Here is a 144,179-nt window from a genome sequence, read left to right as displayed (position 1 = left end):
GATGCCAGGAAACGTGCTATTCTACTACACAGCTTGGGGACTGAAGGCCAGAGGCTGTTTTACACGTTTCCTAATGCTGGAACTACATTTGCAGAGGCAATGAAAGCGTTGGAGAATCATTTTGTTCCAAAGGTGAATGTTGTGGTCGCTCGACATCACTTCCGCCAGCGTTCTCAACGTGCTGATGAGACCATTTCACAGTTCCTGTCTGATTTGCGGGAATTATCTTCATCATGTGCTTATGGTGACATGGAAAGTGAAATGCTGCGCGATCAGCTGGTCGAACGATCGTATGCCCCAGCAGTGCGAGACAGACTCCTGCTGGAACCATCACTGACACTTGACACCGCTATTATTATTGCATGTCAGGTGGAACAAGCGCTCTCTAATTCGACCATGCTCACGGCACAAAGTGCAGTCCAGGCCGTAGCTTCTAAACCCTTTCATCGGAAGAAGCGTGATGCACATTCTAACGGAGCAAAATATGTGGCTGATACTACACGGCGCGCGTGTTACCGTTGCGGAGCTACAAATCACCTCGCTAATGCTGCCGCTTGCCCAGCTGCTCGAGCCAAATGCCGTACTTGTGGTAAGACCGGACATTTCTCTAAAGTTTGCCGTTCTTCTAAGGACGTTCGGGAAGTGGTCCCGGATGTGGTTGTTCTTTTGACTGATACTTTAAATACCTCTCCAGACAAACTCTTATGCAATGTTCATGTTACAACGGCAAATGGTGCTTCTATTGAGACTGAATTAGTCGTGGACACGGGCTCTTCAGTGTCAATCCTGCCTATGGCTGTGTACAAACGACACTTTTCGGATTGTTCACTTACTGCTCCTAAAGTGAAACTGGTTACGTACTTGAAAGAAGATATTCCCGTACTAGGATGTTTACATGCGGACGTTTCACTGAATGAAAAGGTAACCACCGCTTGTTTTTACGTTGTGAAAGGTGGCTCTGCTTTGATGGGCATGGACCTAATTCGAGCCTTGAACTGTTCTTTTCACTTTGATTCTGTTACTGCACCTGACGAACTACATGCAGTCGTTGGTGAAACTATTTCTGCTCCAGATACTTCTGTGGGGTGCGTGAGAGGCTTTGTTCATAAGCCTACAGTCAAACCTGATGCTACTCCAGTTCGACAGAAGCTTCGTCGTCTTCCATTCTCCGTTCGACAAGCTGTTTCTGCAGAACTGGACTCATTACTGCAAAATGGCATAATTGAGAAAATCGATTCTTCCCCATGGATTTCGCCTATTGTTGTCACCACGAAGAAAGGAGGTAAAATACGTCTCTGTGTTGATCTGCGTGAGCCTAATAAGGCCCTGATTGTCGACAGCCATCCTCTGCCGCATATGGACGAACTTTTGAGTGAACTAAGAGGCACATCAGTGTTCACTACAATTGACTTAGCGGCTGCTTACCATCAGCTTACATTACACGAGGAGTGCCGGGACATCACCGCGTTTATTACGCATGATGGTCTCTTCAGGTACTGCCGGGTTCCGTATGGCCTTGCTTCCGCGCCATCTGCGTTTCAAAAGATGATGGAAACTGTCCTGAAAGGCATACGTGGGGTGAGGAACTACCTGGATGATATTATAGTGTACGGTGCCACCCAGGAAAGTCACGATGCGACGCTGCGCTCAGTCATGCAGCGCTTGTCCGACGCAGGACTACAACTGAACTGGGACAAGTGTACGTTCAGCCAGTCATCCTTAAAATTCCTTGGACATGTCGTCTCCAAACAAGGAATTTTCCCAGATGAGGAACACAAGTCTGCGATCATTGAGGCTCCTGCGCCGCACGATGTTGCTTCCTTACGCTCATTTCTGGGACTGATTTCATGGTACAGCAAATTCTTGCCGAACTTCGCTTCTGTTGCTGAGCCGTTGCGTGCGCTACTTCGAGATGCGTCAACTTCTCAGTTTGAATGGACTGTTGCTGCTGAACACAGCTTCAAAGAGCTGAAAGAACTGCTTTCTGGAAGTCAAGTGCTTGCGTTGTTTGACCCTTCCCTTCCCACTATAGTGTCGACTGACGCTTCTGACTATGGACTGGGGGGGGTTTTGACACAAATACACCCAGACCGGGTTGAGAGAACAGTAGCGTTTGCTTCTAGAACCCTTACTGCTGCCGAAAGGAAATATTCTACGGTCGAGAAGGAGGCGTTGGCTTGTGTCTGGGCCGTAGAAAAGTGGCGGCCGTATTTGTGGGGTCGACACTTTAAGCTCAGAACTGATCATTGTGCGCTCACTACACTATTGGCAACCAAAGGCATTGGTCGGGCCGGTATGCGGGTCGCCCGGTGGTCGGCACGCTTGCTTTGCTACACATATGACATCATTTACCGACCAGGACGTCTTAATTGTGCTGCAGATTGTCTATCCAGGCTGCCATTACCGACAGGAAATGATAGTGCTGCTGTGGAACCAGAGATGGTTGCTTTCGTTACTGGACTGCCTACATTGTCTGTTGAGGATTTCATGGCTGCTTCGGAAGCTTGTCCAGAGTTAAACCAGCTGCGCTTGCGAATCGGGCAGGGCTGGCCGAAAAAATGCTGTGACCTGGATCCTGTTCTGGTGCCCTTCTTTCGCATTCGTGATGAACTGTGTGTGGATGGTGTGCTAGTGAGGAGAGGTGAACATCGTGTTCTTGTTCCTTCTACGTTGCGCTCTAAGACGATAAGCCTAGCACATGAGACACACCAAGGAATTGTCCAAACGAAACGGAGACTGCGTGAATTGTTCTGGTGGCCTCAGATGGATGCTCAAGTGCAGTCGGCTGTTTCTTCCTGCTTAACCTGCCAACTGAATGACAAATCGGCTAAAACAGCACCGGCTCCTCTTCAGCCTGTCAGCCTGCCATCTGAACCATGGCAGAAACTAGCGATCGATATCGTTGGACCTTTTGAGAGAGGACCTTCTGACTGTCGTTTTGCCATTTGTCTGGTGGATTACCATAGTAAGTGGCCTGAGGTGGCGTTTTCTCATAATGTCACTGCTGAGGTGGTCATATCATTTCTCCAATCAGTTTTCAGTAGAGAGGGAAATCCACAGTGTGTTGTGACTGATAACGGGCCTCAATTCCTCTCCAGTGTGTTTGCAGCATTCTTAAAGGAGAGAGGAATAAGTCACATGCGTAGTACTGTCTATTTTCCACAATGCAATGGGGCTGTGGAGAGGTGGAACAGAGTCCTGAAAGAATGCATCCTCTCTGCGGAACAGATGGGGAAACCATGGAAACATGCAGTGACTGAGTTCTTGCAAAGCTACAGAGCTACCCCTCACAGTACTACAGACGTTTCACCTTCTGAGCTTCTTCATCATCGCAAAATGCGTACAAAGCTGAATGTCTTTCCTGTTGGCCCCAAAAGTGACAAATGTGCTCGAGTGAAAGAGACTGTGAGTAGCAAACAGCTCAAGAGTAAGGAGTACACGGACAAAAGACGTGGTGCAAAGTACCACACTTTCAAACCAGGAGACCAGGTGAGAGTGAAACAACCTGGGCATGTGAGGAAGGGTGTTTCTCAGTTCTCACAACCACTGAACATTGAGCAACAAATCGGAAAGAGTACTTTTGTTCTGAGTGACAAAAAGAAATGGAATGTGTCGAAATTAGCTCGCTTTACAGCCCCTGTTACCACTCAGAAGGAGAACTTTCAGCCACCAGTGACATCTAATCTTAGGAAGAGTAGTAGAGTGCGTAGAATGCCAGCGTGGTTGAAGGAATATGACTTACAGTGAAGTGAAGTGAAATTGTACATGCATGAAGAAAAAAAGAAAAAAGAAAAGAAAACATGCATCTTTGTTTTGGTTATGTTGTGAGCTTGTGAACAGTTATAATTGCTTAAATACTTAAAACTGTGCATTAGAATAAGTAAACAATGTCAGTTACAAGGTTGTTACAAGTTGTTTTAGTTATTAACAAGTACACAGTAATCTATATAATTTTGTTACCTTAAAAGAGGACCTTTGTTCTGAATACTAATCTGTGATATGAAGAATCTTTCAAGTAAGAGGGGAAATGTGGTGTTCATAGTTAACCACAAGGTGGCAGTGGAATGCTGAAGTGTTGAAGTGCTGCTTGGGGAGTAGAAGGAGTGGTGATATGTTCTAAAGACAAGTTGGACATGTGTTAAAGAATAAAACGAGCTTCGAAGGAATTACTCCGGTCTTGTGTTAATACTTCAATACACAACAGGCGCCTCATACGGAGGTGATGTATTCGCGCGCGCCTCGTGGATGTCTGAATCTGAAAGGCGCGAGCGGCGCGTGGGCGTGACTGCATTAGATATAGAGTTGAGATGGGAAAACTGGACATCGCGTTGGTGTCATACGGATTACTTTAACATAGAATATTTGTTTTGGACCTGACTTCATTTAAAAGATAATCCATGATTCATGTTTTATTTAAGTGTCTGTGAAGAGAGGTGACAGAGACAGAGCCAGCAGAGAACGCACCCTGTTTATTTTCTCTATTTTTTAAAAGCACATTGTTTTGTTGTTATTATGACTATACACAAATAAAAGTAGACCCTTTGCAGTTTCAAATGACATCTTACTCTTATCTGTACGATCAAAACTCGTGGAGTATTTTTAGTTCGTTTCGCGGCTTCGACCCCATGCATTTACCTGCTTCAAGGTGTTTGCATTTGTGCATAAATTATTCTGAAATTAAACCACCATACAAGAATTGCTGAACAAATGTTTATTTTTCATCATGCAATAAGCCATTATATATCAGTAATTATTACAAGACAGCTGCCATCTAAATACAGTATAAGCACAATGACTTTTGAGAGCTTTTCTAAATACTTTACCCTCTCCCTTTTCTTCTGTCTGCATCCTGTAACACTAGTACAGACTTCAGCTTAGATAGACACTAGTCACCAAAATGAGCTGCATTTCATTTAGAGTACAGTAATTGATTAAAAAATTGAGAACTTGACCATTATACTTGATGAGAACAGGACTCATTCCCTGACAAGCTTGTCCATCTGTGGTGCATTTTAACATTCATTTGTTATACGCTGAACATAGGTTTCATTCACAGAGCGATAGAAGGGAACAAGATTCACAATCTCTGTGAAGTTGTTTGCAAGATCAGAGCATCTATGGTCATTTTCATCAACCTTATAGACTTTCTTGAAGACAAAGGCTTTAATTCCAGTGTGATTTTTCAAGTTTTCAAGGTTTGGTGTAATATTATATACACCTGACATATTTTGACAGGGAGAGTAGACGGTGTAGATAACAACGCAGCTGTCATTTTCTCTACTTTGTAAGAAGTTTGTAAAGTTATTTTGGAGCAGGACAAACACTGACTTACTTTTGCAGTTTTCTATTGTTTTGCAATCATAAGGATAATGTCCTGCTGCCATGAGGTGTTCACCCTCATACAACTTATTTACTTTATTATAAATGGCATTCCTCACATCGTTTGCTTTCCCCTTCAGAGTCGAAAAGTTAAAGTTCCCTTGACATTGATTCTTCGGTACATTGATGGCTACAGAATACGGCTCCTGTGTGGTGTCATTCTTATAGCTGTAAAACATCAAATAGTGCAAGATAAGAGTTTTGTGATGACTGGCATAAACACGGTTTACTAATGACATTTTATTTCCTTACTTCTTCTTTGTGCTGCATCATATAGTAAAATATTATTTTTAAAACCTTGATTTGTACTATACTCACTTCTGCTCAAAGAATTGAATGATTTCGGCAAGAGTTGTAAGGTTCATCTCCTTTTCTGCCCCACTTTTTGTCCAGCAATGAAGCAGAAATAGCAGCAGGAGTCCATTCAGAAACACAACGGACTTCTAAAGAGATAAAACATGCGCACCCACACTATTAATAACATTTGACACTGACAGCTCTTAAAAACACTTTTTTCTTAGTTTAAAGAACAGTTTAATAACCTAAAGAACCTTTTTTCGCTATTAAGAGTCTTTTGTGGAATAGAAAGATCTATATGGATCCATCAATGCCAATAAAGAACCTTTATGATTAAAAGTAAATGAATACCTCTAACAAACTGAATGAAAAACATATGAACATTACTGACCATTGATGCTGAAGGTTGAAGGATAATGTGCGAGTCTTCTTCAGAGGCAAGAGTGAAGATGCTAGTGATGGAGAGGTTATTTATTAACCCGGACCCTTGACTGGCCCTCTTCATCAGCATCATCACAACATCCATGAAAGCCTCCAAAAGCTACATGATCACTCACTCTTTCCTGCAGGTCTTTGGCAGGGTTTAAGCATCTCCTTAGATGTGTAATTCCCCCATTGCCCCACCCACCCACCTACCCAATTGTCAAAAGTCCAAAAACACAAACATACTTTTGGGGGTACATCAGCTAAATTTGCTACCTTCACATTTAGAAGGTAGAATGTCTTCACTTGCTTTGTAAACTACACAATTTTATTGATTATTGAATGTGTATTATATGTGACCTGCTGTTGTCTTCAGTCTGGACAACAAACAATTACATGATGTCTGTCTGAGGCATCATACAACATGTTTCATGTTTTGTTCTTTTTTTAAATCTGCATGCATATTATAATAAATTATAATCATTCTAATCTCAGAGCCAAAGACACAAAAGCACATCTAACACAAAAATATGTTCTACTGACACTATCGGCTGAAATAAACAGAAATAATATGTTGCCTGTCATTTTTATCACTTCTTCTTATCACTGTCATTCTAAGTGTTTATTATTGTCATTTTTAATTATAAAATGTTTCTCATTCATTGTCCAAAATTTCAGTCTTTCCACAAAAACCTTTGGAATTTCTGGAAAAGTATAATTTTTTGTTTGTTTGTTTGTTTTTAATTGTAAAAAAAATGTATTTTTTTATCTGTAATTCTAATAAACATTATTAAAGAGTGTATTTATTGTTGCTGTCATTGTTGTCTTGAGGAAACCAGTGATTTCAAACTGTCTATAAATGCAAAGACCCAGAAGCCTGTGGTCAATGTCTATGTGTGCGATATGTAAATCAAAAGTAAATCTGTGAATATACAAATGAGCAAATATTTACTATGACGAAAACTTAACTTGTGCCAACATTTAAAACTGAGTAATACATATTTGTATGCCATACAAGCAAACATAATATATGTGTGCCTACATTTATCAAGGCAAAGAGATGCTTTTGAGGAGCACTGCCCAGACGTTTCCTGTAGAGGAGTCAGAAAACTTAATTTGTGTAATGACAGGGAAGGGTCTTCCATGGCCTTTCATATTCTCTCTCTAAATGTTATGACATTCCTTAACAGATGTGTAAACAGCACCAGCCAGATGTAATATTAGCATTTTGATTCATGAGGTTAGGCTATTTTTAGTCGTGCCTGTGTTAATAGAGTCACTCCACTTATTTAACACCAATCATAACGCCATGAGGTGAGCCCTCATTTGCTATGTCAACCAAAGGCTGGATCTAGTGAAGACATTCTTTAAGGTTGCAGATTTAGCTGATGTGCCCTCAAAAGTATGCTTGTGTTTGTGTTTTTGGCCATTTGACATTTGGGTGGTTGTGTAAAGGAGATGCTTAAACCCTGCCAAAGACCTCGTTAAAAGAGTGAGTGATCATGTAGCTTTTGGCAAGTTCCACTGATCCTTTGATGATGCTGATGAAGAGGACCAGTCAAGGGTCCAGGATCATAAAATAGCCTCTACATCACTTGTTAGATCAATTTGCTCATAGGAAGATGTGTTTGACTTTAGGTTTGGCCTGCGTGTCAGATCTGCCAGTCGTTACAGTCATGTCTATCCGTTGCTCTCTAAAACTGATATATTAGTAAAATCTTTTATAAGCATCTCCTACAGTTTTGCAAAAAATGTACATACAATTCACTGCAGTTTCTAGATAAAATGGCAGTAAAACACAGACATTTATTCCTGTTCACACAAAGTATGATAACAGGATCAGATTATTATGAAAACTCACTTTCGCACAGTTCCTTGCACAATACAATTTTATCACCTCCAAAAATGTTCAAAACACATAGTAAACTTGCAGGCTGCACTTGCAATAGGGGGAGCATGGGCATGAAGCACAGTGTGACAAAAGAGCTCAAAGCAGTGTAAAAACAAGGTACAATTGCACGGTGTTACAGTTCAGCATTATTCTGTTTTGGAGGCAGACAGTGTACGTTTATCGGAGTGTTTCCTTCTCCTTTACAAGCATAACGCTGAGTCTCACTCACACAGCGGTAGAGAGGAACATCAGCCACAATCTGCTTAAACTTCCAGAAGTTTTTAAAAACAAATGCTTTAATTCCACTGTGTTCTTTCCAGTTTTTAAGAGCATCTATAATGCTGTGTTTGCCTGTCTCATCCAGACATGTGTTAACACAGGGATAATTAAATGTGAAGAGAACAGAGCAGCCATCTTTTCTTTTAATTAAAAGTTTGGTCATGGGGGAGTTGTCAGCAGGAGAGACTCTGAATGCATGTTGTAATTCTTGTTTTTACTACTTAAATCCTGCAGCGATGAGTTCTGCACCTTGGTAAAGTGCATTTGTTTCATCAGTAATAACATTTTTCACATTCACTGCATTCTCTTGAGTCAGAAAGTTGTTCTGTGCAGGATTGAAGTTCTGTTGACACTGATGCTTTGGCACATTGATGGCTGTAGTGTACTGACGAGGATGTCCATCTTCATCAACTCTTTTATAACTGTTAATATTTTTTATGGTGATTAATGATTATTTTTAGTCAATGAGTAACCAATTACTTCTAATTTCTTTGCTTTGTCATTAACAGGGCTTTTTACACTTTAAATAGTTAACCCTGGGTCATTCTAAACCCTGAGTAAATCCTGGGTTAGGGTTATCTTGTTTCACATTTCACACTGCTCATAAATTACCTGGGTTTAGAAGGTTACCCTGGGTATTCATTTTAGTGTAAAAAGCCTCATCTCATTTCTAACATTTAATGCAAACTTTGAGCTATATTCATTTTTAATAGACTGGAAACAGACTTACTTCTTTTCAAAGAAATCGATCATACCGGCAAGAGCATTAATGTCCACATTGTCATCTTCAACACTCTCTGTCCAATCAGGAAGCAGAAAGAGCAGCAGGAGTCCGCTTAGAATCATGGTGAACTTCTAAAATCATAAAACACACAGAGAAAAACTAAATACATTCATAGATACCATGTGCATTGTTTTTAAAAAATAAATAAATAAAGTGACGAAAACCTACCACTCCCACAAACACTTTTGTGTGTTATGAGTCTTAAATGTGACTGGCAATGTTCTTTGTTGCTCCAAATCTGTGAAGTGATAAGAATGACAGATAAAAAGAGAAAGAGGAAGAGGATGGGATTTACTCTGAGTCTAGACCTGCCCTCTCGTTAATAAAGCTATGTAATTACTAAGAAAACTGTCGTAATCGCGGACTTTCCCAATCTTGAATAATGCCATTAGCATTTTGTGCTCGTATAGGTACGGCTCTTATATGAATCCGTGTTATATGGTTTTAATAAATATCTGTCTCAATACATGTTTGCATTTTTCTTTGAATTTGAATCAGCTCTGCAATAACTGTAGTTGAAGTTGACTCAATGTCCATATCTTGAATGAATCACTCTTTGTAGTTTCAAGAATCAGTCTGCTTTGAATCGGTTCATGAGTCAGTCTAAATCTTTCAAACAATTCACTCAGAGAATGCATCGTTTGGAGCAGTTTCCCACTTTGAGAAAGTTTAGAACACAAATAACAAAAAGGGTGCTGGATGAAGAGTATATGAAACTATCTGAACTGAAACCAAACCTGAACCTTATCCTACAGAAGCATGAAACCAAACCTGAAAATCCATTCGTTTGTGAGAAATGACAAAAGTCTTCTTTTTTAGATTGACATCTGCACGTGCGGAGCCTGTCAATGATGCTGTAATTCAGGCAAAACCAGTTTTCAATTAAAAGATTATAAAACAGCACACTAGAGTACCACACTATTAGAATAGCATGTGGCATGTTTTTTTTTTTAAATACATTGGTGTACAAAGTGAATACTGTAGTGTGTGAGTATTGATTTGTATAGGCCTATATCAAAGTACAGTGATGCAATGTTATGCCATCCGTAGTCACACACTTCACACAGCCCTTGCGATGGCCAGCCAATAATGTGAAGAAAAACAGTCACACATATTTTCTGATTTTTTTTTTCCCTCACTTTGTTTTTACTTTCTCCAGTTCAGCAGGTTACACCATAGAATTACACACTGTAAACAATTTAGACAATTTTACAGAATTTTACAGTTTAAACATTTTACAAGATGTAGCTGTAATTCGCAATGCATTATGGGTCAAATGAGGTTTTATAGTTATTAACAGTATATTTCCATGTCAACTGTAATTAATTTACAAGAAGCAGGTGTTGTCACTGTAGCTCCTGGTTTTTACACTAACTTACTGTAGTGTGGCATTGTGGGATTGCGCGCGCATCGTTCAAATCTGAAATCCAGCCGTCTGGAGCAGTGCCAGAATGATTGAAGATTAGAGGCTTTATTCGTAATTCCTGGTAAATTCACTTAATTTTATTTAAGTTAATGTATAAGCGATCTCATGCCACAATAGCCTGCTATCACGACAATCAGACAAGCGGCCTTGGTATGTGCAGTAAGCTGGAAACTGCTAAATGCTGCATTTTTCTCATTTTGGCAGTTCAATTTTCTTATTGAGAGCATTTAAAGTAGTGTTTACCCAACTTTTAAGGTAATGCCCAGTGCGAACGATTGTCGTAGTAACTACTATCTGTCGAAATAACTGACGAACAGCAAAATATGTGAAATTTAATTTGTTTGTGTGTTCAACTGTCCCATATTGACGTGACATCTTACTATAATTTGAAACTGTAGTGTACTCGACATTAAAGCTTGTCCGGGACCATTTTTTAGTGAAAGACATCTTTACATGGCCGATCGGACAAGTTAACGTTAGCGTGATTAAAACTTGAGTGAAACAAATAACCAGGGAAGCATCGAAACGCAAGACTGATTTCATTGATTACATTCAACATCAAAACGAATAATCTTAACGGCACACATAAACTCACGGAAGAAACATGAGGTAAATGTTCAAACTGTTGAGTTTATTTATAACATATGATATTGTTAAGTAGCATAACAAGTGATCTGTTGCTGATTATCACGATTGCACATGTTACAATATTTAAATATTGTTCAATAAACAATTAAAGTGAAAGTGACATACGGCCAAGTATGGTGACCTATACTCAGAATTCATGCTCTGCATTTAACCCATCCAACATGTACACACACAGAAGTGAACACACACCCGGAGCAGTGGGCAGCCATTTATGCTGCGGCGCCTGCGGCGCCTGGGGTTCGGTGGGAGTTGGGGGTTCGGTGCCTTACTCAAGGGCACCTCAGTCGTGGTATTGAGGGTGGAGAGAGTGCTAGACATTCACTCCCCCCACCTACAATCCCTGCAGGCCCGAGACTCGAACCCACGACCTTTGGATTACGAGTCCGACTCTCTAACCATTAGGCTAAGACTTCCCATCCACAACTTCCCAATTAGTTAACATTGTTACTTACTTTTTAGACATAATATTGACTGTTGTTCTATTTCACCAACGAAAATAGTTATTACAACTTCAGTCTGGCGTCTTCAGATGCGTCAGGCATCTTTTGCACACTTGAATTATTTCAAATGTAACATGTTTTACTTGAGTAATTTCATTTGTGAAAAAGGCTACTTATTTAGTGTAAGTACTGGGAAATGCTGATTGTATTGTATAAGTGGCATTTTTACATTTATTTTATTGAGCTAGTTTCATTCAGTACTGAACTTTATTCTAAAGCTTCTGCTTGTTTTTATGTGCAGATGCTTTGTTGGAATCACAACACTCACTGGATACAAGACGGATACATAGAGGCAAAACAAGAGGGACAACCCTCATGTGTGCTCATCTCAGAAAGTTGATGGACTTTCAGTATGTATTTATGAAATTGTCTTTTGCAGGAATATTCTAAATTTAATAGAACATAAGCTCAAACAACAGAATTTGTGGTATAATGTTGATTCCAGCATTTTATTTTAATCCTTTTTTAACCAAACTTATACAAATTCTGTTGATTGACCTTAATTTTTTATAAAAAATTAATGTTCTACTCAGAATATGGCTTGTTTTTTGTGATATAACAGGTATTTAGTTATTTTGTGATGTTATGTTATTTTTATGATAAGATTTTAACTGTTGAAAGACTGATATTTTAATTTTTACCAGTAAAAGCCTTGCAATGTCTTTCTGTAAATATTTATTTGCAGCATCTTTGACTTGGTTTTTATTCATTTGTAAATGTATTAAGATCAGTATGTTACAGTTTACTGTTAAAATTATTATTTTCTGCATTTTCATAGTTAAATTATTACAACATCATCTTTGGATTTAGTGGTATTTACAGGATTTTATTGGCAACTTTTGTTGTCAGGTAAATACTGTACTTTAGTGAGAGTACAAAATATTGCTGAAGTTGAATTCAATGTTACTGTAAAAATACTATAAATTACCGTATTTCACATACAGCAATTAACTGCCATTTGCTTTGCAGTATTATACTGTAATCCATTTTACAGCAAGTAACATCATTTGAACAAGATTGTATTTGCCAGTAACATCCTGTAAATTCTACGGTACATTTTTTACAGTGCAGATATGGAATGATTGAAGAATGACAGAATGATTGAGGACATGTATATGTACTTATTCCTACACAAATAGACAGCCACTCTGAAAAAAACAAAACAACAACAACAAACACACACCATCAAAAAAGGGTATTGAATAATAACAAAACAACATAATGATTTTAAACTAAACGGTTAAATAAATACACATATTTTTCTGACTTTACTGAGACACATGAAGCTTATTTGTAAAATGATTTGAGGGCAGACAGCAGTGGTGTTTTTAAGATGAAATTTCTGTTTATTGTGATTCTCTGATTAAACAATGCATATAACCTCGACATTCTTTTGGTTTTTGCCTCCTATATTGTAAAAAAGAAAAACAGCCTGAAGCTTGGAGTCATTGTAACTCGTATTAATTCATGCTGTAGGTGAACGCAGACAGTGTGCGTCTATGGGGATGTTTTTTTCTCCTTTACAAGCATAACACTGATTCCCACAGCGGTAGAGAGGAACATGAGCCACAATCTTCTTGAAGTTCTCTTGAAGATCTTGCTTTGTTTTGTCAGCCCAAAATATATCCTTAAAGACAAAAGCTTTCACTGAACTGTGCTTGCTCCAGTTCTCAAGGCCAGCCAGAATGTTATAAGGCCTCGACTCATTAAGGCAGGATTTTACACAGGGAGATTTGTACGTGTAGAAGATGGTACAGCTGTCTTTTCGTTTATTCAACAGGTTTTTCATGGGTGGAATAGGATGGTTTTCGGTAGAAGTGAGTAAGAGACGCTCAGCATGTATACTGAATCCATCCGTCTTTTTAACACGTGCTACAATGAGTTCTTTACCTTCATAGAGTGGATTAAACGTTTTCACATCTGGACTCTCTTCCTTCAGGAAGTTGTCAGATGAAGGCACAAAATCCTTTTCACACTGAGACGTATGTACATTGATGGCAACAGCATATTGCTGTGGATCCTTGTTCACACTAAAAGTCTGATAGCTGTAAAACATGCAAAACATTAAACTCAAGCAAACAACCTATGACACGAATATTGTTGCCTCCTTTATTGATTTTGTTCCTCTTTTTTAAGTCACTTTGGACACAAGCGTATGTTCAGTAACATCAGGTATACTTACTTTTGATCAAAGAAGCTTACAATACGACCAAGAGTGTGAATGTCCACAGTCTGTGGCTTCGCGCTTTGAGACAAAAGAAAAAGCAGGAGAAGTCCTTTAAGTGGAGCCATGGATTTCTAGATTTAAAGAATTGAAGGCACAATTAAATATGAAATACACCCAAAAACATGCTCAAAAATTGGTTAAAATGTGAGAAATAAGTATTCAAACAAGACTACCTAATGATGTTACTTACCATGGTAGTTTGTGCATTCACACTGTCGTCCTCACAGGATGTGAGACATGACACCAACACCCACTGTGTTCATCTTCTCTCACGCTGTCACAGCTGCGTAAGCTTGTTTTCTCTCTTGCCAGAAATGTTGACATGCCCCAGAGTGTGTATACATTTTTTGGTCATGCTGTTCTTTAAGTATTTTTCTTTTCACTGTAAATACAAACACCCTTACATCTGCACATTTTGCGTTATATCTGCAAGGTCTTGCTATGTTCTCCTCTTTGACCTCTTGAGACACACTGGTGTGTTTATGAGCATTACTGTGTTCTCATCTTCAAATGAAATCCACACAAAGTTTGCTAAACAGAGAGAAATATTTTATTTGTTCAAGCAGGAGCAAGATTATTTTTAAAATGCATTTCACTAGTTCATCTACGCATACATCTCAGTACAGAATCATGCAAGAAATGAATGTTAATACATAACTGAAGGCAGACAGTGTGCATCTATCGCAGTGTTTCCTTCTCCTTTACAAGCATAACACCGAGTCTCACTCACACAGCGGTAGAGAGGAACATGAGCCACAATCTGCTTGAATTTGGTCTGAAGATCTTTTGTAGTGTCAAACTTCCAGAAATTCTTGAAGACAAAAGCTTTAATTCCATCATGTCCTGTCCAGTTCTGCAGGGCCTTCAAAATGCTGTGTTTGCCTGTCGCATGCAGACACGTATCGACACAGGGAGACTCAAATGAGTAGAAAACAGAGCAGCCGTCATTTTTTTTTTTTAAGAGTTTGGCCATGGGCGAGTTGCCAGCAGGATTCAGCAGGAGAGACTCTGAATGCATATTGTATTGCTTCTTTTTACTGCTTACAACCTTTCTAGTTCCTGCAGCGATGAGTTCTGCACCTTGGTAAAGTGCGTTTGTGTCATCAGTAATAGCATTTTTCACATTCAATGCATTCTCTTGAGTCAGAAAGTTGTTCTGTGTAGGATTAAAGTTCTGTTGACACTGATGCTTTGGCACATTGATGGCTAAAGCGTATTGACGAGGATGTCCATCTCCATCGACTCTCTTATAGCTGAAAAACAGTAAACAGGATCAAGTATTGCTAAAGACACACACCCATCATGTCTTCTCATTTCTCTGCTTCTTCTTTGTTGCTTTACTTCCTTATTTCTTACTTTAAGAAACTCTTTAAATTCTTATTTTTTATTATATTTAATAGAAGACAGACTTACTTCTTTTCAAAGAATTTTATAATACGGCTGAGAGGTTCGATGTCCACACTGTCACCTTCAACGCTTTCTGTCCAATCGGGAAGCAGAAAGAGCAGCAGGAAGCCACTCAGAAATACTGTGAACTTCTAAAATCAGAAAACACAGCACATGCAGAAAAACAAGCTAAATTCATTAATACCACGTTCTTCATAATATATATTACACAAATTATATTACTCTTAGTAAATCTTGAGTCTTGAATGTGACTGACCATGTTTGCTGTTCCAAATCTTTAAGTCCAGAGATGCTGTGTGAGTCCCCACAGAAGGAGTGATACGGGTGAGGAGGGAATTCATCAGATTTATTCTGAGACTGGACCAGCCCCCTTCTTTAAAAAAAAATCATTTCATAATCATCACTTACTTTCCTAATCTCAAACTATGGATGAAAGTAAAAACCAGGGACTCAAAACAACTTTAGAAGAAAAGTGCAAAACTTGCTCTATAGTTCACAGATCCAAATGTCTGATTAAGACCTTGAAGTTGGTTCAAATGTCCAAATTTTTAAAGAAGTCAAGTCAGTGTTTGTAGAGTGAGTGTTACACTTTTCTTCTAAAGTTAGTTCCATAAAGGAATGTCTTTGGTATTTTGTATTTGCTTTTAGAAAGAGGCAATTATTATGGATAAGATAAAATATATAATTTGGTTATGTTAATATAATCTAATAATGAATCTGTTATGTAGAATTCAGAAACCGTTGTTATTAAGTGAACTGCAGCCAGCAACCTATTTGCTGGTGCTCGCACTCATGCAAGAGACTGAACATTGAGATTTTGATTCAGTGCTCCGATTATATACTCACGGTGATGTCCTTTTTCATTATTTGCTTGAAAATAAAAATAAGTTGGAAATACCTTTGCAGGCCAAGGGCATAGAATTTAGTAGGGACGCTCGGGACTTGTCCCTACCAATATCCAGCGACTAAATACTATTTCAAATATAGTGAATTAAGCTATAAACGCAATCATAATGCACAATGTTTCCATCTGACATGTATTTTGAGGAGCAGCTCGTCATATTATTGGAATTTCAGGTAGCAGTAACCCGAATATGTTAGTAGATTTGTGTTAGATCTTTGGAATGAAAATATGGATATTTTATTTGTAAACATCATTTTCGCTTATATCAGTTCATGTCAAAAAACTAGCGAGCTAAGCCAGAAGTAGTACTGGCGGTGTTGTAAACATAGCTGAAGATAGGAAAAGCAGCTGAACAGATAAAATGAATCGGTTGATTTAGATCGGAACTTAGGAGCGGGTTCATGAATCATTTGATTCAGATCAAAAATTTGCAAATCTTTTCGGGAATTGAATGATTCACGAGCCACGCTCCAAAATCCCGATCTGAAAGGAAAGGGAAGTGGTGTGTGGCCAAATATAGTGACCCATACTCGGAATTTGTGCTCTGCATTTAACCCATCCAAGTGTACACACAGTAGTGAACATACACCTGGAGCAGTGGACAGCCAATGCTGTGGCGCCCGGGGAGCTTCGGGGGTTCGGTGCCTTGCTCAAGGGTCTCACCTCAGTCATGTATTGAGGGTGGAGAGAGTGTTGGTTATTCACTCCCCCACCTACAATCCCTGCCGGGCCTGAGACTCGAACCCACAACCTTCAGATTACAAGACCGACTCTATCCGTTAGGCCACGACTGCCCCCTTTTGGACTGAAATTATGGTTAGCGAATCATTATTCAGATCAAGACTTCGGAGCACGAATCATTTGATTCAGATAGAAAATTCGGAGCCGGTTCGTGAATCTTTTGAGTCAGACTAGAAATTCAGAGCATGGATGGTGAATCATTTAATTCAGATCGGGATTTCAGAGCACGTATCATAAATATTTTTTTCTGATTATTATTTTTTTATTAAACACTACAAAACATCAAACTATTAGGGTAGTACAGTTATAAAAGCAAAAGAAAAAGAAAGAAAAAATACACAAATACAAATCCCTTAAGAAAATTACCCATGGTTGTATTATAGTAAAAGTGTAGTAACTTTTTATTTTTGCTTACGTGTGAAACTTAGCTAGCAGGAAACACAAATTAATGAAGTTATATTTTCCTTCTCTTTCGAGTAGTCAAAAAATCCAAAGAAAACATCTTCAAAACAGAAAGAAAAGTCTCTTACAAAATGAGATTGGGTTAAAATTTTAAAAATCTAACCAAAATTTCTCTTTGTGGGTACATTGCCAAAACATGTGAATGAATCTTCTTCTGAAGAGTGACAAAAACTCACTTCAGTGTCTAATTCATAATATAATTACATCCATAAACTTTTGAAAATTTGGATTAATTTATTAATCTGTTGCTTGACCTCTTCATATTTAAGGAGAGAAATAGTTTCCAAAGTTGTGCATTGCTTGTTATGATTTTCAAGGGAGTAGAATTTAGTAGAGATGCTATGACAAGTCCCTACCAGTATCCAACATGTTCATTTTGATTTTATGCATCATTTCAATGTGGTTGTCACTCCTGAAACTTTACAGGAGTGGTCTCTATGAAATATAATAACTGTCTTCCAGTCTTAATAATCAGCAGTATTGTCTAGGACCTGGTTGCAACAACCCCCTTACGTTCAGAGGCCCCTGTAAAGTCTTTCAGGCGTTTGCTGCAGCTGGCTGAAGACCTTATGTCATTTAGTAAGAGTGTAGCATGACGTCTAGGTTACACCACATGCTTTCCGAAATCCTCCTCTTTGATATTTTTATGAGAACTGTGAGTGTGTTTATGTGCATTGCTGCAGCCCATAGCCTATAGTCTTAAAAATCCTCATTTGTAAGTTTGGATAAAAGCATCTGCTAAATGAACAAATGTAAATGTAAAGCAAATGTTTACCAAGTGGAAGTATTTTATTTGTTTGAGTAAGAATCGAGATTAATTTTTAAATGCATTTTAGCAGTTCATCTATCTTACTGAATTTAAAAACAAAAGATAGCAGATCTTAATAAAGACTCACAGAACTGTTACAATTCATTTTTTATCTTTTTTGGAGGCAGACAGTGCGCATCTATGGGAGTGTTTCCTTCTCCTTTACAAGCATAACACTGCTTCTCACTCCCACAGCGGTAGAGAGGAACATGAGCCACGATCTTCTTAAATTGGGTCTGAAGATCTTTTCCAATGTCATGCTTCCAGATATTCTTGAAAACAAAAGCTTTAATTCCACTGTGTTCTTTCCAGTTCTCCAGGGCCTTCAAAATGTTGTGGTTCCTTGTCGCATTCAAACATGATTCAACACAGGGAGACTCAAATGAGTAGAAAACCGAGCAGCCGTCTTTTCTTTTATTCAAGAGTTTGGTCATGGGTGAGTTATCAGCAGGATTCAGCAGGAGAGACTCTGAATGAATGTTGTATCCCTTCATTTTTCTAGTTCCTGCAGCAATGAGTTCTGCACCTTGGTAAAATGCCTTTGTTTCATCAGTAATAGCATTTTTCACATTCAATGCATTCTCTTGAGTCAGAAAGTTGTTCTGTGCAGGATTGAAGTTCTGTTGACACTGATGCTTTGGCACATTGATGGCTGTAGTGTACTGACGAGGATGTCCATCTTCATCGACTCTTTTATAGCTGGAAAATGGTCATTGTTTTAGGTGACTAATGACACACTCCCATGTTTCTAATTTATGACCATTTGACAGACAGCTTCCTGTTACTTCTTTGTTGTTAACTTTTCATGTAAACATTAACTTTGGGCTTTTAATATTTTATAGAAACTGGAGGCAGGCTTACTTTTGCTCGAAGAAATCAATAATACGTGAGAGAGTATTGATGTCCACAGTGTCCCCTTCAATGCCTTCTGTCCAATCAGGAAGCAGAAAGAGCAGCAGGAGTCCGCTTAGAAACATTGTAGACTTCTAAAATCACAAAACACACACAGAGAAAAACTAAATAAACTCGTAAATGTGCATAGAAACACTCCTACAAGCCCATTCAAAGTGAAACAAACCTACTCCCAAAATCACTTGTATGATATGAGTCTTGATTGTGTCTGTCTATGCTGTTTCTTCTTCCAAGTGTTGAATGATGAAAGAGAAAGTAGATTTATTCTAGTGCAGACTAGAGTAAATCTACTTTCTCTTTCACTTTCATCGTGTGTGTGTGTGTGTGGGTGCATGCATATACGCACACACATATATACAATTTCTAAATGGACTTTATATATAGTCTAGTATGCGCAATTAAATGAACAATATTCAAAAATGCGAAGTAGCATTAATGTAAATGATGTTTTGGTGGTAGAGTTGCAGGTGTAATATTACTCACCAGTAGAGAGCAGCATTGCTATAGAAATAGATCTGTGCATGACTATAAAATAGATAATATTACATTTAGATATGTGTATATGTCTACAGTTTAAAGTAGTCTTGAGCTGTACAAAATATTGCAAAGCTGATGGAGATTTGATTTGAATCTATTTTCCATTAGCAGAGAAGAAATTAACAATTACCTGGTCATATTTACATATTAGCTGTAATTTGATATTAGCTGTTATACATTTAAGCAATATCTCACTCACAATCACAGCTGTGACTCTAGTCTGTGAGGTGATGCTTATTTGAAAGAAAAAAACGACATGAATGTGTCATATAATTTTGAAAATGTTACAGTAGCCTGATGCACAAAAATCACATCAAATGACTTTCTTGCTCATTATTATTGAAATAAAGCTTTTTCAGCAATGTGTGTTTTTCTGAGTGTAATCAAGTCAAGACACATGTTTGAGGATCAGATGAAAAACAGATCAGACTGTAGTTTTATTTTCATCTGTCTCTCTGTGTGATGAACATGTGCCGGGCCTGTGAACTTTGAACTTTGACCCCTCAGATGACGGAGCAGGGTGAAGGAGAGGACGCTGTTTGAAGGTTGGCATTTACAGAGGAAGGCTTTCTTTCCCTGAGAGAGAGAGAGAGAGAGAGAGAGAGAAAAGGAAGAGTTTGACATGAAATAGCATCTGTCTCCCTGTCCGTTATTCCTGAGGTGTTTGAGGAGGTTTTCTGTGTTTGCTAGGCCACAGGTGACGCGTTTGATCGGCTGAGGAGGAACAGAGACGTGAATCATCCTGGAAAGCGTGAAGACTGCAGACAGATGTGTGAGAGATCACACATATATCCTAACTTCTGTTGTTTTTATGTACAATTAGTTATAATGACTGCAGACCAGTGATATATTTTAGTATCGAGATACTATTATAGATTTAATTAATATTTTGTATTGGTTTTAATTTTAAGTGAAGTGTTGCGTGTTTGTATCATCATCATTTTTAAAAAGTCTATATAGTTTTAATAAATGTTTACTTCAGTTTTTTAGTTATGTTAGTACCATTTTAGTATCAAGTTAAACTAAATTAAAATGAAAAATGCTGCCTTGGCAACCAGCTGAAATGAAATAAGTTAAATTATATTATTAATTAAATAATTTTTTATTTCCATTTAAATTTTTTAAAATTTAATTACATTTTTATTGTTTATTATTATTTAATTTATTTTTGTTTTAATTAACTATAATAACCCTGCTGCAGACTAATTCGATTCCTAAACCCATATCCTAAAAACATTTAGGAAAAAACAAATTTCTTTAAAAAGCCACATTAGCTCTTATAAATAAATGTTGCATTTGTCAACATCTGCAAAAGCTTCCAAATGAAGGTTTTGTTTCCAAATTTATATAGCAAAGTACATACAAACAGGGTTTATTATCATACAATGAATGATTTATTTATGCAGAATATCTGGAGGATACACATACACATACAAAATAAATTAATAAAAAAAACATTCAGATGTGAAAAATGTAAAAGACTACTCTCGTGTGTCCTTTGCTTGTTCAGAGTGAAGTGAAGAACAGAAGTTTGTCACAGTACTCGCACACTCATGCATATGCCCATTTACACAGTATATACAGTATGTACGTACAACTGATGAATTTTACACAGTTATGCAGCTGAACTGAATCAATACTCACCTGATTTGAGCTGTAGAATGACACTCTTGACTGGTTAGAGCTGCTTTACAGCAGAATGTGAATTTGATATACTGTAAAACTGCTGTAAACAAACTATATTGTATAAAGTACTTTGGAAATGAAGTTGACTTTTTGACTTGGCTTGTATGCATGTTCGGTATAGATAGATACAATATAAATACAATGTAAAAAAATGCAAGTGGGTAAAAAATTATTTCTTTAAAAAAAAAAAAAAATTTGATTACTAAGTGAATAAATTATAAGTGTTTTCACACATGATCACTTTGTGTAGGTCATCAGTAAATGAGTTTGGTGTTAAAATGGCAGTGTTTCCTAAATTAAACAAAAGAGCTGTTAGTTTCGAATGATGTGTGTAATGTAGAGAACTGTTTAGAGTTTTGCAAAAAGTTTGTTTTACAATATCAAACTGAGTTTAAAGCATGTAATGTGCTTATAGTTTTGCAGACTTGGCCTAAAGGTCAGGTATATGAGTGAATGGTTCCACTAAGTGGGCCTCAAAGTATCACTTTTAGTGTCTAAGCAATTTTAAAAAACTGTATACCAAACATGCCATTTACAGTTTATTTCAACTGTTTACACACATTTTCAAAGCTTTGCCTCTCTTTTTCAAAACTTTACACACAAATTCAAGTCGCTTTCAATCTATATCCCACATACAGTAATGTGTAAATTTGTACTTGTGAAAGGATATATGGCATATATATATATATATATATACTGTTGCCATAGTTTACATACTAACAGAGTGCACTGTTAACTTGACAACAAGACTAAGCATTTTGACTATCTTGTTTGTGCACAATGACACAAGAACTTCATTGACATAAATACTTACTTTTGAGAGATGAACTAAATATTGAGTAATTTACAGGCTTTTGCAGGAAATCCATTGTGTGGTGCTGTTAGGATTTGTTTTGAGAAATGCACATACGTCTTTGCCAGTATTACAATAAGGATGATTCAAGAAATGCACCAAAACTGTAGGTTTTGAACAATGGATGCAAACGTATTTCCTCTTTCTTACTGTGTAATACTGTATTCACAACCACAAATGCTTAAAGCAAAAAAAATATATAGTTTGCTTTTATCATGCATTCATGTTTACTATGATTTTTTCATGAAATATTTAATCTCTCTGCCAATTACTTTCAATCTTGTACAGAAATGTACATAGGAGCTCATGAAAGAAGAGCTTTAGGTTTTGAATAACTGTGTGTATATGATAAATCCAAAAATATGATATTATGGCAAAGGTGTTTGCAAATGCTTGCTTTTGAGATGTGTTTGTGATATTTTGAATGCAGTGCTTCATTTTGCTAGAGATGTGAGGCATTTTGTGTGTGCAATTCTTGGATTTGTGTGTAAAATTTTGAAAAAGTGTGCACGCAATTGAAAAGAAAAAACGGTAAGTGTACCACAGTTGGAAAAATGTACTTATACATTAGTAATATATTTTTAATAAAATCAATTTAATTTAAACTTTGGATTACTGTATAAAAGTCTACTAAAATTGAACTCATTTTTAAAGCATTCAAAGCACACTTTTAAGAACTACATTAAGCAAACTCCTCTGTATATTTTTACGGTAGTATACTTTATTTCAATGCACTAAAAATCTATTTAAGTATTAGTGGTATTTAGTATACTTTTTCAAGTGCACTGAAGTACTACTGAAGTAGAAATATACTTTTATTTAAGTTTGTGCTTGATGAAAGCATGACATAACTACATTTAGAGTGTATTTTGAGCTAGAACATAGCATGTCAATCTATTTTTGGTATATACTTATCATGAAATACATATATTTTAAATAAAATTATATTATTATATTTTTCACTAGGGTGTGAGTCTTGTGCAAAAATATCTGTTATTTTCTGTGTTGCAGTGTGGTGCAAGGCCTTGTGGTCTGTTTGACAGTTGCTTTGGTTGTAAATGATCTGGAAGTTTCAGTGTGTGTGTGTGTGTGTGTGTGTGTGTGTGTGTGTGTGTAAGTGTGTGCATGTTTATGTGGTTTATGAGGACACAAATTTGTATAATGACATGGGTATGACAGAGGTATTACAATATGAAGGTGGTTTATGAGGACACTGCCTATGTCCCCGTAATTCAAAAGGCTTAAAAAACATACTAAATGGTGTTTTTTTGACAATCTAAAAATGCACAAAGTCTCCTGTGAGGACTAAGTTTAGGTGTAGGGTTGGTGCAGGGCAATAGCACACACAGTTTGTTCAGTATAAAAACCATTACGCATATGGAGAGTCCCCATAAACCACAAAAACCAACGTGTGTGTGTGTGTGTTTGTGTGTTCCTGCCTATTCTGTGTGCTCCTGGATTTGTAAGAATAAAGACTGTTTATGTTTAATTCCCTTCGTCTCCTCGTCTCCGCCACAGTAGGCGAATTGTGACAGATATGAGGTGCAAATCATTCATTAACACACCAGCGTTTGATCACTGAAGCAAGGTTTACATAAAAGATGCATAAAAAATAAATCTATCTCATCTGTACACTGAGGCGGTGGCATGATGAAATCCTTCAATGATGCCTGACGTGAAAACATCACTTTCAAAGTTAAGTTACATTCATGCAGAGGGTGGTCTGAAGCAGTGGTTCTCAACCAGTAGACCCCTATTTAACATTCAGACTAAAACATGACCCTATAAACCACCAACAGCAACTGTGAAGACTAAATAATAGGTTATAGTTCTGTTTTTCACCAAACCCTATCGCGCACCTTCAGAACACTTATATATGGAATATATGGAGCAAGTCACATTCTATGATACTTTTGCAAATTCACGTCCTTTTTTAAAGCTTGAAAAGAGTCACCATGTCATTATAGTTCATGATCCAGTGTGAACAAGACAATTTAAAAAAAATTATCCTTTAGTGTTCAGAGAAAGAATGGTCATACGGCTTTAGAAAAACATGAAGGTGAGTAAATAATGGCATAGTAGTACATCTTGGTTTTTGAGAAAACAACCTCTGAGGCCTGTCTTGTCACAATTCTCTAATGTTATTAAAATATACAAAATAGTTTTATTTGATTTGGCATTTTTGCAGATATTTTTCATATATTCCATTCTTCTTACCCACAAAAGAGGGAGAGCTTTGACCCTAGGAGTGAAAATAAAGAATAAAACCGAAAGTATGGTGCATAGAAATGTTTTTATTTTCCCAAGCAGTGTTTATGAAACCATTACACCCAAGCATAAACAATAGAGCATTTTAATAAAAATAAAATATTGAAAAACATTGAGGTCCACAAAGAAGTAAACCCATGTGGTCATAATGGCAGATGTTTCTGAAAACAAAACCATTCATTTACTGGTACTTTTTTATCTATCAAGACGATTAGAGTCACTCATAAAACAGTCATTTATTTAATCAAATGAACATTTACACTCCCCTTTCAGAATTGACCCATTTGTAAGAATTATATCCCTACTTTGTGAAAGAAAAAGCAAAAGGCAGCATATGAAAGCTCCATTTGAGCATTGAAGCATATCTTCAAAAGATTCAGCAGCTAACTAGCAAAATCAGGCAATTTAAAGCATTTCTTTCAAACTCAAGTGAGCAAGTGAGACCTAATTTAATTTAAAATGTTACACATTGGTCTATCACTCTTGAACCTGGTTCTCCACAAAGGATACAACCTTGTTTACAGCGGTAAAGTGGCACACGATCAGCAATTATCTGTAGGTTCTCACGCAGATTTGTCTTGTTTTTGTCCTTTGTATATATGTGTCTGTAAACAAAGGCTTTAATTCCCTGGTATGCCTGTAATTCGTCAAGACCTGGTATAATATTATCTTTCAGATTTTTATTAAGACATCTGTTTATACAGGGAGATATTAAGGTGTAGAAAACCACACATCCATCCTTTTTTTTATTCATTAAGTTTGTCAAAGGAGAATGGTTTGAAGGATTCATCAGTAAATACTCGGAATGTGCATTTTTATGACGTCCTGCAGCAATGAGTTCAAAACCTTCGTAGACCTTCTTGCTGTCAGGTATTATGTAAGGTTTAACTTTAACTGATGAGTCATTCTTCAGAAAGTTCTTTTTTGATGGGAAGAAACGGCGTCGACACTGCTCCTTTGGGACATTGATGGCTACTGCATACTGGCCGTTTTCATAACTGATTGAGAAAAAAAAATTATCAACACATGCAAAATAATGGAGAAGTCAAACACGCATGCTGGGACTGTGTGTAATAGTGGATGATGAAAAGGAACTGTAATAGCACTTTACATCGAGGGTACATTTGTTAACATTAGTTTATGCATTATATAACATTTGTAACAACAATTAATTACTCTTTACAGTAGTAATTAATTATGTTTAAACATATGCATTTCTCAACGTTAAAATGTGTATGCATTATTTAATGTGATGTAGCCATGAACAACACCTCTTTATTAATCTTGATTTATGTTCAATTAATAATTATATGCTTTTCTTAACATTAAAGGGTGGAGGCTATTTGTTAAATGAGGTGTGGGCTGTTAAATTATTACTAACGTACATTCGAGGTGGTAATGCAAAATGGCACGTCCACTTCAAGCGGGAATTTCATTTATAATAAGATTGTTTATCTCAATTTTCAACAATCTTTAAATTGTCATTCTCATAGCATACAGAATTCCATTCTTGCACATCTTGAGTGTTCCACAGGCTGAATACCACTTCCAGTTTGAGCACAAGAGAAGCACCCCCTGGGGTTAAAGTAGAAGTTGACTAGAAATTTTTTGACCTGCTTGAGGAGGGACGTAACACTTTCTCATTTTACTTCTACTGGACTAGAACAAAAAGGAACGACATATAAGCTGGCAATTGTTAGCCTGTATCTTATGTCCATGTTTTTGATTAGTGTTACAACCCATCCTACTGTTAACTCTGTTATTTGTTTATTTCATTAATTGATTTTTGTGTGTCAAATGAAATAAATGCATCAACAAAGGGGTCATTGTGACAATTATGTTGATATATATATTTTATGTGTTTATGTCTATTTGTGCTAAACAGTCTGAATCCCTATGAATATAGTGAGATCGCATTGTTAGGCTACCTACATTATGCATGTATTAATGTTGACAAATACAACCTTATTGTACAGTGTTGCCCCTTCATTTTGTTCAGCATCATACCGTTTATGAAAACATTTTTGAATCCTGGAAAGGGTGTTAATGTCCACATTTTCATTCACCACACTTTGAACACACAAAAGCAGAATAATCCCGAGTAGGACCCTCAAATGCGCAGTGAAAACCTTAAATGAGCAAAAACATAATAATTAACAGAACAGTCATAATTTTCCTCCATGTAATCTATTAGCATAGTCCCGATCTGAGTACCATTCCCTTTCTCCTCTCTGTCACTTCTATAGTCCTGTCAATTGCTATGGCTAAAATTACAAGAAGAGAGTAAAAATTAATTGTAGTAATGCTGCTTACCATGATGACCAGATTCAGTGATGAGCTCTTTAGAGATGATGTGTGAAGTCTGCTCTGGTGTGAGAGTTGTGAACTGGTGAAGCAAACGCATCACATTTATTCTGTCCTTCTTTTGCCATCTAGTGACCATATCTCTACACAACAGCACTAATAAATGGCTCAAAAGCAACTATGGTCACAAGTTCTGTAGTTAAAGTTCAATGGAAATAACGACCATAGTTAGCTAACGATGGTTGGGAGAAACGCACCCCTGGTGGTATTTCATGTTAGAATAAAGCAACTTATTCTCTGTGCCCATACTATCCTTTATCATCTACTACTCTAAAAAATAAAGGTGCTTCACGATGCCGTAGAAGAACCTCTTTCTCTAAATGGTTCCATAAAGAACCTTTATTTTTCAGAGTGTATTTACAAACAGAAGCACAAAGAGATGCACATGCAATTTTTCAGCATGATCTGTTTGGCCTTGTGCAAGCAGCAATTGTGATCAATATTGCAATGTGTTGTAGCTTGTAACCTTGCGGTCTGTTTGACATTTGGCTCTGTTTATTCAAATGACCTAGCAGATTCTTTTTTTTAACCAGTTCAATTCAGCTTCTGTGTCAAAGCATCAAATGTGTGAAAAAAAAATATATATATCTTTCACTGAACGTTTGAGCAAGGGAGCAGAAGCAGCCACTAATTGCTGTGCTACATGGGATTTTAAGAAAAAATACAGAGTAAATCTGTTATTGGTTTACTGTAGCAAAAATCACCATTTAATCAAGCATGCAATATCACATTTTATGCACATTTTAATTTTAACGTTTACTGCAAATAAAACAAGAAAATACACTAAAATTATGAAAAGCATAAGCATTACTTTTCTTACAGGCGATCACATTCAGCTTTGTTCTCCTCACACTGATAATATGGCAAAGCAGGTGCAGTTTTCTTCAGTCTGTTTATCATCACCTTTTCATTCTCTCTCAAGATTATACTGAATGCAAAGGCGTAAATTCCTTCATATTCTTCAAACATTGCAAGATTGCTTTTAATGCTGAATCACTTACTGATACTTACTGAACATTCTCAGAGTTCTGTACAATATTCATGAGTTTTTAGGTTCACAGTTTGATCAACTGCACAAGTGCAAAAATGAAGCAGGACGCTCCTCTGCGGAACAGCGAAAGTCTTATGTACACTTTTTAAGACCTTTTTTCAACAAGACCAGTTTTCCAAACAGCATGAGCAGTAAAAATGTACAGTAGGCTTTTAATCTTTATACATATGCATTATAGGGGTTTTTTCAGTTGCTAACATCCTTTTGCCCAATCTGTGGTCACATTTTCAAAACTCTAACCACAAGCACAGCATCCGTCTGTTGTGAACATACCATTAACACAATTTGTGTTGTTTTTACACAATATGCAGTCAATCATCATGTTTCTTAAAATGCTTACATTTTCTTTTCGTACAAGCTTACCCAAAAACCAAAATCATGGATCTTTTTAGTCTTATTTAAAAATGCTTACACACAGCATATCAGAAAGGAAGACCTAATATTCCAAACCTTAAATATAGTATAAGCTTCTGCTTCTGCAACAACAGCAGCTCAAACGTATTTAAAAAAAACTATATATATATCAAATATTGTAACAACTGATAACTAAGCATTTTTAACTAACTGATCACTGAAATATTTAGAAATAGCTGATTCCAGTCTCAGTTGGAGGAATAGTCAGGTGTTGAAGCTCTTTCCAGTACTACATCAACAACATAGAGTAAAAAATATATTTTTGAATTGGTTTTGTGGATGCAGAACAACAAAAAATCAGAGAGAGAAAAAAATTATGCCTGCAGACGGAGAGGAATAGTAGGAGGGAGAGGAGTAGTTGGATCAGAAAAAGGGAGAAGAGAAAGGGGAGATGAGTGAGAATGTGTGTTGGGCTGTGCATTTTTATATTTGTTTGTTTTTTCCCCTTACACAAACTATAAAGCTTACCGTTTTTTACGATCGCAATGACAATTTTTTCAATACGTTTAACAAATTTCCTAAACTCTTAACACAGTTAGCACAAGTCTGTGTAGGCCTTTCTGAAAAAGCGCAATCTTGATAACACCATGTTGAGCAACTATAGACCCATATCAAATCTTCCTTTCATAGGTAAGATTATTGAAAAGGTAGTTTTTAATCAGCTGAACAACTACTTAAACTGAAATGGATACCTGGACAATTTTCAATCTGGTTTCTGAGCACATCACAGCACAGAGGCAGCACTCGTTAAGATAATAAATGATATTCGCCTCAATTCTGATTCTGGCAAAATATCAGTGCTGGTACTACTAGATCTTAGTGCTGCGTTTGACACTGTCAATCATAACGTACTTCTAGAGAGACTGGAAAACTGGGTCGGGCTTTCTGGGATGGCACTCAAATGGTTTAGATAATACTTAGAAGGGAGAGGTTATTATGTGAGTATAGGAGAGCATAAGTCTAAGTGGACGGCCATGACATGTGGAGTCCCACAAGGCTCAATTCTTGCACCGCTCTTGTTTAGCCTGTATATGCTCCCACTAAGTCAGATAATGAGGAAGAACCAAATTGCCTATCACAGCTATGCTGATGATACCCAGATTTACCTAGCCTTATCTCCAAATGACTACAGCCCCATTGACTCCCTCTGCCAATGCATTGATGAAATTAACAGTTGGATGTGCCAGAACTTCCTTCAGTTAAACAAGGAGAAAACTGAAGTCATTGCATTTGGAAACAAAGATGAAGTTCTCAAGGTGAATGCATACCTTGACTCTAGGGGTCAAACAACTAAAAATCAAGTCAGAAATCTTGGGGTGATTCTGGAGACAGACCTTAGTTTCAGTAGTCATGTCAAAGCAGTAACTAAATCAGCATACTATCATCTCAAAAACATTGCAAGAATTAGATGTTTTGTTCCCAGTCAAGACTTGGAGAAACTTGTTCATGCCTTTATCACCAGCAGGGTGGATTACTGTAATGGTCTCCTCACCGGCCTTCCCAAGAAGACCATTAGACAACTGCAGCTCATCCAGAACGCTGCTGCCAGGATTCTGACTAGAACCAGAAAATCTGAGCATATCACACCAGTCCTCGGGTCCTTACACTGGCTTCCAGTTACATTTAGGATTGATTTTAAAGTACTTTTACTCGTTTATAAGTCACTTAATGGCCTAGGACCTAAATATATTGCTCATATGCTCACTCAATATAAACCAAACAGACCACTCAGATCATTAGGATCGAGTCAGTTAGAAATACCAAGGGTTCACACAAAACAAGGGGAGTCTGCTTTTAGCTATTATGCCGCCCGAATTTGGAACCAGCTTCCAGAAGAGATCAGATGTGCTAAAACATTAGCCACATTTAAATCAAGACTCAAAACTCATCTGTTTAACTGTGCATTTGTTGAATGAGCACTGTGCTATATGTCTGAACTGACTGCAATGAATTTTATGTATAATAATTTTCTTTAAATTTATTTTAAATCAATTTTTATATCATTTTAAAATTCCTTGTTTTTATTATTTTTATTTCCATGTTTTTATTGATTTTTAATGTCTATTTCACTTTCTTTTAGGTAAAGCACTTTGAATTACCACTGTGTATGAAACGTGCTATATAAATAAACGTGCCTTGCCTAGGCTATACAATAAACACATTTCTTGTTGCTTTGACACAAAATGCATGCTAACACAAATTTAAAATGCTTGAACTTCTTTTACACACAAGCTCAATCAAGACCAAAACAATGTAATTTTACTGCCAAATTTTCAAATGCTTTCACACTGTATGTCAGAACAGATAACGTCATGTTCTAAACCTAACTTGTAGGCTAAAGTCAAAGTGAACAGCTGTTCATATTGTGAATTGAAACACAAATATGTCCCCTGTATTTTATTCCATTGCTAATGAGAAACAGCTGATTGAAGTTATGCAAATATATCATCAGCTGATTCCCATCTAGGAAACACACTCAGGTGTTAAGGTTTTTTCAATCGCATGACCATATACAGTAAAAGAGGACCCCTTTTGGGTGAACTTGTATGGAAAAGTGCACTCTTGCGTAAATGTGAGCTTTTAGAAGATCTGTACCAAGGACTGGTGCCAGAGAAAGGGGACCGGTGGGAGACCACTTGCCAATATATGTGATGGCATCGAACAATGTGACGTTCCACTATTCCCAGTGCAGTCAGAGCCTGGTTTGACACCCATTCGAGAATGATGTCTCTTTTCCTTACCCCTCACTCCCCTTTCCTCCCTTTACCTCAACCCCACTGAGGAGTTTTTCTGAGCCTGGAGATGGAAGGGCCAAATGTCCCTCCAGGATGCAATGGATGCTGAATGCCAAGACATCACAGCTGAACAATACCAGAAAGGGATAAGGCATACCAAAAGATTCTTCCCAAGATGGAGAAGCAGATGCGTCCAAATACCACGCAGGATCTTCAGCTACAGTGACGTCACCAGCGAGGCTCAGTTCGCCCAGTTTACCTGATGTGCGCACACCTTCAAACAGGTAAGTGAGGGCAACAATCTTTTTATGTAATGAGATCACAGGTTTAACCCTTCAAAACCGGCTGTGTCGGCGACGACACATTAAACCAAGCTGTATTCATGTTAGCGTAACTCTTCAACCGTTTGCACCATCACAATAATTCAAATTGCTCCTGACAGCAGATAATATGCGCATTTCGGCAATATATGGCTTATTGCGGTAATTTCTTGCGCTCCGTCGACAAATGACGGCTGATTTCCGGGAGAGCGGGGAGGGAGAATTTGAATGGAGAGATAGGGAGCGCGGCGTTTTGGATTGCATAAAATAATAAACGAAACAAACAAAAACATGGTGAAAGAGGAGTAAACAGCACAAGAGTCGATTGGGATGAGACTTTGGGATCAGTCTGAGTGAGACTTTTTCACATGTAGTGTGTGCATCGCTATAATGAGTCCATGCGTGTAAATGAATGGGTTTATGCATGTGAAAATGTGTGCGTGTATGAACAAAAAAGCCTCCTGAATGAAAACTGTGCAACCCAGTGTCCCAAAAATACTTGTATATATGTAATACAGTTGAATTTTGAAGCAAGAAGTGTTGGATTATTTCGATCACGATTTTTCTCTTTTTTATAAATAAAAAAAAAAACTGAATTTATTTTTTATTTTTGTGTATTCAAATTCTGTTTACAAACTCACCACACAACATTAATGGTCAAAAACTGCACTTTCTTGAAAGCCATATGTTTTCTGAAAAAAATGACACCTTGCACTTGAAAATAGCACATTCTGTTAGAATTTTACAGTCAAATAAACAAAATATGTAAAAATGACCTATTTTACCCTTCGGTATTATTTCAGTGTTTCTGTATCACGTTAGATGAGGTAATGTTTTAAAATGGCAGCATATGCGTTCAAATGAGTTGTGAGTGGAATAGTGGGCTGCAGCACAGTTGGTAGCCTACCATTGACATTAGCCTAATGCTAACTTTTACTGTATGTTGACCTGTTGCCGTTTGAAATAAATAAAACCGTTTTTAATCATGTTGTGACATGGGTCTTCAGCTTTTAGACATGGCTGATGACAGCACAACAAATCGACCAACCCAGGATAGCGTGATAATTGTGATCATGTAAAAAGTCCATACATACACTTACCATATTTTTATCATAGTAACTGTTGCTCAACCATGTCATGTGTAGTCAATATACATGCCTTTCATCACCGTAACTATAGTTTTACTGTGGAATATTTTTGTAGGCATGTTAACCACAACACCTGATGTTTCTTTAACTTTGGTTTATATAGCCCATCAAGAACAACCCTCAACAAAGTGTCAAGTAGTAATAATTCATACAATTTACCAAGTCAGCAAATTCATATGATATTGTACAAGCGTACTCGTACAAAATTCTACGACTTCTACTCTTACTGCTGTCATTGGCCATTGCCTCAACTCTCCTGCAGAGTCAAGTCAATATTATTTGTATAACGCTTTTAACAATGCAAATTGTGTCAAAGCAGCTTGATATAAAGCTGGGTGGAATCCTAGAAATCCTAATGACCTGTTTCATCTGTAAATACACAGATGAAACGGGCAGAAGATGAACAGCCTCAGTGCCACAGATGCCTAAATTGAAACAGCAAACCAGATAAACAAAAGAACCGAATAACAAAGACAGAACCCATGATGGATGTTAGAGAAGGGAAACACTTCTGAGCTGCTCTGAGATGATGTTTCGGGTCCACTCGATCCGACTGAGAGAATTCTGGGATCAGCCATATGCAAATAAACTACTTGTAATCTTTAGCAAGGCAGGCTGTATTAATGTTAGATAAACTGTTTGACATTTGCATATAATTTAGTTCCTAGCAGTTATAGTTTGGAAATTACAATATAAACTAGTATAACCAAAATATCAATCATAACATGAATGTCCTTTCTTGCATGACAATCTGACTGGATCTAAACTGGCTTTCTCTGCTTAACACTCTGTCATCTCTTCTGAAAAGGAGCTTTTAGAAACGAGTGTTTGGGAAAGAATAATCCTCCATTGCCTTATACTTTTGCATCAAACAATAAAACCACATGCAACAGGTTTCACTGCAGGTGGACTATTGTGAGTAAATGACTGTAATTTCTCTGAGACTTACTCATTATGACCGAACTGCTACTTCTTTTAGATTTTGTTATAGAAGATACAGAAAGAAATCAAGCTAGAGCCACATAAAATGACATCATGACAGCAGTGACAGCACAAGAAATCCAACTGCTCTGTTGTCACTTTGTGTTCAAAGGTGGAATATGTGATATGTGGAAAAAGAAAATGAAATGACCTTAAAATGATCTTAAACTCAGTTAATAATAATTAAGAGTTAGACTTTAACACTTAATGCATTTACCTGCTTCAAGGTGTTTGCATTTGTGCATAAATTATTCTAAAATTAAACCACCATACACGAATTGCTGAACAAATGTTTATTTTTCATCATGCAATAAGCCATTATATATCAGTAATTATTACAAGACAGCTGCCATCTAAATACAGTATAAGCACAATGACTTTTGAGAACTTTTCTAAATACTTTACCCTCTCTCTTTTCTTCTGTCTGCATCACTAGTACAGACTTCAGCTTAGATAGACACTACAGTCACCAAAATGAGCTGCATTTCATTTAGAGTACAGTAATTGATTAAATGATTGAGAACTTGACCATTATACTTGATGGGGACAGGAGTGTGAAGACTCATTCCCTGACAAGGTGTATGTTAACATTTATTTATAGGCATAACAGTTTTATTCACAAAGCAATAGAAGGGAACAATCTCTGTAAAGTTTTTTGGGAGATCAGAGCATCTATGGCCATTTTCATCAACCTTATAGACTTTCTTGAAGACAAAGGCTTTAATTCCAGTATGATTTTAAGTTTTCAAGGTTTGGTGTAATGTTATATACACCTGACATATTTAGACAGGGAGAGACGGTGTAGATGACAACGCAGCTGTCATTTTCTCTTTGTTTTAAGAAGTTTTTAAAGGTTAAGGAGGAGTCATTTTGGAGCAGGACAGACACTGACTTACTTGTGCAATTTTCAAATGTTTTGCAATTGTTTAATTTTTTGCAATCACAAGGACAAGGTCCTGCTGCCATGAGGTCTTCGCCCTTGTAAAACTGATTTTTTTTATTATAAATGGCATTCCTCACATTTGTTGCATTCATCTTCAGAGTCGAAAAGTGCTCATTTAAAGGATTAAAGTTCCCTTGACATTGATTCCTCGGTACATTGATGGCAACAGAATACGGCTCCTCTGTGGTGTCATTATAGCTGTAAAACATCAAATAGAGCATGATAAGAAGAGTTTTGTGATGAATGGCAGACTAAACACAGTTTACTAATGACATTTTATTTCTTTACTTCTTCTTTGTGCTACATCATATAGTAAAATATTATTTTTAAAACCTTGATTTTATGCACTATACTCACTTCTGCTCAAAGAAGTCAATTATTTGTGCAAGAGCTGTAAGGTTCATCTTCTGTTCTGCCACACTTTCTGTCCAATGATGAAGCAGAAAGAGCAGCAGGAATCCATTCAAAAACACAATGGACTTCTAAAGAGATAAAAATGTGCACAGTTCTTAAAAAAAAAAGTTTTTTTTCTTAGCATAAAGAACATTTTGATAACCTAACCTTTTTTGCTATAAAGAGCGTTTCGTGGAATAGAAAGATCTACATGGATCCATCAATGCCAATAAAGAACCTTAATAATTAAGAGTAAATGACTACTTAACAAACTGAATGAAAAGCATATAAAACATATGCACATTACTTACCATTGATGCAGAAGGTTTAGGGATGATGTGCGAGTCTTCTTCAGAGGCAAGAGTGAAGATGTGTGTGAAGTGATGGAGAAGCTATATTTATGATCCTGAACTCTTGACTGGCCCTCTTCATCAGCATCATTACAAGATCATTGGAGGCTACATGCTTAAATCCTGCCAAAACCTCAGTGAAAGAGTGAGTGATCCAACTCCAATTCTCCACCACCCAAATGTCAACTAGTCAAAAACACAAACACAAACACACTTTTGAGTGTACATCAGCCAAATTTGCCACCTGCATACTAAATATTTTCACTTACTTTGTAAACTGCAATCTTTTTATCGTTTACTGAAATTGTCTTGTAACCTGCTGTTGTCTTCAGTTTGGAAAACAAACCATTGCAAAGTTTCCGTCAGAGGCATTATGTAGCATTTGTTGTTCTTTTGTGAATGTGCATGTCTGTTGCATTCATGTGCATTCATTCTAATCTCTACAAAAGCACTTCTGACACTTCGGGGGGGGGGGACTTCTATCTACTGAAATAAACAGAAATTATATGCCATCTGTCATTTCTTATATTACTTATCTTATTACTTTTGTCAGTCTTAGTGTTTGTTATTGTTGTTTTTAATAAAATGTTTCAATTTTAAAAATTGTGGAACTTCTGGGGGGAAAAAAATGTTGGCAGCATTGTTAGAGATTATTCCTTTTCTCTTTAATGCCAATAATTGTCATTAAATTAAATTGTGTAATTCTTGTTAAAATGTTGTTGTTGTTTTGAGGAAAGCAGTGATTTCAAGCTGTCTAAACTACCATTTGTGAACCTACATTTATAAAGACATAGAGATGCTTTCAAGAAACACAGCCATTTTCTTGGAGTCATTCTTGCTGGGTGGTCAGCGTAAATTAAGTCCACAGAAGGAAATGGTCTGCCATGGCCTTTCAATTTTTTTAATATTTAATATGAGGTAAATTCCAGAATCATCTTCTCGGAATGAAGCCTAAATTATAATTAAAATTATATAAATAATTATATAACATTTAAAAATTAAATAAGGATTCTGATGTCACATTTCTCTTACATTTTAGGCTACTTGCACTACTTGGCAGATGGAATATCAATATTTTGATTCATTAGGTAAGAGTTTTAGTAGCTAGTAATGTCTGTGTGGAAACACAGACCCCCCACCTACTTAACCAAAGTCTTGATTCAACCCTGCCCACATCATCGTCAGATCAGGTGAGCCCTTATTTGCTACGTCATACAGAGGCAGGGTCTAACAGACGTCACTCAGCAACCACACACACGGATCAAGCCTGCACCAGGTTAGGTGTTCAACACATCACAGTTTCCGTTTAATAAATGTTTTGCACCGTTTTTTCGGGGCTGAACGCATCCCTGGAGTCATGATGCTGAAAATTCAGCTTTGATCACAGAAATAAATTACATTTTAAAATATAATCAAACAGAAAATAGCTATTCCAAATTGTAATAATATTATTTACTGTATTTTTGAGCACATAAGTGCAGCCTTGGTGAGCAAGATACTTCATTTAAAACATTTAACATTTTTCCAAACTTTTGACAAGTACTGTAGATAGATAGATGGATAGATAGATAGACAGACAGATACTCTGGTGAGTAAACTAAACAATTTACTAGCCAGTGGCAATTCGATTGGTTATTGGTAAAGGCACATAAGACAAAAACAAACATCAAATGTTTGTAGCCTTACACGAAACCATTTTAATAGCTCACGTAAAAACAAGATCTGCTAGTCTAAATTGCTATTTCGATGGGTCTCGGGATGTTTGGGTGTAAAATATTTGCTACTGCTGAAATAAATTATTCTAATATTGTTTTTCTATTTCTTTACTCAACAGGCTATTTTCACATTGAGGTAGCATGCAACATTATTTTAAACAGGATATACACAATTAAAACAAATAATTATCATGATTTAACATAAATAACTTAAAGTTCATCCAGGGCCAACAATAAGGCAATACAGAATATTAAAGTTGCCATTACATACACATTTGTATAAATAAACTATAAAAAATGTTGAATAAATTGTATGTACAGGTGTGCTATAGATAAATGGAATAGGAATAGAATAATAATAAAAAAAAGATGTAGGGAATGTATTGTGATAACAAATAAATATAAGGTTACTGCACATACAGTATTTTTATTGCATAATGGGGGGAACACTGAACTATTCATAAGGTGGATTGCCTGGGGGAAGAAACTGTGCCTGGCTGTCCTGGTATTTGGTTCTCTGTAGCGCCAGCCAGATGGCAAAAGTTCAAAAAGGAGATGGCTTGGATGTGAGGGATCCAGAGTGATTTTCTGAGCCCTTTTCCTCACTCTGGATGTATACAGTTCTTGGAGGGTGGGCAGGGGAGCACCCATATTCCTTTCAGCAGACCGAACTGCCCTCTGTAGTCTTCTGTCTGATTTTGTAGCTGAACCAAATCAGACAGTTATTGATGTGCACAGGACAGACTCGATGACAGAAAGCTGGTGATTCATTGACAGATAGAGCTAGGAACAGAGAGTTGTTAGTTTGTTCTGGAGGAGTGTTGGGATGATGGTGATCCTCACATAAGTCCCTGATTTGTCCAGATGCTGCAAGATGAAGTGCAATCCCATGTTGACTGCATCATCCACGGACCTGTAAGGGTCCAGTGATGTCCTTCAGATAAGCCTCTCAAACAACTTCATGACTACAGATGTTAGAGCCACAGGTCTGTAGTCATTAAGTACTGTTTTCTTGGGTTTCTTTGGGATGATGGTGGTGCGTTTGAAGCAGACAGGGACTTGTGGCAGGCTCCAGCGATCCGACCTGTGCTGGCCAGCTGGTCAGCACAGGTTTTCAGACAGGCTGGTGTCACACCATCTGGGCCTGGTGCCTTTCTTCTCTTGTTCTTTCTGAAGACCTGATGACCACTTCGCACAGCCCTTGCGACGAGCCACAGAACACCCTGATTGGATGGCTAGCCAATAATGTGAAGGAAAACCGATTCACTCAGTACTTTATTTTCTGTCTTTAATGAGACAAATGAAGCTTATTTGACACAAAATTTGAGAGCAGACAGCAATAGGCTACTTCCTGACATCGAAATGGATTGTTTTACATTGTGCTGTGAGTATCAACCACACGCACTGACATAACTTAAACAAATGTTTTCTTTAAAAAGCAGTTGAATGCACGAACATATTAAGTACAAAGAAATTCTAACATGAGTATAAAGAGTATAAATGTCCACAGTCTGTGCCTTTGCACTTTTGAGTCAAAAGAAAAAGCAGGAGTCCTCTAAGTGGGGACTAGATTTATAGAATTGAAGACAATTAAAAATGAAATACACCCAAAAACATGTTCAAAAATTGGTTAAAATGTGAGAAATAAGTATTCAAACTAGACTAACTAATGATGTCACTTACCATGGTTGCTTGTGCATTCACATTGTGTCCTCACAGGAGGCATGACACCAACACCCACCGTGTTTCTCTTTACTCACCCCACCACAGCTGTGTAAGCTAGTTTTCTCTCTTCCCAGAAATGTTAACATGCCTCAGAGTGTGTGGCCCTTAGTGGAGGGTACTTTTCTTCTTTTTTTCTTTTTTTTTGATACTTGGCAACATGTCACAACAATGCCAGAACACTCACAACTACTTCTTCTTAAATGAAGATCCTGGAACAATGTAAATGCAAGAAAGAGGTGAAGCAAGAAGTGTATCCAAGAGTACAAAGGACTCCTCTCAAACACTGAAGAACAAACACAGTTCATTACGCAGATTGTCAGAGAGCACCAAAATCTGTTTTCAGTTTCTGCAACTAAAGCATGTGTCGGATTGTCATCATGATCTAGATCCGATTGCAATATTTCAAAGATCGGTTCTCATCAGCAGCGTTGTAATTTAGCTTCTTTTCAATAGGACAGGAAGTGATGTGGGAGAGAGAGTGGCGGACGGGATCAGGGAAGGTCCGTGAGCTAGGATTCAAACTTGGGACACCTGAAGCACGATGGCACTATATGTCAGCATGCTGTCCACAAGGCTATCAGCACCAGTTTAATTTAACATTTTAAGACTACAACACTGTTCTGTGTTCTCGTTTTTAAGCTAATTCACAGTTTACTAATGGTTTTGTATAATTATTAATTACATGCTGTTATGGTCATTGAGACAGAATTTCAACTTTGTTGAGCACACCCCAAACATAGTCCAATCTCAGTTAAATTTGATTTGTTTACATTTCTCATGGAGAGCAGAAGATTTCAAAAGTCCAAAAATAAGGGCCACCCTAGTGTGCATGCATTTTTGGTCATGCTGTACTTTAAGTATTTTTCTTTTTACTGTAAATACAAACACCCTTACATCTGCACATTTTGCATTATATCTGCAAGATCTTTCTATCTTCTCTTCTTTGACCTCTTGAGACACATGGGTGTGTTTATGAGCATTACTGTGACATTATATTCAAATGAAATCCACACGCAAAGTTTGCTAAACAGACAGAAATATTTTATTTGTTCAAGTTGGAAGCAAGATTATTTTTAAAAAGCATTTTACTAGTTCATCGAAGCATACTGAATTTCAAAACAAAAGACAGTAGATTTTAAAACAGAATCTTATATGCAAGAAATGAATGTTACTGCATAACTGTTGTGGCAATGACTGGTGGAGGCAGACAGCGAGCATCTATGGGAGTGTTTCCTTCTCCGTTACAAGCATAACACTGAGTCCCACAGCGGTAGAGAGGAACATGAGCCACAATCTTCTTAAATTCGGTCTGAAGATCTTTTTCAAGGTCATTCTTCCAGATATTCATAAAGACAAAAGCTTTAATTCCATCACGTTCTTGCCATTTCCTGAGGGCCTCTATGATGTTGTGGGTCCTTGTTGCATTCAGACATGACTGAACACAGGGAGAATCAAATGTGTAGAAAACTGAGCAGCCGTCTTTTCTTTTATTCAAGAGTTTGGTCATGGGTGAGTTATCAGCAGGAGAAACTCTGAATGAATGTTGTATCCCTTCATTTTTCTAGTTCCTGCAGCGATGAGTTCTGCACCTTGGTAAAGTGCGATTGTTTCATCAGTAATAGCATTTTTCACATTCATGGCATTCTCTCGAGTCAGAAAGTTGTTCTGTGTAGGATTGAAGTTCTGTTGACACCGATCCTTTGGCACATTGATGGCTACAGCATACTGACGAGGATGTCCATCTTCATTGACTCTCTTATAGCTGGAAAACAGTAAACAGGATCAGGGACGTGCACAGAAATTTTGAGGGGCAGGGGCTCAAGTGGAAAAAAGGGCACTTCTCATATTAATTTAATTATTTTCTAAACAAAACACTAAATATATTAGGGGTGTGCGATATTGACAAAAAATATCTCAATATTTTCTGGGATTTTATCGATAACGATAATTAGACAATATTTTGCTGAGTGTGTTGTTGTGCTGATATCCAAAGGACTACCGTGGACCGCTGACTCCTGCGTGACATCATTGCTATGGACAAACACGGAAGGAATGATGTTTCGAGTACACCTGTGGACAATGAACAATAATTGGATACTTTTACAATGGGGGAGGTGAAGAGGGCTCTGTTGTCTGACAATGAAATGTGTGTTTTCTAAACCTGCTGGGTTCACAAGGGGGATCCGTGGCGTTCGTGGTTGGCTAGCACCACCGGCGTGAAGAAAACCGGGGTACCACTTATTGGCCTGGAGGTAGATAGTGGGGAGGAAATTTAGGTAGATCGGGAAGAGAGTGTAGGTGGACCTGGCGGGCTGGTTGAAAGAGACTATCCTATCATTGGGGGAAGGGGAAGGTTGAGTCCTCACAGCGACAGCAGGGTGTCGTCGGACGTGGACAGGGAAGTCCGAAATTATTTTAATCATTATATATGATTTATGTGGTGTTGTTGTGTTCAGCCATTGGTGATTACTGTCCTCTTGAATTGTATGTTGATTGCCTGTGCTGGTTAGTACACTTAGGGCATGCGATTGATGCTTGGAGTTTCTAATTAAGTGTGCTTTGCATGAGATATCACACCATTTATATTTTGCTGTGAATTTGGAATGAGTATTTGGTTCCCTTTTAAATGTGTGTTCACGGTTTAATTAAATAATGACCAGTATATGTAATCCGGATATTTAAGTGAGACAATGCCATACGGCTGCTATATTGTTGCTGCTAAATGTAAATGTAAATGTATGGCTGCTAAATGTAAATGTAATACTGTTTTGATATTTAAAACATTGAATAAAAAAAAAAGAATGCGTGATACTGATAACTATATGACTATATGAAATTATATAAATATATACATTTCTGCCCCCATATCTTGAATTTTGTGATCATTCTTAATCTAATTGCATTTTAATAAACTGAATCATGCAGTGAAAGAACGCGCACTGGCCTATGGTAGCTGATGTTAGCAAGACGAATGAACTATTTGTCTTTTGGATAATTAGCTGTAAATTCGAGGCACAGGTAGCTAGTCTTTTGTTTATCACCACTCACCTCCACACCAAGATAAACACAACTGGAGAGGGAGGGAGGGCTTCACTTCTGTCTGTGATGTGCATGCGCTGATCAATGTGTGCTACACTGCTGTGCTGCGTGCGCCTGCGTCGAGACGCGGAGGGGAGAAAGGCATCGGTGCCCCCTTTTATGTCTATGTGTAGGTATGCTAAAGACACATACCCATCATACCTTTTCATTTCTCTGCTTTCTCGTTGCTTTACTTCCTCATTTTATACTTTAAGCAACTCTTTAAACTCTTAATTTTTAATAGACACTGAATACAGACTTACTTAATCTCAAAGAAGTTTATAATACGTGCAAGAGTATTGATGTCCACATTGTCACCTTCAACGCTTTCTGTCCAATCAGAAAGCAGAAAGAGCAGCAGGAGTCCGCTCAAGAACACGGAGAACTTCTAAAATCACAAAACACACACACAAAAAAACAAAATAACTTCATTTATACCATGTGCATAGTTCATAATAGAAATAAATCCTCCAAGCTCCTCGACAAAAAAATATGACTCACACCAATACTTAATAAGTAAATATAATGCATAATAATTGTTAGTAAACCTTGAGACTTGAATGTGACTGACCATGTTTGCTGTTCCAAATCTGTAAGTCCAGTGATGCTGCGTGAGTCTCCACAGAGGAAGGAGTGATGAGAGAGAAAGAGGAAGTAAATAGAATTTATGCTGAGTCTGGACCACCCCTCTTCTTAAAAAGAAAAAGAAGAAAAACTGCAAGACAACCGCAAAACTCACTCTATAGTTCACACATCTGAATGTCTGATTAAGACCTTGAAGATACACTCATTATTTACAATAATTAATGTGACTGAAGTGCGTTTTTAGGCTACACTTTAAAAAAACAAAAAAAAAAAAAAGTTGAGCCAACTTATTGCCTTAAAATTTCAAGTTGGCTCAACTTTTTTTTTTTTTTTTTTTAACAGTGTAGTTGTCATGTCTCTTTAAAATGTAAACCACTAAGTGCATCAGTATGACATAAGTTACTGCTTGCGTGCACTGGTGAAGCTAACTTTAGTGAAAAACTTGAGACTAATAAACCTCCACTCGGAGTCAGGAAGAGAAAGTTTCTTAGGCCATGGAATGGTTTTTGTTGTTGGAATTAGTAAATCACAATGCATGTATATAATGCAAAACAAAAAACCTGAAAGGAAATAAAATACATTTGTCTAGAGCACTTTATTACAAATAAGCACAAGTCAAGCTGCGGTTCCTAACAGGAGACCACTAAACTAGCTGTCTTGCCTTGACTGCATATGCTACTATACAAATCCATTCAGAATTACTAAACCAGTGACCCTTGCATACTCTAAAACACACTTCTTCAGCCGCATCCATTATAAAACACCTACAGGATATGCATTTTAAAGACTACACGAATAAATTAAAATCTGTTCATGCAAAAATACAATGTTATTGCGATCAGTGCACCAAGAGTGTGCCTTTGTTATGCATCAATATTAACTTGTGCATGCCTAGTGTATGACTCCTGTTTATCTTGATTACAATAGTAATCCGTCAAAACCTTTTTAGAAAGACACTGGTTTCCCAGACAGCAAGAACTTACGGACCAAATGTGGCATGATAGCTTTTACATTTGGCCTAGATATGGCATGGCTGAGCACATATGGGCCAAATGTTCACCATAACCTATGTTTTGCCGTGGCTTTAGAATTGATGGGAATTTTCTTTTGGATGACTATTTGTATTGAGGTATATGGGCCAGATGATAGCACACAACTGAGTGGCTTGGTTATGGCACACTGTGGAATATGTTAACGTATGAAATTACTATCTTCCAGTTAGAAAATTAGCAGTATGATCCAGGGCCTTGTTGCAAAAATCCCTTTAAATTAAGAAACTCCTTAGTTATAATTGTAATGTATTTTTAACTTTAGGCGACTGCCTTTTTTACATCCTCCTCTTTGACTAAAATTTGTTTTTTTTGACAAACATTACAGAAGGTGGTTTTAAAATTTGCTGCGGTTTCATAGGGTAGCCTGGATGAGTGTGAAACCCTCGGCCTATACTTTTGCTCAAGCTCTGTGAATCAGGCAAGATTCTATTAAAAGAAGTGCAAGTGGTTTGGTGAACGGTTGAAGTGTGAATGCTCACCATGTGTGAAGTTTCCACACTGATCTTTCTGAAATAAAATAGTCCATAAACACACACCAGAACTGTCCTCTTTAAATTCTGATGTGAAGTCCTGCAAAAATCACCATGTAAAATATTTTGTTCCTTGTCATAATTATCAAAATCACTCACAGCTGTTATGCAAACAATAACTATGAAAGCTACATTTAACTCATACAACCAATGTAAGTAGCAATTGTTGAGGTGGATATGAAAGTTGTCATTTACTCACCTTCATGTTTCTCAAAAGAGCAGTCTAATAAAAAACAATGTCTTGGTGAGCTTAATCTCCAATTGTCATGTTAGCATTAAAGCGTCTTCAAAGGTTTTTATAATACTCACAAGGATTTTTGTGTCCACACTCTTATGTTTTGTACTCAGAGTACACAGAGAAAGCAGGCCTTAATGTGGAGCAAAAAAGTCTGTAGAATTGTTCATATGCTGTGAATGTGAAAAAGTTCAAACAAACTAAATTAATTCCAGCTACCATAACGGATGAACTGAAAACAAGGTGCAGCAAAACCATTTTTTTATAGATGGTGGGATGAACCTGCTCTGAGGTCATGAGAATCGGATGCCATTTATTCAGAACTAACAACCACATATATGATTTTTATTTATTTAGAACATTTATTAATTTATCAAATGATTATTCTTATTAATAATCAATTGATTATTTTCTGCTTAGTTTTCTCATAAAAAATACTTTACAAATAAATTCCCCACTTAAAAAAAAAAACCGGAGTGTCTATTTAGGCCGTCTGTTGTCATAGGCTATTTACACTAACTCCGGCCACTAAGGTGTGATTGAGTTAGTCAACACTACAAAAAGACACCAACTAAGCATCGGTTTCAGTGGCGTAGGTGGCAAGACACCTGCTTTTTGACGCAATCCACCCGAGTTCGAGTGTGGCTTTTGCCGAACTTTTTTTTTTCTCCCTTTTCAAATCTCATATTGCATCAGAAAGGCATTTATTTTAATAATCAAAGTTGAAAATAAGAGTATCGGGTAGGTGTAGGGAGGGCTTTATTGTCCCAATAAGGTGGCATGCATTTAATAATTTGAATTAAAACTATAATTTGCACTCAATACGTTATTGCGTACTGTTTTGTAATGTACTACAATACTGAGGTGCAGATAATTGCCACTATTTGCAATAAGTAGTATATAAATAGCAGAAAATATTGCTATTTTCACTTGGTGCACCAAAATCATTTTGAATTGTGGCTGCTTTCCAATAGGTAGCAATTAATTCTTTAATTTTATCCTTTACATCTGGTAATTCTAACAGTGAACTGTTAAGTTTCCACAAAGAGGCTCTGCATTGGCCTGTTACATAATCTGCCATTTAAAGGGGTATTAATAAAGATATAGTTTTGTGGTCGGTCAACGGTGTACATTGAATGCTGACATTCAGATCAAAATTTGACATACATTTTGATATGAGCCAATACGACTGCTCAGTCCTGCTCGGTCTCAGCCTATGAGCGATGTCAGCTCCACGGGGTAGATCTGCAGCGATGCTCGGGGAGACCTGGCTGAAGAGGTCGATGATCATCTGCTTTACGTTCTCTCCTGCTTTCTCCGGAATACCAGCGACGCGAAGATTCCATCTTTTCTTGTACGCATCCAGATCATTATACTTTTCACAAAGTTTGACGTTGTCTTTCTCCAATCTTTCGATTTTCTTTTCCAGTTCCTCAGTTTTTTCATTCAAATGCTTCACCTGTTCACCGTGGAATTCGAGGGAGCTGATTATCTGTTTAATAGAGTTTGAGTTTAAGTACTGTTTTTCTCCTTGAATTCGGTGCAAAGTTTCTTCGTGCATGGCCACCATTCCCTGCATGAATCTCATTAGCATGGCATCACTCACTGAAGGACTGTTGGAACTCAGTTTACTTTTTTCGCAGGGTTCGGTTCAGGTGTATCGGGTAAAAGCGTGAACTCAGACTGTCCAACAACTGCATCCAATTCAGCGTTTATTGTTCTCCTTGCATAGCTGTGCATAGCAAAGAGAGTTTCTTCTTTTTCCTCCATATTCACAAGACAACATAGCAATTTATAGCAAAAGAACGTGGGTTATTATTAGCGACTAGCTGGCAAAAGTGTCTTAAGTAAAAAAAAAAAATGCAACGTAAAAAAAGATAATTAAAGGAGGCTACTTAACTCATAATATAAACTGTATCTTCCAGTTAGTTCTGAACATGAACTGTTTTAAACAACCCAGGATCTGAGCAAAGTTTTTTAAGAGCTCCAGCAAACCTGTTTTGCTATGACGCCATCTTGGCCGCCCCCTGCATTTTTCAAACTCTGCTGAAGTAGCGCGCAATCATGGCGTAGTATTTTTGGCGCATGCGCATAAAACAAACAAGATACTTTGTGCGTGGTTACATGTTATTTCAGGCTTTTCATTTCTGTTCAAGTTCAAGTTGTCCTAATTCATTGTGTAGTTAGACCAAAGACTATTGTTAGACTCATTCATGACTCGTTCTCCTAACTAAAATCAGTCATTTTTACCGTGTAGTGTAGCCTAGTCTAATTAAAATCAAATGTATTTGAATGCAAATTAATTTTGTTTAGATCTGTTAAACTTTTGCTTGCAATTAATGCAATTAAATGTGTGTTTAAGTGAGAACAACACAATGCTATTGAAAGTATTCTGTACACAGATGTAAAGTACAGTAATATTACATACAAATACAGTACTCTCATAAATGACACTGTATCAAATGTTATGTCGAAAATTAAACTTCGTAGAGTTCATAGCGCAAGAGCTGGTGATGAAAATTTCAATAAGTTTTATTGGAGTATACTGTATAAAGTATATTTAAGTTTAGAAGAAAAATAAATTTCAAGTGCATTAATGCACATAGTATATATTATAGACTAAATACACTTAAAATACATTAACAAATGTAATTTTGAAGAACACACTTGTTGAAATTTAAATCAATTATTTAACATGTGCTTTAGCATATTGATAAACTTATCAAAATAAGTGTACTTATTTAAAACACAATAAAATCATAATTATGTCAAATGTATGTTTAAGTAATATTTAATTAGACATTATTATAAAGTGCACTTAAGTATGTTAAGACCTATTGTCATTAAAGTGTACTCTCTTTAAGTACACTTAAGTGTCCTTTAATTTAAATTATATTATATTATCTGCAAGTGTAGACTTTTTCTATGCACACAAAAGGCCTATTTCTCTCAAATATTGTTCACAAATCTGTCTAAATCTGTTAGTGAGCACTTCTCCTTTGCCGAGATAATCCATCCACCTCATAGGTGTGGCATATCAAGATGCTGATTAGACAGCGTGATTATTGCACAGGTGTGCCTTAGGCTGGTCACAATAAAAGGCCACTCTAAAATGTGCAATTTTATCGCAAGTCGCAAGTTTTGAGGGAGCGTGCAATTGGCATGCTGACTGCAGGAATGTCCACCAGAGCTGTTGCTCGTGAATTGAATGTTCATTTCTCTACCATAAGCAATCTCCAAAGGCGTTTCAGAGAATTTGGCAGTACATCCAACCGGCCTCACAACCGCAGACCACATGTAACCACACCAGCCCAGGACCTCCACATCCAGCATCTTTACCTCCAAGATCGTTTGAGACCAGCCACCCGGACAGCTGCTGCAATCGGTTTACATAACCAAAGAATTTCTGCACAAGCTGTCAGAAACTGTCTCGGGGAAGCTCATCTGCACGCTCATCGTCCTCATCGGGGTCTCGACCTGACTGCAGTTCGTCATCGTAACCGACTTGAGTGGGCAAATGCTCCCATTCGATGGCGTCTGGCACTTTGGAGAGGTGTTCTCTTCACGGATGAATCCCGGTTTTCACTGTATAGGGCAGATGGCAGACAGCGTGTATGGCGTCTTGTGGGTGAGTGGTTTGCTGATGTCAACGTTGTGGATCGAGTGGCCCATGGTGGCGGTGGGGTTATGGTATGGGTAGGCGTATGTAATGGACAACGAACACGGGTGCATTTTATTGATGGCATTTTGAATGCACAGAGATACCATAACGAGATCCTGAGGCCCATTGTTGTGCCATTCATCCACGACCATCACCTCATGTTGCAGCATGATGCACGGCCCCATGTTGCAAGGATCTGTACACAATTCCTGGAAGCTGAAAACATCCCAGTTCTTGCATGGCCAGCATACTCACCAGACATGTCACCCATTGAGCATGTTTGGGATGCTCTGGATCGGCGTATACGACAGCGTGTTCCAGTTCCTGCCAATATCCAGCAACTTCGCACAGCCATTGAAGAGGAGTGGACCAACATTCCACAGACCACAATCAACAACCTGATCAGATGTGTTGCACTCTGTGAGGCAAATGGTGGTCACACCAGATACTGACTGGTTTCCGGACCCCCCTGGACCCCTCCAATACAGTAAAACTGCACATTTTAGAGTGGCCTTTTATTGTGGCCAGCCTAAGGCACACCTGTGCAATAATCATGCTGTCTAATCAGCATCTTGATATGCCACACCTGTGAGGTGGATGGATTATCTCTGCAAAGGAGAAGTGCTCTCTAACACCGATTTAGACAGATTTTTGAACAATATTTGAAAGAAATAGGCCTTTTGTGTGCATAGAAAAAGTCTTAGATCTTTGAGTTCAGCTCATGAAAAATGGGGACAACAACAAAAGTGTTGCGTTTATAATTTTGTTCAGTTACATATACGCACACACATATATAAAATTTCAAAATGGACTATATATATATATATATATATATATATATATATATATATATATATATATATATATATATATATATATATATATATATATATATATATATCTATATCTCCTAGTATGTGCAATTAAATGAACAATATTCAAAAATGTGAGGTAGCATTAATGTGGAATTGATTCGGATCTTTGTAAATTATGTTTTGGAAGTAGGTGTAATCATTTGCAGGTGTAATAATTACTCACCAGTAGAGAGCAGCATTGCTATATAAATACATTAGTGGATATCCGAGGATGCAAAGCAGATCTGTGCATGAATATAAAATAGATAATATTACATTTAGATAGGTGTGTATATATGTCTACAGTTTAAAGTAGTCTTGAGCTGTACAAAATATTGCAAAGCTGATGGAGATTTGATTTGAATCTATTTTCCATTAGCAGAGAACAAATGAACAACTACCTGGTCATATTTTGTTTACAACATAAGCTACATGATATTAGCTGTTGTACATTTAAGCAATATCTCACTCACAATCACAGCTGTGACTCTAGTCTGTGAGGTGATGCTTATTTGAAAGAAAAAAACGACATGAATGTGTCATATAATTTTGAAAATGTTACAGTAGCCTGATGCACAAAAATCACATCAAATGACTTTCTTGCTCATTATTATTGAAATAAAGCTTTTTCAGCCATGTGTGTTTTTCTGAGTGTAATCAAGTCAAGACACATGTTTGAGGATCAGATGAAAAACAGATCAGACTGTAGTTTTATTTTCATCTGTCTCTCTGTGTGATGAACATGTGCTGGGCCTGTGAACTTTGACCCCTCAGATGACGGAGCAGGGTGAAGGAGAGGACGCTGTTTGAAGGTAGGCATTTACAGAGGAAGGCTTTCTTTCCCTGAGAGAGAGAGAGAGAGAGAGAGAGAGAAAAGAGAGTTTGACATGAAATAGCATCTGTCTCCCTGTCCGTTATTCCTGAGGTGTTTGAGGAGGTTTTCTGTGTTTGCTAGGCCACAGGTGACGCGTTTGATCGGCTGAGGAGGAACAGAGACGTGAATCATCCTGGAAAGCGTGAAGACTGCAGACAGATGTGTGAGAGATCACACATATATGCTAACTTCTGTTGTTTTTATGTACAATTAATTATAATGACTGCAGACCAGTGATATTTTAGTATCGAGATACTATTATAGATTTAATTAATATTTTGTATTTGTTTTAATTTTAAGTGAAGTGTTGCGTGTTTGTATCATTTTTAAAAAGTCTATATAGTTTTAATACATTTTTACTTCAGTTTTTTAGTTATGTTAGTACCATTTTAGTATCAAGTTAAACAAAATTAAAATCAAAAATGCTGCCTTGGCAACCAGCTGAAATGAAATAAGTTAAATGATATTATTAATTATTAATTAATTTTTAAAATTTAATAATTTGTTTATTATTATTTCATTTAGTTTTAATTAACTAGAATAACCCTGCTGCAAACTAATTCAATTCCTAAACTTTATCCTAAACCCATATCCAAAAAACATTTTGGATTAACATTTTAAAATTTAACATTTCTTTAAAAAGCCACATTAGCTCTTATAAATAAATGTTGCATTTGTCAACATCTGCAAAAGCTTCCAAATGAAGGTTTTGTTTCCAAATGTATATAGCAAAGTACATACAAACAGGGTTTATTATCATACAATGAATGATTTAATTATGCAGAATATCTGGAGGATACAGATACACATACAAAATAAATTAATAAAAAAACATTCAGTTGTTGTGGCTGTATTATCAGTATTTTTGAGAGCTTTTAATATTTTACCATCTCTTGGCAAGAAGATAAACAACATTAGAAAGTTTAAGTATTATTGGGGGCAACCAAATTTATATTGCAGTTTTAAGCATATCAGATCATTTAAAATCAGTAAAATATACTTGCTAAAAATAAAAAGTCATTTTCACAGTGCACCTTTTAACACTACAGCACCACTATAGGAATTATTTCTAATTATCCCAAGTTCCAGAATGCTGTATAATTTTCCAGTCGTCCCTCATGTGAAAAAACAAAACAAAAGCATCATTCTTAATGTCAAGGAATGCATGAGGAAAAAATCATTGTCTGCTATAAAACATTTGTCTTTTATTTACAACGCGTATCCAGCCCGGCGCTTTCGTCTGGCCTCATAACAGCGGCTCTGAGTGGCTGCAAATGTCTCGTATGAATATAGCCATTTCTCATATTGCACTTCAACATGTTTCTCAGTGAAAAACGTCTCCTTTTGTTTTGATTCAGCTTGTCTTTTTGTGTTTTCTGGGATTGTGGATAATTCTGCTGGAAGGGCTTTTGAAGAAGAGTTCAAGGGAATGTTTGAGATCTTTTGATCTGCCGGCTGTGCCATCCGGTGGTACAGAAGTTGTATTTTTATTGCCAAGAGTTTTGTATCTCCGTCTGCATTTCTCTTCTGCAGACAACCTTCATTCCAGGACTTTGGGGCTTTATGCCATCCACCCTTTAGGACAGTTGATCCGCATGACCCACTCAGGCGATTTCAGGCCTCAGATAATGAAAGGAATCTGGAAGAAATATAAATGCATAATTTATTAATAATGTTAAATGATTTCACATTTAATATGCATCTTAATAGTAATATTTGTAATGCTAATGTTTGCATGACTTGAACTCCAAAAGAAAGCATGTGCCGTCCATTTGACACAGCAATCAGGCTGGCGAACGCTGAGCCTCCTCTTTAAGAAGGACTCATTAAAGAGCTGCCGTATTTGTGTGGCGTCCATTTCAACCGAGCGTAACTGTACGAGCGTGGATAGTGAGTTAGACAAGCGCAGCTGCTTCTCATCATGATCCTGCCACAGGAGATTAGCATCCAACCATGACACTTACACACAAACAAACCCACTCCAGATATTACAGGATCAGACCTCTGCAAATCACATACAACTATATACCAGCCTCTGATGTGTGTGAAGCCTTTTACCCTTCTATTATTTGTTTAGGTCACCATCAAACTGCAGTTTTATGAGTATCAATCACCTAAATTGGCTTTTTGTTATAGATGCCAGAAGTCAAAATTGTTATGACTGACATAATAACAGCAATAAATGTAGCAACATTTTGGTTTGTGTCTTACAGATGTAAATAGGAAATACTGATACAAAATATATATCCTGCTTGCTTTTTTTTGACAAATTAAATATTAACGATCAGAGAGTAAACCGTTGTTGTTGCATTTCCTGACAGACATTTTTAATATAAATGTTATTTAATTTAATATTAATTTAATTAAATGCTATATTTAGAGACTTATTTTGAGGTTGTTTAATGTATGATTATTATAAAAAATATATTCATTATATATTAGGTATTATATATGTATATAAATACAATTATATGAGAGTAAATGTATTAAAATACATATGTAATTGTGTGTGTGTGTGTGTGTGTGTGTACATATTAATAAATTTGGTATTATGCATACATTTTAATAATGGTGGTCAAAGCTGTTTTTAAAATCTGGTAAGCAAAATAAAAATTATCTTTGTAATATAGTAAAATATTTTTATTTATATATAGTGTTATTACATAATATTATTATATTGTGTGTGTTAATTTGGAATAATATGCACAAAATTTAACAATTATGGTTAAAGCTGATTTTAAGAGCTGCCGATAAATAAGAATAATTTATGGTTTGTGATTGCTTTTTTTCATTATTAAAATGTATTTTTGACCTTTTTACAATGTTTATTGAGAAAAAGAGGTAAAGAGTGAACAGAAAATGATGCGTGGTAAAGAGAAATACAGTATACAATCAGCAAATGATGGAAGCCAGAATCAAACACACACACTCCGATATAAGAGCATGTGCACTAACCACTACGACAAACTAGTAGCAAGTGAAGCAAATAAGAAGAATGGAGTAGTCTGACAGTATAATGACCTTACTTTGTCCGTACTGGCTGTACTGGTAGGGGGCGCTGTGCTCCATGCTGTAGAAGGAGGCCGGGCCGTAGGGCTGTGGGCTGGGAAGGTTGGAGAGGGCAGGTAGACTGGACAAGGGCTCCATGCGCTGAGAGCAGCTGCTGCTGACCGATCCACCTGAATCCAGAGGACCGCTGAGAGACGACAGAGAAAACTCAGCCGGAGTCTGATGAGAAACTCCAGCTGGGCTTATGAGTCCCATAACCTACAGAGAAACAGATCAGAGTTATATCAGCCTGGATCAAACCCAGTCCACACACTGTCTCTTCTAAATAGTGTGATGGGGATTAGTGTGTCTAAAATCATAGTGCGCTGAAAATAATCCACCAACATGCTCCTATCAGGATTGTTTCTGCTGATATGATCCTAATACTGATCAAAAGCTCAGAATATATGACAATATATTATATCAAGATATTAACCCATACAACCCATAGGTGTAATTAAACAATGACTATAATTATATTTTTATTATAAATTAAAATATAAAATATTATTAATTATATTAATATATTATAAATAATTATTACTATATATTTTTAATTTCGTCAGACGTAAATGAGATTTTCCTCTAAACATTTTGATATATATATATATATATATATATATATATATATATACACACACACATACACACACATTATATAAGTATATTTTATTTATATAAGTAAAATATTTAATTTAAGCAAATTCTTAATTATATATAATATAATATATATATATATATATATATATAATTAAGAATTTGCTTTAATTATTTTACTTATATAAATACTAAATGTAATACGTGTGTGTGTAGATAGATAGATAGATATCAAAAAAAATTATTTTGGATGCGATTAATCACGATTAATCATTTGACAGCACTTATTTATATATATATATATATATATATATATATATATATATATATATATATATATATATATATATATATATATATATATATATATATAGCAAAAACTAAAAACGTTTCATGTATAATAGCTAAATATTTGTATATATTGCATCATAATTACATTCAGCACGCTTCATATTATCATAATAATATTAATACTTCTTCAAAAGAAAATTCCCTGTATGATTTCAATCAGTGGTTGATTTTTTTTTTTTTTTTTTTTTTTTTGGAGCATTCCAAACTTTTTGTGAATATCATGTGTACATGTTATTTTTTATTTTGTAAAAGCAATAAGAGACTCAAGATGCTGTGTGTTGTTCCTGCCTGTGACTGTATTGTTTGAATAACACACACATGTATACAGATGCATATCTGGGTAGATCCCTGTGACCTGCAATTGATCAGGCAAAAAATAATTGAATTTGGGGATTGTTTAATCTGATTTTTGGACTAGAACTGAGCCAGGGGGCAGCGTAGTATGTGTGTGCATTCAGGTGTGTGTACTCATTACTGTTTAACCTAGAAAACACTGTGCTGCATTTGAGGAATGTTGCATGTGCGCTCTGGGGAATAAAAGTTCCTGAAGCCTAATTGAATCTACCAGCAGAATTATGGCCAAAATAAACACATACTCCAGTTGCTGCACCAGATAAGCACCTTTACATAGAAACAGAGAGAGAAAGCATGTCTCCCAGGCTACAGGATCCTGTTACATCAGTGCATACAGTCAAAGCACTGCGAACACACACACACACACACACACACACACGGTCACGCACATGGTCTCGCTTAAACCATTTCCCATAGTGGAGCAGGGAGTGACGTGTGCCGAATCCATGATGGAATTCTGTTTCCTAAAATCTGGAAGATTTTCTCCATGAGTTTGGGAAAATGTAGCACTCAACATAATCAAAAACCAACAACTTCACATTAAATGTACATACTTTCTGTATACAATTTATCTAGATTTTTATATTTCCCATAGAAAATCTGACTTGGCATCACAGTGCTAATGTTTTATAGTTGATTGCAGTTGCTAACGTGTTGTAAAATATAAAAATTGTTGTATAAATACAACATAAGGTGCTGTTTTATATATATATATATATTGAGAAGTTTGGGATCTGTAAGTTTTTGTTTTTGAAAGAAGTCTCTTCTTATCACCAAGGCTGAATTTATTTGATCAAAAATACAGTAATATCAGTAATATTTTGTAATATTATTAAAAATTAAAATGACTATTTTCTATTTGAATATATTTTAAAATGTAATTTATACCTGTGATGCAAAGCTGAATTTTCAGCATCATGATCTTCAGAATCATTCCCATATGCTGATTTGCTGCTCAAGAAACATTTCTGATTATTATCAATGCTGAAAACAGTTCATATTTTTGTAGAAACTGTGATACATTCATTTTCAGGATTCTTTGATGGATAAAATGTTCAAAAGAACAGCATTTATTTCAAACAAATCTTTTGTAAGATTATAAATGTCTTTACTGTCCCTTTTTATCAATTTAATGCATCCTTGCTGAATAAAATTATTAATTTCTTTAAGAAAAATTTGAAAAATCTTACTGACCCTATTTTTTTTTTTATTAAGCAAACAAAGCAATACAGACAGACAAAGGGGATAAAAACTGACCCCAAATTTTGAATGGTATATTCTGTATATATGTAACACTGTGAAGATTGAAACATCCATCTCAATACACCGGGATGCTTTGAATCTTAACAGCATTTTTCATGTATTAGCATTGTGGACGATGACAGCGCGAATGCAAGACTGTACCAGACTCACTCCACACTACATTCACACCCGTCAGACCTGTAATTCATAGCGATCTGTCAGTGTTCCTGCCAAACACCCCCCTTTGAGGCTTTGGTGCGCTCCTTTAACAAATGAGAAGCATGTGGAGGTCAGTCATCTATCTCTCACACTGAGGGGCGACAGTGTTGCTGAGTGTTCAGTGCTGCGTTTGCACGGTCCAGTGGAAAGCTAAAGATAACCGAGTGGAAAATGGCCCGTGGATGACCTATGATGGAGGAATTTATCTGCGTAATGTGTAGTCTTGAAGTGTGTAATAGTTTCTACAGAAGCCAGAAGAGGCCATTAAACTGACACTCAACTGTGGGTCAACAGGTGGGATCCACTGCACCGTCCACTGAGTCACTTTCAACTTCATGCTTTTAACATTTAAAGGCTTAACCAAAAAAATACATTTCATTTATCACTTTTATGCTGGGGTTTTTTTTTTTTATCTCAAAAAGTATTTTAGGCTTTGGAGCTATACTGCTAAATACCACACAAAATAATTTAGACACAACTCATCCTTCAAGTTGCAGCTCATACAGCAGTTTTGATCTCCATATTAGCATTAATACAAAAACATATCATTTTATATTGTATTTTAAATTAATATTACATTAAATATGCTGAAAGTTAATAAATATTATCTATTAAATATAATATTGTCATTTTATTAATATTATAATAATTATTAAATAATATTAAATTTTTAAAAAAATCCCACTAAATGATGTTTATATACACATAACTCTTTCAGGTATCCTTTTCAACCAGAATCAGAAGACTTTCATAACATGAAAGGAAAAGTTGATCTTGAATATGATTTTATTTTAAATGTGCATTTGTGACGCTAAACACTTGCCCTCTAGACTTCCATGATAAGTGTGTCAGTGAATGCAAAATGAGGGACAAGTTGAGGGCATTATTATCTGTGGTAATCAACATCAGGCCATTGATGCTTTACTTCTGTCCAGTTTAATGTATACAGACTTAGTCATTTGTTTAAGCCAGCCATGTGACAAACAAAGACTGACAACTCACTAACTAATACTTGAGCATTATTAGAAATGATATTCAACAGTTTTAAACAATTTAATGCCTTTATTACCTGAGAAGACAGTCCATTGTTGATGGCAGAGTTGGCGTGACTGTTATGAGGTCCAAATGTATGTGAATATCCTCCGTAGCCATGGCGACTGGAGAGACAGTAGGAAGCCCCGCCCTCCGGCCCCGCTCCTACATCACTCTGATGGCCCGCGGGCGGCGGGAGCGGCTGAGGTCTGTGTACAGCACTCGAATCTGGCAACAGATCAACAGCCATTACATACAGAAACATGTTACATGTCGAAGTGGATTTAAATACAACAGGGTTACCTTGAGAAAGGCCAGCGGGTGGGTACGGGCTCTCTGACAGCTGATACGGAGAGAGACTGGACACTGCCGGATGTGAAAAACCACCAGGGATCAGGTGATTGAACGCCATGAGCTGATTGGCCCCCGCTTGCTTCCTCCATCGAGCTCGTCTGTTACTGAACCACACCTGAGAAAAGACAAGCGTAGGAGTGTGATGAAATCATTTTTGATTGTGTCTGTTCTTTGTTCCAGGCGTATGGGGTGTATTTGTACCTGCACTCGTGCCTCTGTGAGTTTGGCTCTCTGGGCGAGCTCTTCTCTGGTGTAGATATCAGGGTAATGCGTGTGTTCGAAAGCTCTCTCCAGCTCCTCCAGCTGTTCAGCCGTGAATGTCGTCCGACTGCGACGCTGTTTCCGTTTCAGAGGCAGATCGGGCTCCGATTCCACGTCTGAACCTTCATCAGATGGACTCGCTGAAACACACACCAATGCAAAGAATAACATTTGAATTTTTTATATATTATAGAGTTTATGATATCATTTTGTATATATATATATATATATATAAGAATATTTTTTTATTAGTTTTTTTACATTTTACATTGACTTGCTGAAAAACAAATGCAAAGAATAACAGATTTGTTTTACACGCTATACAATTTTTTTCAAATTATATCATTAAGATATAAAAATTCTTTTTAATCTTATTTACAAAATGGTATAATCTAGATATTATTATTTGTATACATTAGAGAATTTTTCTAAATATGTGCTATATATAATGTAAGAAAACAAAATATCTAAAAATATATATCATGTTTAAATTTGAATTTATAAGGTATATTTTACATTTTTAATAATACATATAAAGTCAGAAATATTGTTATATATAATATAACGTTTATATGTATATCATTTTGTATAGAATAAAAATTCAAGTTCTCAATCTCTTCAAAAGGACCCAAAATCTTCAATCTCTTCAAATCCAATTAAAAAAATAAATAAAATAAAAATTCTTGAAATAAAATTGTTTAACAATTTTTATTTATTTATCTTTAAATTGGATTAGGTTTTGTCTAGGATTTTTGAAAAAGTAGTTGTTAATGGCAAATCCCAAAATGGCACAAAAGACACTCCTCAATTAGCAAAAGTACCAAACAAATAATAATAAAATAAATAATAATAAATAATTTATTGTCATTGTTGTAAAACAACGAGATTAGAGCCTCAATCGACAGTGCAGTTTCTCAAAGTGCAAATACATAGAATGTAAACATAATAAGGTCCAACATGATCAGCAATATCCCAGTATGTAAACCGGACAGTAAGACATTGACAAGGAATAAGGGTATGCGGTAGAGAAACAGTAATAGCCAATAATAATGTGTATTGTTGTGTGTGCTGCAGCAATGCAAACATGCTTTAGCAGCTTTTACTCATTTTTATTGACGCAGTGTTTTTTGTGAAGGAGAATTTTATGAGCTTCTTCACATCTTTTCTTGAAAGGCTTCACAGCCAGGCTTATTTTGTGTGTCACACAGTAATTCCTTGTCTGATTTTTTTCCTCTCCATTTTGCCTCAGTAAATAAAAAGACCACAGAGCAACAGTCAAAGAATAAAACACAAACAGAGAGAGCTGCAGGAGGGAATTTAAAAAGCACAAGAGCAAACTGTTAAAAACAGGATGAAAGAGAAATACAGTGGAGGAGAAAAGAAAGAGGCAATGTGCTGCTTGACTGTAAAATTAAATGGAAAATAAGAAAAACCTATAAAAGAAACACACACAAATAAATACATAAATAAAACCCAAATCTTTAATTCAATAAAAAACATGACCTATTTCCTCATAAAAAGGCTTTTGTTTTTCTTTTTTCAAAGAGAAATGTACTTATGAGGACTCAATGAGAACTATGGGAAATTCCTACAATTTCACAGGGATTTGGATGAAGGAACGCTGAAGCATGTGGAAAACTGTTCATCAGCCTAGAATGACTCACAACAACACACTCCAAACAGAAAAGCTGGTAATTATATATTCATGGTGTTGGAATTAAAGGAAATTCATATTTGTGAATTTTTAGTGTATAGACATTGAGCTATTTGTGCATCTCTCGCTCTCATTCGGTCTTCCCCTCAGTCTTTGTTGGATCGATTTGCACGCTCCATCTGTGGAATCCGTCATGACGGCCGGGGCTCTCAGTGGAGGCCGTCACCTGCCCTGGAGGGGGTGGAAGGGGCAGAAAGAAGGCCAAAGGTGGGTGGGTGGCAGGGCAGAAAGGAAAAAGGGTAGGCCGGGTAGTTCAAGTGCTCAATCTCCTCAAAAACCCATTGAGAAAAAGCTCAGAAGCACCTGAAACTTGGATGTGGAAACAGATCATTCACAGATCTGAGACCTATCAAAAAAGTCTGCTCTATTGAAGGAATGAGAGCTAAATAATGAGTCATCTATGGGTTTTCTTTCACTGTGCAAAAACTAAAACTAGCTCCAAAAAGCATGACTAGGTGGCTGTGTTCTGTGCTTTTTTAATTCAATTTTTACTATGTTGGTCTATGTGAATAAGCATTATACATTAGTGATATCGAACAGCTTTGCTTTTCACATTACGTAAAGCGATTGTGATGTGGCAATTGGAGATTTGACACCAGAAAGGACAATTATCTGTGAAAACAACTGTGAATTTTGGCACAAATCTACTGTATGAATTAAGAAAAAAAGAAGAAATATAGTGCACGTTGTATGGGCTACTTTTATGGTGCTTTTTCTCATTTTAAGAGCTTGACAGATGTATTGAAAAGAAAGGAAACGGAGGATTGGAACAACACAAGGGTGAGTAAATGGCGTCAAAATGTTCATTTTTGGCATTTAATCAACAGGTAGAAAACAAGTAAGTGCTTGCATCTTTAAATTTTTGCTGACTGAATGAAAATCAAGGCAAGTGAATAAACAGAACCGAAGAGCAAACAGTAAACATGGGTTTAATTCAGAAGAATACAGACCACAGGCTTCTAAACACACACAACCAAAACCCAAATGTCATGGAAATGGAACCGCTGGAGAATCTAGAGATATTCTGCCTTCTGTAAATACACAGAGTGCATATGTGTGTGTGTTTTAAGGTCTTTGGCATGTAAAGTTAGCGTGTAGTGTGCATGAGTATGTGTTTTAAGATACTTTAGCTCTCTGCTATGTAAACGGTGCGGTCACTAAAAGCATCTCCATCCAGCGTTTCTCTTCAACTCTGGGCCCTCGTCGCTTAAATTCAATATTCGGAGGCGAAATATCACCCCGAGTCCATTTACCTCATGCGTTCATGTACACAAAATCCACCTAAGTAGTTTCATTAATACTGCGGGATGTCGAGCGCAATTCCAGCAGGCTTTTGCACTTAGTTTTGGTCGGGGGCAAGCAGCAGAGGTCCAAGATAAAACCATATGTGCGTGTGCTGAGTTAGTGTGTGTGTGTGTGTGTGTGTGTGTGTGTTCGAGCGATTCTCTTGGGGGCAGGTAATGAAGAGAGCTAATTGAGCCAATGACATGCCCCCTCGCCATCAAAAATGGCCAAAAAAGAAAGACAAAGACATGCACAAAAGAAAGCTTGGGAACAAATGCAGCGTCTCGGAGAGGGGAGAGCGAGGCGGGTCCTTTTCAGCGCCGAGGTTGGCTGAGTGACTGCCCGACTACATTAAGCAGTACATAGAGAACTAACAGATGCCAGAGACAGAAAGGATGAGTGACAGCTCGTGGGCCCATCTGCCCCCCAGCGTTTAGGAACAGAGAGAAACAGAGGGAGGACTTGACTTGCTAAAGAGCAACTGTGACCCTCGCAGCTGCCCTCAAACAACCACACGTTTCAGCTCTGAACCAAATGTGCTCTTCGTCTCTTTTTAAGCCTCTTTTGCTTTGCTCTCGAGTCACTTTTGATACTTTTTTTGCTTGTGTGGCTTTTATAAAAGAAGCTAGTGTGTGAAACCGCATGCAGTATGCAACCATAAACATTACAAAGTAGTACGGTGCATGATATTGCTTCATCATACTTGGCATCGAGTAATTAATTACATATCATTATAATGAATTTTTAATCCAAGTTTGTGTAGAAGTGTGTTAACTTATACTGCTGTTCAAAAGTTGAATGAAATTAATACTTTTATTGAGCAAGGATGCATTAAATTGATCAAAAGTCCAGTAAAAAGTTCATGAAAAAAAAAAATTGTTTCCATAAAAACTGTTTTCTACAGGTTTCTTGAGCAGCAAATCAGCGAATGATTTCTGAAGGATCATGTGACATTGAAAACTGGAGTAATGATGCAAAAATTTCAGCTTTGCATCACAGGTATAAATTACATTTCAAAATATATTTAAATTGAAAACAGTTATTATAAATTGTAATAATATTTCAGAATATTACAGGTTTTACTGTACATTTGATCAAATGAATGCAGCCTTGGTGAGCAAATAAGACTTATAAAACTAAAAAATCCAACCAACAGCAGTGTATCTCTGTCCAAAAAAGACATATCAAGTATAAGATTGCTATTAATGTATTACTTCATACTGGAGATGAAATATCAGGCCAGTGCAATGCATTGTAGTCTGTGTATATGGCACTTAAAGTGTGTATATTGCACATTTTGGCAATTGTAGTGGAAAATGTGCATCCTATGCTGACATAGGATGCAAGATAAGTATGCTATTTCAAATATAGTTAGTGCCTTTATGTGGAAGGGAATAGGAGTTAAAACAGGAAGTGGTACCCTGTCACTCTAAACATACAACAGTGTGACTTTTGCTCACTGGAGGTCAAACGCCATGACCTTGGACTGCTCTGTTTAACAACTCAAAAACACATATTCAGACAAGTGTTTGTTGGCCATCGATCAAAACAATGTACCACCTTTTTAAAACAATCTAAGCAAGAAACTGCACTTTGTGGTTGTGATTAGGTGAGTCATATTTAAGTCCTATAGACTCACTTATCAACCATTCAATAAAAAGCAGCCGCCCTGAACTCCCTCTGTGTTGGTTTCGTGCTGGCTGTGTGCTAACTGACACACACATACTGTAGTTCTGCCTTCAGGGCCTGAACTCAAGCAGACACGGATTCCTAAGTCTGCTGACCCTGACACTGCACGCTGGACACAATGGAGACAGTTTTGTTTGGGGGGTTTCCCCGCATTGTCCATCCAACTGTACTCCTCTCACTGTCTGTCTCACTGTGTCATACAAGGGAGCAATGCATGCTTTAATATTTCATATACGATAAAAATTACTCCCAAAATAGACTAAATTTTTCACCTAGAGATTTTAAGGTCTAGCCAAGTTTCCTTCCTTTTTTAAGTCTTCTTGGTGGTGCATTTGTGTTTGTTTTGGCTTTCAGAGTGAATTACGACCCGCTGACTGCACACTCCATGGTGCCACACAAACCATCCTGCATCGGGCCAGTTGGCACTGTTTATGTATGCATGTGTATGTGTGTGCATCCATGCGTGTGTTTGCATGTTTGTGCATGTGCATATGTTTGGCGGCATGTGCATATGTGCGTATTATAGGAGTGTCAATCATTTTGCACTTTTCTAAATATACTTCTAAGTAGACTTTTCTGATTTGAGCATACTATATTTGTTCCAATAAGACACAATGTGTGCCAGGAAACGAATAGGGAACATTCTCAGAACTTTTGTGTTCTGTGTTCTGGCAAAGGTTCTCTTAAAGTTATGAACAAAGATTCTTCTTTTTATACATCATTCATGGAAAGTTTTTTTTTTTCTGATTGCATGTTTGTCTAACATTTTTGGAACAGCTACTACTGTATTTCAGAAGGTTCACAGAACATTCATTAGTAACATTCCCATAATGTTTGTAAAATTATAAAATAGAACATTCCCTTAATGTTTTCTGTAACATTCATAAATCTAAGATTTTTTTTATATTTAAAAACTGGATATTTTCGATAGTTCAGAGAACATTTAAGAGAACATTCAGAAAAAAAACATTCTAACAACTTAATTGAAACGTTACCAAAATGTTCATGTTGTTGTCAGCTGGGAAGGTTGTCTCAAAGTCATGAACAAACATTCTTCCGATAATAAAATGTTGGTTCAAAATTCTCTGATCATTCTCAAAATTTCTGCACAAAAACATTATTTATACATAATTCATGGAATGTTTTCAAATTTGTCAAATTTGTTGCATGTTTGTCTAATGTTTTTTAAATGTTACTACTTATGAGTTTCAGATGGTTCCAAATATTCAAAACTAACATTCCCATAATGTTTACAAAATGATAAAATGGTACCGTACTGTTTTCTCTAGAGTTCAACCAAGCAAAAAATGTTTTTTAAACATTTTAAAAAACTGTGCATTTTGAATGTTCAAAGAATATTCAGAAATGGTGTTTTTATAATGAGAATGTTAGCAAAATGACCGTAGAACATATTTTTTTGTTAGCTGGGCTTTTTGTAGGATAGCAACAGCGAGATTTCATAAGCTACAGTCTCCCCGCACACATGCCAACATCTTTGAGTCTTTAAGATGATATATGGAGACAGTATGAAGGAAAGGGTTCAGGAATCAAGCTGTTGCCTATTCAAAAGAAGGGTGTAAATACTGAACTCAACTTGCCTGTCTGTGTCTCCCAGGAAAGGAGGGGCGGTGGGAAGGGACTGACAACGGCCCACAGATATTAACCGAAAATGCGCCGCAGGCCAAGAGAGGTAGAACGGGGCATGAGGAGGACGGAGGAGAAAAAGAGCAAGGCGTATTTGACTCATTGGCCAGATGAAAGCGAAGTTCATATAAAGAACCTGATTTAATCGGCTCGGGCAACTCGTCTTTCTTGGATCGCGAGACGGGCAGAGCGTGACGGACGGGCTTTGTGGCAGCGTGCATGACGAGAGGCTCGCCCCCATTGTGATCGCCGCTCCAGGCCATGAAGGAACAGCCGAGGAGAACACTGGTCCCTATTGACGGAAATAGCCTTTAATAAACTCCCATCGCCATTAAGAGTGACACTGCATCCCGATCAGTATTATTTAGGAAGCTGAAGTGGTGTTATCAGGGCATCGGAGGCAGTCAATAACATTCACCTTAATTAGTCACGCAGGGACAGGCTATTAGCTCATTAAATATCATTACAGAACAGCAAAACATCAGTCACTTCAGCTGTCGACCAGTAGACAGCAAGAAGGCAAAAATAGACTCGCTTCCACTGTTTTTATCAACATTTCCCCCCCCCCTTTCAATTCCACTGAGGCCTCTCTGCACAGAAATGCTACAGCTGTCCTTTCTTAACAATTCATTGTGTTGTCATATTTTAAAATTTATGATCATTTCTCCTTCAGAGTTTCACAGAAATTAAGTCATAAAGGTTTGGAACGACATGAGTGAGAGTAAATTATGACAATCGTCTTCTTTTTTAATGGATTATCCAGTTTGTTCTAATAGCCTATATACAGTAACTTGTATTTTTCCTTAATTTTGTATTATTTTAAGTGAAATACAGAACTCCGTCTGAAACCTTCATTGCTGTTGCAGAATGAAAATATCATTGTGGTCACACGACCCACTTTTCCAGATTTCGCAACTTTTTTTCTTCCGCTTCCCTCATGCCTTTTGCATACTATTTATTTGGGAATTGTTGATTATTGATCATCGGTACATCTAACTCATCATTAATGCAAAGTAATTAATTAATATATTAGAAATAATACGAGTGAATACACCACATTTTTGTTTATATTTCTGCTTTATAATCCACCAATCAAACATTTGGGCACCTCAATGTTTACTATTATCCTCAAATGTGTAAAATAGTCATCAAAACTATGAAATAACACAAACAGAAGTATTATGCATTGATCAAGAGATGTTGAACAAATGAAACTTCTAGATTCCAACTCTACACATTCTAGAAATTCTCTCAACAGCTTCATAAAGTGAATCCTGGGATGATTTTGAACACTATATTGAAAAGCATGCATTTTGGACACTTGTTGCCCGCTTTCCTTCATTCTGTCCATTTAAAAAATGTTTTTCTGAGAAATTCAGACTTGGGAACAATTTATATTAATGCACAAAGCTTTTCAAGCATTTTCAAGCAAAACTTCAAAAAAATTGCTGGTAGTGTGGACTCATTTCTTTCTTTGGCTATAGTGGCTAAAATGAAAGGCACCTTTATTAGTTTGTATCACTATAGGCCCCAAGTGTTCAATCCATTTATATATTCATGAAAACATTGCCTATAGGTCTGTCATCATTCTAATTAAATTCCAATTTGTTAAAAACACATCTTTCCAACAACCCCAGATCATTTACAATCCTGCCACAGTTCTTTCTGAAATCTGTTGATATTAAAGCTTAAAGAGTTTGATCCACTCACATCTGTCTGCGAGAATCCCCTCGATGCTGTGTCCGCTCCTGCGGGCGTGTTCTTCCTTCTCGATGTCCTCTTCATCCTCCTCCTCCTCCTCTTCAGCTCTCGCGCCTCTCATGATGCGGCTTATTGCACTCACTGGACAAGAGTTGAACCGTAAGTTTTTTTTTATTTTTTTTAATAATTCGCACACTGTAGTTCGTGTATTTTTTCGTGATGTTTGACGCATACCTGAAGGCACGTTGTTCCGGTCACAAATTCCCTCTTTTAGCAGTTTATCCCGAATTTCCCAGCTGAATATTCCGGGATTTTCCCGTTTATGTTCCTCAACGCGCTTCTCCAAATCTAGAGATGAGGTCTGTTAAAAAACATTAAAAAAATAAATAAAACAAGGTGCCTGATTCAATTCAAAGACTGTTATTTCAAATTCAGGGTTATTATGTCAAAAGACAGTCGGCGTTTTCAGTTAATAATCGACCTGTTTCTTTGAGTTTATCCACACATTTCCTTGGAGATATCCGCACGCCTGCACCAGATGCCTCTCTACAGGGCCTCACCTTGGATTTAGTGCCGCCGATGGCTCCAGGCCGGATGGATCCAGTCTCCTGATAGCGGCACAGGATTTTGGAGACGCATCCGTGAGAGACTCTGAGCTGTCGGGATATCACGCAGGGCCGGATCCCGTGATGCGCCATCTCCACTATCTTATGCCGAATGTGGTTCGGTAGAGGCCGGCCGTTGATGAAAACTCCTCCGAGCTGGTTAACTCGACCCTGACCCATCGGAGTTGAAACTGCACCGAAGCCAACCCAAATTATGATAATTTCAGAAACATGAAATAAAAAAAATCATTCTGCATACTCGGTAAACAGGCCGAACTGAAGTGCTTCTAAGGAAAGGGTAAGACAGTTCAAGTGCATTTAATTCTCTGTCATATTTCATGTGTTTATAAAAAGCAAACAAATAAAACGTCAGTAGCCTATAATTGCTGGTTTAAATTTTAGGTAAACTAAAAGTTGTGCTAAAGTTACAATCTTTTTTTTCCAGCCTATTTATATTTATTGACTGAATCAGAAGCAATGAACTCATGCAATTGAGTATTGCGACAGATAATTAAATAAGACAGATAATCCATTCTTAATGATGAAAATTATAGAAATAATGATTCCGATTAAAACAGCCTTACAGCTTTTGAACTTTTTTTTTTTACATCAATAACTTTTTTTATCTAAAACCCTGAAGTGACAGTGTACAGTGAAATAGTTATTAGTTATATATAGCTATATATATACTATATTAAGAATTAAGCATTTTAAAAAAGCGACATTATACAACATGTATAGCTACTAGCAACACATAAATTTCAATATTATAATATTTAAATATCGGCAAAAGTTTCAAACAAAACAAAAACATTTGGAAAAGTAACTTCACCGTTTTTAGTCAGTTTACTCATGCAACACAAATACCAAAATTGTTTACACTTGGTCTTCCACTATTTAATGAAACAATTTTAATGTGCATGTTTATTGTCAGATATTTTACCCTCCATTGGGAAGCCACTGCGGGGATAGTTCTGAGAGAGAGATGGATGCATCATCCTGGGACTAAACGTGCACTTCAACAGGCTTAGAAATGCATGTAAATATTCCACAATCAAAACAAAAAGCATAAGCTCCGATGCTCTTTATGTATCCCTCCAGGAAAAGCATTAAAAGTAAGTACTCGAGGATGAAATGTTATTGATCAGATGTAGTCTCTCCTCTTTTGTGGTCCTTGGTCGTTGTTTTCATTATGTGACGAGAATTATAATCGCAGCGTTATTGTTATTAACAGGCGTTTAGGATGAGCGCGAGATCTCAAACTACTGAGACATTTCTGAGTTTGCAGAGACCCTCTTGTCTATTACTCGAACAGCGCGTTCTGATTGGTCCACAGGATCCCGTTACCGAGAGCTGATTGGTCGATGAAGTACACTTTGCTCTAAGCGTTCCAACGTCAACATCGAAAATATTTCAGCGATTGATGAAGATGATGTGTAATTAAATTATATACAAAAAATATATACAGACATGAGACATGCAAACACTACTAAATATAAATTATAAAATCGAAACCTGTTTTAATATAACGTAGACTGTTTGTGCAACAATAATTTAATAAGAGCATATAACAAATCAAAAACAGAAAAGACGCAATGAATCAATTTAAATAAAGAGAAAAAGTTATTCACTTAAAATGATTGACTCTGTTATTTAACACTCTCTCTGACTGATCCAAACACACACACACACACACACACACACACAGTGACTTCAATGACATGTGGCTCTTTTGTTGGACTAAAGAGAAACTTCAAATGTTTTCTTTCTGCCTGCGCGCGGGAACAATGGGGCGCACGCGGGGGAAACGGGGGTCCTTTCACGTGCAAAACACTAGGCTTGATTATTCTCTCTTACTTAAAAAGCTAAATCAACGCCAAAGAGGCCGGGCCCAACTATTCAATGGTTAACAATGAATGTGTGTGCGCGCGTTTGTTAATGAGTTTCTATTCGATGCATTAATTGCATTATTCATTATTTTCCTGTCAGGTTAATATATTTTTTATTACATAATTATCTGCATATATCTTCTATAAGTCATCTTATATTTGTACATTGGATTAAATAGGAACTAAGAGAATTCGCAGGACATCTGAAGTTTCGTTAACTCTGAAAAATAAGGTTCTAAATAGAACCAAACGGACAGGAGAATGTGTTTAAAACAAACGCAATGTTATGCATTTATTTCCTACTTTAAACTTCTAATATTGGCATGGTGTGAAACTGGAAAATGCACGGTTCATAAAAATAAATATTTTTTTTTCTGAGTTCTTTACAGTGTATTCAGCATAAAAACAGAGGGGGATTGTTTGAAAAGGAGAGAATGATGCATATGTCAGCCTTTGAAACACCGGATCCGCGTGACGAATCCATTATTGAAGAACAGATCTCGAGCAGAGGTGCACTCTGATGTGAGCTTAATTAGTTTTATTATCAAGGGTCAAATATCAATATTCTCTAAGCAAATAGTGTCAAAATAATTTGAATCGGTTTACAATATGTATATGAAAGTTATTAAAAAGTTTGAAATGCATGCTTTTAGTCCAAGCCAAAGAAATCTGAATAACTGTGATCACCTTATAAAATAACCTGAGATTGAGTAGGCCTATGTTGGTCAAAACTGTCATTAAAATTTGATTAGGTTTGCCTGTGTTGGAAAGAAACGTGTATAAACCTGTACAAGAATGTAGCAAGAATTCACCAACACAAACACCAACTTCTTGAACAGTGTATTGTTGTGTCATTTGTCTTGTGATCTGACTTGTCCAGCCTGAGGAAGGTCACCACCACTTTAACCTCAATTAGATAGGGTTCACTCTGAGAAAACGTAAATCCTCCCCAAAGACAACTTTAGGATAAAATCTGATCTGCATTTGCTGGCACAAGCATCCCTGAGCTCCATGATGTGGATGGAGGACAACATCGTTGAGATACCCTGCGGAGACACTGAGCCACTGAAAACATTTATCATTCATTGTCATGCTGTAGAATAATCAGAATTTGAAGATCATAACAGGTACGTCATTGTAGGCTAAATAAACTTACTGTGCCATTTCAAATTTGGTTCCAAGGTTTAAACGTTGAAAAGCTGTCTGAAAACATTCATTTGATTATCTATTTACATGAGTATTCACAGTAATATTACTTTTTTATTCCACCTTATTTTTTATGTTTTTGATGCGGCTATATAGGCCTAATTCACTTCCTGTTATCTTGCCTGTTCAAAAACAATGCGTTATGCTGCTTGATATCGCAAACTGGTAGGCGTATTTGTTATCATACTTTTAAAATTTATTTTCAAAATCATGAACACACTTGTTACCGCGAATAGTTTTACCATTTACTGCACTTGTTATTTTTAGTTATTAAACCTTAACTTGAAACGTCAGCGTTTCAAAATAAGGTGGATACATGCACACACATGCAGTGATTTCATGTTGTATATGAATGACATGAAAACAGCCGTTTTCTTCATTTTTCTCATTTATTAGCCAACCGAGAGGTGTGTTCTTCTATGTAAACAGAAAATTTTCAATGTGCAAATACAATTCAAACAAGTTTCACAACAATTATTGAGGCATAATAGTAAAAGCACACATTTCCTAATTCTAATAAACATATTACAGCGTATGTGTACAAAGCCCATGACCCTATAGTTACTAGAGGGCTGGAGTGCATTAAGGGAAGTATAGTCATCCCAGGCAGTAACACTGGGTTCAGGTAAGTGCCGTGCAGTCACTGGGCCAGTGTGTGCGGGAGAAACAGACATATAAACAGATGTGTGCACATCAGGCCTGATGGTCCAGACAGTCACAGCGATAGCGGTATACCATGAGAACAAGGGGAGGTCACACTGAATGGTACAGAAATATCACTTTCATTGGATGTGAACATTTTGATCGTCAGTTTCGTTCTTTCCAGTTTGGTCCTTGTTTTTGTGAGTCAGCAAGACTGAGTTCACAGTAGACTCTTTCTGTTTCCGTTCAGGCTCACATCTATGAAACATCTGGACCAGGACAGACGACAAGAGCATCTTATCTCATCTCCTTATCCGCATCCTTGTTGAAAAGACCAGCATATATTGAGCTTTGAATGCTGATGTGCTCTCTTGACCAGCAAGATTTTCTTGGTCCACCAGCTTTTCCAGCAAGACCAGCACTAATCATCAGTTTACACCACTGTTCAAATTTTGGAGTCGGTAAGATTTTTTAATGTTTTTGAAACAAGTTTTTTATGTTCACCATTCATTTAATCAAAAACACAGTAAAACAGTAATATTGTGAAATGTTATTACAGTTTCAAATAACTGTTTTCTATTGTAATATATTTTAAAATGTAATTATTTCTGTGATGCAAAGCTGAATTTTCAGCATCATGACTCCAGTCTTCAGTGTCACGTGATCCTTCAGAAATCATTCAGGTTTTCTGCTCAAGAAACATTTCTGGTTATTATCAATGTTCAAAGCAGTTCTGCTACTTAATTTAATATGATTTAATGTTCTTTCTTTTAAAAAAGAAAAAAAAAATCTTACTGACCCCAAACTTTGTTGTCGGTCTTTTCAGCAGGGATCAAAAAGGCAGTAAACCGAGGTCATTGTGTAAAGGAAAATGACATATATTGCCCAACAGAATGGCAGGAGGAGCTGTGAAGCTGGTGACTACATAACACTACTGCACATTATACTACTTTCTCTACAAGTGTTGCTTTGTACAGCACGGGTAACAGCAGATAATGGCTGTGTACTTCCTTAACACTCAGTTAAATAACCTTTGCTTGTCTAAATCATTCAAATAATTTCATAATTCAAATACCCCCACATTCACGTTATAAAACCTTCCTTACAAAAATCTAAGCAAAATCTATACACAAATGACTGCGTCACTACACTTGTCTACCAACAGAGGGTAGACCTGGTTTGATCCATCACATCTGCCTACAACAACAGCACAACTTATACATATCAAACGGTAAGCTTATAGAAAATTCACTTGATAATTCCTATTAAAATGTTCCATTCCTTCAATAAATAAACCAATAAATAAAAAGTAAAGGCACATAAGAAGTAGTGATTGAAAATGATTTATACACCCTCATGTTTTGCTCTTGTACTGTTTGAAACATGATGTTTTTAATATTTCTCCTTTTGTGTTGCACAGATAAAGCGAGAGGATTCGGGAATAACATGAGGGTGGGTAAATTACAGAATTGTAATTTTTGGATGAACTATCCCTTTAAGAGAATATGATCAAGTATGTTTGCCATTCTAAATAAAATGGCCTTTACCCTAATAGAAGGAAACTTAGGCCATCAAGTGTCCTTAATCGTCGTCATAAAACCATTAAGTCTAAACAATCTGGAGGATATATTCAGTATAATGCTAAAGCTGGCCAGTTGTGTTTTGCACTCAAGTGAACAAGCCACAGTTAGCTGGAGGAATATATCAGTTTGTGACATCAAGACAAATGACCTATGGGAGAGATGCAAAGTTTCATAAGTGGGTCAGGAAACACTCGAAAGCACCTCTTGGCTGCAGTCCCAGTGTACGAGTCTTTATCATTGATTTCTCTATGGCTGCATCCTGTCACTGCAAGGACACAGCAAAACTCTAGCTGCTCCTCAGGTGTCAGATTCCTGCTTGCTTCAGCCGCCATGCACATCTTTTCTAAATGTACGGTCACATTAGTGAACTTTTGCGTGTGAAAAAACATCATTGTCAGTTTTATAAATCACAAAAGTCACTTTCCTACCAAGCAGCTTTCTGTTTGTCAACGCGAGCGAAATCAGTGTGGCCAACTTTTTTTCAGGCGAAAAAAGTCATTCCTATTTGAATGACTGGAATTTGCCTGCGAAATGTCGTTGAGCTGCGGTAAATGTGACTGAGTACGATTTGTATAGCTGTTCACCAACACTTTTGAAATGGAACATCATCATATCAAATACTTTTTATAAATGACTGATTTGTCATTGCTTAATGTAGAAACGGCAAATCAGCAGAACTGATTCAAATAACAAGGAGACTTTCCTCAAGTAATGAAGGCTGACCTTTGTTTCCAAGCACAGTTCGGTATCTAGTTTTTGTTTAACATCATGCAGGTTTTCTTCTAAACTAGGTACAACAGATACTGCTCATCACAGGTTTGCGTGGTACAAAAATCTGAGTAAAGTGAGCACTAAGGTCAATGCATTGTGATGCTACGCACATTAAAAGCACACACAGACGATAGCAAAAAGAGACTGTCAGTTAGTTGTCAAACGACACGGTTTTACCGTGATAGATGCATAGGTGAAGTGGAGAACAAAGAGGTGGTATAAAATTCGCAATTTCTAGTAAAGCTATTGATCCATAAGAACAAAGACCGAATAGTATATGATACAACGAGAGGATGACAACGCCCAGCAGCCATTTTGAGAATATCATCCAATAATTGCATTTGCTTGGCCGTGTTTTACCTAGCTACCAGACTTTATTAGTGAATTTCCAGTAAATGTCAAATAAGTGCAGGTCTCATTTGCTATGATAAAACTGTATTACATACAGTGGGGTCCAGAAGACCACATTTTATAATTTAAATCTGGATATGAACAGAATGATTTGGATAACAAAATAAAGGAAGGTTTAAAAAAAAAAAAATAGAAAAGAAGTACTAATTCTAGGCTAGTATGCAGATTTGTGACCAGTTTTTTTTTATTAAACTGTGCATAGTGCTAACAATGCTAAGGTCATGGATGGATTCCCGGGGAATGGATGAACTATTTGAATGCAAGTTGTTTTGGATAAAAGTGTCTCCCAAATGCATAAATGTAAACGTAATTAATAAAAATGTTGGGTTAAATGATAAAACAATATAAAATAGATGCATTTTCACTAGTGGTTTCACTTTTGGACCCCACTCTATACAGTGGTCCCACGACCAAAGTCTGAATATCATTGCATTAGCAGCTAAATATCAAACCAAATGGCAGCTGTGGGTTTTTCCCAGAACTATTTTTTGCAACAATGTTTAACCAACAGATGTTTTGGTGATTTTTAGAGGATGTATGAAGTCAGTTCTTCTCAAGCTCACACAGCAGGTGTCCTAGCCAGAAGAAGCTCAGGTGGCCATGCACAAATATGAGGCCCATGAAGAGCAGCACAAAAATGGACAGGAAGGAGAAGATGGCACACACGTATCCAGTTGCGGTGGATGCCGTAGTCTGGTATGTGTGGCATAGGGGGCATCTGATTCACCACGGCTTCTCGTTGCACACAAGCAACATATGCAGACACTTCTCGCTTAAGGTGAGCATGCACTCCCAAGATTTTGGGCTGAAATAGTTAAAAAAGTGGCAGATTTTGCACCCATACTCCTTGTCGGGAAACACCGGCCTGTATTAAGTGATCTGATAATGACTCATACTAGTACTTCTATAAGTCCTAGTCCTTCTTTAGGTATTGAAAAGGCCATTTAAGGACTATTTTTTTCAAGTTTCCCTATTCTAATTGAACAGACACTATAGTGTGAATTCCAAGTAACATTTGGTAACACTTTACAATAAGGTTCCATTTGTTAACATTAGTTAAATACATCGTTAAAATGAACTAACAATGAAAAATACTTCTGAAGCATTTATTAATATTACTTAATATTAATTACAACAATTACGAATACACTATTACAATAAAAAGTTGTATTTGTTAATATTAGCCTAATGGACCTGAGCTAACCAGAAAGATTGTATTTTTATTAACTAACTTTAATAAATGTGACAAATGCATTGCTCATTGTTAGCTAGCCTAATGCTTAAACTAACGTTAACAAATGGTCAGTAAATAATCATTTCACAAATATAAACAACTGTAACAAAATGTTACTAGTGATTATATTGTAAAAAAAAATATGTTTGTAAATAAAACATAGAAGTTGGCATATGTTTTGCAAGAAAATGCTTCCAATTTCACTTAATTTAATCCAGTGTGTTACTTGAGGTTTCTTTGTAATTATTTGTGAACTTTACTAGAGTGAAAATTGTTTCAAAGTAGCCTAATTGTTTACAGTATACTGGGATTGATAGAAGTAGGCACATCTAACATACCTAATAAATAAGTAAAATATATGGTAACACTTTATTTTAAGGTGCCCTTGTTACACAAGTTACATGTACTTACTATTATAATAACAATTAATTATGCATATTTACATGCAAGTAACCCTTAACCAAACCCAAACCCTAACCATATGTGACCCTGGAGCACAAAAGCAGTCTTAAGTCGCTGGGGTATATTTGTAGCAATAGCCAACAATACATTGCATGGGTCAAAATGATTGATTTTTCTTTTATGCCAAAAATCATTAGGATATTAAGTAAAGATCATGTTCCATGAAGATATTTAGTCAATTTCCTACCGTAAATATATCAAAACTTAATATTTGATTAATAATATGCATTGCTAAGAACTTAATTTGAACAACTTTAAAGGTGATTTTCTCAATATTTAGATTTTTTGCACTCTCAAGATTCTAGATTTTCAAATAGTTGTATCTCAGCCAAATATTGTCCTATCCTAACAAACCACACATCAATGGAAAGATTATTTATTCAGCTTTCAGATGATGTATGGATCTCAATTAAAAAAAATTGACCCTTATGACTGACTATGGTTTTGTGGTCCAGAGTCACATATAGTAAATACATATACTACTCAGTAATTAGGCTATATATGTATAATTACACTGTAACAAGGACACCTTAAAATAGAATGTCACCAAAGATACTTGTAGCACTAGTAACATGAAAAGAAACTAACTGGTATTAATAAACGCTTTAAGGGCTTGTCATACGATGCTCATCTCCTGTCATGCGTTTCTCCTGCTCGCGTTAGTGGTGGCCGAGGAGCGGCCCGTCTCGTGCTCCGGTCGGTCTTTGAGCCAGTAGAGGAGCCACGTTACCATCGCCGACACCATGGCGAGGATGCTGGCCACCGACAGGCAGAGGGGTCCCGCGGGCGAGGGCGGCCCGCCGTGGCTGTGAACGAAAATGAGGCCCATGAAGAGCAGCACTAGCATGGACAATAACGAGAAGATGACGCACACGCATCCGGTGGTCAGCGCGAGACGCCTGCAGTTTTGGCAGCTCTCGTAGCGCGAGACCGAGTCCTGGGACAGCGTGGTCGCTGTGGACACCGTCATGGTGGACGGCGTCGCGTGACCAGCCATGGACGCGTCCTCCTCGCGCCTGAGCGCCACGAGCGCCGGGTGCAGCGGAGGCCGGTGAGGCGGCAGAGCATCCTGAGGCACGGGGTCCGAGTCGATGTACAGAGGGAAGTCCTCCGCGACCTTGGTGTTGTTAGGCAGGTTCTGGATCCGGTAGTCCGGTACCGGCGTGCGGTGGCGGCACACGGGGCAGCTGATGCGCCACGGCCGCTCCTCGCACAGCTGCAACGCGTGCAGACACTCCTCGCAAAACGTGTGCAGACACTCCAAGATCTTAGGCGCCCGACGGTCGAAGTCGAAAAAGTTGTAGCAGATTTTGCACTCGTATTCCTCATAGGGAAACGCCTTGGGTACCGGAACACCGGGAGGCTCCGGCCCGTTAGCGGCTGCTGCATCCGCCGCTGCCATGGCATCTCATCCTCCACACAATGAACGCGAGCAGCCTTTTCTTCTCTTTATCCCGTCAGCGAACGCCGTTAAACCCGAACATCCTTTAAAAAAAACAAAAACAAACAAAAAAAACGCTTATTTTAGTCTCCGTACACGGTAAGTAAATAATTAACCGTATCGTTCCGGTGATGTAATGCCGTCTGAAGGGCGACTTTAATTGCTCTCATCCAGAACCGATGGGCGGATGCGGGACGCTGCGGGAATCACACCTCAATCAAAGCATCAGACACGCGTCCTGCTCAAACAGCACGAGCCTTTCGGCTAAACGACGCTGTTTACGTCAGTAGATTTAACTCTTTTTTTGCTGCGTCCTGTGTTTTCTTTCATGCATCATTCTGGCCATTTAACCGCGTTTATTCCCCATTGTGAGTCATCTACCTGTTTGACATTTCATCTGGCTCACCTTGTTGTCATGGAAACTAATAATCCAGAAACATAAGGCTTGCCCTATATTCCCAGACACCCTCCATTCAAATAAATAAACATGTCTTTATGTGACAACTAGCCCCGGGGCCCTTTTTGTGTTGTTATATTGGATACAATAAAAAATTTACAATTTGACAAAAAAAAAAAAAAAAAAAAAAGGAAATCACATTTTCGTCACTTTTCCCCAAGATTTCTGACATGAAAAACTTAGTTTAAGAATTATTTTAAATGTTTCTTTAAATCAAACAAAACATTTTAATTAGTAGGCTAATCTAATTATAGGTCTTTGCTATCAGTTTCCTGTTAGTCTTTTTGCAGTGTTTTGAAACTAACAAAAGCCATTTGCCAAATGATATCATCTTCCAGGACCAGGAAGTGCATTTTTTGGTGGGAAAACAACAGCACAAACACCAGGCCCCAGTTCAAAAGAAAAATTATTGGGCTTCAGTTAGGCTATTGGATCAAATCTTGAAAATAGTTTGTTCAAATGGGAAAAAAAAAGGATAATTCAGATTAGATTGGATGCCTAATCCAGTTTTGATCCGGATCAGACCATCAGTAGAAAATTCAGGTAGATGGGACACTTTTTGCCAAATGGTTACAAATCTTTTTGGGAAGATTGGGATACCTTTGCTCCTAAAAATCATGAATATCCAAAAAAAAAAAAAAAAAAAAAAAAAAAGTGTATTTCAGGAACAAATGAAAACTTTGGTCAAAAAATGTTTGTATCTTGCAGTCTGTATACAGTGATAAAATAGAAGAACAGTAGAAGAATATCTAAAAAAAGTGTATTTATTTGTTGTGGGTCAGATGAAGATAAATGTTTGAAAGAAATTGAAAACGCAGAAGATCATTCTTTAGAGCTTTAGCTGTCACGTTCCCTCTCGGGAGACAAGGAGCGAGGAGACGTAGGAGTACCAATAATCCCTTTATTTGGTGAGACGAGGCGCATGGGGAGAGACGAACACAAATGACATTTAGACCGGACACAGGGGCTAGGAAACACAGGGATTATAAACACTGGGAAATTATCAAGGAAGAACAGAAACAGGTGTGGGGCAATCACATGCAGGGCTGGGGACACATTAACTACTAATTAAAGGGACGAGGATGGCCAAATAGGGACACGAGAGGAAGGGAAACACAAGACAAGGACTGACATTACGCCCCCCTCCGGAAGGCGTGTCCTCACGCCTAACACCATCCAATGGGGAGGGGGGGGGGGGCGCTCTGGAGGCCTCCAGGGCGGTGCCCGTTCCAGGGGCCATGGCGGGTCAGGGGACTCGGGAGGCCATGGCGGGTCAGGAGACTCGGGAGGCCAGGGCGGATCTGGAGACTCGGGAGGCCAGGGCGGATCTGGAGACTCGGGAGGCCAGGGCGGATCTGGAGACTCGGGAGGCCAGGGCGGGTCAGGGGACTCGGGAGGCCACGGCCTATTTTTTTTCGGGCCTGAGGGGTTCTGTGGCCTTGGCCCTTGGCCCGGCCACACAGGCTGTGACCCTCTTACCCCCCCCCAAAATTTTCTTGGGGAAGCTCCCCCCTGGGAGCCACAGAGGAGCGGGCTCTGTCGGGCGCTCTTGCAGCGCGGACTCTGTCGGGCGCTCTTGCAGCGCGGGGATGGACGGAACCTGCGTGGAGCCGGCACGGGAGGGCACGTGCGTGGAGCCGGCACTTGGGGGCGCTCGGGAAGCGCGGACACTTGGGGGCGCTCTTGCAGCGCAGGGCTGGACGGGACCAGCGGGAACTCAGGAGGGCTGGACGGGACCAGCGGGAACTCAGGAGGGCTGGACGGGACCAGCGGGAACTCAGGAGGGCTGGACGGGACCAGCGGGAACTCAGGAGGGCTGGACGGGACCAGCGGGAACTCAGGAGGGCTGGACGGGACCAGCGGGAACTCAGGAGGGCTGGACGGGACCAGCGGGAACTCAGGAGGGCTGGACGGGACCAGCGGGAACTCAGGAGGGCTGGACGGGACCAGCGGGAACTCAGGAGGGCTGGACGGGACCAGCGGGAACTCAGGAGGGCTGGACGGGACCAGCGGGAACTCAGGAGGGCTGGACGGGACCAGCGGGAACTCAGGAGGGCTGGACGGGACCAGCGGGAACTCAGGAGGGCTGGACGGGACCAGCGGGAACTCAGGAGGGCTGGACGGGACCAGCGGGAACTCAGGAGGGCTGGACGGGACCAGCGGGAACTCAGGAGGGCTGGACGGGACCAGCGGGAACTCAGGAGGGCTGGACGGGACCAGCGGGAACTCAGGAGGGCTGGACGGGACCAGCGGGAACTCAGGAGGGCTGGACGGGACCAGCGGGAACTCAGGAGGGCTGGACGGGACCAGCGGGAACTCAGGAGGGCTGGACGGGACCAGCGGGAACTCAGGAGGGCTGGACGGGACCAGCGGGAACTCAGGAGGGCTGGACGGGACCAGCGGGAACTCAGGACGGCTGGACGGGACCAGCGGGAACTCAGGACGGCTGGACGGGACCAGCGGGAACTCAGGACGGCTGGACGGGACCAGCGGGAACTCAGGACGGCTGGACGGGACCAGCGGGAACTCAGGACGGCTGGACGGGACCAGCGGGAACTCAGGACGGCTGGACGGGACCAGCGGGAACTCAGGACGGCTGGACGGGACCAGCGGGAACTCAGGACGGCTGGACGGGACCAGCGGGAACTCAGGACGGCTGGACGGGACCAGCGGGAACTCAGGACGGCTGGACGGGACCAGCGGGAACTCAGGACGGCTGGGCGGGACCAGCGGGACTTCAGGACGGCTGGGAGGGACCAGCGGGACTTCAGGACGGCTGGGAGGAACCAGCGGGAACTCAGGAGGGCTGGATGGAGCCGGCACGGGAGGGCACGTGCGTGGAGCCGGCACTGGAGGGCACGTGCGTGGAGCCGGCACTGGAGGGCACGTGCGTGGAGCCGGCACTGGAGGGCACGTGCGTGGAGCCGGCACTGGAGGGCACGTGCGTGGAGCCGGCACTGGAGGGCACGTGCGTGGAGCCGGCACTGGAGGGCACGTGCGTGGAGCCGGCACTGGAGGGCACGTGCGTGGAGCCGGCACTGGAGGGCGCTCTGGAAGCGCGGACACTTGGGGGCGCTCGGGAAGAGCTGAGCTGGACGGGACCAGCGGAGACGCAGGAGAGCTGGGCGGGACCAGCGGGGACGCAGGAGAGCTGGGCGGGACCAGCGGGGACGCAGGAGAGCTGGGCGGGACCAGCGGGGACGCAGGAGTCCACCTGCGAGGAGCAGGCACTGGAGGGCGCTCTGGAAGCGCGAGTTCGCGGGGGCGCTCTGGAAGCGCGAGCGGCGGCGGGCTCGGGAGAGCCGCGGACGACGGCGGGCTAGCTCCGACTCGGACCCGGAAGTCTCCCAGACACCGGTATATTCCTACCCTCCAGGTCAATCCTGTGGTGTCTGGGAGGTCCATGGGGTAGTTGTAACAGGCTCCGAGCCGGAACAGATGGAGGATGGCCGCGTCGTGCAGATCCGAACTCTGCGCGAGCCCGCAGAACTCCTCTGCGTACTCCACGAAGGGAAGCTCGCGGAGTATCAGGGCGCGGAGGCGGGCGGCGAACTCCATCGCCATGGAGGGAGCGGGAAAAAAGGAGCAAACAAAAAACTTTCAAAAACGGAAAACAAAACGGGGGAAAAGGAGCGCCGCTTACTTTGTAGGTCCGGTCTTCTGTCACGTTCCCTCTCGGGAGACAAGGAGCGAGGAGACGTAGGAGTACCAATAATCCCTTTATTTGGTGAGACGAGGCGCATGGGGAGAGACGAACACAAATGACATTTAGACCGGACACAGGGGCTAGGAAACACAGGGATTATAAACACTGGGAAATTATCAAGGAAGAACAGAAACAGGTGTGGGGCAATCACATGCAGGGCTGGGGACACATTAACTACTAATTAAAGGGACGAGGATGGCCAAATAGGGACACGAGAGGAAGGGAAACACAAGACAAGGACTGACATTAGCAAGGGATGTGACAAATTCTGCGATGTTTTGGGATTTAGTTCATTTGTCTCAACATCTCATTAGATAAAATGACATAAACAGTGTAATTATCATGTTATGCTTGATGAGTCTGAATTTGTTTTTTTTTTGTTTTTTTTTAATAATTATGTATTTTTCAATCTAATACCACAGATTCAAAAGTACAGTAAGTTCTTTTTGAAAGCCAACTAGATATTAGTGCTGATACTTCAATAATGTATTTTGTGATTTATTTTAGAGGAGAATATGGTATATTTATAAGTAAATAAAATAGCAACATTACATTGATAATGAAATTCTGTTGAAATCAAAATTTACACAAAGTTGACACCTTCATAATCCATAATTATTATTATTATTATTATTATTTTTTTTGCTATATATAAATAAGGATCGAAGTGCCTGAGCTTGATCACTTGATTATTTCTGAAAATTACTTTCAGAAAACAGAAATATACGTCACTAAATGACTAGAATAACACTAATATTCATTTTTTTAGAGTCACAGAGTCAAAGGTACTGCGAGGCAGGAATGACCCACCTGTGCCAGGTACGATAAGCAGGTAATTTTCCGTGCGTAAACATGTCGGCCAATCAAAACAGCCATGAGCTTCTACGTCAGCACACTTTCACGCTCTGTCACCTGCCGCTGTAAAACATACCTGTGCGCGCGGGCTGGGTGCGGAAACTCAAACTCCGCGCGGCCATGTGGGGGGTCATCTCGTACCTGAACAGCCCCGAGCTGGTGGCCGGTTTCCAGCGGTGCTGCGGCCTGGTTCCGAGAGACACATGCTCGCATGTTAGTCAGAACGGACTCGTTCACGCCAATGGATCCGATAAGGACGGTCCGGTCACGATCCACCGGCGCAGAGCGGAGCAGGTGGCGAACGGGACGTCACGCGCACACGACAGTAACTCCAATTACAAACCCGCCGGTTCACCGTGTGAAACCAAAGGAGAAGTAAGTAAATCAGATTTAAATGAGACCCTTCATTCAGGCAAATTAAAATCGAGAGGTTTCCAAATGCAAAGGCTGTGCTTTTAAAAACAGAGATCCCAAACTACAGGCTTTTCCTGTTTTTCTGGTTGGTTTAGACTGTCAGATGTTTATAAAGCAATTTATGATGTCTTATTTTGTAGATGCATTAAAAAACTGTTTACAGTGAAAGGCAGGTCACTAACCTGAACCTAAATCTGTCTTTCAAATCTTGCATTAATAACGTTAATACTACTAAAAAACACATCAGTTTTTAGTGTGGATTCGGTTAGTTACAAATGTCATTAAACTTGAAATATGTCAAAGTAATTTTTTTTCAAATATATTATGATGCAAATATATACTTTCATAGTGCTACAACCCTCCAAAATGGTGAAAAACACATAAGTATATATTTATAGTGGACAACTAAGTGTGATTTGTGGTTTGTTGATGTGGTGAAGCGGTTTATTCAACTAGATTTCTCTGTTCAGGAGCATCCCAGGCGTTATGAGGTGAGGAACTGGCTCTTGTACTTCCTGTTTGTGACTTCGGCTACTCTGGGTCATGAGGTCTTTTACATCACCTTCCTGCCCTGCATTCACTGGAACCTCGACCCGTTTCTGTGCAGGCGGCTCGTCAACGTATGGGCTGTGAGTGGCTGAGAAACACACACACACATGTTGGTTTTTGTGGTTTATGGGGACTCTCCATAGGCGTAATGGTTTTTATACTGAACAAACTGTGTGTGTTATTGCCCTACACCAACCCTACACCTAAACTTAGCCCTCACAGGAGACTTTGTGCATTTTTATATTTTCAAAAAAACACCATTTAGTATGTTTTTTTTTTTAAGCCTTTTGAATTACGGGGATGTAGTGGCAGTGGCACCTATTTGCGTCTAATTCTTCTGTACCACCTTTTGAAGTCAGTCAAATTGTAACCAGTATTTGAAACACGAGCAAACCACGATCTTCTTTTTCAGTGTTTACTTCAAAAACATAAAACAAAACTGTTACATAGACATGGTACGCACGGTCAAAAAACTGTGTTGCTTCCAACGTCTCTAACTTCAAACTGAAACTAAATACATCCAATCGCTTGCGTTATGACGTAGTGCGATCTGATTGGAAGCTCAAAATAATTAAATATAATCAGATCTAAACATTACTAAATATGCATTTTAAACCAAAAAATTTCTTATGAATTTTCATGAAATATTTTCTTATTATTTTTACTAAATTATTATTTCAGATGAACTAATCCCCATGTGGCTCTTACAGGGGACAATAGGCAGTGTCCTCATAAACCACCTTCAAATCGTAATTCCTCTGTCATACCCATGGCATTATACAAATTTGTGTCCTCATAAACCACATAAACATGCACACACACACACACACGCATTAATCATCATACTGTTTTATGCAACAAGTAGAAACAGATTTGAATAGATGGACACAAAATAAAATTTAACTTGAACAGCAGAACCAAATTCTTTTATTAATTTTCCTCAGTGTTTCTATTATAGATTCTATTCTATTATTAGGGGAAGTCGTGGCCTAATGGTTAGAGAGTCGGACTCGTAATCGAAAGGTTGCGGGTTCGAGTCCCCGGCCGGCAGGGATTGTAGGTGGGGGGAGTGAATGTACAGCGCTCTCTCCACCCTCAATACCACGACTGAGGTGCCCTTGAGCAAGGCACCGAACCCCCAACTGCTCCCCGGGCGCCGCAGCATGGCTGCCCACTGCTCCGGGTGTGTGTTCACGGTGTGTGTGTGTGTGTGTGTGTGCATTTGTTCACTACTCACTGCTGTGTGTGTGCACTTGGATGGATTAAACACAGAGCATGGGTCACCATACTTGACAATACGTCACGACGACGATAGATCTTTATTATGCTGTTCCCACAAGTTTACATATAGTTTCCACAGCAACAGCAGCAGACAAACTGCATTTGATTGGTTCACCTCTGGAATCAATGTAGCTATTTATAATGAACTAAATTTAACATGAGAGAAGTTATTAATTTGCTCAAACATTCAGTGAGCCTTCATTCTGAATTGTTGCTGTTTTGGCAACAACCGCAGCATTTTGGGAGCCTGAAAATGCGAACTTTTGAAAACGGGGTTCAGAGTGGAATTTTTTTTGATAGCGACACCTTTATTGTGTTTGTGTAAACTCTGAAAACATGAAAATCTTGACATCTGTTCAGTCTGTAACAGGGGTGTCAAATTCAGTTTCTGGAGGGCTGCAGTCCTGCAGAGTTTAGTTCAAACACTGCTCCAACACACAAACCATGTAGCTTTCAAATAAGCCTGAAGGACTTGATTAGCTGGATCAATTGTGTTCAGTTAGGGTTGATTTTAAACTCTGCAGGGCTGCGGCCCTCCAGGAACTGAGTATGACATCCTGTGGTCTATAGAAATGCATATGTGTGCAGGCCCGCAGTGTTTCTTTACACTTTTGTTTCTAAGTGAAATCATCAACTACTGGCCTGTCATGCATAATACAGCGTTTTGCAGATCTGTGTGAACAGAAATGTTTTTGACAAAGTTGCAGTCTATAATGCAAAACTTTGTAAAAACACAAATGAAAAACTTCTTCTTTTTAGTGCAATCCTTGTCATGTAAACAAACCCTAAAACTTAAATAATTACAACATTGTGTTGCTTGAAATATGATAAACTCTTACAGAAAAAAACTACTAAAGTACTAAAATAAAAACTGAATCTGAAATTAAAAAAAGACATGTATTAACATTAATAAATGTATTCATAAAATATGAATGCATTAATGTTTTAATCAATGTTAATAAAAACTGTAATAGTATATTAATGATACTAAATTAATACTGAACTGGAAAGTCACCTAAATCTGGTAATAATCTGTAAATGCTAACAAAAAAAGTATCATTTTTGGGTATCCATTTGTATTATAATTTTATACTACACTCTCAGAAAGTACAAAAGCTGTCACTGGTCGCTTCCTTTCCAATAGATATCATTTTGTACCTTATTTACCCCAAAATGGTACATATTAATCCTCAAATGTACATGGCAGTACCTAATCGGTACGTATTTGTACTCTTTTTCTTATTATTCAGCAACTGTACTTCTACTTTGTATTTTCCCTTGTACATCTAATTTCTCTGTCTCTCTCTCTATGCAGGTGGTGATGTATATTGGGCAAGTGATGAAGGATATTTTAAAGCTGCCGCGTCCTCCGTCTCCCCCGGTGGTTAAACTGGAGACGCGTGTGGATGCGGAGTACGGGATGCCGTCCACACATGCCATGGCAGCGACGGCTATCTCATTTACACTACTTCTCAGCGCTCAGGAGAGAGTGAAGGTCAGACATGCTAGATTGAGAATGTTTTGAATGTGGTTTGTTTTTTGCATGGTTTACTGAAGGGGCGGGGCCATCTATCACCATCAGCCAGCCCAAGTCCCGCCCACACATCTGCTGTGTGCCAATATAATGAACTCTCAGTAAATGACTGTCAGTCAGTGTTGGGTATAGACGGTGCCATCCATCAGCTTTCAAACTTTTGACATCTTGAGCGTTTTCAAATATTGGTTCAATCGTAAGTGTAAACCTATAAACTTCTGTGCTCCTTTTATACAGGCCACACAGTAGCACACTCATATAAGCATTATAAAACTTTATTAGTGGATTGTAAAGTTGCATTCCTTTCTTGTTGTGTTGTTTTGTCTGTAGGCTTTTTTGTTGATATAAGCAGCAATTTTTAAATTCAAATTTGTGTAAAAAAAAACAAAAACAAAAAATTATTGCAAACAAACTTATGTGTAAGTACCTGTGTTAAAGCTAATTTGAAACCTTAGTCAAGATATCAAGTTAAATAAGAGATACAATGAAATATATTGAGGAATCAGAGCAATATTTAAACTGCCGTCAAAAGTTTGGGGCCAGTAAGTTTTTTTTTTTTTTTTTTTTTTTTTTTTTTGTAGAATGTAATACTTTCAATCAGCAAATATGCCTTAAATTGATCAAAAGTGACAGTAAACACAATTTTTATTTCAAATAAATGCTGTTCTCTTGAACTTTCTATTTATAATTAATCCTAACAAAATGTATCACAGGTTCTACAAAAATATGAAGCAGCACAACTCTTTTCAACATTGATAATAATCATAAATGTTTCTTGAGCAGCAAATTCGAATTAATTTTGAAAGGTCATGTGACACTGAAGGCTGGAGTAAGGATGCTGAAAATTCAGCTTTGTGTTACATGAACAAATTACATTTAACAATATATTTACATGGAAATAATTTATTTTAAATAGTAAAAATATTTCACATTATTTCTGTTTTTACTGTATTTCTGATCAAATAAATGCAGCCCTTAGAGAAAAAAGTAATTAGTTACTAGTTCAGACATTCAGTTTTGAAAATGGCTCAATTATATTGTCACCCTACTTAAAACTGGTTATATTACTAGCTTAAAATATTAATTGATTTGAAAAACGGTTCTTTGTATGTAAAGGAAACCAGAGAGCCACATGTGTATGATTTAAGAAAGCCATTCCAGTCAATTATAGATGAGCTCTACTGTCCCACAGTCCTTTGTGCCCATTCAGGAAACGTTCTTCATTAACGTCCTGTGAAAGACCCCCAGCTGACAGAGGAGGAAAGAGAGGGAGGAGAGGAAAGGAGAGATAGACAGATGGAGAGACAGAGAGACGGATGGAGTAAGACAGAACAGAGTGGGCGGAGCAAATTCATGAATATGTAAAGACTCTTCCAGTGTTGTCAGTGATTTAACAGAGTCCTGAATAAAACCAGAGGGAAGGTCACATGTCAGAAGAAAAAAGATGTTATTAGGAGAAGAACTGCCACACAGAATGGATGGAGACTGCAACATAGAGAGAGAGAGAGGAAAAGAGGAAAGATGGATGGGAGGATGTTTTGATAAAGACACTAAATTTTCAGCTAGAAAGACAGATTAGGTGGGAAAAAACACCATAGAAGTAGTTCATATGCCTCATGCACTGTATACCAAGTCATTTGAAGCTAAAATATAGCTTTTTGTGAAGAGCGGATCAAATTTAGCACATTATTTATGGAAAATCTAAGCCTCTGCCATAGCTTTCAAATCTAATTTGTATTTATTTACATTTAAACATATCCATTTTTGACATAAGTGACATCAAACCGACTGTGAATGATGCTAAAATGCTCCTTTTTGACTGAACTGCTTGTTTTTCTGTCTTTGTGCATGTTAGTTCCCGTTTGAACTGGGGTTGATTGTGGCCGTGGTTCTGTCTGCGCTGGTGTGTCTGAGTCGTCTTTATACCGGCATGCACTCTGCTCTGGTAAGTCTGGAAGAGAGACTTTAAAATGGACATGCACTTTTGCGTCTGATATGAAACATTTATACTCCTGTATAATTCATATAGTCTGGCTGGTCTCCATAGATTTTACCTCTAGTTCCTTTAATATAGCACAGCTGCAGTGGTGCATCATGCTGAGGCAAACGTTTGGCCTATTACTCATGATTGGAGATATTAATATAATGAAATATTTATAAAAATAATTTTAATATGAATATTTATAAATATGAATAATTTAATATTACAAGATTTGTATTAGTAAATATTTTTTATATAATATTATTCAAAAACTTAGTTTAGTAGTAGTACATTAGTAGTTTAGCATGAAATCTAGCTGTTAACCTGTTGATTTAAATGGAGCTTTACATGTCACATTGTAGTTAAATTGCCCATATTGAACAATTTTGATTTAGAACACCTTGCAAACAGCTAAAAACATCCTAATAACCATGCAAAACTCCCTAGCAACCACACAGAAATATGTTAACAACCATTTAGAACACCTCTGCAACCAGCTAGAAACATTCTAATCAACTCGCAACAATATTAAAAATCACTCAGAACACTGTAGCAACCACATGGCAACAACTTAACAACCACTCAGAACATTGTAGCAACCGCATGGCAACATTGGAACAACCACTCAGAACACTGTAGCAACCACATGGCAACAAATTAACAACCACTCAGAACAATGTAGAAACTGCATGGCAACATTGGAACAACCACTCAGAACACTGTAGCAACCGCCATGGCAACAAATTAACAACCAATCAGAACACCCTAGCAACTACATAGCAACATGACATCCACTCAGAAGTCAAGTCAAGTCACCTTTATTTATATAGCGCTTTTAACAATACAGATTGTGTCAAAGCACTTAACAGTATCAAATTGGAGGATAGAGTGTCAGTTATGTATAGAAATAATATTAAACACTCAATTTTCAGTTAAGGCATTTCATTATTGAATTCAGTGATGTCATTGTCTAGATCTGTTTAGTTTAAATAGTATCTGCTAAATCAAATTAACGATAATCACTAGAAATTAAGTGTCCCCAGCTGAGCAAGCCAGAGGCGACAGCCGCAAGGAACCAAAACTCCCTCTGTGACAGAATGGAGGAAAAAACCTTGGGAGAAACCAGACTCAGTCGGGGGGCCAGTTCTCCTCTGGTCAGGAGATTATTATTTATTTATTGTTTACTTATTGTTTTAATTAAAACAATAAGTAAACACCATAGCAACAAATTAACAACCACTCTAGCACATTCTAGCAAATGCATAGCAACACTATAACCAATCAGAATACACTAGCAACCACATAGCAACACATTAACCATTAAGAACACCCTAGCAACCACACAACACAATAACCACTCGAAACACCCTTGCAACCATCTAGAAACATTTTAACAGCCCCTCAGAACATCCTTGAATTTGCATAGCAACGCGGTTACCATGCATAGAAAATGTGTACATATTTAATAATAATGGCGCATAAACTGCATTATTGTGTCATTATGACCACGCATAAAACTCACTGGGCTGCATAAATCTAGAATTACGGAGTCTGATACTAATGACTGAAATCGTTCTCCTTTATGTTTCCCCTTCCTCTCAGGATGTGATCTGTGGCGTTCTAATTTCAGCCGCCATCATGGCTGTGTCGTACCCGTACTGGGGAACCATTGACTACCTGCAGCTGCACAACCCTCTCTCCCCCATAGTGGGGGTGGTTCTGCCCCTTTTCCTGTCCTATAAGTACCCAGAGCTGGACCATTACAGCACCACACGGGGGGACACCACCATTATTTTAGCATGCTGTTCGGGAAGTTCAGTCGGATACTGGGTGAATGAGCGATTGGGCTTGACCTTTGACCTTGCCGGGCCTTTACCGGTGACCCTTCCACCGCTGACCCTCGCAGCCTTGGGTCTCAGTGTGGCGCGTTTCCTGGTCGGGTTAGGGATGCTGGTTCTGACCCGACAGGCGGTGCGCTGGGCAAGTCTGCGGGTGCTCTGTCGAATTTACGGAGCATCTGTGAGTGACGTCGACGCACGCAGGAGGAAAGAGATCGAGGTGCCGTATAAATTCAGCACATATGTTGCCATCGGACTGGTCAACAGTATCTTAGTGAACAGATTGTTTGTGATGATGGGACTCTGGGATTTGGGAAAATCAGTGTAATTTCTCAGTGTTTACAGGCAAGTTTGAACAGAATCCCAATGTATAATTAATTCTCAGGGAGAAATTCACGTTAGTCTTTGTTTAGGAATGGCTGGCACATTTAAATTCTCACATTGAACAGTAACGTTAGTTTGTTAAACCTCCTAGCTGCATTTTGTTGGATTTCGAAAACTGGAACAGTTTGTGGATGTTTGTGGAGTTTCGCTTGGTTTTAAGGAATTATTCATGGTTAAGCACAAGATAAAGGAGAAGTGCGTAATTTCTGTGACACAACAGTCACCAAATGAAATTAGAAACGCATACAAATGACTAATGAATAATTTCCTTAACGCTCATCTGCTGTAGAGTGAAATTAGTTAGCATTTTTGCTTTTTTGCACGTCCAGTTGCATCGTATTTTTTTTGTGAACAGATTTTTGGTTTAATGTCTGTGTTTAACGTTTTATTCTACAACATGAAATACATCAGTAATACCCCACTGGTTTTAATTTGAAAGCTTTTGCTTGTCTTGAAAAAGATGGTTGCTAAAAAGTGGCTAAATGGGGCTAGAGATGTATTCTGGGATATTTAATGTCATCACACTGAACGGGTAAACTCATCCACTCATGAGTCGCTTTCACAACCTCATTATGCTCAGAATCACACTCTTGCAAACTATTCTAACTCAAACTTTCCAACTAAGGATAGAAAGAGTTGTCAGAAGCTTAATGGTACTGAAGTCGTATGAATGTGGACAAGTTTGTTTATAGCCCACGTTTAGCTTTTTACTTCAGTCAGTTGTATTTACTCTTGTTCATTTGTGGAGATTATCATGTTGAACAAAAAGTGAAAGAATCATAAACTTTTATTGGTCCCAGAGCTTATTTTCTGCAATAATCCAAAAGCCAATGGAAAAATCCTATTGGGGTTTTATCAGTTTACCAGGGTGCTGCTAACTTCCTGTTTTCGTCTACTAAATTACATCATCTCTGCTGTACTGTTGCTCAGATACTCCTTCCATAAACACTACTGGTTAAGTTAGTGCTTTAACATTACACATTTCACCTTTAAGCTCTTTTGACAGTGTCTACAGCAGGGGTTCTCAACCCTGGTCCTGGAGGGCCACTGTCCTGCAGAGTTTTGCTCCAACCTTGATCAAACTCACCTGCCTGTAGCTTACTAGTAATCCTGAACAGCTTAATTAGCTGCTTCAGGTGTGTTTGATTAGGGTTGGAGCTAAAATTTGCAGGACAATGGTTGAGAGAGCCTGGTCTACAGCAAACTGTTGATTTATTGGAATCATAACCTACATGTAAGTCTATAGTGCAGATATGGCTGTTGCCCCATAGACTTCCATTGTAAAAGCATTTTTATCAAGGTAAACTGTCGGACAAGTTGATATTATTGTTTTTTTGTGGTAACTACTAACTTGAATGTCTTTTGATATTTTCCTAAGGACAGCGTCGCCTTAAGCTTAATTTTGCACTGAGAACCAAAGATTAAAGATTCGGTCACTTCAACTGTGAAAATTAGTTTCAATAGGAATCCATGTCATCGGGAAATTGTTGTGAGGGCAAAAGTTTTCCCCGCACAGATTTCGTGACTGGTTCAAGACGGTTGCACAAATACGTCATTCTACAGAAACGTCCACTTTTGGTATGGCAAAATGTCTTAAAATTTATTTCTTTTTTTAACATTTAAACTTAGACCACATCATTAATTACCTTTTGACTTTATGAATACATATAAATGACAGCTTATTTTTTATTTTATTTTTTTTAGCTTTTTTGTGCAATTATTTTAAGACCACATGTATCATTTTGTCACTGGTGTTACCTTCTTTGGCAATATTAAAAGTTTTAATGAAATATTATTTCTCTTTTTTTTCAGCACACACAGGCAGAGTTACAGAAACAAGTAGATTGTTTTATTTATTTAATGTGACAGACAAAAACTGTACAGTAGCATACATAAGACCTGATATATTGATCTTCACTGGTGTTATCCATAAGGAAAGTAACACCAGTTACTGCCTTTTTTCATAGATCTTTAGAAAATAGGAAGGAGGAAGTCAAGTGATGTCAGTGTTTTTTTGTTTTTGTTTTATTCCAAAATAAAAGACTTTTGTTAAATGGTAACACCAGTGACACAACTCCAGTTTTCATTATGTATTTTATATTTATTTGGCTTTTTTTAATGCCATTTACATCATATATTTGATAGTTATGAATAGACTTTTGTATTCTAAATGGTAGAAAATCCTGTTTTTGACTTTCCTGCTGTACATGTCTGTGGGGACGAGCAGTTTTGTGGTACTTGGAATTCTATATAATTAATAATAAAAAAAAAGATAATGCCACATTGATGGCTCAGGAAGGTGTAATTGTTCAAATAGTTTCATTTTAAAGCATTAAAAAATTGTAACCCTAATGTGTATTTCAATTGCAATATTTCTGTAAAGTTTAGGGACAGACGTTTCTGTAGCGAATTTGCCAGGGTTGACCACGGAAAGCTGCTTGATTTGAAAATGATGAGTGAGCTACACTACTGACAATGGGCTTTTTTGCCAGCAAAATTTTGCAAATGTGACTGCACGTTAAGTCTGGTCCTTGAGGAAAAAGTTCAGTTTGGTGATATCACAATGACAAGCTGATGTTAGCATGATCACGGATGATAATTAATGCTAATTTTTACTAACACGATGCTTTGACTGCCTAAAATCTATGAATTATCCTACTATTATTGCTTTTTTTGTTACCACATATGAGTTTGATATTTATTACAATATAGGCCTAATGACTAACATATGTTGTATATTGAATGGTATGACTCAGGATGTGTGTTTGAGCTTTTACAGATGTGCAAAAGAATGAATAAACAATAAAAATGCCTTCTCTGTTTGTTTTGTGTTGATGCGTTGAGGAGTGTTTGCTGTAGAGGGTTTAACAGTTCTTTATAGAAACCATAAACACGCCTCTCATTTAGCCACAAACCCTCACAAATGCAGTGTACACACAGACCATCCTTTCACACACACAAATTAAAGACCGCATAACAGCCTCTAATCACTTACCCTCTTAAATGTGTAGTGCAGACACTAGACATTACACTTAGACATCACATCTTCTAACACTTCGAATAATGTGAAAGGCATTGAATAGCTACTATGAAACAACAAAAATGGAAGTATGGGAAGCTGTTTAGTTCATTTTAATCATAAACTGAAGCCTTTGGATTCTTAAGATCATGAAAAACTGAAGTTCAGTCAAATGCATGTAAACGAGTCTGGTATCTGCTGGAAATCAGGTGGAGCCTGACTCTTTTGCCCTGACATGTCTGATAACCTGTTAAACTGGACACTTCCTCACTATCAGCTCAAACCAAACACAGATTTGGGCTCGTTAATCAGTGATTAGGAGTCCTGTTTAACAAGTTATAGCTGAAATATACTCACGTACACAAGCCACTTTTAACATACCTGTGATTAATCCTATATAGCATACACAAACACACACACACACTAGCATCAGTGCAGCTGGAGTTGCTTAGACTTCTGACAGCTCAGTGCCATACAGCTAAACACAGCTTCATTCATCATCCAGCCATGATACGATTCTGATGGGTCTTAAGACCTTCAATCTCTTAAAAGCTTTTAAAACTACTTCAAAGAACAAAGTTCACCTTGATTTTTGTTTGTTCACCTTTAGTTTATAGATAACATGTTTAAATTAGCTTTAGATGAAGTACAGTATAATTCACATTAGATGACATTTCCTGATGTGCATCAAATATATGCAAAAAAACAACAGTTGTAGACGTTTTTGATTTATTAATCCATATTTATTTGTTTCCATGTTGTAAAATGTGCTGGACACAAACATACAGCAATGATGTTTAATATATGAATAACATAATAGCAGTGGACAAGCTGAGTTTTATTAAGACAGATTTATACCATGGACATACAGTAACACGTGCGGTTGTGACTAGTACTCATTCTCCTAAAGACAGATGTGACAGTAATGTGTGGCTTCTGAGGGAGGAGCCCAAAGCGGAGGGGTGTGGCTGAGGTGATTTGCTTTGTGACATCACAGGAAGGGTTCGATGTCAATATCGATGGCGGAGCAGGGCATGGTCAGCTCAAAACGACTGATGACATCAGGGTGAAGGACCCCAAGGTGTCCGATGCTTTTGCCACATGAAAAGATCTCAGCACAGCGGCCAGGGAAGAAGGTGGAGTCTGTAAGAAAGATGATGGAAATTAATTAAATATGAATCTAATCCTTCAGAATAACACGCACAGTTATTTCAGTATGTATTATAACTATTACAGTATTTATTAAGACTTTGAATCAGCTTTTAATTTTATATTTTCAGTTTTTATTTTAATGTTAAAGTTTTAGTAATTTTGTTTTGTGCTTTTGTCTTTTATTTTTTTAGTAAAAAAAAACTATTTAAAATTAATATCAGCTCAGAATCTCATGTTTTTCATATATATATATATATATATATATATATATATTTAATTATTATGTATATTTATATTTCTTTTCCAATATTTAATTATTATTTTTTTTTTCACTTTTTTAATTAAATAAAATTATATTTAATAGTTTTAGTTAGAAATAACAAACACTGAAAATGTAATTAAATATAAGGTCAATTTTACTTCATTAGACTTCAAATAGATTCTTCCATCCGTCAGGTGGAAATGAAATGAGGAAAACAGAAATAAAAACGTAATAAAAATAATCCTGTAAAAAAAAAAAAAAAAAAAGTCCCACCAAAAGAACTAACACTTCCTATTTTGATTTTATTTTTGCAGACCTGCAAGCACATAACGCTGTTAAATATTAACCACTAAAATAAATATTTGAATATGACTCAGAGAGCTATTAAACAGGTGCACAAACGGATCACAGGAAGGACACCATGTCGACTTTTAACATTTATGACTCACCCTCTGCTGCCTGGATGTGGTATCCTTGGTTACGGCCCGGTTTGACATCCAGCAGCTGCATGACCCGGTCCAGAAGTCCATGGATGACTTCAAATCCCGGGCTCTTGTTGTAGTACACCGCACAGAGACGCCTGTTGTTACGGGCTCCTACGTCTGCCAGACACAAAGTTCAGTAACTGCATACTTCTTAGCATGCATTACGTGATATGAGGACATCAAACACACCTTTAGTTTCATCCTTCAGGACGACGTCTGAAATCTCAAACAGTTTGAGAGGAAGGGGCATCTTCCTGTTGGCAGCGAGCGTCTTCAGGAGTCCAGGAAGAAGAGAAGTACGCGCCACCTACAGGAAAGTACGGTTTCTTTAGTCAAATCTCACTACTAACTGATTTAAACCTGTGAAAGCACCCACTAGTGGACAAATGTGAGAAATGCCAATCGGACGTGTCAGTGTTTTTGTGGGTACCTGAAACTCTGCGGTCTTTGGGTTGGAGATGTGGACTGCTCTGGTTTCTGCGATGTTTTTCCTGAGTTTATCTGCGATATCTTCTTGTGAGCACTGCAGAGAGAGGAAAAGACTGTCACATCATTGAAAATATAACAAAAAATAGATTTGTTATACTGTTCTTGTGGCTGTTTACAAAAACAAATATACAGCACAACCACTGTTATCATTTGTTTTCAAATCAGACTTTAAAGCTGGCATGAAATGAAAATTTATATTTTTAAATGCATGTTATTGATTTTTTTTTTTTTGGCGAATTGGAAAAGATTTGATTTTTGAAATGTCTACCAAGCCCTAATAACAAAGATCACTTTTATGGCCATGAAAACTAAATGACAAATGTTTTAAGTTCAAGAAACATTATAAATGGACTTCAGGGAGGAAAACATCCAGAATATAAGAGAAAGGAGTGATTTCGAACCAGAGCGAATGTCAGCGCTTCAGTAAACCCAGCGGCTGCGAGATCTTGCCGCAGTAACTCTGTCAACTTATTTAGAGGGAGCTGCAAATATAAAAACACACGTGTAAGAGCCGTAACGTCAGCACTGAATCTGATCTCAAGTTTAATTGGTCAGATTGAATGTTACTCTCAAACCTGATTGGCTACGGTGTACGTGCGCGGCGTGCTCCTGACGATGTTGTTGAAGCCGTACGCTATGGCGGCATCCTCCATGATGTCACATGCATGGATGACATCAGCGCGCGTGGGCGGGATCTCAACCTGGATCAGATCGCCCTCACCGCTGACCTCTGACCTCAAACACATCCGGGTCAGCAGCTGAGCGATGCTTTTTGCTGATTCACTGAGAAACAACACCAAGACTGTGATCAGGCTTCAATCGTTTGACCGAAGCTGAGAAAGAAATCTGGAATCTCTTATGAGCTCAAATGAAAGATTTATAATGTGCTCACTTGATGCCAACTCTTTTGTTGATGAAGTCCCCAGACAGCGTCTCGGTCCTGTACGCCAGCTCCTGAAGTCAAAGTCGACAGTCAGCAGATAACAAAATGACTTTCAAATAAGGTATCATTTATGACTAATAATGTTTTCTTTAAAGCCACGCTAATGTTGTTTTAATATTTAAAGAGGTAGTTCATCCAAAAATGAAAATTCTGTCATCATTTACTCATCCTCAAGTAGTTCCAAACCGGTATGAATGTCTTTGTTCTGCTGAACACAAAGGAAGATATTCTGAAGAATGTGCGAAACTTTGACTGATGCCCCAAAACAGCCTGAGCTATCATTTCTTTTTTCAATCTATCTGAAATACTATTAAACCTATGTTGTTTTTCTTGAAATTTTGTGACTTTCTCATTTATGGTCATGAACATGCATGCAAAGTTTCAACATGCTGATGTGTTTTGACAATTTTTGTTACGTTCGTACTGTTCCCGGGTCAATTTGACCCGCATAGGCATCCATTCAAAAGCAACTGAAATACACACAAAATAACAACAAATTCCTTTGTTGTATTTCAGAGCTCCTCAACTCTAGTCCTGAAGTGCCTCCTAGTGTCAGTGTCTTGAAGAGATTTTATATAAAATAGCAATTTTACAAAACATGTTTACCACCAAATCTTCAAGAAAATCAAAGCCAATCATCTGAACAAGTTTTGTGCCAAATTTTAGGTTGATATCTCCAAAAATTGTTTGGATGCAGTACCAAACCTTTCCACTAGATGATATACAGGGACTCTTGATTTCCATTTATTGTTTGAGTGTTCTGAACTATATATTTCCATAATTATTTTAATATTTATGAAGAAAAAAGCTAATTGTGTTATTACCTCACCCTTTCTTTGTTGTGTGGAACACAAAAGAAGGTAGTTTAAAGAATGTTTCGGTTCCCATTATATTTTTGAACATACAATGGAAGTCAATGGGAAACAAAACCGCTTGGTTATCTTCTTGTGTAGAAGAAAGAAAGGATGAGTAAATGAAAATCATTTTTGGGTGAACTCTTCCTTTAATTCCAGTGTAGTTGTGTGGTTAGTTAGTGTAATTAATATCAAGTTAAAAACTGAATACATACAGGATACACACACATTCTGCCATCAGGATAAACAACCTCTGCCTCCTCAACCCTGAATAAAGAGACAAACATGTTAAATCAAACACATTTCTGTACTGAACTGGGTGAATCCAAACTGGAGATGCTATAAAACAATATCGAGTGTGTAACTTTATACTCACGTGAATGGTTCGTCGCAGTATTCACTAAACATGGTCACTATCATATCCAGCGTGTTCTTTGCCTGCAAACACACACACAAAACGCTTTTCATGTTTAAAAGCATGCTGTAGTTCTTAGCTACTTTTCTGGATTATTTGATGTATAGAAAGTTCAAAAGAACAGCAGTCATTTGACATTATAAAAGTCTTTACCGTCACTTTTGATCAATTTAATGCATCATTTCTGAATAAAAGTATTTCTTTAAAAAAATCTTCCAGATGTTTGAACTGCAGTATATATTGTATAATTACAAAATAGTAATAAAAATATTATACGGTTTACCTTTGTGAGGTCTGTGGCCGTGCACTCAATGAAAATGTTCTTTGTGTTTAATGAGATTTTGCTGTGGTCCCCTGAGAGAGAGAAATACAAAACTTTAGACTAACACTGTTTAAAAAACAGATCTATCAGCAGAAAACTGGACAAAAAACTAAAAAAACAGCCTAAAATGTTAAAAAATGGAGTGTGTGTGTGCACATCTATCCACGCTCCTGTGAACGCACACTGTATGTGTGTATTTAACTCACCGTTGATGATTGGAGGCATAGACAGGACAATTCCATTACTGTCGTATATGATGGGGTAGAGAGGTTCGTTCTCGATGATGTGCAGGTAGTGCCTCAGATGACTGTCAGTCTACAAGACATTAAATATAAAAAACTTAACATTAACAGTAAGATTGATGATATTTGTTTCAACTAACCAACCAGATTTCACTTCACAGTAGGAGACTTGACTGACTGTGGCCAATCAGAATCCATCTGGCCTAGCATTATTTGAGTATCACTGATGTATTATAGTTATTGCCAATGTTGAATTTTTTTTATATTATATTTTATGATTTAATTTTAATTTAAAAGTTTTTCTTATTTAATTAGCCTATATAGTTTTTAGTTTTAGTTATGTTAGTAATTTAGCTTAAATTAAACAAAAATGTGAAATGTTGCCCTATTGTAGTTAATATTTTTATATTTTCTATAGTTTTCATTTTAATTTCATTTAAAAGTTTTAGTGATTGCATGTTTTTGTCATTTTTATTAAATATGTCTCTACAGTCTTTAAGTTTTGTAGTTCTTTTAATACTTTAACTGAAAATAGAAAATGTTGCTCTATTATAGTTTTTGTTAATATTTTGAGTAAGATTTTAATTTACAATTTCCTTAAACTTTGTGATTGTTGTTTTTATATATAATATATTTTTTTTTTATTGAGTTTTAGTTTTTAAGTTTAGTTATTTTAGTACTTCAATCTAAACTAAACGAAATGGCAATGGAATTTTTTATATTTGATTCTATTTGAAGTAATGAAAATGCTGATTTTAGTTAATGTACTAAACGTGACCTGGCCAGAACAACCAATCAAATCTCACCTTATAGAGACTCATGAGCTCAGTGGCGGTGTACTCTTTGCTCTGATTGAGTGGTTTGAAGCGGATATCGCCGGGAGGTTTGGCTGTGTACGTGAATGGACCGGATATGGTGTCTAAATCATGAGTTCCTATGGCAACCAGGGTCCTTTTCCTGATGAGATGAGAGTTAAACATCAGAATCGGCAGTGCAACTTCTCACAATAAACCAGCGAGTGTTGTCTCACCTGCAGATGTTCTGGTGCAGCTTCTCCTGCAGCTCTATGAAGCTCTCGTATCGTTCCTGAGTGAAGGTGATGTTGCGCAGTACAGCTGCTACAGCGTGTGGCCTCACAGACGCCGTCTAGATAAACACAATGTTATCTAATACCAGCACCGCAACCATTACGTTCATTTAAATGATCTCTCTCCATTCTTCACTTCAGCTGATGGTTTTTCACTGTAATTGAGCTCTTAAGAAATCAATATAATTAAACCTCTAAGCTGAAATACGACACTGATATGAACCTCCTCAGTTATGACCAGCCGCTGAGGCTCTCCTCCGTCCACCGGACTCACACGCTCGTACCGGGGAGCTTCCAACCTACAAACACAACAAAACCAGTCATATAAAGACCATAACACTCAACCTGACAGCAGAACCACAAACACTGAGTCTTACTTCTCCTTGAAGACCTGCAGACCCCTGACGAGACCCTCCAGACACAGGAGATCATAGCGGTTAGCTGGCACGTCGATCTTATACAGCACAACATCAGACGCTCCTTCTGCCTTCTCATCTCCTTGTTCACGGCTCAAGATTTCCTTCTCTGATGTCTAGGCATTGAGAGACAGACAAAATAATCAAATCAATTTTAAATTAAAATTAATCAGTAGCTCTAACATCGGTTTTGGAAAATAACACAAATTTCTGTAATGATATCCTAAATATTTTTTTTTTATATATAAATCATTAATATATAACTGAATTACTATCTATCTATCTGTCTGTCTGTCTATCTATATATATATATATATATATATATATATATGTGTATATCTATTTATCTATCTATCTATCTATATATATATATATATGTATGTGTGTGTGTGTGTGTGTGTGTGTGTGTGTGTGTGTATATATATATATCGCATAACAAAAATACACTTTACTATATATGACCCTGGACCACAAAACCAGTCTTAAGTCGCTGGGGCATATTTGTAGCAATAGCCAAAAATATATTGCATGGGTCAAAATTATTAATTTTTCTTTTATGCTACAAATCATTAGGATATTAAGTAAAGATCATGTTCCATGAAGATATTTTGTAAATTTCCTACCGTAAATATATCAAAACGTAATATTTGATTAGTAATATGCATTGCTAAGAACTTCATTTGAACAAATTTAAAGGAGATTTTCTCAATATTTAGATTTTTCTGCACCCTCAGATTCCAGATTTTCAAATAGCTGTATCTCAGCCAAATATTATCCTATCATAACAAACCATACATCAATGGAAAGCTCATTTATTTTATTTAGAAAAATTTACCCTTATGACTGTTTTTTTGGTCCAGGGTCACATATTATATAAACAATAGGAAAAAAATATATATGATATTACAAAAATACACATTATTATATTATAAACATTAGACGTTATTTACATATATATTTATTTATATATAATGCATTTACTATAAATAAGTAATATGTAATCTATATAATATTAAAATGACTAAAATTACCTAAAATGTCTAAAAAGCCTTTATTCTAGGACAGGGCTACATATTAAAAAGACATCAACACATACCAGCCCAAACACGGTGTTGATGTTTTTTCTTTGATTATATTATAATTTCTGGTTATAAATGTCAACATTTAGCATTTTTTTTTTTTACATTTTATTATTACTATAACACACACACATATGTATAAAATTACATAGATGTTAAAACTCTTTAATAACAAAGGCAGTTTGTAAACAAATACAGTTTTTCATGACTTACGATTTCGTCCAGCTCGAGGCCAAACTCGAAACATAGTTCATCAAATTCTTCATCAGCTAAAATGTGAATAGAAAAAAAGTTATTATTTAAAAACATTTAAAATAAAGAATTCTGAGTCGCATTCTGATTGCGTCATCGATGGGTTTCCCAATTTGACATCTCAGCTTTTCAAATGAATGAAGAATAAAAACTACATTACAAGACATAAATCATTACTATAGTCAAGCAGCACCAGATTAGAAAAATTACATATTAAATATATAAAAAAAATATATTCACTGAATTCGGTAAAATCTCGGAATAATTTGAATCTGATGCAATCGCTGCGACACACCGGCGAAATTTATTTTAAATTCGTTTTGAGTCTCAAAATGAATTCGTTTAGTAATGATGAGATGGACCAGTAGAATATGTGATTTATAAAATGTAATCTGTTTTATTAAGATATTCCTCATCGTTTCCCCAGATGCAGACACAATCAGCCAATCACACACACACACTCGCACATTGAGCACATTTCCCTGCTAACAACACACTCATGAATGTGCTCGCTTTTATAAAACACACACATGTTAAACACTTACTGTATTTTTGTCCCAGAGCTTCAAAGAGCAGATCTCTCTTCACGCTGACGGTCGGCATGCTCGCAGCGGATCACCGGGGTCGCAGGAACTCCACATTTCAAAATAAAAGACCTCATAGAACAACATGGAAAAGGCCTACTGGATTAAAATAAAATAAGACACTTGACAGTCCGCGTTGACATTACATACTAAGCTTCTTAAATTTTCTTTTAATAATTTATTTATTCGTGTGTATTTTATATGACGGAGATTTTTGGGGATATTTTTTTTATTTTCTATTTATTTTTATTATTATATATATTTTTTTTTAAATATTCGAGATGGGGATATTGCCAGATTTCTATGTTAAAATACTGCTGAAATAAATAAAACAAATATACAATAACGTATTATATATTCTGTGATCTGTAGAGTTGTTTCCGGTCCGCGGTGTGGCGCTCTCTCCCCGCGCGCTCATCGCACATCAACGGTTGCGAAGGTTGTGTTGAGTTTCTCAGCGTCAGTTTCATGCGGCCTCCAACTCGAAAATCCAGTTTACACATGTTTATTCTGGTCCAGGAGAATATATCCAACGATATATTGAGTTAATAACGCTCATGGACATGGAAGCGGTGAACGCCTTTAACGGGGAGGTGAGAATTAGCGTTTTATTTGCCGTTTAGCCTTTAGCATTAGCCGAGCGCGCGCCCAGAGACTCAATAACAATTCCTGTTTATGTTTGTTTGTTGTTCACCGATGGATAAATGTCATCGGTTTTTTTAGCTTAATATTCTAAAGTCAAATAAAACCCGAAATATAGTCAAACAGATGTGATATTAGTATGAATGAAGTTAGTTTGTTTAGTGACCTTCCACCTGTTCGTGTTGTCAAACTGCGCTTCATTAAACATTAGTTTGAGTGCTTACAGCACATTTATGGTTTATAGAGAGATCATTCAAGAGATACGTAATATTTAAAGTGATTTAATCTAGTTTTTACCTGTTTGTTGCGTTAGAATTGAATGTAGAGCGAAAGCAGTGGCGCCCCCTATAGATTCAGATTCTTGATTAACTTTATTGAGGATTTAATCAAGTGTTATAAAGGTGTTTCTGAGCTCAAAACAGAGATCTGACATTTTCCTTGAGTTTATGAGGTGTGTTTTCATTTTTGACATTATCTATGGTCTCAGAGGTTTTTGAGATTGAGTTGGCCAGTAACTGAGCTGAAAGTTTTGGTCTCGGTTCTTTCTTGGTCTACATTTCTTATTCGGGTAAATTTGACATTTCTTCATCCTGCTTACTACCCTGTAGATGCTGTCTATGATAGACATGACTCCCCCGATCTCTCGAGCCAAAATGATGTCTGTAACCAAAGCGGGAATCAAAGCTATCAAGGTAAGTCAGGACAGAAATAGGGAAGGGATTTTGATAAATTATGAAGAATTATTTGAATTATGTTCCTATTATTGAGTTTGCAGTGATTCTTTTATGTAAAAATGGGTTTAAAGAATCTGTTTTACAAGCACAATCATATACTGATTATGTTTAAAAGAATAGTTCACATTAAAATGAAAATCAACCTCATGGGTCCTCTGCAGTGAATGGGTGCCGTCAGAATGAGAGTAAAACATCACAATCCACAAGACTCCAGTCCATCAGTCAACATCTTGTGAAGCCAAAAGTTGCATGTTTGTAAGAAATAAATCCATAAAGACGTTTTTAACTTAAAATCATTGTTTTCTGGCTAAAACACAATACCTCTATCCATAATGTTGCTTTCTCCAGTGGCAAACTCATCTCATCTAAACCAGGGAAAAAAATAAGCACAGATCAAGCGCTGTTTACAATTGAAAATAAATATATCAGTGGGTTTTGATGTAAGAGGACAACAGGTGATTAATTTTTTCACTGGAGGAAGCGTTATGGATTATGGTCTTGTATTTTTGCCAGAAACGACCAAATCAGCTGCTTGGATTCTGACGGCACCCATTCATTTTATATGGTAGAAGAGAAATGAATTAAGATTCTCATTTAAGCCTAGTTTTCATGTGTTGTCTGTTTATTGATTTTGATAGTTAAACCTGTATAGTTTATTTTTTTATATCTCATGGCTTATTGGTGTTCTGACATTCTTTGTGATTACACTTTAAATACACTGCACTTACATTTCTGTTAACATTTTGTTGAATTTTTCTTTTGGGACTGAGTTTTTATGAATTGTTTGCTTTGTTAGCTTTACAAGCACGTTGTTCAGATCGTGGAGAAGTTCATCAAGAGGGTATGTATTAAATATACTGACTTTCTTGTAATGATGATTGCTGTTATGGGAAGGTAAAGATTGAATGCGTTTCTTTTTTCCATCAGTGTAAACCAGACCTAAAGGTTGCTGGTCTTTATGTGGTCGACTCAATTATTCGACAGTCACGCCATCAGTACGGCACAGACAAAGATGTGTTCGGTCCGAGGTTTTTGAAAAACTTCACTGTTACATTTCAGAACCTTTTCCAGTGCCCAGCCGATGACAAGGTACTGAGTAATTACATCCAGAATATGCAGTGAAATGACGGTGAAATGTTTCTTTGCTGATTAATTTTATTGGTGGACTTTTTTTGTTGAAACGTAGGGGAAGATATTTCGTGTGTTGAATCTGTGGCAGAAGAATGACGTGTTCAGCATGGATATCATTCAGCCGCTGTTAGACATGGCCACAACTCCTGTGCTCCCTGTTGTGGAGAATGGAATCACAGCCGCCGGTAAATGAGCAAAATAATTAAATGTTGGCTTATGCATTACTCTTTAGGTTTTGAGTCAAAATATTTACATTTACACTACCCTTCAAAAGTTTGGGGTTGATAAGATTTCTCTTCAAGGCTGCAATTGTTTGATCAAAAATACAGTAATATTGTGAAATATTTTGTTTTGTGTTGTAATGTTTTAAACTCCTTTGACACAAAGTTGAATTTTCAACATCATTACTCCAGTCTTCAGTGGTGTCGAATTTCAACTGTTGTGCTGCTTAATTTTTGTGGAAACATCCAGATGATCTATTTTTTCTGAATTCTTTGAATAGAAAGTTCAAAGGAACAGCATTTATTTGAAAGAAATCTTTTGTAACTTTATAAATGTCTAAATTTTGATTAATTTAATGTCTTTGCTGAATTTCATTGCATTTCTTTCAACAACAACAAAAATCTTAATGAGCCTAAACTTGTGAATAGTGCCTGAATTGTTACGGTAACTCGTATCCAATTCAAACTAGCAGCCTCTTAAACTGAATTTTCATGTCCTTTTGTAGTGCCATCAGCCGTGCCAATGCCAGTGGAATCGGCAGAGCCAGCACCAGCGGTTGAGACGGCAGCCGCCCCGTCCTCCCTTCAGAACCCTGTGGCCCTTGCTGCAGTCGCCCAGCTCCTCCAGGGCACAGGGGGTGTTGAGGTAAAACAACACTTACTGCACTCCAACACGGCTTTCTTATATGTTCGATTATGAACGCGATATTGCGTAGCTTGTCAGCGAACTACGGCTCTGTGTATTAATGCCGCTCCATCTGAAAGCACGTGATGGAGGTTAACTACTAATCACAGAACTGGCTTTATTGACGAGATGCACATGATCATCGCATGCGATTTATCGTGCAGCTCTAGCTTTTTCTATAAAAAACAGACTTGATGATTCAAGTAACAGATTATTGAGCATACGATTTTGAAGGAGTACAAAGGAGCAACCAGGTACACCGTAAAGAATTTTCTTTTTTGAAATAGTAAATAAAGATTATTGGAGTATGTTCTTGAAAAAACTATTTCAGTCTTTCTACTTCAAAACGTAATTTTTAGTTCAAAGGATTGTTGTTTCTTTGTAATTCTTTGTGAAATTTACTAGCTGTTTCTGAGTAAAACCTGTTTCAAAATACATACTATCGGTTGCACATTTCCCGTTTTTCTCATCTAGCCGTTAGCGATGCTTGACTTTCTCCATAATGTTAATGAAATGTGCTAAAATTTGCATTAGTAGGCTAAAATTTCACTTGTGCGGTGTTGTTGACATTTTGAACCTTTAAAAATTCATAATCAAATTACTAAGCAACCCCTGAATGGAATAACATAAAATAGGCATAATTTTAAAGCTTAGAATCTCAGCTTTTTAATGAATGTAATTATTTTGATCAACTCTTTACGAGCGCTGAGCAGTCGTGTACGCCCCCCTCCGTGAAAATATTACTAATCATATTTTTCAAACTACTGCCTTGATTAAGCTTTCAAATGATATCCATTTTTTTTAGGAGTCTGATCTTTAATTTTATGCATGTAGCCACTTTGATTAACTCCAGAGTAGTCCCGAGTTACTTGCTGAAAAATTTACAAAATGTTTTTTGTGCCATGTACTCTAATATGTCAAAAACATCGTACAGCTCAGATAGTAGTGTCAAATGTCATTTCAAAGGTCTCATTGTGTAGAATAAAACAAGCATAATTGTTTGGGGCTTTGAAAGAACTTGAGCGAGTTTTTGTACAAGACACCCACAGACCCATATGAAAATAATATATTGATTGATTTTGCTTGTAACTTCATAAAACGTGATCAGATTGTGGAATAATGATTTAATTACTTAGCACCATTATTTAGAGATTCTCCTGATTAAAAAGAGCACAAAACCACTATAATCTGTCATTTATATCTAAAGATTTTCGTCATGAATTTATAACACGCATTAAATTGCACAGGCGGCATGTAGCTTAGCAAGAAAATCTAAGGTAGTTGTCGTGTGGCGATTTTGTGTTTTAGTATCATAGTAAATGGCACATCATTATTTGCAAAAAATTCTTCCGATTAAAAAGAGCTCAGACTCGCCGTTTTTGTTGTTTTGTTTTTGTTTAATTGTGATTATGATTACCTGCCAAAGGACCGCGGATGAAAACTAGCCATTGGCTAAATTCGGTACAATGCATGAAATGGAAACATTTATGTTAAAATTGTACATGGTCCCTTTTCAAATAAATTTTAATATTAATCCATCATTCAGATCTAAAGATATCTCTCATAAAGCTATAACACATAGAAAATAATTAGGAAATGTAGCTTAGCAAAAAAAATCAGTGGTTGCAGTCCTGTGGTGTATTAGTTTGTAACTTCACGAAAAATGTATAGATCTTGAAAAATTGCACTTCATTATTTTTTTAGAAAATTCTCCCAATTAAAAGGAGCCCTAACTCATCATAATTCATTCATTAGATCTAAAGAAATCCCTTACGATGTATCACACATGAAACCATGAAATTTAGACAAATATTGGTTACGTTTTCATTCATAACTTCATGATGCATGCATAGATCGTGGAAAATTGCACTTCATTATTTTTTTTAGAAAATTCTCCCAATTAAAAGGGGCCCTAACTCATCATAATTCATTCATTAGATCTAAAGAAATCCCTTACGATGTATCGCACATGAAACCATGAAATTTAGACAAATATTGGTTACGTTTTCATTCATAACTTCATGACACATGCATAGATCGTGGAAAATGGCACGTCATTATTTTCAGAAAATTCTCTCGATTAAAATGAGTCCAAAGTCAAAGCAATCCATCTCGTCTTTCGTGTGTAAATGGTACCTAAACCCATGAATTGAAGAAATAATTTGGGGAGCTCTATTGAACACTTGTCAAGCAGAATATAAAGCATAGAATGTTTCTGTCCATTTTATCTTTTATATAACATTTGTTTTAAATATTAGGTATCATTTTAAAGGTTAGAAATTCAGCTTTCGAATGCATCCAACCATTTTGATCAAATTTTAACCAGTGCTGCCTAGTTCCTCTAAGTGTCAAACCCCCTGGTGAGGAAAGAAATAATCATATTTTTCAACATCAATGCATTGATCAACACAAAATAGGTGTCATTTGAAAGCTTGGAGTCTGACCTTTGCAATGCATGTGGTCACTTTAATTATCTCTTAAATAGTGCTGCGTTATTTGCGTATAAATAGAAAAATGTTTTCATAATTTATGACTTTTTTTTTTTGTGCCATGTTCTCTAATATGTCAGAAACATCATACAGCTCAGATAGTCATGTGTCATATATTTCATTTGAAAGGTTTCATCGAGTAGAATAAAGCAAGTATAATTGTTTGGGGCTTTGACTAAACTTGAGAGGTATTACTTCAAATTCAAAACAACAATTTCAAAACTGTCAAGGGCTAAGAGAAAGGCTAACTTGGTTCCAAATACTGTAACTTTTGATTACTTCATGATATCACCACACAATTTAATTTGCATACAGCACACATGTTGGGGAACATCACCAAAAACAACTTTTCTCCTACCTTATTTCTTTCATGAGAGAGCGTCAAATAAGAATATGAAAAATTTTCCTTGACCACACACATTTTTCTTACATTTTGTCACCCATTTCTCCACATGAGAATATTCAAATGCAAAGATTCTGAAAGTACAGAAAGTTTTCTATCAAAAGATACTTACCTTTTGACTCTCTTTGCTACAGTGTTCGAGTTATGAGTCAGTATTTTTGTGTATGTCACAAAAAACTTAAGGGTTAAAATGATCAATTATAAATGTAAGATAAAAAAAAAAAACGAAATTTCTACATTTTATTTAAGCTGAAGTATTAAAATTACTAGAACTAAAACTGAAACACAAATAAATTAAAGCTATACAGAAATATAAAAAGGCATCATAAAATTATTAAAACAAATTAAAAATGAGAATATAAATTTATATACATATTAACATAACACTGCTTGTGCGGTCACTGAAATATTTATATTTTGATATTTAATCTGATGTTTGTGTGTCAGATACAGCAGCTGATCCACACTCTCCAGCAGGCCGGAGGGGCAGGGCTTTCTCAGCCCACTGCCCCGCACCCTGAGCAGAAACCGTCATTAGCTAAGGTAAGCAGTCTGAATCTGAATGGTTCAATTTGATGCTGTACAACCATTTTGACATAACCCACACATCCTTATATATCTGGTTAGGGAATGAATAGAGTGGAATCTTGAAGATATCAGCCTTATCTTGCTGTTCTTATGCTAAATAGAAACCACAGTGTGAACGCGTGGTTTAGAGCTATTAAATCACTGCCTGTAACATTGTGTTTCTGGTTCGACTCAGTCTCTGCTGGATCGATTTGATTATGATGATGACCCCGAACCTGTGGAGGAAAAGACTGAACCAGCCCCTGCTGCTCCCATTACCATGTAGGACATAATAAACTCTCATTCCTCCCTGTTTACATACAGTTAAGTCTTTTTCTAGAATTTTTTAAATATTGTCTTTCTTTACAGAAACCTCCCACCAGAATTACAGCAAGCCCTGCAAGCTCATCTTCTTAGCCAAATCGTTAACCGGGTAATTACTTTGACCCACAGAGCTTTAAAGATTAAGGACATGATATACATTAATTATATTTAATAATACAAAGTGTTTGTTCATGTCCAGACGCAGATGCAGGGTCAGATGGTGTCACAGAGTCATGTGCCATCCCAGGATCAGATGGCACCTCAGGACTTCCCAGCAATGGTTCAGACCCAAATGCCAGATAATATTCCTCAAGCCTTTGATGAGAGTGTCATACAGCCCGGTACAACCCAGCAGGTATAGAGCATCATCTCTGCACCTTTACCAGATATTAATGTCTCTCATAACGCAAAATGTCCTCACCAGTCTAAGTAGAGCTCGTTTTGAAAATTAAATGGGGAGCTTTTAAAATTAATTAGATTTTTTCCTAAATTCCATTTCATTTTAATTTCTCTCGATTCTTCTGCTCTTTGGTTACATTTTTTGTAATGAAAAACTTATGTAATTAAACTCTTGAAACTTCTACAGATTAACAACAATTCATTAAAAATAAACAAACACATTTTTTAGGGCTCTGTGAAATGTTTTATTTTTTTCCTAATTTTTTTCTGAAATTAATTTGAATGGTTTAATAAAACTTTGTTTTTATACATTTTATCAAAAAGCATGCTAATCAACTAAATTGATGAAACTTCAAAATTTTTTTACAAGAATGCAGTGTTTGTCTGTTTTAATTTTTTAATTAATCAAACTGTTGGTAATCAAATGAGGCCATAAAACATTAACAATTTAATACATTTTTAAAAATGTAATAAAAATACACATCACTGTTTGATTAGGTGGAATTCTGTGATTCCGTTTTATACCATAAATTCCATTTTTATGATTGTGCTCTGTGATTGTTCTCTGCATCATGAAATTCATAGGGCCATACTTAAATACCATAATCATTCTGAACTTTCTGACGTCGGACTGCCAACATCAGTGAGGCTAAAATACATACAATACATAAAATTCATGCATTATGTTTTTGAATCTTCATTTCAGGCTTCAGCTGAGAGTGAACGCTCGGTGCATGATGGGAGAGATCGAAGACATAGCAGACGGACAAGATCAAGGTATGTTTTAATGAATGCTCTTGAGCATAAAGTCTCTTAAAAAGATTGTGGTTTAATTTTCGAATGTTGTGTCTCTCCAGGTCTCCAAGGAAACGATCGTCATCACGCTCACGAAGATCGCGGTCCGGTTCACGTTCCCGCCGAGAACGGTCGCGGTATCACCGCACGCGTTCCCAATCCAGAGAGCGGCGAGGCCGGTCCCCACCGGCGCGATCAGAGGAGAGGAGAGACAGGGAGAAAGAGCGAGAGCGACGACAGAAAGGGCTTCCGTCCATCAAGAAGGAAACTCTCAGTGGTGAGAACACAACCTTATCTTATATAATTGTGCTTTAAACATGAAGAAGGATTTATAGTCTTTTTTTAGCACGGATAATATATGTTATGCGTCAACTTATTGTTATTGTTCTGATATGCTGTTCAGGAGTGTTTTTGTTTTTATTGTTTTAGTGTGCAGTACTACATTATGGATCGGACAGCTGGACAAAAAGACTCAGCAGCAGGACATCATGAGTCTAATGGAGGAGTTTGGACAGATTGAGTCCATCAACGTGAGTATAGAGTGTACATCATATCAGTGTACATCACTGTTCAAAATTTTAGGATCAGAATGATTTTTTTTTTTAATTTACTCAGAAAGACCTTAAACTTTTGAATGCGTATTATAGGCATCACAGGTAAAGAAGGCAGTCCCAGAATGCATTGCATTTTGTGTGTATTTCTTATATGGGTTTGTTCGCTTTAGGGATGTCAACGATTAATCGACGATCGATTACCGATAAGAGATTCAATCAATTAAAGCTATCGATGGTCGATTAAACAGTTTAATTTTGGGGTGCCTGCGGCTCATATGCAAGACACGTGCAAGCGGCTGTGAGTGACGGTGACGGGGCTGGATCTTTGGCGAAAATAATACTCTAAAGTACAAATTGCGCTTTTAATGTGATCATAACTTTAAAAGTACATTAAAACACAAACCATATAAATTTATTTTGTATTCAAATGTAGTAGGCCAACTAATTCATGTTTTATAATTTCCCCAGATATAATTGTTTCATACTGGACTCTGCTTTGACTGCGGACGCGAGCAGGGCAGGTCTATATATAGGCTTAGGCTATAATTCGTAATTGAATTTGTTTCTACGTTCAAATTAAAAATTTGTGGGCGCTGTCTGTTTCGTTAATTTGTTCCCTAGGAAACCCATGATTTAACTAAAATAAGGGAACGAATTAAGTCATAGGAACGAATTCTTAATTCATGGCCACAAAAGCTTTCATTTCCCCCTGCATGTTTACCACATTAAGAGATGCGAAAACCGATTTTAAAAGTGAACGACAATAAAATAAACCTGCAAAATTAGAGGGTGAGATGGCGAGGATTTGGGAAAAGAAACAATATTATAAAATTCCTGGAAACTCCTGACCAACTGGCAGAACAGAACATAAAGCCACGCATGGCTTTAAATGTACAAACGCGTAGTCACGATGTAACTATTGCCTGCTAACCCATTATTTCTCCTATAAACAAAGCTTTGTACCTCACTTGTCATACTCGCATTAAAATATTTCATGTGAGCAGCAGTGTTGTCCGTAGCACCGGTAGAAGCCGTTCTCTGCCCGCACAGCGCAGCCCCACGAGCCACAGTTACGTTTGGGATCATTTTATTTTAAATGCTAATTTAAATGCGATTGTTTTAAAATACAACAAGTACAATGAAACCATTTAAAGAGGCGCTTTTATTTAGACTAAAACCCTTTAATTCGGGTGAGCTTGCGTTTTGAGGGGCATTTGCGCACATGCCACTGCAATAGACGCATTTCGCGGTATTAAGGTTAACGATTAATCGATTAATTGATTGTTAATTTAAATGACGGTCGATCATGGAAATGATCGAGAATTTACATGCCTAGTTCGCTCATATCCACATGTTATTTTTAAACGATAGGTCTCTTACATGGTTCCATTTCAGTTAGGATGCAGCTGTTTATGTAGACAGCAAGGCCGCTCCCTAGATTTTGGAACAGAGCCTGTATGTAAAACCTGCTGGTAAAATTTGTAAAACATGTATTTACTCTTTAACTAAAGTTGAACTGTTTTTTATTAAATATGTTTCTATGTAGATGATTCCTCCCAGAGGTTGTGCCTACATTGTCATGGTGCACAGACAAGATGCCCACACAGCCCTGAATAAACTCAGCAGAGGGGTTGTTAAAGTCAACCAGAAAACCATTAAGGTACCGTAACCAACCTTTTCTTTCTGTCGGCAGTATTTATGGGTTAAGATGCCTGGTCAGAATTATTATTGCCTATTACATGACTCTCAGAATCAGAATGAGCTTTATTGCCAGGTATGTTTGCACATACGAGGAATTTGTTTTAGTGACAGTAGCTCCACAGTGCGACAGAATGACAGCAACAGGACAGGACACAGATAATAAAAATAAAATAATGTACAAATATATAAAAATGGACAATGTGCCAAATAGCACAAACACAATATACAAAATAGACAATTCGGTATGTACAGGTATGTTAGGTGCAAATTTGAAATGTAATAAGTATGTGTGTAAAATAAAAAAGTATGATAGTGTTGTGTGTTTCATGTTTATTGTTAAGAGTTCAAGTGTTCATGAGATGGATTGCCTGAGGGAAGAAACTGTTTCTGTGTTTGGTCGTTCTGGTGCACAGAGCTCTGTAGCATCGACTAGACTGCAACAATTGAAAGAGGGAGTGCTGGATGTGAGGGGTCCAGAGGGATTTTACCAGCCCTTTTGCTCACTCTGGAAGTACAACCTCTGCTGGGCCTTTTTCACAATAGAGTCAGTGTGAATGTCCCACTTCAGGTCCTGAGAAATAGTGGTGCCCAGGAATCTGAATGACTCCACTGCAGTCACAGTGCTGTTCATGATGGTGAGTGGAGGGAGAGCAGGGGGGTTTCTCCTGAAGTCATCTCCACAGTTTTGAGCGTGTTGAGCTCCAGGTTGTTAAGACTGCACCAGACAGGCAGCTCCTTAACCTCCTGTCTGTAAGCAGACTCGTCACCGTCTTGAATGAGGCCAGTGTGGTGTCGTCTGCAAATTTCAGGAGCTTGACAGAGGGGTCTTTAGATGTGCAGTTGTTGGTGTAGAGAGAGAAGAGCAGTGGGGAGAGAACGCAGCCCTGAGAAGCTCCAGTGCTGATGGTGCGGGTGCTGGATGAGAATTTTCCCAGCCTCACTAGCTGCTGCCTGTCTGTCGGGAAGCTGTTGATCCACTGACAGACAGAGGTGGGCACGGAAAGCTGAGTTAGTTTGGGCAGAAGGAGTTCTGGAATGATAGTGTTAAAGGCCGAGCTGAAGTCCACAAACAGGATCCTCACATAAGTCCCTGGTCGGTCTAGGTGTTGCAGTGTGTAATGCAGTCCCATGTTGACTGCATCATCCACAGACCTGTTTGCTCTTTAGGCAAACTGCAGGGGGTCCAGTAAGGGTGATGCCAGTGATGTCCTTCAGATAACCCAAAACCAGTTTTTCAAATGACTTCATGACCACAGATGTTAGAGCCACAGGTCTGTAGTCGTTAAGTCCTGTTATCTTGGGTTTCTTTGGGATGGGGATTATGGTGGAGCGTTTGAAGCATGAGGGGACTTCACACCGCTCCAGTGAGCTGTTGAAGATCTGTGTGAAGATGGGGGCCAGCTGGTTAGCACAGGATTTCAGACAGGCTGGTGTCACACCATCTGGGCCTGGTGCCTTTCTTCTCTTGTTCTTTTTGAAGACCTGGCGCATGTCGTCATCTTTTATCTGCAGTTCAGGTGTGGGGGAGAGGGGGGGTTACAGGAGGTGTGAATGGTGTTTTTTTCAAACCTACAGTAGAACTCATTAAGATCATCTGCCAGTTGTTGATTCTCCACAGTGCTGGGGGATGGTGTCTTGTAATTGGTGATGTCTTTCAGACCAGACCTTTCCACACTATAGTCTTGTCACTGGAAGAGAATTGGATCCTTAACTTATCGGAATAATTCCTCTTTGCCACTCTGATCTATTTTTCCAGTGTATTTGGCCTGTTTATACAAGACTCTGTCCCCATTACTCTAAGCATCTTCTTTGGCCTGTCGGAGCTGTCTGAGTTTTGCAGTGAACCACAGTTTGTCGTTTTTATAAGCTAGATGAGTCCTGGTAGGAATGCACATATCCTCACAGAAACTGATATATGATGTTACAGGCTCTGTGAGCTCGTCCAGATCATCAGCAGCTTAGTCCATCTCTTTACAGTCCTTAATACAGGTTTAACAGATTTTAGTTTATGCCTGTAGGTTGGAATAAGATGAACCAAACAGTGATCAGAAAGTCCTAAAGCTGCTCGTGGAACCGAGTGATATGCGTCCTTTATCGCTGTGTAACAGTGATCCAATATATTACTGTCTCTGGTGGGACATGTGATGTGCTGTCTGTATTTTGGCAGTTCGCGGGAGAGATTTGCTTTAAAGTTCCCGCGGGTGATTAAAACAGAGTCTGGTCTGTCTGTGATCTGATCAGCGAGTTTCTGTAAAGCTGTGCTCACGTGCGCTTGCAGTGGAATGTAGACACTCACGAGAATGAACGAGCAGAACTCCCACGGCGAGTAGAAGGGTTTACAGTTGATGAAAAGCGTTTTTAGAGGGACTAGTTTCCGGCTCGCTATCCCCGTCTGCGCGTCCTGAAACTCCGCCGACTACTATGTTCAGCAAAACATCCGAATAATCGAAAACCGATTGGAGATTTTGTGGTGTGTTCTGCTGAATGTTCAGCAGTTCTTCCTTGGTGAAACTGATCGTGTTAGACAAACAAAAAACAGGAAAAACTAACAAAAACACTAAAACAACTGGAGAGCCGCGCACAATGGCTGCCATGCGCGGCACCATCTTGTTTGTATCTCTTGAATACATTTAGCATACGCTTTTATTCAAACCAAGAACATAAGCAATTTGTTACAGAACCCAAAATATTGATAGAAAACAATGCTAAGTTTATTAGAAAGCTAAACTAGGAAACGATGCTTGCTTCTAAATGGTCGGTCATAGCATTCTGTGGATGTACATATATGTATAATTGACCGTTTCCTTAGAAATCAGTTTACTACATAGCTGTGCTAGTTTTGTCTCTTGCATCACTGTGCATTTCTTCTCATGTAATTATTTTAAAGGGTAAGTAAGAAGTTAATGTTGATTTGTCATTATTTTTATCCTTTTATTTCTGCCAATAAACTTCTAGACAGTTTCTAGTTAGACACATTTATTCTTTAACCAGTCATAAAATTGTGCTTGCTTTGCTCCAGATCTGGTTACTTTCTTCCAGATCTTATGTTTGCATATGTAGTAGCTTGTTTTGAATCTATGTGTGGGCAGGTTTTTTTGACTTGTTGTCCTTGATCAGATCGCATGGGCGTTGAATAAGGGCATAAAGACGGACTTGAAGAAGTTTTGGGATGTGGAGCGGGGTGTCACGTATATCCCATGGGATAAAGTGAAACCCGATGATATTCGAAATCTTCAAGAAGGAGGTTTGCTTGACGCTGAAACACTCAAACCAGGTAAACTCCCACATATGGCTTTTCTTTAGCTTTTAGTTCATTCTTTAGCTTCTAGTTCATTCTTTCATGTTAAGTCCTTCAAAATTACATAAAACATTAATGTATGTGAAATTTGTTTTTAAAATGATTTAATTTGATCTTTAGAGTGGAAAAGTGTTGTGGCCAATCTGGCTGTGCCAGTAAAAGAAGGACCTGAAGGAAAACAGGAAGAGGGAGCTGCACTACCAGCAGTATCACAGGTAAAATACGAGGGGTTTCCTACAGAACTCCTCAAGGGTGTTCGGTGTCTCTGTCAAATTTTCTGCTCTTGTTTTGTCACGTCTTCGGCATATGGGAGGCAAACAATGTTTCTGTGTTCTTTGCTCTGCACTGACGGTTTACTGGTGCATGGTTGCCATCATTTTTGGCAAATGAAGAGCCATAGAGTACAAAATAAAACAAGGTTAGTGTCATGACTGTCTAGTTTTCTTTCCGTGTTTCAGTGGCATCGCTTTCAGTGACTGTATTTGTCACAACACGGTCACTGCTGTTCGCTAGTAGAGCTATTTTTGCATAAATGTGTGTCTGTATTGAGCCAATTCATGACGGTTGACTTGTTGCACACAGTCCCAAAGGCTCTTCTAAATCTGTCATATGTTGCTTTTTAAGAAACTTTTGATACTTCATTGAAGTGGTTTGATATGACTTACAAAGGTGTTGTTACTTAGATTGCTGCTTAAAGCAATACATCACCTAATAAAGAGCAGTTGCTTAAACTTAACTCACCTTCAGCCCATCCAAGATGTAGATGAGTTTATTTCTTCATCTCAACTGGGAGAATTTGGAGAAATGTAGAATTACATCACTTGCTCAGCAATGGATCCTCTGCAGCGATTGGGTGCCGTCAGAATGAGAGTCCAAACAGCTGATAAAAACATCACAATAATCCACACCACTCCAGTCCATCAGTTAACATCTTGTGAAGTGAAAAGCTGCTTGTTTGTAAATCTAAGAAGCAAATTTTGACACTCATTTTGACGGCACCCATTCACTGCAGAGGATTCACTGGTCAGCAAGTGATGTAAAGCTGAATTTCTCCAAATCTGTTACCATTAAGAATCTTGGATTGCCTGTGAGTGAGAGAATTTTCAGCAAATTTTCATTTTTGGGTGAACTATTTATTTAAAGATGCACAGATGCAAATAATTATACTTGAGATCAAAAACTAATTGGAATTTACCGACTTCAGATTTGACCCAAATTTGACTATTTGCGAAACTAGAACAGTGTCAGCAAGCAGTACATAACCAAGACCTCTAAATAGAAATAACATACGGAAGCCCAAAGAGACCATGCAACATTAATTGTCTTGTTTTCTCAATCGCAATTTGTTTCTTATGATCTTGACACGAAAACAAGTTTTCTTGACAAAAAGTATTAAATATAACAGTAAGGAACTACCTCCAGATAACTTACCAACATTTAACGCCTGTCATTCTCATGTAATTAGCCTTAAATAGTATAATTGCATTGTTTCGTTACTGTATAAAATGGAACACAAACACAAAGAGAGTGCCTTATAAATAAATGAACCTTATTAGATGGATTTAAATTTTAATCTTTCAATGAGAATATGCGCTGTGAACACAACACGGGTTGGCACATGGGCTGTTTCTCTTCATATAACAGTGTCTAACCATTAGAAACAGTTTATTAATCTAGGCTGTATCTACAAACAATGTTCACTGGCACTTCGCATGCACTCCATAACACACTGAAGCTCATAGACGTGGCCAGGAACCAAAGGTTTAGGAATCACTTTTAGAGGGAGACCAGACTTTTGGTGCATCACTGGCTGATTTAGGCAGAAGGCGGAAGAAATGTTGCTGGGAAAACGCAAAAGAGGACAACAGGTGGGTTCAGGAAATATTTATTGTTAAAAAACACTTTAGCTTATGTCAGAATAAGACTTTGGCATGTAGAATAAAATATTTGCAGCTGGTTAATTAGTAATTGTAGTAATGTAAAGATGGCAACCTACTCAAATGCATCTACACTGTAAAAAAAGAAAAAGCTGAGCCAACTTAAAATTAAGACAAACAGCTTCAGCAGATTTTTGAGTTTTCTCAACTTGCTGGTTGCCTTACAATTTTAAGTTGGCTCAACTTTTTTTTTTTTAGTTACAGTGTAGTATTTTAAATACATTACAATTTTCTAGGGATGGTGAACTTTCTAGCTTCACTACAAGCTGCATGGCAACATGTTACTACACTAAAGATACTTCTTTTTAGTAATGTGAAATGTAAAGCTGTAATTTGTTTTAACAAGTGTGTCAGGAGACAAAACGTCTCCAAGAAAAGTACATCTTAAACTTCTTTTACACGTATGTGTATGACTCCTGAGAAAATTAAGAAATCAAGACGGAACATGTATATAAGGTCAAAAACATCTCTCAAAAGGGTAAAACTTTAAAATCGCAATTAGTAAAATAATATCACAGCTTGCATAAAGTGAACCTAAAACTTCAACAAAAACCTTCATTATTGGCAAATGTTGGGATGCATTTTTGGGATTGGTTTTAACTGTCCTCATTTTTGCGCATCATTCAGTGCTGCTTTTGTTCTCTGTGCTCTTAAGTATCTTCTCGTTGTTAACTCCTGAATCACTCTGACCAGTTCAATCAATTAATCGTCTGCCAGATTCAGTGATTCCCAAGCATACTGCTAGTACTGACTGATGCATTGAACTGACCTACACAAATGATTAGTTCACAGTTGTATTATTTGCTAGTCCTGGTTTTGTCCAGAAGACAAGATAAAACAACATTTGGAAAGAACTTCTTAAACTGTATGAATCTTAAATCAACAACGACTTAAGGCAAGACACTACAGGTGAATTTGTTAACAATATGAAGCAAATGTTGTCTAAAGTCAGGCAAATGATATATGAACAAACCACCTCTGCAAACACCTTTAGAATATAGATGGGAATAAAACTGTGAAGTTTGGTGAATTGGAGATTTCTGGCTCAGTACGTGAAAAACTTGTTTTGAAAAAAACGTTATGTATTGTAATAGAAACCTGCAGACTCAAGTGAATTAAGTGCAATAAAGACTTTGCGCATTTTAGATGTTTTGCATGTAGTGTCTTGCTTTAATCGATAAGAGGCCTCAGTACTATAAAGCTTCATAATCTCTACCACCTTGCTACTGAGAATAAATAATAGCAAATAGCAATGTCGCCGCCCAACAGTGGTGAAGTTCCCTAATGGTTTTTCACTGGTAACTTCAGTCTGGTGACGATGATGATATTAAAAGCAGATGTTCTGCAGACATTAGGCTCTTAGTTAAAAAAACAAGTTGGTTAGTAAGAATAAAACTTTCTTCAAGCTACACTCAAAAAAAGCAGTTTTTTATTGACAACTATGGTTCCTTGAAGAACCACTAACATCTTTCCATTGTGCAAAAGGTTATTTATAGTGGGAAAAAAAAGTTAGAATATTTAAAATGTTCTTCACACCAAGTTAAACCTTCCATTTAAACCAGTGGCTCTCAATTCCAGTACTACAGCACGCTTTGTCTGCCTTATTTTATATCGATTAATGCAGCTTTGGCTGAATTTGAATCAGGTGTTCGAAATAAAGTAGACATACTAAATGTTTAGTTTATTCTTTACATAGCCTAATTTCCATAAACTCGTCAAACATCCCAGAAGCACTTTGTTTAAACTAATGATGGAGCATTTGAAATGACATGTCGGTGAATTTGTTTTGAGAGCTTTTCCGTGCTTCCGCTGCTTTTGAATGGAATGAAATCATCAATATTCTCCAGTGGATTCACAAAGGTGGTGCTGGATTTTGGATGTCCGTCTGCTTTGCGGTTCTATGAAGAACTCCAGTGCTGGGAAGGTAAACGGTCATTGATTTCAGGACAGTAGATGTTAGCTGAGCTTCACTCAGCCTCATACACACAGAAAGGTAACAGCTCAATGCCAGGATGAATGAAGTTTCACAGTTCTAATCTAGTCTAGTGAAATATTTGCATTTTTCACTTGAAAATGGCAAAGCAATGCATGCATTGCAAAGTTTTAAATGACATTTTCGTTGTTCAGCCCGTTGGATTCAAATCCGAGTATGAAATGCGTACACCTCGTTGTCGAAACTGCAGCAATGACGTGTAGATTGGAGAGATGGAGCGTTATCTCTGCTGATCTACCGCAGCGATGGCCTTGTGTACCTGTGGATTGAGTCTTTCATACAGCATCACCAAATGGTGATTGGTTGGAATCGGCTGGAATCGTTTTGGTCGGGAAACCAGGATGTCTGATATTCTGGAGCATCTGCTCTTTTCCTCGAAGGAACCAGAGATTTGGTAAGGTGAAATTCTCTTACTTGACTTCGGTCCAACCATTGGTTTTAGGCCATGCTTTAACTGCCTTTTGTTGCGTTTTTCTTACCATCAACACACAATATGACTTTCAGCCGATATTTTAAACATGGTTTCTGTAAATTGACAATATCTTTTGTGCCGATGTATTCGAAGACTTGACAAATTCAAAGTATCATATTAATTTTTGCAAGTGTTATCTTAATAGCGTTTTCTAAGTCTAGCCTAAAAACAATGGTTCTTAGCTGGCAACAGTGGTTCCATGAACCTTTAACATCAGTGGAACCCTTCCATTCCACAAAAGGTTTTCTAGAACCTTTAAAATGTTTTTCACACACTAAAAGGATCTTTTATGAACTGTTCAGTGAAAGGTTCTTTGGAGAACCAAGAATGGTTCTTAAATGGCATCACTGCAAAAACACTTCTGTAGGTTCAGAATAGTGTTCTAGTAGAAAAGCATACTGTTCTGTTTTGTAGTATGTGAACCAATAAGTAATATGCTTTAAATATCTTGCCTTTGGAAGCCCAATTGAATTGGGATTCAAGAAAAAGATGGTTGGTCACAGTTGATGTTGCATTCATCGCTCTGCTGTCCATACTGCATGGATTGATTGATTGATTGATTGTAAACTGCACGTTGACAAATTTAGCTTGACAACCAGGTATTATATTCACATAGGGAAGCTGCACAGTATACATCCTGCAAATATAATCATAGTTAAATAGCTTGGCTTGAATAAAGAAGTCATGAGACCTATCGTGTTAGAGATTCTTACCATGGGTAAGGCATGCAAAATGGCATTTTTAAAACTACTAAACATTTTTAATACACTTAACACAATCTACTTTTACAGCAGGTTCATTGTGGTCTGATTCATCTATTCTATTCTGAGGATTTTACCCACTTCAGTCACACTCAATTTCTGAATTTCATTGCTTTAGATGTAAAATATCAAATCTTATGTCATCTGTACACGCAATGCTGGAGCTTTTCTAAGACATTTAAATTTTTTTTTATTTTACTAACTGGTGTGTTTTTGTTTTATTTCTGTGAAGTCAGACTTCTTGCCTTTTTTTACTACATCATTTGTCTTGCTTCATACACTGTGGAAAAAAAAATCTAGGTAGCATTTACCTCACAATTTCTCAAACAATTTTCACTCGGAGGTTATTGAAAAATAAATTACTGTTACATGATGAAATACATCTGTATATAAAATTGTTACAAGTGTCCGAACACTTTTGTGGCCACTTCATGTTCTACGAACAAAATGCTGTTTTTCACAGACATGATACTGTTATCTTAATGGATTGGTGTAATTGTGTGACTAAACGTCATTATAGAATTTTAATTGATTATAATATGTTAATAAAGCAACAGAAATATGACAGAAGGAATATAATAAAGTGCCTTAGTTCTTATGATTGCATAGCAACGTAACATTATTAATCCAATATTATTGTTGGCTATATTAATATTGAATTCAGTATTAATCTTGAATATGCTGTATTTATGGATATTTCACAGCGACTTCAAACATGGCCCATCTTTTTAGTATTCAAAATCTGAACTAGTTAATCTAGTGTCTCGGTTGCTCTACAGCGTTTTTGGTATTTTTAGGGGCACTTTTAATATCTTAAGTCCACTGTTAAATATTTTAATGAAAAATGTAAATGATCTGTTTCTCTGTTCTGGAAGGGACCGCATTCACCGAATGACAGTCATCCATTTTATCACTTCTGTTGTGGCTCGCTAGTTCCTCATATTTGGTCCTAAATGACTGCAGTTCATCAGCCCTGATGTCTCCACATGTTTTCCTGTTGTAGTATGATGGTACTGTCAGTGAGATCTGGCCCTGTGTCGAGGACAGAGCTCTGTTAGTGAACTTTTGATTTGCTCAGTACCACCACTGATTAAAAGTGTCTTTATAAGGTTAAAAGCATGGCTCATAAGAATCCTGTGTAGACATTAAAATATATCTCTTTTAGCAGTTTAGTCACAGGAATTTTTTCTACTTGGTACTCATTGCACATTGATATGCTCAACTCCGTGCCGAATCCAGTGTCTGCGAGTCTAAAGCAGGACATGATATACAGGAAATCAGACTCTCAAACTTTAATGGCAAACTGAGTGATATTTTACCTGTTCAGATACTCCACTGGTATTAGTCTTACAGATGCAGTTATTAAAACTGATGCAAATGTAACCGAGTGGTAAAAAGTATAAATGTTTGTTTCTCCCTTTGCAATGTTAAACTTAGTTTATTTTTATTTGCTGTTTTCTGTAAATAATCTAGTCAAAAAGAAGCAGTGAATACCTGCATTTTCCTCGAGTCGTCAGTAGGTGGTGTTGTGAGCATGTCGCATGGGAAATGCGCATGTGCTGTTGTCCTCAGACATTTTGGGTGATGCGCAGCGAGCAGTGCGAGGGAGACGCGCACTCTCCATAATCGGTGACAGGTTTAAGACCATCCAATGGTAAATATAGTATTTCCTACTAATCTTTCTGTTAAATATCATTCCTGGATATATATTTTGTGCAGTTTCTAAGAGATGTCATATTTATAAAGTTATATCGTGTACGAGGTACGATGGTATGATGTCACACCATGCGGTGTAGGCCTGTTCAACTGTGGTTTTACATTCTTTTTTTTTACATTTTGCAAATGTTTCATGTGTTTTCATGTGATTTGATACTTACCTGATTATTTACAATGTGTACAGCATTATGTTGGGGATTTCAGCCCTCATAACGTGAACGTGAGGTGTGTAATAGGAGCTCATCGTTGAGTGAGTGTTATTTCCTTCTATTTCTCACAAGTGAAGTGCAAGTGGGTAATATTACCATGTACTGATGTTTTATTTCTTTTTTTTATAGTATTCCCACTGCCGTATTGTGCCGTATAGTACCGTCTAATACCGCATGCATTTTTGTGTGGTAGTTTTTCTGTAGTGTATCACAAACCTTTCGATGTTGAAGTATTTTCTTTTTGTTTTTGTTTGACGGCTGTGTTTTTGTAGTGCCGTGTTTTGATGATTAAGAGTTTTGTTTTTTGCGTGCACGCAACCGGACTGCGGAACTAAAGTGTGTAGTACATCAGGGATAATCATACACTAAAAATATATAGAGCTGTGAGATTCATATTGCATCCCCAGCTCTGTGCATCCTTCTCTGTTCTGTTTATTTTTTCAAAAGAAATCTGTTACTTTTTCCTCCCTTTCCGGTCTATTTTGTGAAAGCTGTGAGCCGGAACTGTTTTTGTACATCTTTGGAAACCTTTTCAGAACAAATAACAATAAACTACAAGTAAGTGAACCCGCTAAATGTGTTCCTGGTGGTAAATCAAAATCCCCGGTCACACATTTTTGGTACCAGGAGTGGGGTAGTTTATTCAGTCTGATTTGTTTGCGACGAGCGACGTGTTTGATTTGGGCAATACGGCAGTGGTGAATATTTTGCAGAGGCGGTGGATGTCCAGGGCGTGGAGGATCACTGTTGCGGACGTGGTGGTTGACGTGGGACTGATCCGGTTTACAGTGTGCCAGGCATGACGGCTGCTCAGAAGACTGGTCCAGGTTGATGTGATCCCTTCTGTCAACGTGCAGCATAGCTCCCAGGATTCCACAGATGCATCCAAGAACTGTGTATTAGCACGAGGGTGTCTGAGGTACTGGAAAGGACTGAGACGTTTGGACGAGTTTGCACCAAGGACATTTATATTGGACTATAGTTATTCATTCTGAGTTATTTCAATTTTGACCTAATTGTTTAAAGTATGTTGGACTCTGATGAACTGCCTGCAGGGGGAGTAGACGTTCCTGTTGACGGGGCTGTGGGTGATGATGTTATAGAGCAACTGAGGGGTCAAATTCAGGAGTTAAGAGATCGGAGGGATGATACTCTGGCCAATAGGGCGGTTGGTGGGGGTAATTCAACTCGCTCTTACATTTATGTTCCTCGTGAACGTCAGATTCAACCCTTTTGTGGGGAGTACAACAAAGATGGGAGGTCTGTAGAAGAGTTTATCGAGGAGGTGGAAAGGGTTCTACGGGCCAGAGACCAGACCCGGGAAGAACAGTTGGACTTTATTATTTCACTTCTGAGGGGGCCTGCACTGGAAGAGGTGCGTTTATGTGTGGGAAACCAGTCCAGACAGGCCAGTGATTTGTTTACTTTCCTGCAAGAAGCGTTTGGGGAACGGCGTAGCGGGACTCAGTTGTTGCAGATGTTTTACAACCGCAAACAATTAGAGGGGGAAGACCTTCGAAATTACTCTCATGCTCTCTCTCGTCTACTAAGCTCTGTCATAAAACAGACCCCAGGTGGTCTGGCTAATGAGCAGGGGATTATACGTGATCAGTTTGTGGAGGGTGTGCGAGACGCTGCATTAAGGCGAGAGCTGCGTAAAACAATCAGAGAAAAGCCTCACTTGACCCTGCTTGAGATTCGTAATGAAGCCATCCTTTGGTCAATGGAAGAGAGCAGGCCGACTAGAGTTGCAAATAGTCGACCTGTCCATTCAGAAGTACTAAGGGAAACTAAGGATAATGCTGCTGGGTCTGAAACTCAAACCTCCACTGTGTTAAATGATATTTTACAAGTGATTACCCGGCAGGATAAGCGAATAAGTGAACAAGAACAAACTATTTCAGAGCTCACTAAGGCGGTCAAGGAGTTGACTGCACAGCGGTCAGTGTCAGTTCCGCAGAATTGTGTGCCCTTGTCAAAGTCTCCTCCCAGGTTTACAGAGGAGGGAGAACCTATCTGTTTCCGATGCAATGAGGTTGGGCATATTGCTAGGCGCTGCACTCTGAGACGGGGTGGGAGACAGAAGAGTGCTGCCAGGACTGATGAAAGGCAAGAGAACCAAGGTCCTTCCATGGCGCTGAGTCAGGCAACACAAGGGGTAGTGTCTGGTTCACCACCTGAGGGAACTAATCGGGACAGGTTTCTTGAACGGGCAGTTGGAACGTGCCCAATGGTGGACTTGAAAATCAGGGGTGTGCTAGTGTCCTGTCTGCTCGACACTGGTAGTCAGGTCAGTACGATCACAGAGGGGTTCTTCCGAGAGCATCTATTTGGGAATGAGAGTGATGTGTTGTCTACTTCAGGTTGGCTGAAGATCACAGCAGCCAACGGTTTAGACATTCCCTATTTGGGTTACATGGAGCTAGACGTGGAGGTTATGGGGATGACTTTGCCTGAATGTGGTTTCTTGATTGTTAAAGAAACTCCTAGTCCATTGTCTATGGCTGTGCTCATCGGAATGAACATTATCAGTAAGTGCCGACAGATCGTTCACGCTGAATTTGACACCACACTAGGTGGGAGGCTTGACTCCAACTGGAGGGTAGCCTTCCAGCAGGCCCAGTCAGTTGAGTTAATGGAGCGAGTCTCATTTGCTCGTGTCGCAGGTAAGACTCCTGCCCATGTGCCCGCTTGGTCGGCAGCCACTGTCCTGATCAATGGAATGAAACCTGAAAAAAAAAGAGAGGAGGGTTCTGCATGGTTGGTAGAACCAATAAACGCACCCTTACCAGGAGGTTTGGTTGTAGTACCTACCTTGGTCACGTCAGATTTACCTGTGTGTCCAGTGAGAGTACTGAACCTGTCTCAGGAAGACCTTTGGCTTCAGCCCAGAGCCCGTTTGGGTATGTTGTCCCCTATAGACGGTAGCAATGCGGGTTCGTCCTGCGAAGTGAAGTTTCAGCGAATCTCCGCAGACACAGAACGGGTCACTGTTGGTGTCAGTCAGAGTTCTGAACCCCCTGTCCAAACAGTCTTGGATCTCGTTGACATGGGAGGCACGCCTGAACAGCAGGTTAAGTTAAAAGCAGTGCTTGAGAAATATTTAAGTGTATTTGCTTTAGACGATGATGATCTGGGCTATACAGATAAGGTTCAACACGAGATACACTTGACTGACGATGTACCAGTGAATCAGCCTTACCGACGCATTCCACCCAATCAGTACCAAGAGGTCCGAGAGCATATCACAAAGTTGCTGAAGAAGGGTGTCATTCAAGAGAGTGTGAGTGCGTATGCCTCGCCGGTGGTATTGGTGCGCAAAACAGATGGGTCACTACGTTTGTGCGTAGATTATAGAAAGCTCAATGCTAAGACGAGGCGTGATGCATTTCCGCTACCTAGAATTGACGAGAGCTTTGATGCCCTTGGGGGAGCAAAGTTTTTCTCAACTGTGGACTTGGCCTCTGGTTATCATCAGATTGCAGTGAGTGACAGGGATAGAGCCAAGACGGCGTTCACGACACCCTTTGGTTTATTTGAGTACCGGAGGATGCCGTTTGGGGTCTGCAATGGACCGTCAACCTTTCAGCGGCTAATGCATGCTGTTATGAGCGATCTGATCTTTCAGGTGTTGATAGTGTACTTGGATGACATTTTGTTGTTTTCGCAAACATTTGAAGGACATCTGGAAAGATTAGAGATGGTGCTGAAGCGGTTGGCAGAGACCGGTTTAAAGGTAAAGCTGGGGAAATGTTGTTTCCTCCAAGACTCTGTGCGTTTCCTTGGTCATCAGGTGTCAGCACAGGGGATTTCTCCTGACCCTGGCAAGGTTGCTGCAGTTAGCAATTGGAAGATCCCGGAAACTGTCAAGGAATTGAGGTCATTTCTAGGGTTTTGCAGCTATTATAGGAAGTTTATCGAGGGATTTTCAAAGATAGCTGGACCCTTACATGACCTGGTGAATGTGTGTCTAAGAGAAGGCAGGTGTGCAAAGAGTGGTCGTCACTTTAGTACTCTGTGGTCTGATGAATGTGTTCGTGCATTCAATCAGTTAAAGGAGACACTGACAACAGCCCCTGTACTTGGTTTTGCAGATTTCAGTTGTCCTTTCATCCTCGAAACTGACGCAAGCCAGAATGGTTTAGGTGCAATCCTGTATCAGAAACAAGGTAATGAAAAGCGGGTTATTGCGTACGCCAGCAGAAGGTTGCGTAACGCAGAGAAAAATGATCGCAATTACAGTAGCATGAAGCTCGAGCTACTGGCCCTTAAGTGGGCAGTAGTCGAGAAGTTTCGTGGCTACTTACTTGGGTCCTGGTTTGAGGTGATCACGGATAATAATCCGCTCTGCCACTTGCAAACCGCCAAGCTAGGAGCGATCGAGCAGAGGTGGGTAGCCCAGCTTTCTATCTTTAACTTCGATGTGAAGTACAGACCGGGCAAGAGTAACGCTGCAGCCGATGCTCTGTCTAGGCAGGAGTTTGCAGGGGAGCCTGAATCTGATCCTGACGCTGACTGGAATGAGTGTGTAGCGATTTGCAGTGCGATTAGTCGGGGTACAGCCTTGGGACCAGCACTTGCATTGAAGGGCGTTGAGTGCGCCAGATTGAGGCAGATCCGTGCATTTGAGGCTGGAGAAAAAGCTGTTACTAGTCTCCAAGGCAACACTCACACACTTCCCGGCTACACTAGGGAACAGCTGTTTGAGTTTCAGAAAAGCGACCCTGTTCTGAGAGAATTTAGAAGGTTCTGGGACAAGAAAAAGAGACCAGTGCACCCAGAAAGGAAATCTCTGTCCAAGTCAGTGAAGTGTCTTCTAAAGCAGTGGAGTTTTATTAGAGAACGTAAAGGGTTGCTGTATCGTGTAGTAGATCATTCTTCAGAGGAGAGCTGTTGGCAACTGTTGTTGCCGGTGTGTTTGAAAGAACGAGTGTTGCAGAGCGTGCACGACGATATGGGGCACCAGGGCATTGAGCGGACTGTGGGGTTGTTGAAGCAGAGATGTTTTTGGTCTGGTATGCACGAAGATGTGGAAGAATGGGTAAAGAAGTGTCAACGGTGCATCCTCACAAAGATGCCGCAGCCCAAAGTGCGTGCCCCTGTGAGAGCATTTTTGGCTTCCAGGCCCCTTGAAGTGATCGCAGTGGACTTTACTGTCCTAGAGCCTGCTTCTGATGGGCGTGAAAATGTTCTCGTTGTTACAGACGTTTTCACAAAGTTTACGCAGGCGTTTCCCACCAAAGATCAAAAGGCCGATACCACAGCAAAGATCTTGTTGAAGGAGTGGTTTATGAAGTACGGCGTCCCAGAGAGGTTGCACTCCGATCAAGGTCGCAATTTCGAGAGTGAAGTCATCGCCGAGCTGTGCAGACTCTATGGGGTGAAAAAGACCCGTACAACCCCTTACAGGCCTCAAGGAAATGCCCAATGTGAACGATACAATCGAACGCTTCACAACCTGTTACGTACACTACCCCCAGAACGAAAACGGCGTTGGCCTGAGTACTTGCCAGAGTTAGTCCATGCGTATAATGTGACTCCGCATTCTACTACTGGTTTTTCCCCTTATTATCTTCTTTTTGGGGTACAGCCGCATCTGCCCATTGATGCATTGCTGGGTGGTGAGGAAGTCTCAGAGGGGAAACAAGACTGGTTATCTGTTCATCAAGAGAGGCTGCGTTACGCCCATGAGAAAGCTAGGGAGTACTCAGAGGAAAAAGCTCTAGAGAGAGTGACTCGGTTGAATGAGAAGGCATTTTGTCCCCAGGTCTGTGTGGGTGAGTTGGTGTATTTGCGTCAGCGGTTTCCAGGCAGGAACAAGATTCAAGATGCCTGGAGTCCGATCGTGTACAAAGTAGTGGAAATAATAGGCACGACTTACACTGTGGAACCTTTAGAGGGCGGGCCCTTAAAAAGGGTTCACCGATCGGAGTTGCGTCCAGGTGCTGTGCCCACTCCTAGGCCTAGGATTATGGACAAACCTCAGCCAGATGCACAGCATGTCACCATGGATGGGAATGACAGTTCTGAGCCAGATTTTGTGGTAGTAGCGGAGGTGGTGCAACCCTCTTTAAGAGGGGTCACCGATACTTCACCTGACTCAGAGGCACTTGGTACTTTGGAGTTGGGAGGTGACAGCTCTCAAGGTAACCAGGTACCAATATCAGCTGACACTGTTGGAGACTCTGCAGAATATGATGGTGAGGTCTGGAGTGCAGAGACTGCAGATGAGACTGTCCAGTCTCAGGAGTTTGAAACTGGTAAAATGTGTGACAGAGTTCAGAGAGAAGTACCAGTTCCATCTGTGCGTAGAAGTAAGCGTGCAACTGCGGGTGTTCACACAAATCCTTTCCATGCACCCAGGTCTGCTTGTAATGCAGTAAGCGTAAGCACAGAAATGGTGTCTCAAGTGCTGACCAGTATTGGCACTGCATTGTTTGAGAAGGCATTACGAGGTGCCATGAATACTGAATTTGTTACTGAGTGAGTCATCGAGGACGCTGACTTATTGCAGGGGAGAATGTAACCGAGTGGTAAAAAGTATAAATGTTTGTTTCTCCCTTTGCAATGTTAAACTTAGTTTATTTTTATTTGCTGTTTTCTGTAAATAATCTAGTCAAAAAGAAGCAGTGAATACCTGCATTTTCCTCGAGTCGTCAGTAGGTGGTGTTGTGAGCATGTCGCATGGGAAATGCGCATGTGCTGTTGTCCTCAGACATTTTGGGTGATGCGCAGCGAGCAGTGCGAGGGAGACGCGCACTCTCCATAATCGGTGACAGGTTTAAGACCATCCAATGGTAAATATAGTATTTCCTACTAATCTTTCTGTTAAATATCATTCCTGGATATATATTTTGTGCAGTTTCTAAGAGATGTCATATTTATAAAGTTATATCGTGTACGAGGTACGATGGTATGATGTCACACCATGCGGTGTAGGCCTGTTCAACTGTGGTTTTACATTCTTTTTTTTTACATTTTGCAAATGTTTCATGTGTTTTCATGTGATTTGATACTTACCTGATTATTTACAATGTGTACAGCATTATGTTGGGGATTTCAGCCCTCATAACGTGAACGTGAGGTGTGTAATAGGAGCTCATCGTTGAGTGAGTGTTATTTCCTTCTATTTCTCACAAGTGAAGTGCAAGTGGGTAATATTACCATGTACTGATGTTTTATTTCTTTTTTTTATAGTATTCCCACTGCCGTATTGTGCCGTATAGTACCGTCTAATACCGCATGCATTTTTGTGTGGTAGTTTTTCTGTAGTGTATCACAAACCTTTCGATGTTGAAGTATTTTCTTTTTGTTTTTGTTTGACGGCTGTGTTTTTGTAGTGCCGTGTTTTGATGATTAAGAGTTTTGTTTTTTGCGTGCACGCAACCGGACTGCGGAACTAAAGTGTGTAGTACATCAGGGATAATCATACACTAAAAATATATAGAGCTGTGAGATTCATATTGCATCCCCAGCTCTGTGCATCCTTCTCTGTTCTGTTTATTTTTTCAAAAGAAATCTGTTACTTTTTCCTCCCTTTCCGGTCTATTTTGTGAAAGCTGTGAGCCGGAACTGTTTTTGTACATCTTTGGAAACCTTTTCAGAACAAATAACAATAAACTACAAGTAAGTGAACCCGCTAAATGTGTTCCTGGTGGTAAATCAAAATCCCCGGTCACACAAAAAAGAAAGAAACCCTTTCCCCCTCACTTCCAGCATCAAACCTTTGTATGATATTAATATGCTTAACAGTTTTCTGGTCATTATGAGAAAAACTGTTTTTTGTTCTTTTTCTATTTTTTTGGGAGATTATATTGAAAACTTTCTCGAATTAATGCATATCCTACTATAAATATATATTAAGTGAAGTGACATGTGGCCAATATGGTGACTCATTCTCTGAACCCATCCAATTGCATGCACACAGTAGTGAACACACCCTGAGCAGTAGCACCCGGGGAGCAGTTAAGGGTCTCACCTCAGCTGTGGTTTTAAGGGTGGAAGAGAGCGCTGGTTATCCCCCCCCCCCCCCCCCCCCCCCACCCAACTGCACAATTTATGTTCCACAACTGCCGCTTTAGTGCTGGGAACGATGGCAACACACACTATTCCTCTGTGTGTCGGACTCTGTTGTGAAACGTCAATAAATGTGCTTTCTTAGTGTGCAGAGCTTTAAAGAACTTTTTTTTGTTTGTTTTTACTTTAACATACTGTATTCTAATACTCGAAAAGGGTGCCGTCAGGGTATTTACAGCCTGTCCAGCACCCTAGTTCTACTTCGAGCTCTGGAATATATATAATATACAGGGGCGGACCTGGACAAAATTTCAAGCCGGGAAATCTCACACTCCAAACTGCTTGTATTTGTCACAATCCAGGCCATCACATAAACCCACAACAAAATTTGAAACCACAGACAACAATATTTTTTTGTATGACCATCAACATCACATGAAAGAAGTTTAAATCCCTAGGCTGAGGCCGTGCAAAATAATTCAGGGTTACAACTTCCATTTCCCTTTTTAGTCTCTTCATTTTCCCTGACATCTTTTTGTCCCTTATGTGTGTGTACAGACTAATTACCAATTGTATAACCAGAGTTTTACTACTACAAATACCATGGTGAACTATATAGTGTAAAACCATTCTTAATTTGTGGTTACCATGGTTTAACTATAGTAACCATGTTAATTTTTGTTGTGCTGTTGTTTGCCTTAGCTCCCTCTAAACTTGTTATAAAACGATGTGAATATTTGTCTGCTAAATTCCTACTCTTTACAATAGTAACTATGTCCTTTTGGTAATTTTGCAGTAATTAATTGACTGCTATTGCTAACATTTGCTAGCAAAAATAACTAAGTAAACAAACACAAAACTACAATAGTCTAATTACAGATGTAAATTAAAAAAAAAAGTGTCAGCACTTGAAGTCCTGAACAGGACAGTTTTGCCTCTCTGCTCCACCTGGTCGCTTCCACTCCATTCTCGAGTCTTGCATCCTTCTGGCGGACGAACGAAGCGTGCGCGAGGCGAAGCGCGATGCAAGTCAAGACTAACCGATTCATGATTTTTTTTATTTCGGGTTTTTTTAATTAAAATTATTGAATGGCGAATTCGGAAATAATAACTTTAGTTCATTCGGCAGGCAACAAAAACAACAACAACAAAAATATGTAAGGCAGCAGGCCAAATTGGCTACCAGGCCACCGGGAATTCTCCCGGTGTTCCCGATGGCCGGTTCGCCACTGATAATATATATTATATGATTAACTACAGTCGTGGTCAGAATTATTGGCACCCTTAGTAAATATGATCAAAGAAGGCTCTGAAAATAACCCTGCATTATTAATCATTTTGATCTTTTATTTAAAAAAAAAAAACACAAATCTAACCTTTCATTGAACTAAAACAATTGAAAATGGGGGAAAATCTCATTATGAAATACATGTTTTTCTCAAATACACATTGGACACAATTATTGGTACCCCTAGAAATTCTTATGAGTAAAATATCAAGTATATTCCCATTTATATTCACAACTTTGAGCACTCCAGGGTGATTATGAACATGAAATTATCCGGCCATGGCTTCCAGTTTTATAAAAATATAAATAGGAGGGAAAACAAAGCCCAAATTCCCTTAATCGTCCATCACAATGAGAAAAAAACAAAGAATATATTTCTGATGTGCAGCAAAAGATAATTGAGCTTCACAAATTAGTGAAGTGGCTTTAAGAAAAGAGCTAGAGCAGTGAAAATCCCCATTTCCACCATCAGGGCAATAATTAAGATTTTCCAATCAGCATAAAATCTTACGACACTGCCTGGAAGAGGACGTGTGTCTATATCGTCCTAATGCACGGTGAGGAGGAGAGTTTGAGTGGCTGAAGACTCTCCAAGGACCACAGCTGGAGAATTGCAGAAAATAGTTGAGTCTTGGGGTCAGAAAACCTTAAAACAAATTGTTAAACAGCACCTACATCACATGTTGTTTGGGAGGGTTTCAAGAAAAATTCTCCTAGCTCATCCAAAAACAATCTCCAGCCTATTCAGTTATCAGACATGACTGGAACTTCAAATGGCACTGGCTTCTATGGTAAGATGAAACTAAAAAATTAGCTTTTTAGCAGCAAACACTCAAGATGGGTTTGGTGAACACGGGGATTAAAAAGTACCATGTGTACAATTAAATATACTGCTGTATTTTTGATGCTGTGGGCCTATATTTCTGCTGGAGGTCCTGGACATCTTGTTTAGACGCATTGCATCATGGATTCTATCAAATACCATCAGATAAAAAAAATCAACGAGTGACTAACTCTGTTAGAAATCTTATAATGGGCCATGTTTGGATCTTCCAACCGGATAATAATCCAAACACAAACCTCAAAAACAACACAAAAATGGGTCACTGAGCACAAAACCAAGCTTCTGCTGGCCATTCCAGTCCTCTGACCTGAACCCAAAATGAGTGAGGTGAACTGAAGAGAAGAAGCACCAACATGGAGCTGGGAATCTGAAGGATCTGGAGTGATTCTGGATGAAGGAATGGTCTCTGATCTTTTGTCAGGTGTTCTCTAACCTCATCAGGCATTATAGGAGAACATTTAGAGCTGTTAAACTGGCAAATGGAGGTTTCAAAAAGTATTGAATAAAAGGGTGCCGTTAATTCTGGCCAATGTGAATTAGAGAGAAACATTTATTTCATAATGATATTTCTTCCCATTTTAAATTCTTATTCTCCAATGAAAGGTTAGGTTTTTGTGAATTTTTAAGATAAAAAGGATTAACAATGCAGATTAATTTTCACAGCCGCCTTTGATCATATTTACCAATGGTGCCAATAATTCTGACCACGACATTATATATATATATATATATATATATAATATACACTCACCTAAAGGATTATTAGGAACACCTGTTCAATTTCTCATTAATGCAATTATCCAATCAACCAATCACATGGCAGTTGCTTCAATGCATTTAGGGGTGTGGTCCTGGTCAAGACAATCTCCTGAACTCCAAACTGAATGTCAGAATGGGAAAGAAAGGTGATTTAAGCAATTTTGAGCGTGGCATGGTTGTTGGTGCGAGACGGGCCGGTCTGAGTATTTCACAATTTGCTCAGTTACTGGGATTTTCATGCACAACCATTTCTAGGGTTTACAAAGAATGGAGTGAAAAGGGAAAAACATCCAGTATGCGGCAGTCCTGTGGGCGAAAATGCCTTGTTGATGCTAGAGGTCAGAGGAGAATGGGCCGACTGATTCAAGCTGATAGAAGAGCAACTTTGACTGAAATAACCACTCGTTACAACCGAGGTATGCAGCAAAGCATTTGTGAAGCCACAACACGCACAACCTTGAGGCGGATGGGCTACAACAGCAGAAGACCCCACCGGGTACCACTCATCGCCACTACAAATAGGAAAAAGAGGCTACAATTTGCACGAGCTCACCAAAATTGGACGGTTGAAGACTGGAAAAATGTTGCCTGGTCTGATGAGTCTCGATTTCTGTTGAGACATTCAGATGGTAGAGTCAGAATTTGGCGTAAACAGAATGAGAATATGGATCCATCATGCCTTGTTACCACTGTGCAGGCTGGTGGTGGTGGTGTAATGGTGTGGGGGATGTTTTCTTGGCACACTTTAGGCCCCTTAGTGCCAATTGGGCATCGTTTAAATGCCACGGCCTACCTGAGCATTGTTTCTGACCATGTCCATCCCTTTATGACCACCATGTACCCATCCTCTGATGGCTACTTCCAGCAGGATAATGCACCATGTCACAAAGCTCGAATCATTTCAAATTGGTTTCTTGAACATGACAATGAGTTCACTTTACTAAAATGGCCCCCACAGTCACCAGATCTCAACCCAGTAGAGCATCTTTGGGATGTGGTGGAACGGGAGCTTCGTGCCCTGGATGTGCATCCCACAAATCTCCATCAACTGCAAGATGCTATCCTATCAATATGGGCCAACATTTCTAAAGAATGCTTTCAGCACCTTGTTGAATCAATGCCACGTAGAATTAAGGCAGTTCGGAAGGCGAAAGGGGGTCAAACACAGTATTAGTATGGTGTTCCTAATAATCCTTTAGGTGAGTGTATATGTAACGATTTAAAAATATTAACATTACCTGTTAATGTTAATATTTTTAAATCGTTATAATGTTATGTAAGAAATGCAGTTATGTATTAAACTTCAAATATAGATTGAGACATCAGATGTTTGTATTTAAATGTCTTAGCAGTGTGTGAACATAACTACCCTACAATGATAAAAATCCATTCACTCCTATTTTTTAATCCCCAAAAAACTGCTGGGAATGCTGATGGACTGTCCTGTATTAGCATATTTCTGCCGTCGGCCAATTCTATGCTGTCTGGCATTTTTTCCACTCTTGAGCTGCTGTAGCAACGTCTCATAAACAATGCAGGTGTTTTGTAGTTGGATATCAACATAAGAGTCTTTGGGTTCGAGTCTCCCGACATGACAGCCACCAAAGACTAGAAATACAAAGACGGTTCACTCCTATATTGGAGGAACTGCAATGCGCAATATGGCAGAATAGTCCCACCTTTTAAATGAAAGAACCAATCGCTGATTGATCTGCTGAATAAAATCATTGCATCACGTCAGTGGCCGTTATAAGCTCCGGTTCCCATAGAAATCTGAGGCTAAACCAGCCAATGCACATGCACCGTCATAAGCGCGTTAAAAGTGTGCATGCGCATTAGCTGGTCTATCCTGAAAAAAAAAGCTTATTTTTTTTAACCCTATTTAAGCATAAGAAAAAAAATTCATGAGGTAGTTAATTTCAGATTTGGTGCTGCTTTGAAATATGTAACTTAATTGTGAGTTCATAGGGCAGGTTTTGAGATTTCAGGATTCCCCCATTCATTTAGACATGACTTGGGTCTTGTTTGAGCTGCCTGCAAATATGGCCACCGAGTAAACAGACTTTCCTTGAAAGGGACTTTGGAGCCACGGCGGACGCAATGGATTAGTTTTGCTTTTGATGGTAACATGCCACCGAATACACAAAAACAGAAGAGAGGGGCGGGGTGAGAAGTAGCTCATTATCATTTAAAGAGACATGCACTGAAACGGCTCGCTGTGAACGAAGCTGTTCTTGACAAGATGAAAAGTTTTTTTTTTTTTTTACATGACCATTCAGGAATTTGAACCAAAGTATGTCGCAGGCATTTCATTAAGACCCTAAAGAATCATACCAACTTGTGACAAATGGGCATCCGATGTCCCCTTTAACAACACTATAATTACTTTTAAGGAATATTGTTTCAATACACATTTTGATGCATTCACTAGTGCATTAGTAAGAGCTTAGGAATTAAATTTCACCCAATAGCAACTGTGACTTCAAAGTCTAAAATTTGTATTTAATGAGCACAAATTCATTGGAATTCTTTTTTTTTTTTAACCATGGATGCAAACAGCCTGATGGTTCAGGATCCAGTTCATTAACTCAAAGGTTGAAGGTTCAGTCTCAAGAAGGTCTGATCCAGGACCTGGAGAGTTACTCAGATCTCAAGCCAGCATCAGGAAGGCGCTGTGAGCGCTGCTGTAAGTGCGGAGGATATGCGCTTTCTCCTGTGAAACACTCAGAGTTTGTGTGAGAATTACTATCATTGGTATCAGTCTCAAACTCTTAATACTGTACAGACTTTTTATTATTATTATTATTATTAAACATTAGTAGTGTGTATATAACTTTTGTCCTGTTTGATAAGCAAACAAGAATACAGACATATAAAGAGGTGTTATTTAGATTTTTATTTTATTTAATGTTCTTTTGCATGACAAATGAAAACAATTTGTTCTAAAATCAGCTCAAAATATGAGACGTTCGATCTCCGATGACTGAATGAAATCCGAGTCTGTGCTCATCATACACTACGAGATGTTCTTTGAAATCGGTCAACTCTGCAGACTCGCTCTGACTTTCAGCAACTAGCGTTGACTCGTCCATCTGTACAAAAGTTGTGTATATTTTTTATATGTTAAAGAATAATAAATAATTTTGGCGTGTTTTAAATTCTAAAGCAAATGCTGGTTAAAATGAAGAGAAAAAACGTATTGTGCCACTTTTTGCTTGCTTGGTATCTTGATACCTAATAAAATGACATTCAGATAGTTTAGTTGTGATTTTATGTGTCTAAATAGTTCGTTTACAATGTATAACTTTAATTGAAATATGTTAATATTGTTGGTAGCACAATTAGGCTCTATTCATTAGTTTTATTGCATTCGGTATTATCAATGAACAAAACTTCCACATTTATTAAGTTAATGTTCATTGCAACACATACTATATATCTTTAAACATTTTCAAGTTATATAAATTAACTTTAGCTAATGTATTATGAAAAAACAATATTATTTTTAATAATTGAACAAGCCTAAATTAATGCATGTTCCTGAGGCCCAACTCATGTTTGCAAACTGAACCTTAAGTGTTATAAAATAACTTTATTTTAAAATGACATTTAAAATATGCACATGTAAACGGTCATTTGTAACAATTTAATGTAATAAGTGCATTAGTGGTGTTTATTGTAATCTGAATACGCATAATTCTAAAACTGTATATAAATAACTGAACATGATGTAAATCCCCAAAAGGAAAGTCTATTGCTAAGTACTGTTAGTTAGAAATTATTGCTTTAATCTCTTCTTCAGTGAGTCTATTAAAGGTGGGAGTCTTGAAACTGCTTGTATTTGTATGATTTTCTGACCAGTACAAGCAGCCAGAAAATGCAAAGCATGCAACTAGATGTCATCGTTCTGCCGTCATTCTGCATGCACATTAGAAGTGTTTGTGAGGATTTTGCCTCTAGGGTTGGTGGATATCTGGGATTCAGTCCATTCATCTGTGACCAAACTTTGAAAAAATAAAGAATTATAACAATAATTGCTAATAAGTGAATAAATAAGTACTACTGGACCAAAACCTAAAAAGTTCCCTCTAAATTATCTCCTTGGCAATCTTAGCCTTGTGGCAGTCAAAAAAGCGTTTAATATATTTAATTTAATAATATATATTAACAATAATATATAATTTTTTGGTATATCATAATACACACACATATATATATATATATATATATCAAATGAATTGTATACAGTTGAAGTCAAAACTTTACATACACCTGTCAGAATCTGCAAAATGTTAATTATTCTACCAAAATAAGAGAGATCATACAAAATGCATGTTATTGTTTATTTAATACTGACCTGAATAAGATATTTTACATAAAAGATGTTTACATATAGTCCACAAGAGAAAATAATAGTTGAATTTATAAAAATGACCCCGTTCAAAAGTTTACATACACTTGATTCTTAATACTGTGTTATTACCTGAATGATCCACAGATGTGTTTTTTTTGTTTAGTGATAGTTGTTCATGAGTCCCTTGTTTGTCCTGAACAGTTAAACTGCCTGCTGTTCTTCAGAAAAATCCTTCAGCTCCCACAAATTCTTTGGTTTTCCAGCATTTTTGTGTATTTGAACCCTTTCCAACAATGACTGTATGGTTTTGAGATCTATCACACTGAGGACAACTGAGGGACTCATATGCTACTATTACAGAAGGTTCAAACACTCACTGATGCTCCAGAAGGAAAAACCATGCAAACCTTTGAACAGAATGAAGAGGATGACATTTTTCTTGTTTTGCCTAAATATCATATTATTTAATTTAGTACTGCCCTTCAGAAGCTACAGAAGATACTTACATGTTTTCCAGAAGACAAATTAAGTTAAATTTACCTTGATCTTCAAATTCAACAAGTTTTCACGCCCCGGCTGTTAATGCATGGTTTTTCCTTCTGGAGCATCAGTGAGCGTTTGAACCTTCTGTAATAGTTGCATGAGAGTCCCTCAGTCGTCCTCAGTGTGAAAAGATAGATCTCAAAATCATACAGTCATTGTTGGAAAGGGTTCAAATACACAAAAATGCTGGAAAACCAAAGAATTTGTGGGACCTGAAGGATTTTTCTGAAGAACAGCAGGCAGTTTAAAAGGGACTCATGAACAACGATCACTAAACAACAACAAAAAAACACAGCTGTGGATCGTTCAGGTAACAACACAGTATTAAGAATCAAGTGTATGTAAACTTTTGAACGGGGTCATTTTTATAAATTCAACTATTACTTTCTCTTGTGGAATATATGTAAACATCTTTTATGTGAAATCTCTTATTCAGGTCAGTACTAAATAAACAATAACATGCCTTTTGTATGATCCCTCTTATTTTGGTAAAATAATTAACATTTTGCAGATTCTGAAAGGTGTATGTAAAGTTTTGACTTCAACTGTATGTATATTATTTGAGTTAGTCTGTGAAGTAACAGTGTATTTGGATGGACAGACAGGAATTATTGCATTAATGCACACATTAATTCAGTCACTGTGCTGTTATTTTTAAACTATTTATTTTAATACTTTATATTTAATACTAGGTGGTAAGACTCCAGATAACCCCAGCACCAAAAAACTGCACGTAAAAACCAAATGAACAGGCCAGGTGCCTTGAATACTGCACAGACTTTTCACTGCCTTCAGGCTGGAATACACTACACAAATGTTCGAATCTGAACAGATTTTACAACAATAGGCATCACACCCTTGCTGACTTTAAAAATGGTTTCAGATTAAATCATATATTAAATGCTTGAGGATCACTGCCAGACTTTGAAGGCGTTCCAAACACAACACACTCACACAGAAACACGCTCTAGGAGACACATGGCAACTGAAAACAGTGTGTTCTCAAAACACGTTTGACATCTTCCCGCTGGACAGATTTGCAGTCTACAGCTAAAATTTTTTTGCAGAGTCTGTTTCCATGATACACTACGTGATTTTCAGTGAAATGAGTCATCTCCAATCAGCAGACTGGCTTTGACTTTCAGCAAAATTGTCTACTTGTCCATACTTTAAACCAGGGCAAAATTTGTATGAAGTATTCAGTGGGTGGTCTAGGAAAAATTGCAAAGTGGACCAGACTTTATACTGAAGGTCAAAAGTCTGGCTGTGTGATTTAAAAGAATGGTTCACTCAAAAAAGAAAATTAGCTGAAAATATACTCTCTCTCAGGGCATAAAAGATGTAGAAGAGTTTGTTTCTTCCTCAGATTTGGAGAAATGTAGAATTACATCACTTGTTCAGCAATGGATGCTCTGCAGTGAATGGGTGCCGTCAGAATGAGAGTCCAAACAGCTCATAAAGACATCACAATAATCCACACCACTCCAGTCCATCAGTTAACATCTTGAGAAGCCAAAAGCTGCGTGTTTGTAAGAAACAAATCCATCATTGAGATTTAACGAGACCATTAGCCATAATAATGCTTCCTCCAGTGAAAAAGTCCAGCCCCTGTTGTCCTTTCACATCAAAATCCACCAACATATTTGTTTAGATCTGTTTTGAATGGTTTTCATTTGTAAACGGTGCTAATTCCGACATGACCACTTTTCCATCAGAGAAAGCAATATTATGGATAGAGGACTCAAATTTTAGCTGAAAGTGATAATGTCTAATTGATGGCTTTATGACAAACACTTTTCATTTCATGAGACATTAATTGGTGGACGGGAGTCATGTGGATTACTTGTGGGTGAGCTGGCTAAACATGATGGTGCTTACTTTTGAATTTAACGTCATTCAAAATTGTTCACCGTCATACACTCGCTCATGGACAAAATGCAAACTCTGTTATTTCTGAATTAACGTGCACTGGGATGACTTGGGTGAAAACAAGTTCGCCAAACACATGCCTTCACCTTGCGATGAGGACGTTCTCCACAGCATTTCAAAGTTGGTGCTGACATTTCAAGCGTGCACGTGATGCCAGGAGCTGGATCTTGCTGTGTCATATAATATTAAACACTAGTTATTTTTTATTCACACTGGGTGTAAAAAAAAAAAAGGGATGGAAGTATAAACATGCAGCATTTTGAGCTCTGAATGTTGTACAGTAGCTGTACATGTAGGATCTTTAGTTTTGAATATATATCTTCAGATGGCATCAAATCAATTTCAAGTGTTTTTCAAATGAAAAATCAAAATAGTATTAATAGTATAACTTCTTCCGGGATTGGTCCACATTTTAAAACTTTCAGGTACAGTTTAAAAAGCTGTATCCAAAGTGTTTATTTGTGTTTTGTGTGCAATAAAGAACACAGCAGAACACTCTTTGCCTCCTCATGTCCTTATAAACATATCTGTACTGTATGATTTCTCAAGTCTCTCTGATGCTGGAAATGTCCTTTCACACTGCTGTTCTTCATCCTTTTGTTCACTACGTTATAGAACCCCTCAGTTCAACCTGTTGCTACGATGAATGTCGTCCCAGGACCCCCTCCTAACATGAGGTTACCACCTCCAGCCATGATCACAGGAGCCTCCCCTCCATCCTTCCTTCCTCCTAGATTTAACCCCCCACAGATGCCTGCAGGTACTTCCTTTTCTGAAAGAAATTAATACTGTTATTCAAGAAGCATTAAATTGGTCAACAGTAGCAGTAAAGACATAATGTTACAAATCATTCTATTTCACATAAATGCTGTTCTTATGAACTTTCTATTCATCAGAGAATCCTAAAAAAAATTTGTGGTTTCCACAAATATATTGAGCAGCACAACTGTTTTCAACATTGATAATAATCAGAAATGTTTATTGAGCGAATCTGACAGACTGGAGTAATGATGTTGAAAATTCAGAATTGCATTACAAATTACATTTGACAATATATTCAATTAGAAACCCCTTAGTTTATAATATTTCAGAATTTGACTATTTTTGATCAAATGTAGTCTTGGTGAGCAGTAAACAGTCAAAAAAACATACAGACCCCAAAACTCTTTTTCTGCATTTCGATGAATAGATCTAGCATGAAATAATAACACAAATTCACCTTATCATGAATTGTTACCTTGTTTTAAACAGGATTTGCTCCTGCCATCCCGTTCACCTCTCTGAACCCCGCAGGTCCTCCTCCATCCGCTAAAGGTATCAATCGACTGCAACTCAACGTACAATTAAATTCAACATGAAATCAAAATTGGCAAAAAAAAAAAACTTGATGCATGTTCCTGGTGCCATTATAAACAATTCATGATTCAAATTGTCTTTTTGTAAATGATTTATCAGTGCACATAACTCCAAAGAAACCATAATGTTTCTTAAAATCTTTCAAAATGTACTCAATACAGCTACTGTTGTAAATTGTCAGTGAAATCAAACTCTGTTCTGATTTGAAACAGTCTGTTTGTAGCTAAACGTGTTTACTAAAGCGAGTGATGTTTATGTCGTTTGTAATAACAGAAATCCCAATCGAAGAACCTTCAGATGAATCCCACGAGGCTCCCAAGAGTCACATGGACCTGACAGGAGCTCAAGGGTTCAGTCCGCCTCCTCTCGGGGGGAATCTGGGGCCCAGACTGGGGCCCCTACCGCCACACCCCCCTGTGAGACTCCGCCCACCCTTCATGCCCACTTTCGCTAATAACGGTCCCCGTCCCATCCTGCCCCCTCCCAATATGCCCCCTCAAATGATGTCCCCTAGGGGCCCCAACCCCATGTTCGGAGAACCCCCTGTGGGCCGATTCCGGATGCGCATGATGGGTCCTCCAAGACACGATTTCCCCCCTCACAGGCTCCCAGTCGGTCCTAGAGGAGAGGAGCCGCACTGGCGGGAACAAGGTCCAGAAAGGGGCCCAGACAGATTCGGAAACGAGCCTCCGTTTCATCGGGGTGGATGGGGAAGGGGCGGCCCTCGCGGACGAAGTCGCTTTGGGAACTGAGTTGCGTGTTTCTTTAGGCGCTCTTGACTTCAGCTGTGACTGGACTGTGCAAAACAGAACTCTGCGTCCTTGTGAAACGGGAATACGGAGAACATATTCTACGTATTATATACGGAGTCCATATGAAATTAATAGACACTGTTTCTAAAAGTCCACATCTCCAAATTTGAACATGAATGTCGTCATGTTCATGTGAATAGGCGAGATACAACCAGGGATTATATATTATGAAATTCCCGTCTCGCTCCATGCGAAATCTACGAGGCCTGTCGCTGTTGGACGTTACACTCACTACCATAGACTAATATTAGAGGTCTAGTCTAACATTTTCAATGTAAATAGTTCAGGTTTGCAAATTTCACAATTGTTCGACTATGAAGAAAAATCCTGTGGAAACTGTTCAGCCCATCTTCCGTTCTGTATATTTGGAGGTTGTATTTACTTTATAGCTTCTGTAGGCTTTCAGGAAGAAAGAAAAGCGAAACGCCTGTCAGCGGTAGAGCATCATCTTCGGCTGCTTAATTTTACCAAGCTATTTTTTACCAATCGTTGTTGTTTTCTTTTTCTGTCTTAATGGTTTATATTAACATGTTAAAACGAACACCAGTAAATGTTGTGGCTACTTAAACTGATTGTTAGTTTTCTTTTGTTAAGGACTTGAAGTGTAGAGAATGCAGTATTGCGCTTGTCTCAGTAGAGCGCGCCATTTATCAAGACTCCGGCCTGAACCCTGACAGTCTGATACAATTATGAAAATATTTTAGTTTGAATGTTAATTCAAAAGTTTAAAGCAGGTTATTCTAAATCTAAAATGTAGGACAGGTACAGTTGAATTGTTCCAGCACAATTCATGAGTGAACAATCCATGGCATACATTTAATATTCATCAGTTTTGTAGATGTGATTAATTGTGTGTGTGTGTTATGAATAGATTATTTCGCTGTAGTGCTGTCAATGCACATAGAGCCAGGATGTTTTGCAAAAACACACAATACATTTAAAATTATATGTAGTAATATATTACTAATGTATTACCGGTACTATATGATCATACTATACTATTACTAATATATTACTATTAATAATGGTTTATTTATATTATAACTTATTATTAGATACTGTTTTATTACTATTTTATTATTTTGTGTTGGCGTGCATGTAGTGTAATAATCAAAATAAAATTATTAATATTAATTAAAAATGTAAACAAGCACATCACTTGATTAAGATTAGTATTCTAGTAATAACTTTAAAAATAATAATTCTGGTGATAATTTAAAAAGAAAAGTAATAATATAGTAATAATGTCTTGTATTTTATATAATTTATTATTATATACTATTTCATTATTTTGAGATGATTGTGTGTGTATGTAGTGTAATAACCACCATATAAGTAGAAAATCATAATGAACATTTAAAAAAATGCCCATGCATTTAGTAAAAAATAATAATAATTTTAAAAATAGTCATTTAAATTATAGTATTGTTTAAAAAAAAAACATTACTGAATGAATCAGCATGGTGCCAACAAGTGTGTGCGCGCACACCACAAAAATCTAAATTTTGATTTTAAGTATAAAAGTAAACTTAATAATAATTAAAAAATGCACATGCATTGAGTAAAAATTGTTATTCTAGTGATGATTTTAAAAATATTTATAATAAATCTAGTAATAATTTACATTTTTAGCACTGTTTAAAAAATAATATTTTTTACTCAATGATCAGCATGGTTCCAACAAGTGTGTGCGCGCGCACCACGGTAACAGCGCGCGCTCCTCCCTTCAGCCGCGAGCTAAACACTGGAAGCGCGTGTACGCGCGCGGAGCGCCGCGTCTGACAGCAGCCAGAGACGCGCAGGATGCCATGATGTCTCATCAGTCACCGCACACGCAGGACACACGCAGGAATTATGACAGGTATGTTCACATAATAATACAGATGAATGCCATTATTTTGTGTGGAATTGCGATGAGGCGGCACAAATGCTGAAGCGCGTGACTGCGGCATCACTGGAAATGTTAATTGACTCGCAGTAATTGTGTTTGTTTATCCAAATAACGGCTGTGTTCAGGTTAGTGGTTCTCTGCGACCGTTTACCGTTTTCGGTTCCCGCCCTGATCAGACATTTCTAACGGAAATTCTGCCAGAATTAGAAAGCATGGTGGAAATTTACAACAAATAACGTTAGGTGTTTTAGGACATGGTTTACTAGATGCCCATGTAAAACATAACAAAATAAAAATATAAAAACTTTAACTTTATCCAGTAGCATCTTATTTGACTATTTACGGATTCATATGTTCCCCATTATGATTCCAGATTATGATATAAATACTGTACACACTGCTTTATGATTATGGTTTATGAAACACTAGTGTATGGTTTTAAATCAAATAAATCTTTACTGAATGCGCTGTATAAGTTTTTATTAGGTTATCCTTCTTCCTTCAACATTCAGACATTAGTTTTTGGTTCTGAAAAATAAAAATAAAATTTACAGAACAACGTTTTGTCAAGTTATTACACAAAAACCATCCTTCAGCGTTCTGGGAACGTTAGTTTATGGTTATTAAAAACATAAAATATAGTTCCTATTATGTTAGGAGTTGGTTCCCAAACGTGAACCATATGCAACATATGAGTTCTGTCATATCTCAGAGTTCTGCTGGTAATTATGGATTATGTGTTTTATTTTCAGCCGTTAAAGTGAAACAGATGCGTTCGAGATGCATCAGATGTTATGAATTCATCTGCAGGATGCTCAGTCTCCCCGGTGACCCTGTCCTTACGGCCCAGAGCTCGATGTACTGCTGATTTTAAAACACGGCTGTGACAATCCATCATTGCTCGTGTCATTGGAGGTTTTCCTCTTGAGTAAATGTGGCGAGATTGGCTTCTCTTGATGTGTGTGATGGCCTGACCCCTGCTGTCTAGCATCTGGTGCGTTGATGCTCAGAATATGTGCCACATGGTGACATGCATTAGATCCTTCCTGATTAAAAATGGATGTTTTGGTGCATTTCCCTTAATTGATGAAATGCATAAACAATGCATAACATTGTTTTAGTAATGCATTTCAGGCTTCAATCTCATGATGTGTTGTGGGCTATTGTTATGGCATTGCTATTCAGTTGCTATGATGTTCTGGGTAGTTGTTAGGTGTTTGCTTGCTGCTCCAAGTCAAAAGACCGACCCGAAGTCTATAATATTAAGATATGGCTCAAATCCCTGCTTCATTAGGAGACTATGGCAGTTTTATTTGATTAAAATAGTAATGTTTGCATTAAGCTATCTTTCACTGATATGGTAATAAAATCTGACAATCTTAGGCTATTTTGAGATTAATTAAATTTTCCAATAATGTTCTTGCTTGGGCATTTATAATGCATTAGTGCCCATCCACTCCTCTACTTTTTTCCATAAATTTTTCCAATACAGATTTTCTTTTGTTAAAGGATTATAAACCATAAACCAAACCAACCAGCTACAAGGTGAATCACAACATTAAAAACTTTGATTTGAAGCAAA

At 38.0% G+C, this 144,179-nt stretch overlaps 7 protein-coding genes and 1 long non-coding RNA gene across 8 annotated transcripts; 2 read left to right on the top strand and 6 right to left on the bottom strand.

The window, feature by feature from the left end:
* Positions 1-12,957: 12,957 nt before the first annotated feature.
* LOC306853766 (uncharacterized protein) lies at positions 12,958-16,125 on the bottom strand (the record flags this gene model as incomplete). The annotated part of the gene is made up of 6 exons (XM_079391413.1): positions 12,958-13,672; positions 13,810-13,925; positions 14,045-14,074; positions 14,585-15,107; positions 15,268-15,392; positions 16,108-16,125. 6 exons carry the CDS (start codon positions 16,123-16,125, stop codon positions 13,093-13,095), a joined length of 1,392 nt encoding a protein of 463 aa, XP_079247539.1. The 3' UTR covers positions 12,958-13,092.
* Positions 16,126-17,173: 1,048 nt separating this feature from the next.
* Positions 17,174-19,358, bottom strand: LOC306854365. The gene is made up of 3 exons (XR_013782827.1): positions 19,259-19,358; positions 19,038-19,162; positions 17,174-18,875 (listed from the first exon to the last, which is right to left on the bottom strand). It is a non-coding gene; the product is annotated as an uncharacterized lncRNA (long non-coding RNA).
* Positions 19,359-24,445: 5,087 nt separating this feature from the next.
* Positions 24,446-26,875, bottom strand: LOC306853765 (uncharacterized protein; the record flags this gene model as incomplete). The annotated part of the gene is made up of 4 exons (XM_079391412.1): positions 24,446-25,430; positions 26,440-26,561; positions 26,647-26,696; positions 26,746-26,875. The coding sequence occupies 4 exons, from the start codon at positions 26,873-26,875 to the stop codon at positions 24,887-24,889; spliced, it is 846 nt and encodes a 281-aa protein (XP_079247538.1). The 3' UTR covers positions 24,446-24,886.
* A 24,169-nt stretch (positions 26,876-51,044) lies between these two features.
* pax3b (paired box 3b) lies at positions 51,045-66,533 on the bottom strand (the record flags this gene model as incomplete). Its single annotated transcript, XM_079392301.1, has 9 exons — positions 51,045-51,079; positions 52,467-52,707; positions 56,321-56,511; positions 56,587-56,752; positions 56,839-57,038; positions 64,940-65,071; positions 65,165-65,291; positions 65,491-65,726; positions 66,479-66,533. 9 exons carry the CDS (start codon positions 66,531-66,533, stop codon positions 51,045-51,047), a joined length of 1,383 nt encoding a protein of 460 aa, XP_079248427.1.
* A 7,837-nt stretch (positions 66,534-74,370) lies between these two features.
* Positions 74,371-75,135, bottom strand: LOC306854363 (RING finger protein 228-like; the record flags this gene model as incomplete). The annotated part of the gene is made up of 1 exon (XM_079392300.1): positions 74,371-75,135. The coding sequence occupies one exon, from the start codon at positions 75,133-75,135 to the stop codon at positions 74,371-74,373; it is 765 nt and encodes a 254-aa protein (XP_079248426.1).
* Positions 75,136-80,251: 5,116 nt separating this feature from the next.
* On the top strand, positions 80,252-90,993 carry LOC306854358 (sphingosine-1-phosphate phosphatase 2-like). Its single transcript, XM_079392294.1, has 5 exons — positions 80,252-80,567; positions 81,077-81,235; positions 83,752-83,931; positions 85,826-85,915; positions 87,554-90,993. The coding sequence occupies exons 1-5, from the start codon at positions 80,313-80,315 to the stop codon at positions 88,115-88,117; spliced, it is 1,248 nt and encodes a 415-aa protein (XP_079248420.1). The 5' UTR covers positions 80,252-80,312; the 3' UTR covers positions 88,118-90,993.
* Positions 90,994-91,793: 800 nt separating this feature from the next.
* On the bottom strand, positions 91,794-99,826 carry LOC306854353 (phenylalanine--tRNA ligase beta subunit-like). Its single transcript, XM_079392287.1, has 17 exons — positions 99,736-99,826; positions 99,152-99,207; positions 97,821-97,975; positions 97,667-97,742; positions 97,387-97,502; positions 97,163-97,313; positions 96,321-96,429; positions 96,076-96,146; positions 95,754-95,815; positions 95,593-95,644; positions 94,473-94,534; positions 94,156-94,363; positions 93,982-94,062; positions 93,522-93,614; positions 93,281-93,398; positions 93,056-93,208; positions 91,794-92,335 (listed from the first exon to the last, which is right to left on the bottom strand). The coding sequence occupies exons 1-17, from the start codon at positions 99,791-99,793 to the stop codon at positions 92,184-92,186; spliced, it is 1,773 nt and encodes a 590-aa protein (XP_079248413.1). The 5' UTR covers positions 99,794-99,826; the 3' UTR covers positions 91,794-92,183.
* A 368-nt stretch (positions 99,827-100,194) lies between these two features.
* Positions 100,195-141,275, top strand: LOC306854352 (SR-related and CTD-associated factor 4-like). Its single transcript, XM_079392286.1, has 19 exons — positions 100,195-100,367; positions 101,025-101,108; positions 101,947-101,991; positions 102,078-102,239; positions 102,337-102,466; positions 103,009-103,148; positions 106,527-106,622; positions 106,843-106,928; positions 107,016-107,079; positions 107,170-107,325; positions 108,076-108,146; positions 108,227-108,441; positions 108,594-108,694; positions 110,265-110,378; positions 113,537-113,693; positions 113,838-113,932; positions 139,154-139,298; positions 139,790-139,852; positions 140,168-141,275. Exons 1-19 carry the CDS (start codon positions 100,332-100,334, stop codon positions 140,644-140,646), a joined length of 2,439 nt encoding a protein of 812 aa, XP_079248412.1. The 5' UTR covers positions 100,195-100,331; the 3' UTR covers positions 140,647-141,275.
* Positions 141,276-144,179: the final 2,904 nt, after the last annotated feature.

The sequence above is a fragment of the Barbus barbus genome (genome assembly GCF_936440315.1).
Source record: "Barbus barbus genome assembly, chromosome: 34".
In the NCBI taxonomy this organism is placed as follows: Eukaryota; Metazoa; Chordata; class Actinopteri; order Cypriniformes; family Cyprinidae; genus Barbus; species Barbus barbus.
Note: the sequence above shows the minus strand (reverse complement) of the source record. Positions and strands in the feature narration are given on the sequence as shown.

What these genes read in the sequence shown, in the direction of transcription:
- LOC306854358 (XM_079392294.1), top strand. Translation starts at nt 80,313, where the DNA reads ATGTGGGGGGTCATCTCGTACCTGAACAGCCCCGAGCTGGTGGCCGGT. An exon ending in CGTGTGAAACCAAAGGAGAA is followed by an intron (nt 80,568 to 81,076) that starts GTAAGTAAATCA and finishes TTCTCTGTTCAG; the next exon opens with GAGCATCCCAGGCGTTATGA. An exon ending in GGCTCGTCAACGTATGGGCT is followed by an intron (nt 81,236 to 83,751) that starts GTGAGTGGCTGA and finishes CTCTCTATGCAG; the next exon opens with GTGGTGATGTATATTGGGCA.
- LOC306854353 (XM_079392287.1), bottom strand. Translation starts at nt 99,793, where the DNA reads ATGCCGACCGTCAGCGTGAAGAGAGATCTGCTCTTTGAAGCTCTGGGA. An exon ending in GCCTCGAGCTGGACGAAATC is followed by an intron (nt 97,976 to 99,151) that starts GTAAGTCATGAA and finishes CTCAATGCCTAG; the next exon opens with ACATCAGAGAAGGAAATCTT. An exon ending in AACAAAAGAGTTGGCATCAA is followed by an intron (nt 94,364 to 94,472) that starts GTGAGCACATTA and finishes GTTGTTTCTCAG; the next exon opens with TGAATCAGCAAAAAGCATCG.
- LOC306854352 (XM_079392286.1), top strand. Translation starts at nt 100,332, where the DNA reads ATGGACATGGAAGCGGTGAACGCCTTTAACGGGGAG. An exon ending in CAAGAAGGAAACTCTCAGTG is followed by an intron (nt 108,442 to 108,593) that starts GTGAGAACACAA and finishes TTATTGTTTTAG; the next exon opens with TGTGCAGTACTACATTATGG. An exon ending in TCCTCCTCCATCCGCTAAAG is followed by an intron (nt 139,853 to 140,167) that starts GTATCAATCGAC and finishes TTGTAATAACAG; the next exon opens with AAATCCCAATCGAAGAACCT.